The sequence below is a fragment of the Phascolarctos cinereus genome, unplaced genomic scaffold (genome assembly GCF_003287225.1).
Source record: "Phascolarctos cinereus isolate Bilbo 61053 unplaced genomic scaffold, phaCin_HiC Scaffold_5;HRSCAF=322, whole genome shotgun sequence".
In the NCBI taxonomy this organism is placed as follows: domain Eukaryota; kingdom Metazoa; phylum Chordata; class Mammalia; order Diprotodontia; family Phascolarctidae; genus Phascolarctos; species Phascolarctos cinereus.
The window spans coordinates 97,916,703-98,060,881 of NW_027555958.1; the positions used below are offsets into that span (position 1 = coordinate 97,916,703).

Here is a 144,179-nt window from a genome sequence, read left to right on the forward strand (position 1 = left end):
ATAAAATTTTAGCTGAGACATAAAGGAAGCCAAAAAGGGTGGAGGTAAGGAAGGAAAGAATGCCAGGCATGAGGGACAGCAGAGGAAAATGCCTGGAGTGAGGAGGATTGTCTTATGGGAGGAACAGTAAGGAGGCCAGAGTCTTTGGATCACAGAAAAATGGAAGAGACATTTCAAAAGGTAAAAGGCAAATGGCATCAATATTTGAGATGAAAACTACAAATATGTCATCTCCCACTACGTCCCTACATTGACCTTCATTCAGAAGAGCTCATCCTTACTGCCATATATTCATTTATTTCCTTCCCTTCTCTGGAATGTCTTTGCCTCTTCTCGCTGCCAGTCCTAATTCTATATAAGGCTGAACTAAAGCTGCATTCTCTTAAAAAACAAAACATAACAAAACATCTTGATTAAGCTCACTCTACACTGATCTTGCCCTTCTCATGCATTCCTTCATTCTTTCTCAACATGGTTTTTTCATATCCCACTGCTCTTACTTCTGTGTTGCCTTATTCCTGAGTTTCATTTACTAATGTCTTCTCTTCCCAATTAGATTTTAGAGTTGAAGGCAACAGCTATGTCTCTTAATTCTTTAGTATCTCCCCATAGCACCTAGTGCAGTGTTGTGCATATGGCACGAGACTGCTATTTTAGAAAAGAAAAAATCAGGGATCCTAATAGACCAGATCTTGAACATAGTTCAGTAACATGAAATTCTGAACATAGTTCAGTAATATAAAATCAAACTGCCCTCCTTTCTCCCTCTATCTCTTTTACTCTTTCCAAGAAGTTTAATAGAAAATGCAAAAAAGGAACATGTAGGAAAAAAATGAAATATTTATTCAGCTAATAGTTCCAAGTGCTTTGTGTCCAGTGTGGGGACCTACAACATAGGCAGGATGTGGAGAACATTGGAGAGAGTTGTTAAGTCAAATTTAGTATTTTTTCAGAAAGAGATATTTCTTTCCTTTTTTTTTTTATAGGCAATTAGGGTTAAGTGACTTGCCCAAGGTCACACAGCTAGTAAGAGAAAGATATTTCTTAAGGTGGTATAGTTGATAGAATTGGAACAAAAATATTCCCCCCAAATTTGTGACACACGCTTCCATAAATATGTCGAGTCCAAGGAAAGTGGGCTCAAATTTAGAGAACATATATGGCAAAAAGATAGCTCAACAGCACCTAATCGGATGGAAGTGCTTTTCTTCTCTTTGTAGAGTCTTCGTGAAGTTCACCCAAGGTGTGTGTAGCTTCCTGCTCCGCCCAATGAGTCAAAGCCCTTGTAGAGTCTTAAAGCTATGCTTCTCTCCAAATGTCTAGTTTGTCTTCTTTTGGTTCCAGGCTGTAAGCATTGTTTGTTACTGGAATAGCCTGTCTTGATGACTGGTCCATGGAGAGAGAAGAGGAGGGTAGTGAGGCAATCCCTCAGGGATTACTCTCTTCTCCTTCCCCTACCCTCATTCCTGGTAGCCCTCTGGTGTAAGTTCAAGGGGGTCTGCCTTTTCAAAGCATTACATGAACTTGGCTCCCCAAGCAGTTGCTAGAATGTTTCTGTTGGAATTTTCTCTCATATACCCAGGCCCAGAAGCATATCTAATTCTTTCAACCATTCCCAATGCATTTCATCCAATTGCTCAAAGCACTTTACTCCTTCCCAACTTGATTAACTAGATTGTTCACACTTAATTTATATCTTTGATTGATACCCAGGAATTGTACATATCTAAAACATGTCTTTGATTCTGTAACTCAAAGAGGCATTCTCATTTGCTAAAGGCTTCAGGGCTTAGAGCATCAATAGTCACATTAATTTGAATTGTGGAATGGGACACAACCCTCTAGTAATTATCACACACTTCCATTCACATTATGAGGGTCTAGGTTTACCAAAACAATGTGGATTTTGTTAAAGGAGAAATAGCAAAAGAAGGAGAAAAAAGTGAAAGTATTGTGTGAGATTAGGCAAGAAATATAACTTCTCACAGCCTACATTTCCTCACCTCTAAAATAAGGGGTTTGAGAAAATGGTCTGTGATGTCTTTTCCAGCAGAGAATCTGTGATTTTATCAGGAAATTTGAAAAGCACATAGAGGAACAAAATGTGTTCATGAGGGATGTATTAGGAGATGTGATTTTAACTCCTCTCCATCTGAGCAGTATCTGAGCTTAATTTCAGCCCTCCCTCACTTAAATCCATTTGCAGGTCATGGCATCACCTCCCTGATGCCATAGTCCTCTTAGAGAACAAAGCACCACCATCAACCGCCATCATCAGCAACAACCTCTTAATTTAGATGAAATGCTGAAGATGTCCATTGTGATACACAACTCGTCTCTGTGCCTCCAGACCTCATCATCCTCTCTGCCATTTCTCCAACCTCAGAGGTAATACTTGTCCTTGCCCAGATTAATCCCTTCAATTGAATCCATGATCCCTTCTCCTCTTACTTCTTTTGGCATCTTACCCCAGTAATTGTTGCTTCTCTCGTTTTCAACCTCTCCCAGTTTTCTATCTCTGTCTTACCACTTACAACCAGATTCATGTATTCTTTACTTTTTTTTGGCAATTGGGGTTGAGTGACTTGCCCAGGGTCACACGGCTAGTGTCAGGTGTTTGGTCTGCTGCCTGATTTGAGCTCAGGTCCTCCTGTCTTCAGGACCAGTGCTCTATACACCGCACCACCTAGCTGACCCCACGTATTCTTTATTCTTAAAAAACCTTTCTTTGACCCCACCATCTCTTCAAGCTATCTCTCATCCCCTTTACTAGTAAACTCCTAGAAAGGGTACTTTACAATCACTACCCCCACTTCTTTTCCAACCAATTCATCCCTCAATTCCCTTATAATCTGGCTTCTAATCTCACCACTTTACTAAAAATTACTGTCTCAAAGGTCAGCAATGACCCTTCATTCACTTAATGTAATAGGGTACTCATACTCCCTGGCTTTTTTTTCCTCCTCAGGACTCCTTCCTTGGCTTTCTTGAAACTACTCTGTTCTGGTTCTCTTCTTATCTATTTGACCTCTCCTTTGAGGTTTTATTATCTTCTTACCATTCACTAAATTTGGATGTCACTCAAGGCTCTGTCCTTGACCTCCTTCTCATACACTCTCTCCTTTGATCTCATCTGCCATCTGTTGTTTCAAGTTTGCATTTATGTTTAGTATTTCTAGAGGATATATGGCTTTGATAGTAGAATCCTTTCCTTAGAACCTTTATGTATCATGTTGGCTCTTTTCAAAAGTCAAAAGCAGATTGCCCGTCCCTTCCTGTTTCAGAGTCCCTGCTCCTTGCCCCAAGTATTTGTTTCAGAAGAATGATAACTAAAATGCCTTGAGCTCGCTTATAACCTAGTTATGCTGGATTCAGGTTCTGATTTCTGCTAACCTCAAGTTCTTCTTCATGGTTCGTGATTAGCCCCAGGAAGTGATTATCCAGACTGCTAATACTAGCAGTGTTGCAGCTGTGTAGAAAATGAATTGGAGAAGGGAGAGATTAGATTTTGGTGGGGGGAAGAGAGGAAGGATGATAATTATTAGGAGGCTATGGCAATAGTCCAGGTGAAAAGTGATGGAAAGGTAATGAGGGCCTGGACAGGGTGGGGGTGTGTATGGAATCTGTGATTAGAAAATAAAGAGGACAGATGCAAAAGATTTTGCACAGATAGAATAAGCAAGACTTGATAATTGACTAGATACTTGGGGTGAAAGAAAATAAAGAGTTGAGGTTGACTGCTAGGTTGCAAACCTATGTGTTTGAAAGACTGGTGATGCCCTTGAAAGAAATAGGCAAGTTAGGAGAAAGGATAGGTTTTGGGAATAAGTTGTTTTTGAGCAGAAAGGAAGAAAGGAAATAAAGAAAGAAGGAAGGAAAGAAACAAGCATTTATTAAGCTCTTCCTATGTGACAAACACTGTGCTTACACTGGAAATAAAATTACAAGCAAAAAAAGAAAAAACAGTCCTTTCCCTAAGGAGTTTACATTCTATGGGGAAAAGACAATACACAAATGTGAGTATAAAAGCAAGGAGTGGGAGTAGACAAAAGTACCTGGCAGGAGGCCAAGGTTTTCAAGTTTGGGAGTCAAGGATAGGCCCAGAGGAGAAGGAAGTTTGGCTTGGACCCCTTCACAAAATCGAGTTTTCAGGAGGACCTCATCAATGAGAGAATAGGGCAGATCTTGTGAAGGGATATTCCAAGTTGAAAAGGGCCTCAAGGATGATTGGATGATCCAGGGTGAGGAGGCCCCAATCTCTGAGGGAAGTTCCAGGTTGAAACTATAGCAGAGGCATGGTTTTGAAGTTCAGAAGTCAGGAACAGGGCCAGAAGGAGACAAAGAGGTTTTCAAGAGGTCTATGGAATGTGCAGGTGGACGGGCAGTTGAAGATGCATGACAGGAAGTCAGGAGAAAGATGAGGGTTGGATATGTAGATTTGGAAATCATCTACATAGAGATAATAATTGAATCCACAGGAGCTGATGAGATCAGCAAGAAAGAATATATATGTAGAAGTCCCAGAGCAGAGATATAGGTATGCATAAAAGGGTGAGAAACGTTTAATGAATCTGCAAGGGACACAGAGTAAAGTCATCAAAACCGAGGAGAAATGAGTATTCAAAAGGAGATGGTTGTTAACAGTGTTAAAGTGATCAGGAGGCGATAAAATGGAATCAACAGGTACAAACAGCTTTTTCTAGGAGTTAAATTGTGAAAGGGAGGAGATAGGATTATAGCTTGAGTCAACAGTAAGGTCAGGTGAAATATTTTTTTTTCTAAGGCTAGGGGAGAATTGGGCATATTTGTCAATAGTGGATAAGGAGAGACTGAAAATTAGGGAGAGATAAGGGATGATTGGAAGGCATAGATCCTATGGAAGAGGAAGACTTGGGATCAAAGATTCATGCAAAGGGGGTTGACATTGGCAAGGAGAAGAGCCGTCCCGTGCTCTGAGAATGGAGCAAAGGAGGAGAGGATGGGGAGAAACATGAGAATAAGGGACCTTTCAGAGAAGGAGAGGAAGAGGGATGGTGCAGGTGGCTTGAGAAGATTTTTTAAAAAGCCTCCATGGGGAGTCCCATAGAAAGTCAATCAAGAAAGGACAAGAGGGTGGACTGCAACACGGATGACCCTATTGAGATTGGATCACATAAATCCATAGGGGACTATCAGGACAACGGTGTGATTTCTTTCTGGGCACTCAGCAGAAATCTACAGAAATAGAAAAGAGGGTGGTAAGAATAATCCAGGGTTAGTATTTGTGTCTAATGGTAGCCATGGGGGTGGGGGGAGAAGGAAGGGAAAAAAAAAAGAAATTTACGTGATAACTTTATATGTTTAAAAGGAATAGCAAGTTGTACAAAATAGATTTGCAGTTTCATATGCAATCATCCCTTTTAATTCTACTATGGTATGGAAATGTTTGTTTTAAATCATAACTTAAAAATAAAATAAATAAAAAATTTTAAGACATCAGTAAAAATGGTGAAGCATTAAAAAAAGAGATGGGTGGGTAATAGGACAAAGTATTCAAGGACTGAAGACTGTATAAAGTTGAACCAGTCTGTTTCTTAATTCCCTGTATTTCAGGGAGTAAATCTTTATCACCAAGACCTCATACTCCTCCCACGCCTCAAAAAAAAAAAAAGCCATCTACCAAGGCCTCAATCTCTAGGACACCTGGAGATATCTTTTTACTCTTGGAACTTCCCAGTCTCCTGTAGTGGGCTTAGTCTTTCCTATCCATGACTCCTCTTACTTTTTTTTATTTTTCTGTTGTAGGAGAAATTCTGCTATCATTCAATATCATTAGGAGCACAGCCCTCTAATCTCCATGCTAGTTCTTCGGAGAGACAATTGCAGTTATGTGGCTCCCTCTGTGCAGGGAAAAAGCTGAAGGATATGGAAAAGTTGGAGGTTAAGTTTAGGCAGCATGATTTTTTTTTTTAAAGGAAATTAAATGTTCTTAAGTTGGAATTTTTACAGCTGAAATGAAAGATTCACTGTTCCCTTATATCACAAATCCTTTTGAAGTATAATAAAATTATGATTTTAATATTCCTGTGAACAAAGCCCTTGTTAAAGAAATTTTGGGTTTTATACTGCATGTAGCACATTCCCCAAATCCCATTTCCTTTCAGGGCAAATTTTATTAACAGGTTCCTTTTTCCCTCTTATGGACTCTAGCCAAATACCTCCTACACAAAACCATTTCATGTTTTTATTTGAGGGAACATGAGCTGGATGAATCAAAAGATTAATTACCTGTAAAGAAAAGGGGGGAAAAATGACAACGGTCAATCTTTTATCATAAAGTTAAAAGTATCTTGTTCATCCATTTACATTAAAAATGACAGATTTTCCCGGGATATTGTAATTGTTTCAGCGTTTGTTAATTTTTTTTGGGGGGGCAGCAAACCTATAATTTTATCAGCCTGGGGAATTCCCAATATATTAATTCCTCCCAATGATGCAGGGCACCAGTGCCTCTGTAGTTTCTAATCTTAGTGCCCTGTAGCACTGACAGGTTAAGTGACTTTTCTATGGTTACAGGGCCAGTGTGTGTCAGAGGCAGGACATGATCCCAGGTCTCCCAGGCTGGTCCTCTCTCCACCGCACCACACTGCTTCGACTATTGTAATCTCTAGCCAAGGTCTGAAGTAACACAGAGAGTGTTAAATATTGTATTGTCCGTAAGAATGTCTCTTGTTTTCCCCCACTACTTTAGCTCATAATCTAATGCATCCAACTACACCTTGCTCTTACATTTATTTTATTTTTCAGAATCTGAGCTCTCATTTAGAAATGCCTAATGCCCCCTCTTCTCTATTCTTCCAATTTTCTTTTCTTTGTTTTTTTTTTTTTTTTGGCTAGGCAATGACTTGCCCAGGGTCACACAGCTAGTAAGTGTTATGTGTCTGAGGCCCGATTTGAACTCAGGTCCTCCTGAATCCCGGGCCAGTGCTCTATCCACTGTGCCACCTAGCTGCCCCTATTCTTCCAATTTTCAAGCTTCAGCTCAGGTGCTTCATCCTGTGGGAAGTCTTTCTTGATTTCCCTAATTATGAGTGGTCGCTCTTCCTCCTCAAATCATCTGCTTCTCCTCATCTGTTAACATGTTGTATTCTTAGCAGTGGAACGTAATCGCCTTGAGATCATGGATGGTTTTACCTTTGTTTTTGTATTCCCAGTACCTAACCCAGTTCCTGGTGTATGGTAGGCACCTAAGTGCTTGTTGAATTGAATTGAATTACATAATGAGGGCTTCCTCAGCCTCTCAGTTTGGCACTTAAGTGGTAAGTTACCTTATCAATTAAGTTAGCTTTTATTAGCTCCTCCTTTAAAAGAATCTAGAACATTACTGAATTAGAACCCAGGATTATTGGACTTTCTAGGTCATACAGTCTGTATTGTTTGGGGACACAAACACTTTTCATCCTTTAACTGAGCCTTCATTATTCAGCGGAGTTTACCATTTAATCCAAAAGAAAGGTACTCAGGCAGATGTTATTTACAGGCTTGTATAGAAGCTGCTCTTAAGAAGCTAAAAGCCCCCCAAGAATGCATGCCACTGAGATTTATTTTCCCAGATGTGGGCACAAATTCTAAGTGAGCTATACAGTGGTTGAAATTTAATTGTTGTAACTGTGTTTACTTATGGACTGTGATTATCAATTAAGGTGCTTGCAGCAGAATTTAGATCAAACCCTGCTCAGCTACCCTACTTAGACCAGAAAAATAATATTACTCTTTGAGACACAGTGTACTCTGGAGGACAGAAAACTGGTCCATCAAGGGGTAAGATTTGAGCTCTACTTCTTTGATTCTACAATGAGCTAGGCATGCCTCAAATAAAGAGGCAAATAATTCTCTAATAAGAACAATTAATGACAACCTTTTCTAACTTCTAGAAACATTTCAGAATCTCAAAATCCTATGGCCAGAAGGGGCATCGATTTTTATCTAGTCCAACCTATGCCCCAAAGAATCACCGTTATAACATACCTCGACTCTGCTTGATTACCTTCAATAAGGGAGATCCTACCCGTTGTCACGACAGATCATTCCACTTTTGGCCAGCTCTAATTATTAGGAAGTTTTTCCCGAAATCCTACTGAAACTTTTTTTTTTCAACTTTTACTCATCGCTCCTGGTTCTTCCCCTGAGAGCCAAACAGAACAAGATCATTTCAATAAAGATCTTGCTTTGCATTATTTTCATTCCCAATCCAATGTCTATGAAAATTCTAATACCCCAATATTCATCTAAATTTCTCTCCTTTCTAATTTTAAATTTTATTTCATTTTTCATTCTTCTCCCATATGTCTATCTGCCCATCCTTACTTAATTTTCTTTAGGGAGCCTTTTTGGTTCCCATTCCATAATATCTTTTCTTTTGTTAGTGTTTTCTGGATCGGAAGTTCACTATGCCAACCCCAGGGTACTATGGAGAAAACTCAAAATATACTATGTAAGTCCTTAAAATTAAATTATGTGCTTTAAAATCTCAGTCTTGCCTTTTGAAAGGTTCCCGAATGACTAACTGCATATGGCAGCAGTATGATTTTGAAAAGACTGGCAAAGGTCTTCATATCTCTGATCTCTCTCAAAGAAAATTTGCTCTTGATAGTTCTCTGACACTGGAAATTTCTTATAATATGACACAATGTCTTTCATTTTACAATTAAGAAAAAATAAAATGTCCCTGGGAGAAGTGACATTGCCTCCAATTTACACTAACACTAAAATCAGAGAAGTCAGACAAGAGACCAGCAGCCAGATGCAGCCCACAACACTATTAAGTGCTGTTGGAACCAGATTAAAATTTAATTGGAAAATATTTAACTACAAATATAACAAAACATAGATAATGTGAATATGTGGTTTTCTAAATCAATATGTGGCTTAGGGATCTTTATGACCCCCCTGTTTCTATTTGAGTTTGGCACCACTGGTATAAATGACTAATATTGGAATCTTTCCTGAGAATCAATTTGTGCAGGGAAAGAGGAAAATGGAAAATAAGTTCATTCCCATCTGTCTCAGCCTAGACAGTGCACTGAATCTGAAGCCAGAAAACCTGGTTTAGACTCTCAGTTATTTTCACTATGCTTATGACCTTGGGTGACTCATTTAAATGCTTTGTATCACTGTCCCTTATTTTAAAAATGAAGGGGGTTGGATAGATGATTTCTAAGATCCCTTAAAGGTCTAATTCTATGATCTCAAGATTGGATGTGAAGAGTGGTACATAAATGTCGGAACCTAATCACCCAATATATAGAAGGCTAGGTATAGTCAAGTAGACAAAGAAAGACCCATCCAACCTAGGCAATCACTATTCTGATTGCCTATTACAATTATGATGGAAGCTTCCTTCATTTCCTATGTCCCAGCCTTTTCTTCTATACTAGCACTTTGCTCTGCAGTTTTCCTATACCACATTCAAATTGGTGTTAATCCAAACCAGTTTACTGTATGAGTGACCTAAGAGACTTTAAAAGCATTTTGTAAGCACTACAATTTTTAGTAATTTTTAACAGACATCAACAGAGATCCAGGTGTGAGCAAGGAGATAGGAAAAATCCTATGTAAATAAATGATTTCTGCCTAGAATTAGATATTGGCTTTTATTAAAAATGTAAATAATAATTAAAGGGAACATTTCAGGATTCTGCCAACCCACAATTCCTAAGGAAAAGACTACAATGGGAAACTGTTAACTAAACTGTTTGGCAGAAACTTTGTTAAAGTATATCAAGGATGCTTATTTTAAGACACGTTTCATAAGTACTTAATACAGGCTTCTAGTTGATTTAATATATCCTATGCATTTGCAGGTGACCTTTCACTGAAGTACATCATGAGATGAGCCTTGCAAAGAAAGGGATATATATATATATATAAAATTGTTTTTTATGTGTGTGTGTATATATATATATATATATATATATATATATACACACACACACACACACACATATGTACGTATACACATATATATTTTCTCCCTCCCTGTGGCAGTTTTACAATATGATAAGCAGATACTTAGAAAAACAACAAACCAAACCATAATAAGTGATTTTCAGACACCCAGGAGAAGTTTCATAGTATATATGCAAAACTTTTGTCTTTGAAGCGTCTGTAGCCTAAGTCACTGAAAAGTACTAAAGGTCATATGTGTGAATTCACTAGTGACTGTTTACACAAAACACCTAGTGTTTTATGGGTTTGTTCACTCACCTTACAGGAAATCCTATTTCATCATCATTTCCTTCCACTGTTCCTCATTATAAGAGGAACTTTTAAAAAATTGCCAGTGGTTCCTCTCTACCTATATGAGTTAGGGTGTGGATATCTTTTATACATATATCTTTTGAATTTTTAAAGTGACAGGCTAATCTCATTCTTCAATGTCACCACTGTGCTGAGAAAGTGTGTCCTAAGTTCTATATATTTTCATTCTACTTTCCCACACACGGGATGGAAGTGGTCACCAATCTATTATCTTGCACATGAGGAAAAGACAATTCACTGAGGAACAGGTAGATTCACCTGGTCCCTTGTTCACTATTTTTTCAGTACTACCCTTCTTTGCTAATTCTTCAGGAAGCGCTGCACAAATGTGACCACTAGATGTCATCATGTAGCCCAAGGTAGGCTGGCAGATGGGTAACTTGCTCCTTAATCTTCTCTCCTTTCCAGAGAAAGGAATGGAGGAAAGGTCCTTATGAAGACCTTTATTTATCACACCAACTCTACTTACTGGGCAGGCTCAGAAGTGAGATTTTCTTCTTTAGTACCTCCTTCTTATCTTCCTCCCATTTCACTGGTCTGGAGATAGGAAGAGGCTTAGCCTCAGGTAGAGGCATGGGCTCAAGGAGCCACAGTCTCCAGGTAAGCCACACCCACACAGGCAAAGGCAGGGATTTTTAACCTTTTTTTGACTTATAGACCCCGTCCGAAGTCTGCTAGAGCATAAGGAGCTCTCCTCACAATAATGTCTTAAAATGAACAAAATTAAATAATAGAATAATGAAAAAAAAATTATATTAAAAATGGTTACTACACACACACAGACACACACATATGTGTATATATATGTATATGTGTGTGTGTGTGTGTGTATATATATATGTATATATATATATATAAAATACATAAAAGTTTAAGGTTTCCAGGTTTATGGGAAAGCTAAATTACTCCCAAGTTCAAGTTTTATGGTTTTTCTTGTTGGGAGAATTATTGAGTCATTTATAAACTATCCTATAGCTCAATAGCCCTACCCACCCCAGGGGTGGGGAAGGTTGTTAAAACCTCCAAGATAAAACTGGAGAATCCCGCTTTAAATAATTTTTGAGATATTCCAAAGGTGAAATCAGCAGGCCTTGGTAACAGCTCAGCTATGGGGGTGAGAGATAGTGAGGAGTCCAGTATCATTCCCAAGATGTAAACCTGAGGGATTGGAGGATGGTGTTGCCCTCTACAATAACAAAGAAGGTAGAAAGGGAGTAGAGTTTGGAGGGAAAGATAATGAGTTCTGTTTTGGACATACTGAGTTTAAGATGTCTGTTGGACATCTAGTTCCAGATGTCTGAAAGGCAGTTGGAGATGTGAGACTGGAGGTTAGCAGAAGGTATGGGGCAGGCTAGGTAGACTGGAAAATCATCAGCATAGATTAAATCTGTGGGGGCTGATGAGATCACCCGTGAATGAGCATAGAGGGAGAAAAGAAGAGCATCCAGGACCAAACCCAGAGGGACACCTGTGGTTTAGACTTTAGAGGATGGATCTAGAAGAGGTTCCATCTAAGGAGACAGAGAAGTAGTAGTCAGTAGGCAAAACAGGAGAGAGAGTTTTCTTAAAAACTTAGAAGAGAGTACCAAGGAGTTGAGGATGATCAACAGTGTCAAAGTTTGCGGGTATAGTAAACCATTGCTAAGCTCTGTGTGTGTGTGTGTGTGTGTGTGTGTGTGTGTGTGTGTGTGTGTGTGTGTGATTGTTCATAGGAAGAACTGAGAGGGCTAATAGGGGATTCCCAAAGGGAAGAAAGAGATTTTTTAAAATTGCATTATTTTTCCAGAGCATGATCTCTGTTAGGGGACTCAGAGCTATTTATTCATTTTTGCAACTTCCCAAGACAGAGAGAAAGGTGCAGAATAATGCACCTTGAAGAAAGGTGAAGGAGAATGAGAATAGAGAAAAGTTCATTGGATTTGGCAACTAAGAGATCATTAGTAACTTTGTAGAGAGCAGTTTTGGTGAAATGATAAGGTTAGAAGTCAAGTTGTAAGGGGTTAAGAAGAGACTAAGAGGAGAGACAGTGCAAGAACCTGTTGTAAATGGACTTTTCAAGGAGTTTGGCTATAAAGAGGAGGGAGGGAGGAGAGGAAAGAGAGAGGAGAGAGAGAGAGAGAGAGAGAGAGAGAGAGAGAGAGAGAGAGAGAGAGAGAGAGAGAGAGAGAGAAGGATTAAGGAAGGGTTTCCCCCCCCCCCAGGATAAAAGGAGACATGGGCATGTTTGTAGGCAGTAGAAAATGAGCCACTAGAGGGGCAGCTAGGTGGCACAGTGGATAGAGCACCAGCTGTGAAGTCAGGAGGACCTGAGTTCAAATCCAGCCTCAGACCAAACACTCAACACTTACTAGCTGTGTGACCCTGGGCAAGTCACTTAACCCCAATTGCCTAAAAAACCCCAAAAAACAACAACAAAAAACACAAAAGTGAGCCACTAGAGAGGGAAAGATTGAGAACATGAAAGAGTAGTGATGACGGGGAGAGAGGGGGGCAATCTGTTGGAGGAGACAGGATGAAATGGGATCACTTGAACAAGTACTTAGTTGGAAGTGATCTTGAAGATGAAACCTAGTTCTAATTGCTCCTAGGCCAGGGCTCTTTCCTTTACACAGATTATCCTGCCTTTAGCTTGTGTTTTGCTAGGCAAAACCCTGTAAATTTGCGAAGTTCTTTCTCTCAGATCTAATAAGACCTTGTTTTTGAAGACTACATCTGTGAGATTACTTTCTTGAGAAGCTCTTATAACAACCACTGGGGACAGTCTCCAAACATGTCACCATGGCACTCAGAAGATTTGTAATAGCTTAATTTTCTTTGAGAGGAAAGAGAACGAATAATTAGCATATAGCCAAGCTTCCACAATGCCTTTGAATTAGAGTCACTATGGGCACAATTGTTCACAACCAGTAATAATTTAGTCACTTGGGGTTGATGTCTAAGGCAGTAAACCATGGCAAATTGATTCATTTGCTCCTGGGTCTGCCTCTCTGGGTTGTGACATCAGTACATTCTCTTCGCTGACAACAGCCTTTATTCAACTCTATCTAATTTACCTAGTGGTGGCCCCTTGCATCTTGTAGCAATTGATGACTGGGAATGGGATGGTTCAGATCTGGGCTTACATGATTCTCTAGCTCTTCAATTTCTCCTTCAGTTGTATGCTAAGCTAATGAGCAGCCAGGCAGTTGTCAGTAATTCTTCCAATATTTTGTGGGCCAAGTTGTTCCTCCTCTTGAGGGGTGTGACTTTCTAGCCACTCTTTTAATATTTCCCCTTTGGGGAAGGGCTTTCAATCTAGACCCACAAAAAAATGGTGGGTGACCATTTTAATGCCAGCTCAGGTTGCTGCTGTCCTAGCCACTGATGCTGACTCATTAGACTAGAAAAAACTTGAGTAAAAGTATTCTCTTTGTCTTGGGAAGTTGCAAAAATGGATAAATAACTTTCTCTAATAGCTCTGAGTCCCCTAACAGAGATCATGCTCTGGAAACACACTGCAGTTTAAAAAATCTCTCTTTCTTCCTTTTGGGAATCCCCTGTTAGCTATCTCAGTTCTTCCTATGAACAATCACACACACACAGAGAATTTAGCAATGGTTTACTATACTAGCCAATAAAAGACAAAATAAATGTTTAATACAAAATGAAAAATCAAAATTTTAAGGAATGGATATGCCTCCTGAATCCCATAGTCTCAAATCCTCTCAAAAGAGACATAGGGAAAGGAGAGAAGAGATTGCATTTGTCTGCTACCCAAACAGATGTCAGCAATAAAGGATCTACCCATACCACTGTGGATCTGGAGTCCAATGCTGGTGACCTCATGGTTGCAGCCCTTCTTAACTTCAATGAGGTTGTTCTTCTGCTGCTCCTATCTTTCCCAGCTAGGCTGGCCTTTTCTTTTCCTAAAAGTACAACAGATAGATGGATTGGCTTATGAGTCAGAATCAGCCCCCCTCCAGTAGTCTCAACATCAAGGCAAAGCTCCCCAGAAGTAGAAGAGGGGGAGGAGGTTGGGAAATTTCTGCCGCAAACCAGCAGGCATATATTCCTAGCATCCTGATCTCCTTGTTAACACCTTGAGGAGGTATGTACAAGATAGCATGACAATGTATTTCCACAAACATTTACTAATCACCTAGAATGTGTAAGATACCATTCCTTGTTAAAGATAGAAAGATAAATACAAAATAATCACTGTTCTCAAGTAGTTTGCAATCTAACAGAAGAGGCAAAAGCATTCACACAAATAATGATTGTAAAAGCAAGCATGAAAGAAGCACAAAGTGCTCTTAGAAATTTGAGTAGGTTGAGAAAGATCACATTTTGGGTGCTGTAGGAAGGTAGTGAGGGCAAGTAGGTGGTGCAGTGGATAGAGTACTGGGCCTAGAGTCAGGAAGACTCCTCTTCCAGAGTTCAAATTCAGTCTTAGACACTTATTAGCTGCTCTGTGACCCTGGGCAAGTCACTTAACCCTGTTTGCCTCAGTTTCCTCATCTAAAAAATGAGCTGGAGAAGGAAATGGCAAACCACTTCAGTATCTTTGCCAAGAAAACCCCTAAAGGGTTATGAAGAGTCAGACACAACTGAAAAAACGACTAAACAAAATAAAAAGGAAGGTTGTCACAGAAAGTTTCATGAACAATACAGCACCTGAAGTGGGCCTTGAAGGAAAGAAAGTGATTTAAAAGAGGGAGGTTGAGGGAAACTGAAATCCATTTCAGGAATGAAAATAGAAAAGGGCAAGATGTGAAATGGAGTTAGAAAGTTGTTTAATTTGGCCAGTCACAGAATCAAAGCATCTACGATTTGGAAGGAAGCTCCAAAGCCATGTCATTGAGTGCATTACTGAATGAGAATGCCTCCACAAATTACCTGAAGAGTCTCTGCTGGAAGACCTCCAGTGAGGAGAATTACCTCCTAAGCATTCTATTCCAGTTTTGAATAGGTCTAATCAAGGGTGTGCTGGTCAATGTTTAACAACTGGCTACCTGGGGAAAAAATGTATTAACAACACATTTTTAAGTTTAGCCTACATTATTAACATCTTCTTCAACTTTTTTTTTGGAGGAGGGGGAAATTGGGGTTAAGTGACTTGCCCAGGGTCACACAGCTAATAAGTGTCAAGTGTCTGGTCTGAGGTCAGGTTTGAATTCAGGTCATCGTGACTCCAGCGCTAGTGCTTTATCCATTGCACCACCTAGATGCCCCTCTTCATCACTTTCTTAAGCCTAAATAATCAACAAAACAAGCTCTCATTTGTAACATTTGCTGATTTCTGAAGTGTAAATATTCATGTTGAAAATTTAACAACCAGCTCTCACAAGCATGGGAGAGCTGGCTCCAGAACACCCCTGGGTCTAAGTGTTAGGAAGTCCCCCCTCCCCTTATATCAAACCTTAATCTGCCTCTTTTAAACTTATATGTAATGCTTTTAGTTCTGCCTTCTGGGGCTGTACCATAAATGAGACCTTACATACAATAGGCAACATAAATATGTGTTGAATTTTCAACCAATGAGTTTTCTCCCTCTTCCACCTGATAATTGTAGACATTTGTCATGTTTCCCACGCACTTCATTCCTGACCAATTTTCTCCAGTCTCAATATTCTAGGTTTCTTAACCCGATAGTCCTATGGCATTTTCTCCAGGTTCATCACCCAAAACTGGGGGAGGCAGTTAACATGTTTGAAGATGGAAACAGTACCCCAAAATATAATGACAGGCTAGAACATTTGGATGAATATAATTATATCACTTTAATAGGGCTCAGAAATATTGGGGAAGGCATGTCTAGGGGGTAATTCACCTGAAAAAAAAATCTGGTGCTTTGGTGGTCTACAAGCTCAATCTGAATCAACTACTGTTTTAATATTTTAATACTTTAGGGCTGTGTTGAATGCAGTCATCAGAAGGGGCTACCTTGACCTCACTGACCGCATGGTTGGACCAGGTCTTGTGATATATCTGGAAATTTGGGGGACCTGTTGCCCACTGTTCTGACCAAATGTTATTACTCTGCAGCTTTTGGCTATTTAGCAAATCAACCTAACTCCTCCCAGTTGCTGCCCCACACCAGCACTCCTCCCCATAGACCTGCATGTAAGCCCAGCCCCTACTGGGCACTCCTGTACTCTGGTGCAGTGTGGTATCCAGAATTGCAATTCTCTTGCCTTGATTAAAGACTCTTCAGTACTCCTCTTTATTTATGGTTGACAGTTACGTGAATACACTGATAAGGATACTCCCTTCAGTGTTATAAATCAGTGGGGTCAAATTCAAATAGAAATCAATCCCTGTGGGCTGCACATTGACTTAGAAAAACCACAAATGAACGTCATCTATGTTTTACTGTCTTCTTATTTATTTTGTTATTCTCAATTACATTTTAATCTGGTGCAGGCCTCAGCTCTGGAGTTTTGCAACCATGACAGGAGTTTGACATTTCTGGGGGGAGTATCATATCCCAGATGCACTTTGTTTTCCGGCTTGCACATTGTCTGTGTTCTTGAACAAATCCTCCATGAGGGGGCCACCCAATGAGCTGAAGTCCTTTCTCTAGACTGGAGGAAGTGTTCTTTCCACCACACCATGCTGTTTCCCTACAAGCTCTAGTCTGGTGTCCATCGAGACAAGTACTTTTTCCTAAATAAATTCCTTTGCTATAAATAGGCCTAGTAAAGAAATCTCAAAAGGAAACAATGTGAATATATCACTTTTAAAGTCCACAAGTTGAACCTGAGCTCAGTTTATATAAGTACTATATGGGTACACACACATACACACACACACACACACACACACACATATTTAAAGATTGCAATATTAAAGCCTGCTATGCATTTAAAAATGCTTAGAGCTCTGACACTATGATGGATGAGTCCCCTTCCCCCCTGCTTTCTGTGCCTCACTTTATACATTTGCCAAATGAGGAACTGAACTAGATGACCTCTAAGGTCCCTTCCAGTTCTAAATTCTATGATTCTAGAAACATTAGAAATTAACTAGTCAAATCTCCTCCTTTGATGGAGGAAAAAATTGAATCTTAGAGGGTTTAAATGCATTGCCCAGGGTCACACAGTTAGTGGTAGAACTGAGACTTTAACCTAGGTCCATTGTTCTTTCCTTCTGACTGCACAGTCCCCATTATTTCTAGTTGCATATACCTAACAATAGGGCAGATAGGTGACACAGTGGATGTAGCTGGGGCCTGGATTATGGAAGAACTGAGTTTAAATCCAGCCTTCGCTGCTTACTAGCTGTGGGACCTTGGACAAATCGCTTAAGCCTGTTTGCCTCAGTTTCTTCATCTGTCAAATAAGTTGGAGAAGGAAAAAGCAAACCGCTCGAGTTATCTTTGCCGAGACACCCCAAACACGGTCACAAAGAGTCAGACAGGACTGAAATGACTGATCAACAACAACAAATACCAATTCAGTCTATTTATCCAGCGTAATCTCTCTCTTGAATGCCGGTCCGGCAAGTTCAATTACTTTTTGTACATTTCCATCTTCATTGGCGACTCAAGCTCAACCCATCCACGAGGAAAATTATCATCTTTTCCCCTACCTCCAGTTTTCTACCTAACTCTTCTGTGGCTGCTGAGGGTACTAACATGGGGAGGAGTGGAGGAGAATGTTTGAATCCTCACTCTGCTTGTATTATGCTACATGCATGGCCTGGGGCAAGTTGCTTCATTTCTTTGGATATCAAATTCCTCTTCTATAAAATGAAGCTGCGGAGTCCTTTCTTTCTTTCCTTTACTTCAACCCCCCCCCCCCCAGTTCCTCTTGTGTATAAACAAACAAATGAAAACCAAACAACAACAATAAAAACCAGTTCTTGCCCTCAAGGAGCTCACAGTCTAATGGAATAGACAACAGAAAAACAGCTAAGCACAAGCAAGACACATACAGGATAAATTGGGGGTAGTCTCAAAGGGAAGGAGCTAAGATTAAGGAGGACAGGAAAAGGCCTCTTTCAGAAAGTAAGACTTCAGCTGAGACTTGAAAGAAGCTGGGGAGTCCAGTAGGCAAAGATGAGAAGGGAGAAAATTCCAGGTCTGGAGAAGCGCCAAGTGAGATGATGTGTCTTGTCCTCAGGTCAGCTAGCAGGCCACGGTCACTGGATCAGACTATGGGAAGGGGAGTAAGGAATAAGAGGACTAGACAGGTAAGAAGGGGGCAGATTATGAAGATCTTTAAAAGCCAAACAGAGGATTTTATATTTGATCCAGGAGACGACAGAGAGCCAGCGGAAAGGAATTCATTGAATAGGGGTGTCACTTAATGAGATTCCTGCTTTAGGAAGATGAATTCGATAGCTGAGGAAACTGAGACTCAGAAGGATTAAGTAAATTCTTTAGATTAAGTGAATTTTTCATAGTCACTCAGCAACGAAGTGTAAGAGACAGTATTTGAACCCAGGTCTTCCTAACTCCAAGTCTAACACTCTATCCGTTATACCAGGTGTTCCCAATCTTTTTCTGTTGCTCTACTCCTTGGCTTTCAGTAAACCTTCCCTCTGTTCAATATGAAAGGAAATAAATTCTATAGCTCACTATGCACATGCACAGCCTTTATTTTATCAGTATATTGCTCAGCTATTAAAACTGTGAAAAGCCCCTTTGGATCGCAGGGCTACTGGTGACTTCCTTCAAAGTAGGACCTGGCTTTTCATCCCCACCCTGAATGGGCCACTGACCTGCTGCCAGGAAGCCTCTTTGCAATAACAAAGGAATGGATGATTCAGCAGTCACAGGAAAGCCTCCCCTGATTCCACAGCTGCCAATCTGTCGATTTCCATGTGCTCTGGGATGCCTGCACATTAGGGGAGTTTCCAACATTGTTTTGATTCCTTTTCCTGACCCTTTCTCTTGACCAGCCCTTTCTCCCAGAAAATGTCACAGGTTTTCCATACGGTTTAAAAGAAAACAAAACTAAAAACCTGAAGGGAAAATCTTAGTAGTTTCCACCAGCACGTGGTTTTCATCCCCCAAAACCCCCTCTAAAATGCAAACAACAAACTCCAAAACCTCATCCTCTGACTCCCTTTACATTCTAAAAACACAATGAATCTCAAGGCTACTAAAAGAAATCCTCAGCTTTCCTTTTGTGGTAAAGTGCCAAGCCTGCTGAGTTGTTCCTGCCCTTGGCATTTTGAAACAAGAAACAATATTTTTCTTTTGTTCATTCATCTATCCATTCAGGGTTATTTTTTGCGTTCCCAGGCTATGTGGTTCCCACCCCCTGCTTCCCGCTCTTCCTATGGCTTGGCTACTCTCCTCTGGTCTTTAAACTGTATTCCTTGGTGAGAACTTTACTGTCTCCCGTATGTCTTATAAGTTAGCTTAGGTGACTAGCTACAGAATGAGACAGAAAGGCACCTGCTCCCAAACATTTCCTTCTCTGGTCTTCCATTATGCTACCTTCCCATTCTAACTGTTCAGAAATTTGATCTATTAGAGTCATTCCCAGGTTGGGGTATCATCTCCAGAAGGCCACTGTTAAGATTTTTGCATGTTCCATCAGAGAAGACAGAGTGCTCTCATTTAGCCTTCCGCTATTAATACAGGAGTCCTAATAATAATAATAATAATAACTCACATTTATATAATTTAAAAAATATTTTCCCCAATTACATGTTAAAACAATTTTTTTTTTTGGGTCAAGGCAGTTGGGGTTAAGTGACTTTCTCAAGTCACACAGCTGGTGAGTATTATGTGTCTGAGGCCGGATTTGAACTCAGGTTCTCCTGACTCCAGGGCCAGTGCTCTATCCACTGTACCATCTAGCTGCCCCTTAAAACTTTTTTAAAAAAAGTTTTGATTTCCAAATTCTATCCCTCCATCCCCTCTACCTTCCCTGAAGAGTAAGCAATCCAATATAGTTTACACATGTGCAATCTGTAAAACTGCATGAGTCTGAGTTTCTGTATCTATATAATATAGGCATAACAATATTTGTACTAATTTCTTCATAGGATTGTTGTTGGTATCAAAAGAGATATGGTTTATAATGTGAACAAGTAGAGTAACTGGATTTTGAGCTGGAAGGGTTTTAGAAATCAACTAGTTTAACCTCCTCATTTTACATTTGATAAAACAGGCCCAGAAAGTTAAAATGTTTTGTGGCCATAAAACATCATACAAATATGAGTTATCATTATCATCATCAAATTATTTCATTCTTCTTATTCTTTATCATTGTGGAAACAGCTAAGTGGTGTAGTAGATATAACTAGAACTGATTTCAGAAAGACCTGAGTTCAAACATAGTCTCAGATACTAGCTTTGTGACCCTGGGCAAATCACTTAACCGCTGTCTGCCTCAGTTTCCTCATATGTAAAATGAGGATAATAATAGCGCCAACTTCCCAGGGTTATTGTGATTAAATGAGATAACAATTGTAAAGCGATTAACACAAAGGAAGTGCTATGTTTTTGTTGTTCAGTTGTGTTCAACTCTTCGTGACTCCTTTTTGGGTTTTCTTGGCAAAGATACTGGAGTGGTTTGCCATTTCCTTCTTCACTACGTTTTCTAGATATTGAAAGCTATTCTTATCATTATTGTTATTGTAGCAAACAGGAAGGATGCACATGGCCAATATAAGAAAAACCATAAACAGACAAATAACAATTCCAATGGTACCTACATACAACAAACATAAAAACATAACATAAACCCCAAACATAAAACATACGTAATAACAACAAACATTTAAAAAAGATTGCTGCAAATGCTACCTATGGTACAAATATGGTCCTGATACCTAACCCTCATAAAGACATAGCAGAAAAAAACCTTAGACAATAGATGGAATACTTAACTATAATACTACTAATAATAGCTCACATTTATAGCATGATTTAGGCTTACATTCAAATGGAGAATGCAATAAAAATACAAGATGAATAAAAGGCATATACCGAATAAACACCAAGGAACTGGGGGAAGAGGGAGCTCTAATAACTGAGGGAATCCTGAAAGGTCTCTTGAAGGAGCCGTTAATTGACCTGAACCTTGAAGGGAAGAGAGTTCCCCATGCATGAGAAGCAACTTGTCGAAAGACATAGTGCTGAGACATGGAATATCATGTGCAGGGCATAGCAAACAGACTAGTTAGGATTTAATGTTGAGTGTGTGAAGGATAATTATGTATAATCAGCTTTGAAAGATAAGCAGGAACTAGATTGTGAAGGGCTTTGTATGTGAAACTGAGGAGTTTGTGTTTTATCATAGAACTAATGGGAAGCTGAAACTTCTTAAGCAGGGAAATAACATCTTCAGACCTGATTTTATGAATATGAATTTGGAAGTTGCATGGAGAATGGATTGGAGAGGAGAGGGAATGGAGGCAATGGAATTGATTAGGAGGCTATCACAATAGTAAAGGTGAGGGGTGATGTGGGTTTATAATAGGGTAGTGGTAGATCTGTATCCCAAAGGGATCAAAGAAAAAGGAAAAGTACCTATACCTATACCTACAAAAATATTTATAACACCTCTATTTGTGGTGGCAAAGAATTGGAAATTGAAGGGATGTCCATCAACTGGAGAGTGGCTGAACAAATTGTGGTATATGACGGTGATGCAATACTGTAATGCTATAAGAAATGACAAGAAGGATGCTTTCAGAAAAATCTGGAAAGACTTCTATGAATGGATGCAAAGTGAAGTGAGCAGAACCAAGAGAACATTATAGACAGTTTCTCCTTTGCAGAAACAGACTTTTACTACTGACCTTATAGGTTGTCTTTAGCGTTCATGAGTTGAGAAGTCTGGAATCTGCCACAGGCGCCCATGATTCAGTCCTCAGAGGCCTGCGCACCCACGTGGAACTGCGTTCCTCTCCCAGCTTGGCATAATATACCTTTCTAATCAACCATCCAGGTTGTCTTGGGCTGGAAATTTGTTTCACTCTGTCGTTTTGTGGGTTCTGCTGCTTTAAAATTTGTTTAGAGCCATTTTTTACAGGTATTTGGAGGGGTTTGAGGGAGAGCTCAAGCAAGTCAGTGCTTTTACTCTGCCATCTTGGCTCCCACACAGTAACTTCAATGCTGTACAATGATCAACTCTGAATGATTTAGCTATTCTCAGTAATACAATAATCCAAAACAGTTCTGAAGGATTTGTAATGAAAAATGCCAAAGAAAGAACTGATAGAGTCTGAAAATAGATCAAAGCATATTTTTAAAACTTTATTTTTCTTGAATGTTTTGGTCTGTGTTTTCTTTTGTAACATGGCTAATATGGAAAAATGTTTTGCATGACAGCAAATTATAATCTATAGCAAATTGCTTGCCTTCTCAAGGAGGGGGGGAAGAAGGAGGAAGGGAGAGAATTTGAAATTCTAAGTTAAAAAAAATGAATGTCAAAAATTGCTTTACATGTAATAAAATAAAAATATAAATAGTAAAAATATAAAAAGTAAAAAATAAAATAGCGTAGTGGCCATGTGAGTAGAACAAAGGGAATGGATGCAAGCGATGCTGTAGAAGTAGAATGGACAATACCTGCCAACTGATCATGTAGTGAGAGAGAGTAAGAGTTGAGAATGACTTTGAGATTGTAAAACCATATAACTGGAAAGATAGTGGCACCACTGGGAAAACAGTAGGGTTAGGGCAGAAAATCATTTCAGCTTTGAACATGTTTGAGATGCTTATGGGAGGTCTAAATGGAGATGTTCAGAAGGCAGTTGAAGGTGAAGGACTGGAATTCATTAGAGAAATGTATGTATATGTAAATGTATGCTATGTAGAGATAAAAGTAAAATGATAGTTGAAACCATGGGAATTGATGAAGTCACCAAGAGAGAAGAGGGCCCAACACAAAACCCTGAAGTGCACTCCTCAAAAGTGTTGGGGCATGGATGATAACCCTGCAGAAAACACTGGGAAGCAACGGTCAGATGGATAGGAGGACACCTAGAAGAGAAACCTTCATGAAAACCCTGGAAGCAGAAAATGTGTAAAAGGAGATGATGGTGAGCAGTGTCAAACAGTGCAGAAAAGACTAAGAAAATATCACTAGAATTATTATATAAAGGTACACTGGAGAGAACAGTTTTAATCAAGCAGTGGAATCAGAAGCCAGACTACAAGGGGGGATAAGTGAGTGGATTGTGAGAAAGGGGAGGCAAGGAATAGAAATTGTTGTTCCCCACGCCCCATACCCAGCACCCCTCCCTGGAAATTTGATTGTGAAAAGGAGGAAAGATATAAGATGATAGATCAAGTGATTGGCAGAATCAAAGAAAGTGCTTTTAGGGATGAGAGGCATTTAGACATGTGATTAGGCAGCAAAGAAAAAGCCTGTGGATAAGGAGAAGTTTAAAAATAGAGAGAGAAGATGATGAAAGGGGAAATCTCCCAGAAGAGATGGAAAGGCCCAAAAAGAGGAGCTGGCACTGGCAAAAAGAAAGGTCACCTCATCCTCTGAGACCAGAGCAAAAACTGGGTGGTGATTTTGAGGTGATTTGAAGGGTTCAATTGCAGAGAAGAAGGAGTTTACATAGATGGCCTCAAGTTTTTCAGTGATGTATGAGAAATACCATGTTGAAAAAAGGAGGGAAAGGTTATATAGGTGATGGAATAAATAGTTCAGTGATATTAAGATTGTTATATAAAGTGGATGCATAGAAAAAGAAGAGTTTTATTTCTTCTTTGCCTTTGCTTCTTTTTCTTTCTTTCTTTTTTTGTCTTATTGCTATAGCTAGCTTTTCTAGTACCATGTTGAACAACAGTAGTAACAACAGAGATGTTTGCACTGGAAAGACCTCTAGTTTATTCCATTATATATAATGCTGGCTCTTGGGTTTAGATGGATACGACTTACTGTATTAAGGAAAGGTCCATTTATTCCTATGCTTTCTTGTGTTTTTAAGAAAAATAGGTATTAGATTTTTTTCAAAAGCTTTTGCAGCATCTCTTGATATAATCATGAGATTTTTATTGTTTTTGTTATTGGTAAGGTCTGTCATCCTTGCTGTATAAATGACCTAGCATCTTTTCTTCTTCTAGACTCCTGATAGATTTGTTACTTCTGGCTTAGATGGCTTTCCCCCCTCCAGTAATATCAGTAATATTAGCTTTTACAAAATGGAAATAATAATAGTTGTTATTAGCTACAATAGCTACTGTTTATATAGCACTTTTAGGTTTGCAAAGAATTTTATACGTGTTAGCTTATTTGGTCCTCATAGCCCTTTGAAACAGGTGATATTAATATCCCCATTGGACAGATGAAAAAGCCAAGCTCATACAGGTTAAGCATCTTGCCCATGGTAGCACAACTAATGTATAAATCAGGATTTGAACTCAATTCTTCCTAATTGCAAGTCCAGTGTTCTTTCCACTGTGCCACCTAGCTGCCTGGGAAACCAATAAATAGTCTTCCTTCCGTGATCAGAAGTTGAGACAAAAGCAGAAACAATTATTTCCCCAGGGTAAAAACAGGAATTTGGGATCATACAAATGGCTCACACTGACCAAAGATTGTATTGTTCTGTTCCTATGATTTTTACACTCTGTGCAGCATTTGGGAGCCATATGGAGGAAAGAGTGTATGATGATATTATTCTTTCTATTAGGTTATCTCTTAAATATGCATTAGGCCCTCTGAAGAGTTTCTAAAATGAGAAGCATGATTCCTTCTAAGTCTTCTGAATAAACTTCCCCTTCTCACCACATCCAAGGTGTCTCATTTTTATCTAGAATTTGCTTTTTTGCATACTCCAGCTGAAATTGGGGTTTGGTTTTAACAAGACCTTTGCAATGCCCTTTCAGGAAATAGAGCTTTCATTCTTTGGATGTGCTGCACAGGTCACAAAAACATACATGATGGGAACTTTAGCTTCTGCTTTCCAGCTCTTGTAAGGATTTTTTCATGTCCATGTGTGGGGTGACTCATTACCATTGACTTTGCCAGTGAGAATAAGAACATGGTTGGGTAGTTTGGGCCACAAAAGAGATCGGTTGCCATGATCTGTTTTCATTTTTCTCTTTGTTTTGACTTTTCAATGATGCAAACATTCCCAGTGGGTTTCCACCCAGTGTTTTCTTTGTGTGGCTCAAAATAGTCTCTCTAATTACAACATTACATACCATCTTTGTCTGTGTGTGTGTGTGTGTGTGTGTGTGTGTGTGTGTGTGTGTGTGTGTGTGTGTGTGTGAAGAACAGGCCTAAAAACACTTAATTCAATTCAAATAAATTCATTTAAATTCGACATGGGGCAGAATGGAGCCGCATAAAGGGCTCTGAACTTTGGATACTGAACTTGCCATCATTAGCTTTGAATTTGTGTCCCAGCTCTGCTACTTATTACCAGTATGACCTTGGATAGATCACAAAATCCTCTCTGTACCTCAGTTTACAAATCTGTTAAATGAGGGGGTTGATCTAGATAACTTAGTTCTAGATAGCTGTAGATTAAGGATCCTATAATCCTATAACTATTCGATAAGAGACTGCCTTGGTATTGTGGAAGATTTTAAAGGAAATAGAAGACATGGCTTGTACCTTCAAGATGCTTCTACTCTAGTTGGACAGATAAAGTAAATACACATAAAACAGTGAAATGACAATATGAGGCATGACATGATTAAGTACAAAAATAAGTGTTATAGATAATAAGTGCAATGGTGTATTATGATGGAAGAAACAATAGTTTGAGAGTCAGAAGCTAGATTGGCATCCTGACTGCCACTATTTCTGTGTGACCTTGGACAAGTCATCTAAATTTTATAAGCTTCAATTTCCTTCAGTTTAAAGTGAGGGAATTGAACTATATGGATAACCTCAAAAGTCCTTTCCAATACGTCTATGGGATTTTAAAGAAGGGAGAAACTAATATAGAAACTAATATAACTTAGTGGATAACACATTGCAGTTGGACTCAGGAAGACCTAAGTTTGAATCCTGCCTCAGACACTTACTAACATCTGTGTTACCCTAAGTCACTTAACCACTCTGTGACTCAATTTTTTCATTTGTAAAATGGGCATAATAATAACACCTATACGGCAGGGGTATTGTGAGGACAAATTAGTTAATATCTGAAAATTGCTTTTGTTAACCTTTTTCATTGAGCAATCAATAAACATTTATTAAGTGCCAACTATTTACTACTTATCTACTATGTGCAGCTAGGTGGCACAGTAGATAGAGTGCTAAGACTGGAATCAGGATTCAAATCTGGCCTCAGACACTTGTTAGCTGTGTGATCCTGGGCAAATCACTTAACTCTGTTTAGCTCAGTTCTTCATCTGTAAAATGAGCTAGAGAAGAAAATGGCAGACCACTCCAGTATCTTTGCCAAGAAAACTCCAAATGAGGTCATGAAGAGTCAGATGCAACCGAAAAATGACTGAAGAACAACACTTGCTCCTGGAGGCAATAGGAAGCCACTGTAGTTTATTGAGTAGGGGAGAATGACGTGATCGGACCTGTGCTTTAGGAAAAATCACTTTAGTAGCTGAATGGAGTATGGATTGGAGTGGGGAGAGAGAGGCAGGCAGACCCACCTTCAGGCTATTATAATAATCAAAGTATGAGATGATGAGGGCCTGCACTAGAGTCAGGACAGTATCAAAAGAGAGAAGGGGGTGTATTCAAGAGATGTTGCAACAAGATTGAAAATCCTCAAGTTCACAACTCTACAGAGCATTTCTGTCTTGCAGAGACATAGCACATACATTATGTAGTGTTTGCCATCTCAGGTTTTTTTCTTTTTTTTGAGCCTGTGTTTTGTTATTAGCACATTTTCCTGTTAGCTGAGCTTCCTAACATGACAAACAGGGCAGGCAAAGATCCTGTTGTTATTGGAAAACTAGTTTTTACCTTGTTTTTCATCATTGAATTCAAGTAGGCACTTGCAAGAAATTTATTCACTTCAGCCCCGATGACCTGAGGTAAAATCTTACCCTCAGAAATTAACCATGTGACCCTGGCCAAGTCACTTAACCTCTGTCTGCCTCAGTTTCCTGATCTATAAAATGGAGGTAACAATACTCCTATCTCCCAGTGTTGTTGTGAGGGGCAGTAAAGCACTTAGCACAGTGTCTGGCACATAGTAAATGCTATATAAGTGCTAGCTATTATTATTGATAATAATAATAAAGATTCTTATTGTTGGTAAAAAAAAGAAATATATTCACTTCAAAAGAGGAGAAGGTAAAATAAATGAAGAGAAAGAAGCTTTAATAATATCTGATATTTATTAATAGGATCCTTTCACCTTTTGTAAAAACATCATTTTAACAATTGTGTTTGGCCCAAAGTGAGACTAAATATGTGTTTTAACTTGAAGCTTAGATTCTTAGCAGTTCATTGGCTGATTCCACTTGTTAAGAAGTCTCAAACTCAAGAACAAAAAGGTATTAACCTGAAATTCTTTATAATTAGTCCATTTTAGTGGACACAAAGCCCACCAGACCTTTTGAAGGAAGTGTAAAATAAAGGCCCACCTGACTCCACATATTTCTAGGGTTAATTCACAGGAAGAGGGGCAATGTGATATAGTAGATCGAGGGCCAAACCTCTGAGTCAAAAAAACCTCAGGTTCAAGGCCTATCTCTGACAACATTCTAGCAGTATGACCATGAGCAGGTGACTTAACCTCTCAGTGCCACAGGCTTGAAGTGACCATCAGTACAAGGAATTTCCACACTGAGATTTTTTTTACACCAATAAAATCACAGGATCAGGACAAAATTTAGAGGATAACTTAACAATGTGGCAAGTATCTCAAGTAGGGTTTGCTCATAGAAGAATATCAGAATATCCTTATATGGAAGAATACCAAAATATCAGAGGTGGAAGGGACCTTAGGGTTCATCCAGTTCTTTTATTGGAAAGAGGAGGAAACTGAGACGGGGAAAAATGAGACGGCTTGTCCAAGGTCACACCACTAATAAGTGGCATTCGCAAACCCAGGTCTCCTGACTTCAGGTCCAGTGATCTCACAGATGTTAATAAAATAGATAGATGATAAGACAGATAAATGACTGAGACCTAGAGACCAGGTAGATTTAAGTGAAGGAGTCAGAGTGAGGGGGTCAGGGCAGACAACTGGAAGAATTTGCAGTGGACAATAAAAAGAAGACCTGTAGTTGAATAGTAGGGATTAGAGAGATATAATACGGGGCAGCAAACAAATAGATGAGCAGGTAAAAAAAAAACAGAACAAAACAAAACAAAATAAGGTGTATACAGTTTCAGAGCATTCATGATGAAACACGCTATGCACTTCCAGATAGAGAGGTGACAGACTGAGAGTATCAGATTGAAGCATATTTTAGGATAGGGCATGGCTAATGTAGAAACTTGTTTTTCTTGATTATACTTACAGTAGGTTTTATTTTTCTAGCTTTCTCAATGAGTAGAGGAGGAGAGAGAAATCAGAAATGAAAATAAAATTGAAGTTTAAAAAAATTTTAAGAGAAAAAAGAAGGGAAGAGTGGGCCACAGCAGGCAATAGATGGAAGGAGGGTCAAGTATAAAGTTAAGGTAGGAATAGCAGTTGTTTCTGTTTTGGCCAGAAACCCTGAGGGTCTTCCCCTCCCAGACTGATTTTTTTTTTTTGATTAGGTGAAAAAGGCCATTTTTTGCCTCATTTCTTACCTAGCCTTAATCACTAAATGGGTGTTGCCTCAGTCAAACTGAGACTTGGGAAAGACCTCAAATTAAAAAGGCCATGGTCTCCCACTGCATCTGGGGGCATCTCCAGTTGTCCAGATCTATATCTTGCCACTGGACCCAGATGGCTCTGAAGGAGAGAGTGAGGCTGGTGACTTTGCACAGCCCTGCCCCACTTAAATCCAATTCATTTGCAAGTCATGGCATCACCTTCCTGATGTCACGGTTCTCTTTGAGAACAAAGGACAAATAACAAAGGTAGGAAATCAATCTGGAAGGTCCAGAAGTAGACAACAGGGATCCAGTCATAGGAACTGGGATATGGGGGATAAAAGCTCTGAGCTTTAGGCAGAGAACCAAGGTGGGAACTCATGCCCTTTAAGGTAGAGTTAAAGGAGAGAGCAGGAAACCTAGCTATTAAAAATTGGATATAAGTCCAGAGACTTGGTCGCAAGTAACCTGTTAGTTAGGGATCTCATTATTGGAAATGAAGTACCCAGGGGCAGCTAGTTGGTGCAGTGGATAGAGCACCGGCCCTGGAGTCAGGAGGACCTGAGTTCAAATCTAGCCTCAGACACATAACACGCACTAGTTGTGTGACTCCGGGCAAGTCACTTAACCCCAGTTGCCCTCATCAAAAAAAAAAAAAAAGGAGATGGAGTTCCTAGTCAGAGTGGAGCCAGGAGCAAAATTGCTGGCTTACGGTTCCTTAAATACCCTCTAATAAGGAAAAGATTGGTTTCAGGGTCTGAGTTAGGCCTGAAACTAAGGTTATGGGTTACGTGGCTTCATGGAGAAAGTAAATGGGCTTCAGAGGCAGGGAGGCAATCAGATTATTTCAACAAGACAGAAGACTGGAAAATAGCATCTATGACAATTTGTAGTGGTTTGTTCACTTTTTGGTCATAAGGCTGGAAATGACCAACTTCAGACTTGGAGGAACCCATAAGACATCTCTAAGGATGTGACATTTTAGTACAAGAAAATCTCATTAACCTGAGCTTCTAATTCAAAATTCATGCACATAGCGAGATGTCCTGGCCTGAAGCATAACTTTGTATGAAGGCTACATGCATATATTTTATACTAACAGAGCCCCACTAACAGTTGTGAAGCACATAAAAATTTTAAAATAAATCACTGACACTCTCACTTCACACCGATATCATTAGCTGACTAGGTGATCTTTCAGCAGCTGCTCAGTCAGCACAGATTTTACTTGTTTATTAAATGAAATTAGCTTGCCTTGATGTTGTTTGACAGCTTGACCAGTCTATGAGAGGGGATGCAGGAATTCTGTAGAGTCCTAGATATGTCCTTTTTTCTCCTTCTGTCCTTGATTGAGTCAAGACAAAAATAATGAATGTAAGCTCCTTGAGGGCAGGAACTGTCTCTTGTGTTTGTTATTTGTAGCCTCAGCCCCTAGAACGGTGTCTGACACATATTAAGTGCTTAATAAATATTTTCTTCATCTTTTTATAATGTTCACTCTTCCAGTAAATGTTGTTTTTGTGCTGCCATGTCTGAAAAGCAAAGAGGCTTCCATACTGGCCGGCATTCAAGGCCTTTCAGAACCCAGCCCCCCTCCAACCTTACCAGTCTTCCTATACCTTGCTCCTTGAAACATACTCTTCAATCCTACGACTGGCTGTTCCCCGAAAACACACTCCATCTCCGGGCATTTTCTCTGGCTATTCCCCATGCCTGGAACACTCTCCCTCCTCTGTACCACCTACTGACCTCCTTGGCTTCCTTTAAGCCCCAACTAAAATCCTACCTTTTATAAGAAGCCTTTCCCAACTTCTCTTATTTACAGTACCTCCTCTTTCTTAATTACTTCCTACTTATCCTATATGTAGCTTGTTTTGTATATATTTGCATGTTGTTTCACCTGATTATTCGATTGTAAACTCCTTGAGGGAAGGGACTGTGTTTTGCTTCTTTTTGTATCCCTAGCATTTAGCACAATGCCTGGCACATAGGAAGTACTTGAGAAATGTTTGTAGACTGACCACCTGGACAGGGAGATTGTAGGGACCTAGGAGGTTTCTAACCAGGGGCCCTGGGTATTTGCTCCTAATCTCTGGAAGAAATTGCTAGAGCTAGGGATTCAATAATATTGTGTCCAGTCCCCAAACAAATTACTGCCACCCATGTATGACTTAGACCACAGTCGAGTTTCTGGCTATGCTGGAGCACTTCAGCTTAGGGGCTCTGGATCTGGTCTGAGCTGTGTTAAGAGATGCAACATCTCTGAAGAACTACGATACACTGTCAGATATGGTCACTGTTAAGTCTCTCTGTCAGTTGGTTTGGCTTGTTTTTTTTTGTGACAAGATTTTCTTTGTTACAAAGGAAGGGTCACTGGCAGTAAGATACAGAAGGAGGGGAGGGGTATCTAGAAATTACTATGACATCAAATTAAGAGGCATCAATAAAACTTGAACAACAACAAAACCCTGGCTATATTCTGGGGAATGTTTGCGGATTCGTAGGAAGCTGATGAGTGGCTCTGGGAGAGAGATTCTTAAAACCTTTAGCTTGTAAATCTGGGTGACTGCAAGAATGGTGGTGCTCTCAATAGTAGTTGGGAAGTTAAGAGGACGAATGGGTTTAGGGGGAAAGATAATGAGTTCTATCTTGAGCATGTCAAGTTTGAAATGCCTATGGGACACATAGATTGAAATGTCTAGAAGGCAACTGGAGATGCAAGACCTGAGCACAGGAGAGATATAAGAGTATTTAGCTACAAGAGTCATGTGCATAGAGATGACATTGAATCCATAGGAGCTAATTGAAAGCGTATAAGAGAAAAGAGGAAAGGAGAGGGTCAGGGACAGAGTCCTCAGATAAACTTATGCATAGGGTATGAGAAAAGGATGGAGAATCTGCAAAGTAGACTGATAATGAGCAGCTAAGCAGGTAGAAATATATCTACAACAGTACAATGTCAAGGCAAGATGATGAGCAGTAATGCTTTAGGAAACCAAGAGAATCAGTTGAAGGTGAAAGCAAGTTTGAGACTTTACCAAATGGATGGAGTTGGAGCCTTTGAAAAAGAAACAGTTTCTCATGATCTAGTGAATGCTGATAAGGGTACACTAGTATACTAGGAGATGAGATCTGCAATCCTGGTCACAGGAAAAAAAGATGAATCATGGTGGCTGGAACTCCCTGCTCAGTTAAGTAAATAGTTAGAAAGTATGCTTTTCTTTCCAGGGCATGAATCCAAGATATGATGGAGAGTTTCCTGAGACTTATCAAATATAACAACTATTCCAGTGACTGTTTTGGGGACAAATGGAATTAAGATGAACAAAAGTGGTCCTGATTAAAAAAAAAAAGAAAGAAAAGAAAGTGAATTTTTCAAATTATTTTTGAAAGTAAGATTGAAAGAGTAATTTACAAACACAGAACAGAAAGTGCTCACTAAGAGTCATCATGGGTTCATCAAGGTCAGGTCATGTCAGATTAACCTTATTTTCTCTGTCTCTCTCTCTGTCTCTGTCTGTCTGTCTGTCTCTCTTTTTACATAGGGCAATAAATAAATTAGTATGCCTAGATTTCAGCAAGTCTCTCATGCCTTGCTTGTTGCCAAGACTGAGAGATGTAGGCTAGATGATACGTGGTTTAGAGACTCATTCAATGACCAAAGATAATCATTAAGGGATCGCTGTCAAATTACAAGGATAACACAGTGCCCCAGGGTTCTGTCCTTGGTCTATTCCATATTTTTATTCACTGACTTGAATGAAGTATAAAAGGCCCACTTATAAAATTTGCAAATAATACAGAACTGGGAGGAATAGATAACACATTAAGCAATAGATTCAGAATCCAAATAATATTGACAGGCCAGAACAACGGACAGAATTTATTCAGACACTGAAATGGATATAGGATCACATTGGTGTAGGTATTCTTCCAATGATACAGATTATGACCCACCATGCCTACTTATTGCCCTGTGTGACTTTGGTACATGCTCTCTCATAAGTTTGCTGTTAGGGCCAGTCTTCGCTTTCTCTTGATGTCACAAGGACACTAATGGAGGACATGGTCTGTCCATTGGTCATCCCTGGTTTTAGCCATATAACAAGCCCATCTTCTTTTCGACTCATCTATATCTTTGATTATATCATTTGCACCACTTCTCTTTGATAAGAGAGAGAACAAGAAACCTTTCATAAATAATATTCTGTAGCTAACCACATCTTTACCATCACATATTTGACTGAAAGATAGAGAATGTAAATCCCACTGTGCTTTTTGCTTGTTGACTAATAGAAGCGTTTGATTGGTTAGAAGAAAATGCTGTTTTAGAAACTTTCCAATGAGATGTCTCCCATGCATATGTCAAAATTACACAAAATTCCTTGATAAATGTAACAATAGAGATAAGCATTTGTTGTTATGTGTTCAATGATCATTAATATCAGGTAAGACATAAAACAGAAAGAGATAGGCTTGCCAAAGAGGACATGGAGGAGATCCATCACAGAGTCTAAGTTTAGAAGGGATTCCTGAAGTACGATGAAGTTCTTCATATGTTCCGATATGCAGATGGCAATGGATAGAAAGTAAAAGGATGGAATTAAAAAGGAGTAAAACCCTAAACTCGCATTAAAGAAGAATCAACTGCTCAAGTACAGGATATAGGAAGCCTGGTTAGACAGCAGAACATGTAACAAGGCTCTGTGGTTGTAGTAGACTAATGGCCCAACATGAGTCTACAAGGCAATCTGTTAGTCACAAAAGCTAATGCTATTATTCTAAGTTACCTTAGCAGACACAGAGTATCCCAAACAAGGGAGATGTGTCTCTTCTAGGTACCACATTTTAGTAAGGCAACGTGGAGAGCATTCAGCAGGGGCCAGCTTGGATGCTGAATGGGCTTGAAAATCATGTTTATGAGGATTGGTCAAAAGAACTGGAGATGTTTTCAAATTTCAATATGAATTCGCCATAAAGTGCTTTTGTAGTGCTTCAGATTATTCTCTTACAGACAGAACCAACAGTGAGGTATGGATAACCCAGACTAGTTCATTGTGTATAATGTACTATACTATGTCTTGAAAAGCAAAGATAATAACCACACTTTGTGTTTAGGCTAATGGGGTATACTCTAGGCCAGGCATAAGTACCATGGAAGACTCAACAATGGAATTTCAAATGTCAAGAGGATGATTAATTGTCTCAAGAAAGATGAAAAAAGGGGAAATTTCAAAGAAGGTCCAATTTAGGTGTGGGTGGACAGAAATCTGGGACACAGGCCAGATGAGGACACACCCAGGGTGAATGCCGTACTGAGCTACTGAAATGGGAAATTTGGTGTACTGAAAAAACAAAAGCAGAGTAATTATACTTATTTTACTTCATCAGGATGTTTGAGCGAAGAAGTGAGGTGGGAAGGGTGGAAATAATAATACTATAGTTCAGATTTATATAAATTTTTAAGGTTTGCTAACACCTACATTTACAAACACATACATTTACATACATTGTCCTGTAGTGGGTACGTCACTGGACTTGAATACAGGAAGAACTGGGTTCTAATCACAACTGAAACTACTAGCTGGGTGACCTATCAGTCAGTCAACAAACATTTATTAATCACTTACTTCGTGCTAAGCACTGGGGAAACAAAGATGGGTAAAAACATGGTATCTGCCTTCAGGGAGTTCACATTCTAATGGACTAGAAAACTTGTAAATCATCATGTGTACATATAAGACATATACACTATAATTGGGAAGTAGTTTCAGGAGACATTAGGATGGGAGCAAAAGAAACTGAAAGGCCCCTTGCAGAAAGTGAGATTTGAGAAGAGTCTTAAAGGGCAGAGAAGCCAAGAGACTGCTCTATATCATGAAGGACTTTTTTTTTTCTTCTGGATCGTGATTGAATTGGTATAAGAAATTCAGGGTGAGGAAGTTCCCTCAACCAAAGTGGATGAGTAACTTTGTAGTAGTTGTTCATTCATTTCAGTTGTGTCTGATTCTTCATGGCCCAGTTTGGGGTTTTCTTGGCAAAGATACTCCTCCAGCTTATTTTACAGTTGTGGAAACTGAGGCAAATGGGGTTAAGTGACTTGCCCAGGGTCACACTGCTAATAAGTGTCTGAGGTCAGAGTTGAACTAAGGTCTTCCTGACAAAGCTGATTTACTATCCATTAAGTCTTGCTGTGTATTAAAGAAGGCATTTTAGATAGTATTATCCCTGTATTACATAGGAGGAAACTGATCCCATGGCGAGGTAGTTGCAGCAAGCATGTTTTAAGCAACTGGGATGATATTTTATAATGAAGAAGTTTTGAGGATAATCATCCACAGAGGATGGTTAGGTACCATAGAGTAGCATTTTGCTACTTACTTAAAATGGGGTGGAATAATTTGATAAATTTACCCAATAGACCCCATATTCTAAAAGGAAGAAGCAATGTGTATATAGATATGTAAATTTGAAAAATACAATGTAATTTTGGAGGCAGGAGAGCACACAGAACTGGGTAGGTGGAAGGGGATCAGGAAAGGTCTTTATGAGGAGGTGATATTTGAGCTAAATCTTGAAGGCAGCCTCTAATTCCAAGAGGAGGGAAGCAAGGAGAAAGAACATTCTAGGCATGAGAGGCATGTCATCTGTGCAAAGGCATGGACACAGGAAAGTTCTATAGGATAATAACAAGAGGATGTGTGAAGAGGGTCGTATGAAATCAGTCTAAGAAGATAGGTTAGAGCCCAATTATGAAGAGCTATAAACTCCAAACACAGCAGCTTGATTTTATCCAGGTAAGAGGTAGCCACTGAAGATTCTTGAGAAGGAGAATTGTTGTTGAGTCATTTCAGTCACATCTGACTCTCTGTGACCCCATTTGGGGTTTTCTTGGCAAAGATACTGGAGTGGTTTGCCATTTCCTTCTCCAACTCATTTTACAGATGAGGAAACTGAGGCAAACAGGGTTAAGTGACTTGCCCAGGATCACACAGCTAGTAAGTGTCTAAGGCTGGATTTGAACTCAGGTTCTCTTGACTCTAGGGCTGGAGTTCTATCCATTGTGCCATCTAAAAGAAGGAGAGTAATAGGGTCCAATTTATGCATTAGGAAAATCACTTTGGCAACATGTGGGATGGGTTGGATGGAGGATGTAGGGAAGAGATGGATTGGACTAGATGTTGGGAGACCAATTTGGAGAATACAGTAACAGTGCAGGTGAGATGTACTGAGTGCCTCAACTAGAGTGGATCCTTTGTGGAGAAATGGGGATTGATAGGGGAAATGTTGTAGAAGCAGAATAAACTTGTCATGAAGAAGACAAAGGAGAGAGAAGAAGCGAGGCTGACTGCATCTGTGAACCCGAGTGACTGGGGGCATGGAAGCACTCTCAGCTGACCTAGGAATTGGAAAGAAGAGTGGGTTAAGATGTCCTCTAAGTTCCTTCCAGCTCTAACAGTCTATGACTGTCTGGGTGGTCTGATTCTTGTCTGTTGTATCATCTACCTCCTCTGTTATTACAGGTTTTCAGTTTGAAAATAAAAGGAATGCTAAAGTTCCTTGGTTTTGTACATAACATTGCTCATTAAAGAAGACCGAAGGCATTTGGGGGAAATAAAATTGCAATTTTATTATCTTTGGATGTTAAGGGCCAGTGCCCTCTTCCCCACCAAGGCTCAGCCTAAAGTCTAAGCCAAATACTTGTCTATTAAAGAAGTGCTCACGAGCTGAGGATTCACTCCCAGGGGAAATTTCATTTCCATTGTTTCTCCGAATAAGTAGATTTATCTTGGCTTCCACTGTTTAAGAGAATGCTTTGATTGCTGCATACTTTCCAGACAAAGGCACAGGGAACCCTTCCAATGCATCAGGAAAGCTGCATGTGTCTCTGTTGCCCACTTGCACCAATCATAATCATTTTCAGTTCACAATTCAGAGGGGTTGTGGGAAAAAGCAACTGAGCTGAAATAAGTCTTGCAATAAAAGAAACAAATCAACATACTAGCAGGTCTCCCCACTCCAGTCTATTGAATTAGGACCTGTGGGGCACATTTTAGGCTGTGTTGTCTCAAATCACTTCACCTCTCTGTGAGCCTTAGGTTCCTCATCTGTAAAATGAGGGGTTGGACTAGACAGGCCTCTGCGGTCCTTTCCAGCTGGAAATCTATGATCCTACTTACTATGATTCACTGAATATGGCACTCTGAGTCTCTCAGAGTCTTCTTAGACATAGCATGCTTTTATATGGAACTTTAAGGTTTACAACCTCACAACAACCCACTGAGAGTAAGTATCCTCAATTTACAAATCCTTATTACCCTCAATTTACCAATGAAGAAACTGGAACTGAGAGAAGTTAATTAAGAGACTTACCCACACTCACATAGCAAAGAAGTGTTAAAGCCATAGCTTGTCTGAATATCAGAGGCAGAAAAACCTTCTGAGAGGATTGTGTTAGTGGCTTCATTATTATTGATCAGGAGAGGGAGAAGGGACCATTTCTAGCATTTGCATGATAACCTTGTTTTGGCTATTTTGCGTGGCCATGTTCAAACTTTTGTTAATATAAAAATGATATAGTGCCTGTCAAAGATATTATCAACAAAATGTTTTAAAATTGCACAATGAACTCTACACTAATAAAAGCAGCCAACACACATATAAATATATACCCATACATATACATATATGTATGTGTACACACATATGTTTTCATAACAATCATGTGAGGTAGTATTATAAATAAGAACTGGGCCCTTAATCTTATTTGGTATAGGGAACTCAGGAAAAACTTTAACCAATGCACACAAGGCTTCACCTTCTATACAATTCGTTGTCTTAGAAATTTGCCTAGGGGCACTAAGAGTTTAGGGCACCTAGGTGGCACAGTGGATAGAGTTGGCTCCAGAAGCAGAAGGACCTGAGTTCAATCTGGCCTCAGACACCTACTAGCTGTGTGACCCCAGGTAAGTCACTAACCTTGTTTGCCACAGTTTCCTCATCTGTAAAGTGAGCTGGATAAGGAAAAGGAAAACCACTCCAGTATCTTTGCAAAGAAAACTCCAAATGGGGTCAGAGAGAGTAGGACGCAAGTGAAATGACTCAACAGCAGCGGAGAGGTAAACTGCCCAGCTTTACCCAGACTGTATATGTTAGAGGCAAGACTTGTACCAAGGTCTTTCTGGTTTGATTTCTCTCTCCATTATGCTAGCTTGTTCTCTTATTGTAATTTTTAAAATAATTGGTCAATATCAAGCATAGCAAGTAATCATAGAGCTAGAGCAAAACTCAAGGGCCAATTAGTCCAAAGCCCTCACTTTGCGAAGGAGGAAACTGAGGCGCAGGAAGGTTAAAGACCACTCAGCTCACGAGTATTAGGGGCAGAATTTGAACTCAGACCCTCTGACTCCAGAGCCAAGACTCATTCTATCATATCACATCAGCTCTATACCAAAAATGTTGCAGAAATGATTCTTTTAAGGTCAACTGGCAGTTGAGGAGCCTTAGAAGTATTTCTTCAGATGCCTAATAGCTTTGACAACCACTCAGAAGCACTCAGCCGGTTCAACCTTACCTCTTCCAACACTCTGATATAAATTACTTGCTTTGATTAGCTAATGTTGCATCATGCTGCTTTCGCTCAGGCCATCATCTCATTGCCCTCCCACCAGAACTCTTGGGTTCCAGGGCTCTATTTGGTGAGATTTTACCTCATATTGCACATGGATCTGCCCTTCCTTCTTATCCAGGTCCCTTTTAGAATGTAAACTCTTTGAGGGCAGGGACTACCTTGCTTGTTTATATTTATATCTCTAGGTCTTAGTACAATGAGGGCAGCTAGGTGGCTCAGTGGATAGAGCATTGGGCTTGGGGTCACGACAACCTGAGTTAAAATCTGACTTGAGACAGTAGCTGTGTGACCCTGGGCAAGTCACTTAACTATGTTTGCCTCAGTTTCCTTATCTGTAAAATGAACTGGAGAAGGAAATGGCAAACCACTCTAGTATCTTTGCCAAGAAAACCTCAAAAGGGGTCACAAAGCATGGGGCAGGACTGAAACAACTGAACAATAACAACTTCGTACAATGCTTGGCACGTGGTAAGCCTTAATAGATGATCTCTCTCTCCCTCCCTATCCCACTCCCTCTCTCTGTCTCCCTGTCTGTCTTTCTCTGTCTCTGTCACCCTGTCTCTCTCCCTCTCTCTCTGTCTCCATCCCTGCTCTCTCTCTCTCTGTCTCTCTCTCTCCCTCTTTCTGTCTCTCTCCTCCCTCTCTCTGTCTCTCTCTCTCCCTCTTTCTGTCTCTCTCCTCCCTCTCTCTGTCTCTCTCCTCCCTCTCTCTCCTCCCTCTCTCTGTCTCTCTCCTCCCTCTCTCTGTCTCTCTCCTCCCTCTCTCTCTCCCTCTCTCTGTCTCTCTCCTCCCTCTCTCTCCTCCCTCCCTCTCTCTCTCTCTCTCTCTCTCTCTCTCTCTCTCTCTCTCTCTCTCTCCCTCTCTCTCTCTCTCTCCCTCTCTCTCTCTCTCCCTCTGTCTGTCTCTCTCTCTCCCTCTCTCTGTCTCTCTCCTCCCTCTCTCTGTCTCTCTCCTCCCTCTCTCTCTCCCTCTCTCTGTCTCTCTCCTCCCTCTCTCTCTCCCTCTCTCTGTCTCTCTCCTCCCTCTCTCTCTCCCTCTCTCTGTCTCTCTCCTCCCTCTCTCTGTCTCTCTCCTCCCTCTCTCTCTCCCTCTCTCCGTCTCTCTCTCTCCCTCTCTCTGTCTCTGTCTCTGTCTCTGTCTCTGTCTCTCTGTCTCTCTCTCTGTCTCTCTCTCTCCCTCTCTCTGTCTCTCTCTCTGTCTCTGTCTCTGTCTCTCTGTCTCTCTCTCCCTCTCTCTGTCTCTCTCTCTCTCTGTCTCTCTCTGTCTCTCTCTCTCTCTCTGTCTCTCTCTCTCTCTGTCTCTCTCTGTCTCTCTCTCTCTCTCTCTCTCTCTCTCTCTCTCTCTCTCTCTCTCTCTCTCTGTCTCTCTCTCTTTCTCTCTCTCTCTCCCTCTCTCTGTCTCTCTCCTCCCTCTCCTCTCTTTCTTTCTCTCTCTGTCTCTGTCTGTCTGGTACATGTGATATCTCTGGGATCTTTTGGGTTGTGCTAGCAAAGTGATGAAATAAGATAAAGCAGCATTGATCTCACTACATTTTAGCAGACAAATACAGATATTCAGGCACAAAGGACAGAGGATATGCAGTGAGTGCAGGGTTTGAGTCTGTTTGCCTCTGTTCCTCCCAGAGATGTTAACAAAGAGCTAAAGTGTTCTTGGAAAAAAAAAATTTTGAACAGGCCAAAGTGTGAGTCAAACACACTTTTGGGAGGGGCATTTATTGATTATCTTTCATATAACTTGGTATTCTAAGGCACTAAATGCTGAATTAATTTGCACTGGCGCCTTGAAGATTTCCTTAGCATGTAAATGCTAGTGAGTGATATTGTACTTATAAGAGTTGAGGTCCTGGAGTATAGAGGAAAGGGTGCTTTAAGGTCTATCTGCTGTTAAGGAAGGTAATAAAATCCACTCTTTTTTCTTTTAGTGTCTCTTCCTACCTCATCTTGGCACTGCCCCTTGCCACACCCTCTATTCTTGTTCTTTCTGCTAATCCTTAATTGAAAAGAAAAATTTCTATTAAAAGAAAAACCTTCATGGATTTTTAAATTTTCAACACCTAATTAACAGTGACTATTATTATAATGTGTATATTATATAGTAGTACTTATGTTATAACACTCAAGTTCAAAGACTCACATCTTTTCTCTATTTTTTGGATTTGCATTATTCCTTCCTCATTTTTCTTTCACTATCTTGTTTCCCTAGTTTCTCATGTTCTTTTGCCTTTCCTACCCAGTGACCCAGGCTTCCTTCTATTCCTTTCTTTTTCACTGTCAGTTTCTCACCATCACTTTTCCCCACTGTTTCTTTCTCCTTTTCCAATTCATCCCTCACTTTTTCTTTCTTTCAGTAAGTCAGTCAACAAGTGTTTATCTGGCTTCCTAATGGCTTAGATGCACTGAGGATATAAAGAAATGCAAAAATCAATCCCTGCCATTAAGGAGCTCACATTCAAGTAAGGGAGAAAATATACCTGGAGTCAGGAAGACCTGTGTTCAAATGCAGCCTCAGATGCTTACTAGTTGTGTGACCCTGGGCAAGTCACTTAACCCTATTTGCCTCAGTTTCCTCACCTGTAAAATAAGCTGGAGAAGGAAATGGCAAACCACTCTAGCATCTTTGCCAAGAAAACCCAGGTGGGTTAAAGAGTTGGACACAACTGAAAATGACTGAACAACAAATAGATTAGCCCTTGCTTCATGGGGGAGATGGCAATATATCAAACTGCCTTCCTCTTCTCCTCTTCCCTAGGGACCAATGTCTGTTCTCAGCTCTCTCTGGGTCTGCTGTTGGTCTCTGGTTTGAAAAGGAGCTGATACAAGTCTTCCTGTTTTCTTCTATGTTGTTTTTGTTCAGTTGTGTCTAATTCTTTGTGATACCATTTGAGGTTTTCTTGGCAAAGATACTAGAGTGGTTTGCCATTTCCTTCTCCAACTCATTTATGGAGGAAGAAACTGAGATAAACAGGGTTGAATGACTTGGCCAGGATCACACAGTTAGTGTCTGAAGCTGGATTTGAACTCAAGTCTTCTTGATTCTAAGCCCCCCATTCTATCCCCTGCACCACCTAGCTGTCCTGCTGACTTGCTATGGCCTATTAATCATCCACTAAAGATGTGGGTGTGAGCTTGGGTGTGGAGACACACACAACAGCCTTGTTTCCCAGAGCAAAAACAACAACAACAACACACACACACACACACACACACACACACACACATACACATACACAACACAAGCTTTGATCATAGACAAGAAAGCCACAGAGCTTTACTTCTAGAACACTGAGGCAAATAACGGAGCCAAACCCTAGAAGTGACCACATTTTGGAGACCTTTAAAAAAAAAAGGATAGTGTTAGAAGTGCATAGATTCAGCCACTGCGCAAGTAACTTAACCTTACTTGCCTCAATTTCCTCATCTGCGAAATGAGCTGGAGAAGGAATGGCAAACAACTCCAGTATCTTTGCCAAGAAAACCCCATACACACACAGAAAAAAAATACCATGAAAAGGGAAATAGGGTGTCTTGATGACTGATGATTCTGACATGAAGAATCAACCCCAACCCAGAAACCTCTTAAGGAGGTGGTGGGCTAGCTATGCTCCTTCATCAGTCAGCTGAAGCCCATGAACCTGTGGTTTAGGGCAACATGTCGCAGAATGTGTAGCAGAAATGATGATGGTATCTATGACTGGCTTTTGTGTCTTTAAATCTTTTTTTTTTTTTGCTTAGGCAATGGGGTTAAGTGACTTGCCCAGGGTCACACAACTAGTAAGTGTTATGTGTTTAAGGACGGATTTGAACTCAGGTCCTCCTGAATCCAGAGCCAGTGCTCTATCCACTGCGCCACCTAGCCGCCCCATTCTTTAAATCTTTCTAAAGAGAATAGAACTTGGTAATTTCTGGATCTTCTTCAACATATGATTGGTTCATTGTTCCCAGTCAAAATGCCCAAGGCACCTCTTGTTCTAGATTGTTACAGGGTAAATTAGAAGGACAAAGCTTTTAAAATATTTAAGCATTGGCTTATTAAACATTAATTTTGGAACTAAAAGTTTTGTTGTGGTATCCTCATATGTTTTGTACATTAACCTGAATGTCTTCCAAAGCATTTACTTAGGTATTTTTTAAAGGATTAAAGCTGAATATAGGAAAAATCCAACTAGCCAACCCCCCCAAAAAACAAAACCAAAAAACCAGACAAGAGTGAGTATTGCGTTTTGAAGAGGGGGATGAACGAACAATTCTAGAGGAATATAAAATCATCCCACCAATCTGCTCTTTGAAGAATACAAAAAAAAAAAAAAAAGAAGAGTGAGCAGTAGGAGTGGGTGCTAAATCTTGTTTCTTCACTAACTGGCACTGTTATTTAGGCAAATGAGTAACCATTATAGGATGTAGAGTGGAAAGGGATCTAGGACTTTATCTAGTCCACTGCCTCCATTTTACAGATGAGGAAACTGTGGCCTAGACAAGAGAAACAACTTACCCTTCATTACATAGGTACTAAGAAATAGAGCTAGGATTTAAACTTAGGTCTTTGGATTCTAGATGTAGTGCTCTTTCTACTATATTAAACTTCCTCTTACTGTCTGTTTTCTGTATTTTTAAAGTAGAACTAATAATTCTTGTCCATTTTACTTCACAGGTAGTTTTGAGAATCAAAAGAGATTTTTGTTGTTGTTACTGTTTTGGACTGGACCTATAATGTCATTGGTATAGGAAACTGTCAATAAGGAAACTCCTATCAACATAAATCAGTTCTAATCCACAGTCTTGGAAATTGCCCAGAAAAACATAACCAATATTTGTCAAGGGCAGGACTTGAACTCAAATCTTCTTGACTCTTAAGTTGGCTCTCTATCCATTATGCCATAATGTCTCTCATTTGAGTATTAAATGAGATGAGAGTCTGTGAAAGTAGGCTCATAAGATCATTGATCAGGACAAGAAGGAATCTTGGAGGATATTTGGGACTTTTCATTTTATTGATGAGAAAACTGAAGCCCAGAGAAGAGAAAGGATTGGTCTAAATTCACAATTAACATGCACCAGAACTATTGCAAAGTGTAAGATCTTTGTAAAGGAGAACATTTGGGGAATCTACGTTCCTACAATACTGGAGTTTCTACAAAACTGAGAGTTTCTATCAGGAGGGAATTTTTAAACAATCTCTCACAGAAAGCTTTGTGCAAGATTCACAGCAGGGAGTCAGCCAGTACATACTCTGCTTGGGTATGTATTCTATCAGCATGTAAAGTTTATAAAACATTTGAAGTAGTCTTATGAGTCAGGCTGATATGGGGAGTCATGGTGGTGGAGGCAGCAGCAATACTGATGGCTTAATAAGAGTAGAAGAGCAGCAGTAGAGATGAAAACAGTGTCTCTATGTAGAAAACAGATCAAGCCGACTTGGCCTCATGTACCTGAGCTCTTGCATCCCGCCTGGACCTGATAGGTGCTTTAAGGCATAGAGGATTCAGTTCAAGTATCTCAAGCAAACGGGGCTCTCAACCCTGACAGACCCCGAGTGAGGAGAGTTGATCAGGTACATAGCTCAGACTCCAAGCTGTCACACCAGTACTGTGAGGTTGCTTTCCTGTTGTTGTGTTGGGGACACAGAAGAATTGGAAGTAATTTAACTCTTAGTTTCCCTTGGAGGAATGGGAAGTGGTTGCCACCTAGGATGAGAAGAACATTTAATGTCTGATTCACTTTCTGGTTCTTTCCTTGTTAAAGCATTTCATTAAAGGTCTTTTGTTTTGAATTCATGTGTCACGTCTTGTTTTGGCAAAAAGCCATTGAGTGGGAGTTTATAATTGTGGATTTGAATATATGCTGACCTAAAACAGCCCATCTAACCTATGATGTAGTAATGCAGCCCAGATCACTATGGCAAATACATTGGGGATTGGGGGGGGTGCGCACTGTATATCTATATCTGAAAGGATTATTAAACTTAAAGGAATACTTAGGAAACAATAACTTCCAAGGGATCTTTTTTTAAAGGGAAAAGTATTAGATTTTCAGAAAAACAACAACAATCACCTGTTAAAATGATTGCTTCCTCAAAGTCTAACTCCTTGTGATGCTTTCACTCATTTACCAAACTCAAAGTTTTGTTATGTTTCCTTCTGGGCACATTCTTTCCCCATGTGTAAATCATAGAATATTCAGAAACTTGTCCTTCAGATAAGTAGTACAAGAATAGAATCTGAATGGGCCTTTCTTTCATTGTATCTCACCCATACTGTAAGCTTCTTAAAGACAGAGGTTATTTTGTTTTTTTTCTTTGTATAACCAATGCTTAGCTCAGAACCTGCTTGATACTTGTACACTTTGACATATATTCAATCTCATCAATGTAGGTACTCTCAAAAAGAGTGTAAACCTCAACACATCCATAACTTCTCAACCTGTGTTATCCTTTCTGCTTATTAATTCTCCACAGAGGGTTCACCAAATGTGCTGGGGGGGGGCTTTTCTCTCGATCTCTCAACATGGAATAGATAGCAACACAGCACATTAGGCTACTATTACACATTACCACAGTCAAAGAATATGAAAAGACAATTTTTAAAGAAAAAAATTCTAGGCTTTATGAAAAAAAATGCTCCAAATAACCAAATAACTAGAGAAATGCAAATGAAAATAAGGCTGAGGTTCTACCTCATATCTATTATATTGGCAAAGCTGACAAAAAGGGAAAATAATGAATTTTAGAGGGTCTCTGGGAAGACAGATACATTAATGAGCTTGGTGGAGTTGCAACTTGGTCCAACCATTCTAGAAAGTAATTTAGAATTATGCCCCCAAATTTACTAAACTATACATACCTTTTGACCCCAGTGATACCTTACTAGGCTTATACCCTAAATAGATCAAAGGAAAAGGACCAATAGATTAAAACAATATTTATACAGATCTTTCTGTTATAGCAAAGAAGTAGAAACCAAGAGGGTATCCATCAATGAAGAAATTGCTGAACAAATTTTATGGAACATTACATTGCCATAAGAAATTATGAAAGGGATGATTTCAGTGAAATGTGGGAAGACTTGTATGACTTGATGCAGAGTGAAGTGAGAAGAACAAGGAGAACAATTTATACAGTAGAAACAACATTGTAAAACCAAACAACTTTAAAAGCCTTAAGGACTTTAGAATCAATACAATGGCATACTTCCTCATCAGTCCTTTGGAATTGTGGTTTGTCATCATCTCTGTCAGGAAGATTCAGGGTGCAGAGTGAGACATATTTTTGTTGGATGTGGCCAACCAATGGGGACAATTTGGTTTGGTTTGGTTTGGTTTTTGCTTGACAGGGATTTTGTTTCTATTTTTTCCCCAATGGTAGAGGGGGTTGGGAGGAAGAGAAAATTTATTTTTGTCATTTGAAAAAAAAAATTTAATTTAAAAAATTGTACCTGATTATCACTAGATGGCTAGCCCACCTCCTTTTCTGGTCATATATTTCCCTGATAGCATCCTTTATCCCGCTTTTCCTGTGCAATTCTTTATGGAAAAATGTGGCACCCCACTCACACCCACTGCCTGACTCTCTGCTGTCCTTTGTGTTACACACAACTTTAATTCTTTGAAGACACTGTTATTAACATGCTTTGTAGCTGTATAATATCACTGGAAGAATATTGGCATTTAAAACATGAGTCTTTGTTTCAGGGATAAACTTGCATTCATTAAATGCACTCTGCAATTTCCCAAATGCAATCCAGCCTGTTCTTCCTATTTCTATTCAATTCTGGGCCCATTTTATAGTCTATCCACAGTGTTCATCTAAGGTATATAGAACAGTTGACTTTCCATCTAATTGCATATCATAGTCTGGATAATGGGTGTTCTTCATCTACTTGTTTTTTTCCTTGTCTCCTCGTTTAAAATATTAATTCCATTGTAAGTAGGAAATGTTTCATTCTTTGTAAAACCTCAGTGCCTAGAACAGTGCTGGGCACATAGTAGGTGGCTTGACATAGTCATTACAATGTTGTAGTCAAACAAGAACATCTGGATTACCTCACCATCTATAGGGAATTCCTCTAGTATTTGGACTCAATATTGAGCTATAAGAATTTATGAAAACTTCAAATAAACCTGGGAAGATTTATATGAACTGATACAAGATAAAGTGAGCAGAACCCAAAGATCAATGCATATAATAACAACATGTTAAAGCAAAACAACTAGAAAGAAGACTTAAGAATTCTGATCAATGTAATGACCAATAACCATTTCAGAGAACTGGAGATGAAACATGCTTCTCACCTCTGGATAGAAAGGTAATGAATTCAAGGTGCAGAATGAGCCACTTATTTATAGACATGGAAAATGTGGGGACTTGTTTTACTTGACTATGCATTTTTGATAAAAAGGATTTTGTTTTTCTTTCAATTTAGGTAGTGGGGGCTGTTAAGGGAGAATTGGACCAGTGATTGAGTTACAAAAATAGGAAAGCATGAAAAGATGGCCATTGAAGCATTAAAAAAAAAAAAAAGAACAGATGAGAACAGAAGTAAGTTCAGTAGGAAACACAGATGAGCAAGATAGCTTTGAAAATAACATATGAATTTGTTGTATAACTGGGGGAGAAGGAAACTGCATGTGATACATATTCACATCTGCCTGTGAGAATAGCTCATATTCAGCATGAACTGGTGAGGGGAAGGACTATTTTTCCCTCCCTTCTTTTAGGGCCCATAGCCCCAAGAAATGGGTGTGGAGTTTGGGTTTGTGGTCTTCTGTTTGTGCTTTGTAATTTTAGGTACATGCAGTGGAATCCCTAAACCCAGTATCAAACCACGGTGACCTTGGAGGATTCCAAGCAAGGTGTTGCATCCAGCCCCAGCAAGGAAGCCCTGAAAAGCCAGAGTGCCCAGGAATCAAGCCCAACATGGCTTTGGACTTGTTGGAATTGTACTACATTGGAAATGGGCAAAACTGTGAACCTAATCCCCTTCCTCTCCCTAGAGAGGGAAATGGTATGGAAGAGATTATTCCCTCCAGATATTGGTGGGGGCTGGGGGTGTTCCTATGCTTGGTCTTGCTCTAGCTTTGGAGTAAAATAACCTTTTGTAAAAGTTAATCCAGCTGCTCAGTAGTTAAATATAACTGGGACACAAGGACCCCTAAAATTGAGGGAAGACAAGCTGTGGGGACTGGAGCCAATGGCAGAGAGGTTAGTAAGTCTCTAACTCCCTTAAGGGTATTGGAGATCCTAGGGGGAGGGAGTAACACATCTGGCCTTCAGGCAGTAAGGGCCGGGGTAGACACTTACATATTGAAATAATGATAATAGTAATAGCTAGCATTTATCCAATGCTTTAAGGTGTGCAAAGCACTTTATAAGTAAATCTCATGTAATCCTCACAACAACCCCGGGAAGTAGGTGCAATTTACAGATGAGCAAATTGAGGAAGACAGACAAGTGACTTACTTGCCCAGGGTCACATAGTTAAATGTCTGAGTGAGACTCAAACTCAGGTCTTCCTGACTACAGGTCCAGTACTCTATCTACTGCACTATTTGCCTCTAATGTTCATCTTATTTGATATTTGTTAAGTTCAAAATGAAATGAAATTAAAAAAAAATTAACTAGAACTGTTCTCCTGTATGATTCTAGACTAGGAGTTCTTAACCTGGAGTCTATGAACTCGTTTTAAAAAAAAATGTTTTTTGACAATTCTATTTAAATATAATTAGTTTCCTTTGTAACTCTGTATATTTTATTTTCATATATTTAAAAACACTACAGTTAGCCTTTCCACATCGTGACTTTCCCCATCAAAGTTTTGATACATCACAGGTCAGTGTAAGAAATGAAATCAAAATTTTGGAGGAATTTTGAGGAAGCTCAAAAGCTAGCAGATGACATAGAGAAAAAAATTTAGGGGGCAGCTAGGTGGTACAGTGGATGGAGCACCGGCCCTGGAGTCAAAGAGGACCTGAGTTCAAATCCGACCTCAGACATGCACTACTTAATACTTCCTAGCTGTGTGGCTCTGGGCAAGTCACTTAACCCCAATTACCTCACTAAAAAAAAAAAAGAAAAAAAAAAACAAAAGTTTAGAATGCATAAAATACTTATACAGTATTGTATAATATCAGTCCAGATTTTGCAATAAGATACTGTAAACACCCCATAAAAGAAAATGAAAAAATTGAGACTTCTTCTCTGGTACAAAGAGAGGGCCAAAAAATTTTATGGGGGGTATCCAGATTGCATTGAGGGGGCCATGTCCATAATTCCCCCCCCGATGTAAAACGATAATTATATTCTGAGAAAGGATCCCTAAACTTTACCAGATGCCAAAGAGGTCTGTAACATAAAAAGGTTAAGAATCCCTGATCTACACTTTAGGTATCTCACCAGAGCTTCCTGTAACCCTATTTTGTCCCTAAGAGTGACAGTGAAGTGGGGTGCCCCGGGCTATGATGTACAAGAGGACTGGTAAGGAATGACTACGAAAAGCAGGACTCTAAGGGTAGAGGCTAAGCCCACAAAGGGATTTGCTCTCAAACCCTGAACTGAAAGGGAAAAAGTAAGGCCAAGTTGGACCAGGTGAAAATCAGGGCAAATAGCTGTTGTGAGTCCTAATTCAGTCAGGCAGAAAACATTTACTAAGCACCTATTACGTGCTAGGAGCTCTGCTAAGCACTGGAGGTTACAAAGAAAGGCAAAAGACAGTTTTCCCTTTCTCAAGGAGCTCCGGGTCTGACGTGGGGGACAACTTTCAAACACATACGTACAAAGAAGTTCCCTCCCTTGCCTGAGCTAGTAGCTCATAAAGGGCAGCTGTGGCTGGGACTGGGTGGAAAGCTGGCCTGGCCCTTGTCCCATTCTCACAAGGCAATTTATTGAGAAAGATAGGATGGTCTGAGTTGCAGAAAGGCCCAGAGACTAGGTGACTCAGAAACCTCTAGACCTATGCTATCGGAAGACCTTCATTCATTCCTGTGAATCAGTGTTGTCTTCGCAGAATCTTACCACCTGGGGCTCATTCTTGTCTTGGTATTTCCCTAGATGAAAGAGTTCTCAGATAAAGATCCTTTGTCTCTTGTGGGTTAGGAGAAGGAATGGGGGAGCTGATCTCAACTCATCAGACCTGGTAGAGTACCACTGATGAAACTGATCTCAGACAGTGTGGGACTTGGAGCCAAGAGCACCCGCATTCAAATCCGGCCTTAGACAAATTGTGTGACCTTGGGCAAGTCACTTTACCTATCTTCCTCAGTTTTTCTCATATGTAAAATAGGGATAATAATAATATCTACCTCCCAGAATTGTTGTGAGGATAAAATGACTCATTCTGTACTGGAAAGAGATGCAAAATGCTGTCTTGAGAGACTGGCTTATGTAGTGGAAAGTGCATAGGCCTTGGAGCTGGGAGGCTGGAGTTCTAGTTTGGACCTTTCCAATAACCAGCTTCATTACCTTAGCCAGACTCATTAGTAAAATAAAGAGATTGAATGAGGTGATCTCTAAGACTCCTTCTGGCTCTTAAATCCAATGAGTCCAAGTCAGTATAGGTGGTCTGGGAAACCTTTGCACTATAAAAATGCTTCATGAACAATCATAGTTTGAGGATCACTGGTTTAGTGCCACACATCTGGGAAAAAGGAGTTCTTCATTTCAGGAATTTGCATTAGCTTGTGATTAAGGAAAAGATGCGTTAACATGGATTGAGTATAGAAGCAATGTGCATGTGTGAGTGTTTTTGGAAAATGAGGAAATACTTAAGTTTTGGGTTTTTTTTTATTTGCCTTCTGAGCCAGTTCTTTCAAAGATATTTTATAAAACAACTTGACTTGAGATAGAGTAAGGAATTTGAGAGCACCCTGAAAATCCTTGGACAGAATTTTTCTGGATGGCTTTTATCTAACAAACAACTCAGATTACTGATCACCAGACAGAAAAAGCTTACTATGTTTTTCCTTCTTTCAGAGCTGTTAAATTGCAAGGAAGTGAAAATTTAGAAAACAAAAATCAGATTTTAATAAAGTTCAGAGTACTAGTCTTTCTCAAATAGGTGGCCTGTCGCTGGAGGGAACTGTATTTATTATTATTATTATTATTATTATTATTACTATTATTATTATTATGACTTGCTTGAGTCTCATTAACTAAAAAAGTAAATTAATGAAATGGAGTCTCTGGCAATGAACTCCACTCTCATTAAAGAGAAAGCTGGGTAAGTCAAGCAAATGTAAGTACTGAAAATAAGCTGTATGTGAGAAAGGAGGTGCTCTTTTACTGAGACCAGGAATGTGCAGAGACCTGGGGGCCTGGAAGGTTTGGGGATGGGAGAAGGGTTTCTCTTCACACAGAAGTTTATTGAGAGCAGCCAGGGTGGCTGTTTCCAAGTCTCTTGGCAAAGTTAGGGAGGGTTTGGATTTAGAGACAATTCAGACAGATAATATAATTTACAAGGTATCACATGCCATATCAATTGCATCTTTCAGATATTCAGACTTAACTGGCATGGATTGAGCAGCACTGATGTTCCAAAAAAACCCCAAAACCCTAAAAACAACAAAAACAGAGGTTGTGCTTTGAATGATAAGCAATTAGCTGGAGCTCACTAAATCACATGCTCTCAAATGGAATATAAGGAAATAGATACAAAATAAAGTCAAGATTTAACTAACATTTTGAGTAATTAGACACTCAAAAGGACTTTAGCTTTCACCTAGTCCGCCTCTGTTCTTTCACAAAATCTCAAAATTGGAAGATAGTCCAAGAAGCCATTTTGTCTTATACTGATCTAAAGAATTTTCTCTAAAATATTCCTGAGAAGTGGTCATCCAGCTTTTGCTTGAAGACCTTGAGCAAGGAAGAACCCATTACCCACCAAGGCAGTGCATTCCAGTTTTGGAGAGCTCATATTCTTAAGAACTTTTCCCTTAATGCCAGTTTTATAACTCTCCCAAAAGAAAATAACTTTAGGTTAGTTCCTCGTTTTACAGCTGAAGAAACTGAAGCCCAGAGAGGCAACATGACCTGCCCAAAGGAAGGTAGTGTTAGAAGCAGTACTAAAATTAGATCCCAGGCCTCCTTACTTTTAGTCTAGTGCCCTTTCTACTGAACTATGCTTCCTTAAATATATTTTTAAAAGATTGCTGCTTTTCTTACTTTTCTTGAAAATGTCCTCCCTTTCCAGGGATGTGTGTGTCTGGTCTTGCAGCTTTTCATATATTCATTCATTGATTGAAATCATGTTTTATTAAATCCTTACTATGTCAAGAAAGATAAAAAGTTTAGATAAGATATAGTCCTTGCCCTTATGGATCTTATGGCCTTAAAGGAGAATGTGAAGTATATAAAATAAATATTTTCTTACTTTGGTGCATTCATGATTTCATTAATTGGATATTTTCTCCATCTATATAAATAAAAACTTCTCCATACCTGTGAAATTCTTGTCCCCATTTTCTATATATTCCCCATGGCATATCTACTTCCCTATGGAAGCCCTTTTTACTTCTTTTCATATCTTTAAAAAAAATTTTTTTTTTGTCTAGGCAATGGGATTAAGTGACTTGCCCAGGGTCACACAGCTAGTAAGTGTCAAGTGTCTGAGACCACATTTGAATTCAGATCCTCCTGACTCCAAGGCTGGAGCTCCATCCACCACTCTACCTAGCTGCCCCTAAAAGAAGTATATTAAGAATCATTCCCCAGTGGATAAGGAATCAAAGCATATGAACCGACAGCTATTGAAGGTGAGAATGACAAACTATTAACAATCAGATGAATGATGTTACAAATCACTACTACTAAGGGAGAGGCAAATTCAAACAACTCTGAGGTTTTATGTCCTACCCAGAAAATTTGCAAAGAGTACAGCTGTGAATATTCTATCGAAGGAGGTTGTGGAAGACCAGTGCACTAATGCATTGCTGGGAGAATTATAAATTGGTCCAACTGTATGGAAAGCAAATTTCAATAATGCTTAAAAAAAAAAGAGTAGAGTGTCTATACCTTTTGACCTAAAGAACGGTCCCATACGCACTAAAATTATTCATAGCAGCACTTTTTGTGGTAGTAACGAATTGGAAACAAAGTAAATGCCCATAGCTTGGTGAATGGCTAAACAAATATTGGAATATGAATGTAATGGAATATTATTTTTCTGTAAGAAACCATGAATGAACAGAATTCAGAGAAGTATGACAAGACTTATATGAACTGATGTATAATGAAGTAAGCAGAATCACAAAGAATAGAAGGTTCAAGGGAAATATGATAAACTCAGCTTGAACATATTGAATTTGATGTTCTGGTGGGATGGGCATTTAAAGACATAGATGTGAAGTGGGTATTGAAAGAAGATTGTTAGAGTAGAAGAGACTGATGAATCACATGGTTAAGACGTTTATTATAGTGCTAGTCGATATGAATACAGAAGTCTTAAGGATAATGGTAGAGAATGGAGAGACTGTTCTCTTGATACTTCAATGGATCTATGGTATCAACAATATTGGCCCTCCTGTTTATAGTGAGGATCATACCTCATCCACGCATTCTCATTCTACATAATTCTTGTCCTCCCACAAATACTTCCCAAGGGATTTCCTGATGTGCTGTGGAACATTTTCATATCTCTTGTAATTACATGAATACCAATGGAGCACATGGAATGTCTATCTATTATTTCTTACTCTTTATTTTTTTCCTCCATTTTAAAAATTAATTTATTTTGAATTATCAACAATCACTTCCATAAACTTCTGAGTTTTAAATTTTTCTCCCCCTCCCTCCACACCTCCCTCCCCTAGGCAGTGTGCAATATGATATAGGCTATATGTATACATTCCTATTAAACATATTTTCACATTAGTGACGTTGTAAGTAAGAATTAAAACCAATAGGAGGAACCACCAGAAAGAGGAAATAAAATACAACAGAAGGAAAAAAATAGTAAATAGTATGCTTCGATCTGCATTCAAACTCCATAGCTCTTTCTTCTTTGTGGACAGCATTTTCAAACATGAGGCCTTTGGAGATGTCTTAGATCCTTGTATTGCTGAGAAGGGTTAAGTTTATCAATATTAGTCATCGCACAACATGGCTGTTATTGTGTACAATGTTCTCCTGGTTCTGCTCACTTCACTCAGCATCAGACCATATAAGTCTTGCCAGGTTTTTCTAAAGTCAGCCTGTTCAACATTTCATACAGCACAATAACATTCCATTACATTCATACACCACAACTTGTTCAGCCATTATCCAATTGATGGGCATCCTCTCAATTTCCAATTCCTTGCCACCACAAAAAGAGCTGCTATAAATATTTTTATACATGTGAGTCCTTTTCCCATTTGTATGATCTCTCTGGGACTTGGTCTAGAAATGCAGGGGAAGGTGGCCCAGCCATTCCAGATCTTAAATTGTATTATACAGCAGCAATCATCAAAACTGCTTGGTACTGCCTAAGAAACAGAGTGGTGGATCAGTGGAATAGGTTAAGTATTCAAGACACAGTAGTCAATGACTATAGTAATCTATTATTTGATAAACCCAAAGACCCCAGCTTCTGGGATAAGAACTCACTCTTTGACAAAAACTGCTGGGAAAACTGGAACAGAGTATAGAAGCAACTGGGTATAGATCAAAATCTGACGCCATATACCAGAATAAAGTCAAAATGGATTCATGATTTAGATGTAAAGACTGATACTGTAAGCAAACTGTAAGAGCAAGGAATAGTTTACTATAAGATTTAAGGAGAACAGAAGAATTCATGACCAAACAGGAGACAGAGGACATTAGGAAAAGTAAAATGGATAACTTTGATTACATTAAATTGAAACATTTTTGCACAGTCAAAGCCAATGCAACCAAGATTAGAAGGAAAGTAGAAAATTGGGAAAGAATTATTACAACCAGTATCTCTGTTAAGGGCCTCATTTCTAAAATCTATAGAGAATTAAGTCAAATTTATAAGAATACAAGTTATTCCCGAATTGATAAATGGTCAAAGGATATGAATAGGCAGTTCTCAAATGAAGAAATTAAAGCCATCTATAGTCATATGAAAAAATGCTCTAAATCACTATTGATTAGAGAAATGCAAATCAAAACAAAAATGAGGTACCACATCACACCTATCAGATTGGCCAACACAACAAAAGAGAAAAATGATAAATGTTGGAGAAGATGTGGGAAAAATTGGAACACTAATGCATTGTTAGTGGAGTTGTGAAATGATCCAACCATTTGGGAGAGCAATTTGGAACTATGCCCAAAGACCTATAAAAATGTGTATACCCTTTGACCCAGCAATAGCACTGTTTCTTACTCTTTAAAAGCCACTGGCCCGCCTTCTCTTTTGGCCATAAATTTTGTTGCAATCCTTTACTCTGTGTTTGGTGCAGAATTCCTCATTCTGCAGCCTACTCCAACCCCTTATATATTGTTCCACTGATCTTTGGGTGACCCACAATTTTAAATCTTCATTCACTATAGTATTCCAGTATATATCTTTAAGCATTATCTTTAGGATAAACCGTAAATTCCTCAGCCCAAAATTGAAGATCCTCTTCAAGTACTCTCCAATCTACTTTTCCTGCTTTATTTCACATCATTCCCCTTATAGACTATTGTCTAGACCAGAGGTTCCCAAACTTATGTGGCCTACCACCCCCTTTAAAAAAAGTTACTCAGCATCCCCCTGGAAATCTACTTTCTTTAACCCTGTAACTTTTAAAAAATTTGCATCATTTCAAAAAATTATAAAATATATATTTAAAACAATGCATTTTAAATTTAATGATTTATCATAAATGTATGTTTTTCTCCTGCATTGAAATTTTGATGATGCAATTTTGCGTCACGTAACCCTATAGTACGTATTGTAAGCAAGTCATTACGCACACATGTTCTTGCTGGACTTCCTGACAATGCACAACAAGCTTGCCTGCCAGCACTTGCTTGTTAAGACCTGTTGGTGAACTTGATCAGTGTGGGTTTTAACTTGCGTTTTGTGTGTTTATTTGGAAAATAATGTCACTGCAATTTTAACTCTGTTACACAACAGATGAAACATGTTTGAATGGTTTTTCAAAATTTTCATATCTTCTCTTCTTTCCTTATCTTCCACTACCCCCTTATTTTTATTCAATGCCCTACCCATTGCACCCAAGGCTACTACTGCCCTCTTCTCATTGTTCCAGCATCCCATTTTGGGAACTTATGGCCTCTAGACAAATTATACTACCAGCAATTCTATAAACTTGACATTCCTTCTCTCACCTTCTATACCTAGGATGCACATTCTGAGTCTTTTCCTTTTTTCAAGATTCATTTCTGGCTGAGGTGCTATCTACTCATGAAACTTTTCCTGATCAGTCTAGTTCATTCTAGTTCTCTTTGAACTACCTTCTATTTACTTTTTTGCACGTTCTATCCACCACTGGCTTCCTTTTCCCACTCTACTCCCAAGAGAATATAAACTCTTCGAGGTGGTTGTCAGAGAGTAAAATGTGAAATATAACCTGACACTGGATGTACATTTCTATTTCACCAGGATCGATTGCTGACTATAAATTAATTACTTATATCTACAGAGTCATCTTAAAGTGTAAATGAACAAAAATCATGTGTGTTGACTGGAGCAGGCTTCAAAATCAGTCCCAATTGCTTATCAAGAGGCTTGGATCTTCATCGTTTCCTTCATTCCTTTGAATTAAGAGTATTTAAAATTTTTTTTATTTGAAGAATTTTTTTATTTTTGTTTTTAGTTTCAAATTCTCCTAACCCTTCACCCTGACCCCCACCCATGGAGAAGGCAAGAAATAAGATACCTATTATACATATGAAGTTATGCAAAACATATTTCCACATTAGCCATGATGGAAGGGGAGGAGAAGCAAGATAAATAAAGTGAAAAAAAAAGTTTCAATCTGCATCAGAGTTCATCAGTTCATTCTCTGGAAGTGGATAGCGTTTTTCATCATTAGTCTTTGGAACTGTTGACTACTTTTTTTAAACCACATATGCCTCTTGGGGTTGAAGTAAGACATTTATCTGCTACTGTCACTATTGAATTAATGAGATTCACCCGATCTCTTTCTTGGTGAAGTTTTAAAGTAAAGGGACTCACTATCTAGAAAGCATAAGACTCTCTAGGGAGGTGAAGTGATCATCATTCAGGTACTGGGCATTTGAGGGGGTGGGAGGAGGGTCAATAATAGGAGAGGAAAAGGTACTGAAAGAGGACAAATAAGGAAAAGACAAACTTTCTTTATTTCACAACTTGCATCTGGCTTTCTGTATTTTGAATGAGGGGGGAGGAAGAAAGGGAATCAGCATTTATATAGTCCCTATGATGTGCCGGGTGCTTTATAAATATTACCTCATTTGATCCTCACAACAGTCCTGCAAGGTAGGTACTATTCTTATTCTTATTTTATAGTTGAGGCAACCAGATATTAAGTGACTTGCACAGGGTCATATAGCTCATAAGTGTCTGAGAAGGGATCTGAACTCAGTTCTTCCTGGCTCTGAGAGCAGCACTATATCCACTGTGCCACCTAGTTGCCCAACAAAAGTCTTAGAAGACTTTTGCAGAGAAGACAGAGCGAAAGAAGCACGTTCCTCTGTCACCTTGCTGCTAATGGCTTTTTCAGATGCTTTGCTGATTATCTTAGTTAACATCAATGTAATTTCCCAGTAACTTCCCACCCATAGAATAAAAAACAACAAAGAACTTCTCCTAAGAGGAAGAAAAAAACCCTTTCTTATATATGACAGCATATGCCTTATTCTGCACCTGTAGTTCACCACTTCTTTACCAAGAAAGGGAAGGTATGCCTCAGCATCAGTTCTTCTGGAGTTGAGATTAGTGAATCCTTTGACTTGAGAGAGGGAGAGAGGAGGAAATGGGGGGGGAGAGAGAGAGAAAGAGAGAGAGAGAGAGAGAGAGAGAGAGAGAGAGAGAGAGAGAGAGAGACAGAGAGACAGAGAGACAGAGAGAGACAGAGAGAGAGAGAGAGAGACAGAGAGAGACAGAGAGAGACAGAGAGAGAGAGGGAGGGAGGGAGAGGGAGAGGGAGAAAAAAGGAGAGGAAAAGGGAGAGGAAAAGGATGTAGTGTAGTGGATAGAGACCTAGAACTAGTCTCAAGAAGACTTGAATTCAAATCTCTTCCCAGATACTTACTAGCTGTATAACCCTGATCCAGTCACTTAATCTCTGTCTGTCTCAGTTTCCTTATCTGTTAAATGGGGATAATAATAGCACTTACCTCCCAGAGTCATTTTGAGGAAAGTGAACTTTTTATAAAGTGCTTTGCAAACTTTAAACTCCTATAAAATGCTAATTATTTTTATGTTTATGCATGTATGTATATATGTGTGTATATGTTTACACACACACACACACACACACACACACACACACACACATACACAAAGTGTCCCAAAAGTCCTAGCTTAAACATACAGTAAGACTTTGGGGACACCATAGACACACACATATAGATCCATGAATACATACATATATAAAAACTTTCCCTCCGTTTTTGGCCTCTTCGGAGTAAATGCCCAGCAATGGTATTATTGGGTCAAAAGCTATAAACTCTAATTACTTTTGCCAGGGATTTCTTCAAAGATCTGTGATATCACAAGAGTGGGCAATCTCTCCTTTAATACAGGGCACAACCCTTCTTCACCTAAGTAGACAACTCTTCATAATGTTCTTTGATACCCTCCCTCCCCAAAAAAATTCATCACCAGGTGGCCAACTTTTTGGTGATATTGCTGGTGACAAAAGTATTGAAATAGTTTTCTTTTATCTCCTATGATCCCAAAATCTTTATTATTTATTTTAACCAAGAATTCATACGGGACAGATCAGGCTCCTTGTCATTCATCATTATATAGTGTACTATTCTGCGTGAGTCAAGTTGAGACTTCAACTGAACCCAGATGCCTTTATCTTCAGCTTCCTTTTCGTTCTGATCATTTTCCTTCACATACTTCGGGAAGCTTTCCCTCCCCTTTAGAAGGCTTAATATGCTTAGTATGCTTATTAATTCACTTGACCTGAATTTTGCCCTTAAGTTTGTTTACAACAGTGCCTACAATATACTGAGTAACATTTTAGTCTTACCATGTCTTCCCGTGGTAACATTTTGGGGACATTGCCTGTTGAATTATCTTCATTACTCTCGATATCTACAATACCACTCTTCTTGTAGATTTGAATATAGGTAGCCAAAAAGACAACGCCATGTTTCCATAAGGGCCCAGAGAACAAATACCATGTCCCTCTCCTCTTTACTTATGTATTAATCATTTTGCCAAGTCTCTGGAAGATGTTGGTGCCAGACACAAGGCCTGAATAATTTTCAAGCCACTTTCACATATAACATCTGGTTTTTATAACAGCTCTACAAGGAGGCAAGGCCAGTTGGTCACATACATACTGTATACAAAACTGATATTTAATGATTTATTCCAGATTAGGCAACTACTAAGGAAGGGTTCCAGAACTAGAACTCAAGTTTTCTGACTTCATGCCTCTTGTTCTTCATATTATGCAACATACTGTCTCAGCAAATGGAAAGAGAGCTTAGACCAGAACCTTTCTAAAATGACATATGTGTGGCTTACGGGTAGGTAGTGTCAGTGCTACTAATTGGGAATAGAAAACCAAAGCGAGTGATCTAAATATTTAAGTCCAATTCTAGTTAACTATCCAGCATTTAGCACAGTGCCTGGCACAGAGTAGGTGCTTAGTAAATGCTTATTGATTAATTGAAAGAAAGTAAGGTTGTCTCATCTCTGTGCATGCCATTGATAGAAACATGTAATGCAATGCTATGATGTATCAGTTTGCCCAGTACCCCTCAGGCGAGGAAACACCTGAGTTATACAAACATAGGAAGGAACTATTCCAGGGGTGCAAGGTGGGGCAAGGCACCCAAATAATTCAGTGTTGAGAAACAAAGACAATTTGTCCAAGGCCTAGACAGGTCTTCTGTTATCCATGCATAATCTTCTGAAAGAGCACCTTTGGTCCTGTTTTCATCCTATAGCAGGGGAAAAGGATAGAGAGTTTTAAGAGAGAAAAGCCAATGGTGGCACCAAGAACAGATGGAATTCAATCAAGGAGTCAATTTTTAGCTATTGAATTAAAAAATGCCTCATGTTTTTCAGACAGCTTATAACTCTTTAGGAAGGTGAAATTCAGCAATTTAATAGGAACTGCTAATCTGAATTTATTTATAGGTTGTAGAGACACTCAGAAGTTGGTGGGAGACAAAATCTAAGAAAGGAATCAGTACTAAAGCATAAGGTCTTACATTAGTATGCACAAAATCAAAAGGTAGAGATAACAGATAAGATAAACCTGAAGTCCTGATGCAAGGTAGAACAGTTTGAACTCATATGTAACACAGAAACTTACTGGTGTAAGAATCAAGACTTGACTATGGGTGCATATATATTATTCAAAAGAAATGAGATAGAAATGAGGTAGAAAATATATAGTAGCATTTATATTAAAAGGGCACATTTGTGCAAGGGAATGCAGTGTTCAGAGGGAGCAAATGAAGTGGAGAGGATTTGGGCAGAGATCAATGAAGGCAGAAACAGAAGTAATATTGTCAATGGAGTATGTTATAGACCAACTGGACAGAAGAATGAAATAAATGAGTTCAAGAAATATATCATAAGCCTGGCATGTATCCATGGATGAGGTACATTTAAGATACTGCTCTATTCATATGGAGGAGTTTAGTGCTGAAAAGAACAGGAAAGTATTTTACATAAAGCAAAAGATTTATGTCAGCTGCCAAAAGATATAAAATACTTCCACAGTTATAAATGAATATTTTTGATACCTAACAAAACTAGGAAAAGATTTTATTTTAATGAAGACTGTTAACAGATGTAGGTGAAGTAATATAGCATGCAGATGCTTTTAAAGTCATTTTTTGATAGAAAATGAGCCATGGCAGAAATATAAAGTCTCAAATCACCTTGTGAACAATGCAGAGTGATGACTTGCTTATTACATGTGAATAGTTTTATGGTTTAAAGTAGGAATTCTTTAGCTGGCCTGCACAGAGCACCGCGCGCATGCCTCCTCCCCCCCCAGCAGTCCAAAGATAGATTTCATGGTGTGTGTAAACTTACATAAGAAAAAATACATCTTTATTTTCACTAATCTTTAATTAAAATATAGCATTTCCTTCAACTTATACCATAGTAGTATTATTCTTCACCAGACTGTCAAAGAAGTCCATGACACAAAAAGGTTGATAATCCCTGGTTTAAAAGGGCTGAAAATTTTTATTTATTAAAAATGGGGAAAATGTGAGTACAAAGGAACATACTTCAATGACATAAAAGGAATTAAAGAACAATTTTGAAGACTTGTGAGCTGTGGGATATTATGCTACCTCAGCTCATTTGGATATGACTAGAAAGGGTAAAACTGAAAATAAAAAGAGCAATCATATAAATATTTGGAGATTTAAGCATGCTTTTAAAGGTACTATCAATTGCATAGGGGAAAATTGAGAAGTGGTTACTTTATAAATGGAAGGTAATTCACTGAGCACCAGGAGGCTTTCATTAGAGCAATTATAGATAAAGAAACCCACACAGGATACTGACTTAGAAGGTTGGTGATAAGAAGAATCTGTAGCAAAGACCAAAGACCTGGCTGAAAGGTAAAAGCCTCAGTGGCTACCTAGTCTGAACCAATACCTGAACAAGAATTCCCTTTAAAACTTACCTCAGCAGTCATTAGAGAATGCTAGGTGGCATAGTGGAATCAGAAAGACCTGTATTCCAATCTCACCTCAGACAGCTTTCTATCTTTGTGACTCTAGGTAAGTTATTGAACTTCTCTGCCTCAGTTTCCTCATCTGTAAAATGGAGATAATAATAGCACCTACCTTACAAGGTTGTTGTGAGGTGGGAAAAAATGAGATATCTGCGAAGTGCTTTGCAAACCTTAAAGCATTCTGTAAATGTTAGCTATTGTTATTGTTATCTAGTCTTTGCTTGAAGACTTTCAGTGACTGATAGCCTCTCACCTCCCAAAGTAGCTCGTTTCATCAGCTGTAATTGTCAGGAAGTTGTAACCTTATCTCAAACCTAAATTTGCCTTTTTGTAACTTCCACTTGGTTTCTGGATTTGCTAGTGGGGGCCAAGTATTACACACAATCCTTCTTCTGCCTAAGCAGTTGGAGAAAGTAATCATGCCCCTTTCCATCTCCTCCCCACTACCCACCAATTTTAACTTCTTGAGGCTAACCATCTCTAAATTCCTTATGAACTCAAAGCCTTTCAATATCTTGTTTGCTCTCTTCTGAACACTCATGTCTGTTAATGTTCTCCCTAAAAGTGACTCCCAGAACTGAATACAATATTCCAGGTCTGGTCTGACTAGGGTGGATTTGTTGTTGTGGAGTCATTTCAGTCATGTCCAACTTTTTTGTGACCCCATTTGGGGTTTTCTTGACAAAGATACTGGAGTGGTTTGCCATTTCCTTCTCTAGCTCATTTTACAGATGAGGCACTGAGGCAAACAAGGTTAAGTGACTTGACTAGGGTCACACAGCTAGGAAGTGTCTGAGGGCAGATGTAAACTCATGTCCTCCTGACTCCAAGCATGGTGCTCTACCCATTGCACCACCTAGCTGCCTTAGGGTGAAGTACCACAGGATTGTTACTTCTCTACATCTTTGTAAATGCAGCCTAAAACTACTTTAGCCATCTTAATTAACATCATACTTATAAGGAACTTACAGTTCATTAAAACGCCCAGGTTCTTTTTAGCACAATGGTAATCTCATGATGAAACCCTTTATGCATATATGATATGCTTGTATCATAGGATGAGTATCTCTCCATTCTATTATATATTGTTGTGGTGACTGCAGAAGTAGAGGGGAGTCATGTTCTATTTTAAACAGAATTGCATTCTTTTTTAATATTCTTATCCATAAAGTTGGTTTTTTTTCATTGCATTTTTTGAGTCAACGAGTACCTAATGGCTTTCTATCCTTGACCCTGAGTGACTAGACTGGCCTGAGTTAGGCCTGACCCAGAATGTTTTATATCATTAGAGGCTGTTTTCAGTGACTTTTGAGTTAAATTCCTTGTTGAAATATGGGAAAGGTGGTGCAGAAGAAATGGATCCTTGAGTAACTGGATGGCCAGATACAGGACCCTGGCATGCTGTGGCTATAGCATTAGTAGTATACAGGGAGCACTCTAAGTTGGATAAAGATGAAGCTCCTATTTATCCTATAAGGGCAGCTCAATTGATGCTCAAGGCGAATGACAGGAAAAGTAGAAAGATAGCAACATTAAGTATCTTTTACCCATTATTAATTTATTTTATTAACATACTTTTTGTATCATGTTTGCCTTTGGAAGTCTGGAGATTCCTATGGACTCTTCCTCATGTTTCTATATGCATAAAGTAAAATACATAGGATTACAAAAGAAATCAATTATATTGAAACAAAGTTATCAAAATTTAAAATAAAAACAAAACAAGCTTTGGATCCCAGGTTAAGAACCCATGCTTCAGGGTTAGGCCAGAAGTTCTTTCTGAAGTTGGGCTATTCTAACTGGAGGACTGCAAGGAGACTGGAAGCCATGTTCCTGGGTCACTGTGGTTGGGAAAGGTGAGGTGTGCCATTTTTGCCACAATGAAAAAGAACATTGAATTGGTAAACAGGACCACAAGCCACATGCTAGCCATGTTATCTTGGAGAAGTCACTTCATCTCTCTCTCTCTCTCTCAACTTTAGATACTCATCTGTAAAAGGAGGGCTAGATCAAGAATTCTTGACATTTTTGCAGCCTAGTGAAGACTAGGGACCACTTCCCAGAATAATGTTTTAAAGAAATACCTAATGAAGGAAATACTCAATTAGACACTAGAGAAAATGAGGTATTTTTTCTCCATCCAAGTTCCTTGGACTAGATAATCTCTGAAGTCCCTTCCAATTTTCACATTCTATGATTCTGTGATCCTAAGATTTCTAAATCCCACGTGCTGGCCTATATATTTCAATTTGAAAGAAATTCCCAGACAGTGAAGGAATTTGAAAAGTCATCTGGAGTTCTTTATAATGGATTGTAACCTATACTACAGTTAAACTGAAAAAAAAAAAGAGGGAGGAGGGGAGTGTATATAATAAACTCAACTGTTTTTTTCTAAGTAGTAATTCTTTAAAAAAAAAACCCTAGGAATAAGATTCTGTTTTCTCTAATCTACAGCTTTAAATATTAAATTGTACACAGCTACTGATACTGCAGTGTTCTGGCTGGTACCATGAAACTAATCAATTTGAAATGAGCCTCTTCTCATCTACAAACAAGCAGCAAATCCACTGGGGACTCTGTTCAAATGATTAGGGCTTGATATATCAGTGTCTCCAAATCCAATCAAAGATGTGGCACTGAATGACATTTTTTATATAAGAGATTTGTCACACACTTGTAAACCTAATCTTTCACAGTCTCAATAAAGTAAGGGAGGGTGGGGAAAGTGTCTTTCTTTCACTTATGAAATACTGAAACACAGAGAAGGCGAGTATATGCTTCTCTGCTATTTTTTTCCCCCAGACACACTTATAGCATAAAAAAGCAAACAATTGCCAAAAAGCTGGCTTTTCCTCCATGCTTTCTGTACTTCCTGTTTAGGCATTCCAAAGAACTGAGAGAACTTGATTATGTTTATGAATGTAAACACAAATGATTACAAATGGGATTATAAGGGACATGACATTTAGGGCTTGTTGATACAATTGAGCTTCTATAAGGTCCATTTGCAGAAACCTCGATACATAAGAGCTATCTATGCTGGCCTACTCTGAGCTTCAGTTTTCTCATCTAGAAAACAGAGAGAGTAATTCTCAGAAAGAGGACAAGGAATTTTCTATAGCAGCAGTAAGGCTAGCAAAGTTTGCCAGCTTCTCCCTCCCCAGTCCAGTGATCCTTCAAATAAAGGAGACATTTAGCAACACTTGAAGTTTCATGGTAATTTGTGTCACTTCCAAGGATATGAGGTACAATTGAGAGGAATTTACTCATACTGGCCCATCTAGGAGAGAGGGCTGTGGCACTTTCCGTGATATGAGGAGAAGGGGAAACGAGTCAGGTAGAAAAGGTTGACAATAGTCAATTTTGACCATAGTCCTTGTGACTCTTTTGGCTGTCAGGCTGTCACAGGGACGCTTTTCTTTAAAAAAAAAAAAACAAAACTGAAACGCAAACAAACAAGCCTGAAAACATTGATCAACAGAAGAGAACGGAAGCAGTAAAAGAAGTGTCATTAACATAGCAAGGCATAAGTCACTGACATGGAATAGAAACTCCAGATTTCTTCTGTGCTGGGGCCCTACTCAGGGTAGTATTTTTTTTTAAGGCAATTAGAGTTAAGTGACTTGCCCAGGGTCACACAGCTAGTAAGTGTCAAGTATTTGGTCTGAGGTCAGCATTTGAACTCAGGTCCTCCTGACTTTAGGGCCAGTGCTCCAACCACTGTGCCACCTAGCTGCCCCACAGGGTAGTATTTTAAGTCACAGGGACAGTCCATATTTTTGAGGTGGGGTGAAAGATTGACTCTTTTTTTCTTGGGGTGGGAGATGGGCTTGGTTCTCCCAATCTTGCATAGTCTGAAGTACAGTAGTTCCTCACCATGCTGAGTCCACTGCTGACGAGCATGGAATTTTTGACCCACTGCGTTTCTAACCTGAGCCAATTAAACCCTCTTTAGGCCACCTGCTTCCCCCCTTTCCTGTTCCTAGAGGTTTTCCATACTGACACTGGCCTTATTATACACACTCAATCAGCTTTAACCATATGACAAATCAGAACTCTTCATCTCAAGCAAATCACTAGCTTCAGCCTTCCCCAGCTGCAGACAGTACAGACATGCACCACCACACCCAACTGGGAGGTTGACGATGGTCATAGAAACGCGTCTTTTCTGTGTCTTAACTGTTCTGTGTTTTGAACTTCGTGAGCCTGATTGCTAATAAGGGGAGCCCTTGGTAGAATGCCACAAATTGAAGTTCCAAAGTTCCACCTGGGTGGAGACAGTGAGCCAAAAAAGTGAGAGTTCTCCACAGTGTCCACAGGCCCTTCACAGTAGGAGTCTCTGATATTTCTAGTTTCACATGTACATGAATATGTATGATTTTTCAGAAATAATACCCCTTAAAGCTTCAGCCTCGGAACCTACAGTGTTGGAAAACCCACTACATCCTTACGCAGTCCTTTCCATTTTCAAACACTTCTGATTATTAGGAGGATTTTTGCTTATAGGGAGCTGAAACATGCCTCTCTTTAACTACTTCCTTTTGCTCTTTATTCTGCCCTCTAGGGCCAAGTAGAGCAATTTTAATTCCTCTTCCATATGATAGTACTTCTAAGGCCTGAAGATACCTGTCATGAAAACTTTTCCCAACCCTACCCAGGACTTCTCTATATCTAATTAAATATCCTCCATTCTTCAATTGTCAGTCAACAAACATTTGCCAAACTCTTATTTTGAGCCGTGCACTGAGCTAAGTGCTGGGAATATGAATACAAGCAGAAAGAATGACAATCATTGCCCTCTAGGAGCTTACATTTTACTGGGGGAGGATAACACATAAAAGGAAGCTGAAAGGGAGGAGTTTGAAGGACAAAGGAAGAGAAATTCTGGAGCACAGCCAGGAGAGGGATTAAGGCATGGCTGGCCTTGGTGCTCTCTTTAAATGGAGGTTCTGGGAGGAGCCATCCAATCAGAGGCAGAGGACACAGGGACAGAGGATACTTCCAGCTTGTGCATTCCAGGACTGGAGCGAGTTTCTAGGATGAAAAAGTTTCTGGGGCATGGCTGAGAAAGTGCAGAGGGCAGCCTGGAAAGGAATGCATTCTTATCTTACAGGGTCTTTACTCTCCTCACCATCTTGGTCATTCTCCAGGGGAGCTGCTCCCAAATATGAATGTCTTTCTTCAACATAGTGCCTAGAATTGGATGTAATGTTGTTGTTGTTCAGTTGTTTTAGTTGTATCTGACTGTTCATGACCCCATGGGTGTTTTCTTGGCAGAGATACTGGAGTGGTTTGCCATTTCCTTCTCCAGCTCATTTTACAGATTGAGGCAAACAGGGTAAAGTTACTTGCCCAGGGTCACAGAACTAGAAAGTATATGAGACTAGATATGAATTCAGTTCTTCCTGATTCCACTGCGCCACCTACCTGCCCCTATTGAATGTAATACCTTAGATCAATTCTAAATCTATGATCCTAGATCTCTTCTCAGATGTGATCAGACCAAGGCAGAGTAAAGTGTTACTATTATTTCTTTTATTCTGGGCACTATATCCCTCTTTTTTCCTTTTTTAAATGTATTAGTAATTAACTTAATAATTAATACATTTAATAATTTATTAGTTATAATTTTAAAATCTCTATTTATTTATTTTTAGTTCTCAACATTCACTTCCACAAGATTTTGAGTTCCAGATTTTCTCCCCATCTCATCCCTTCCCCTACCCCAAGACAACACACATTCTGAATACCCCTTCCTCTAATCTGCCCTCCCTTCTATCTCCCCCCCACTTCTCTTATCCCCTTCCCCTTCTATTTTCCTGTAGGGCAGGATAGATTTCTATATCCCATTGCCTGTATATCTCATTTCCCAGTTGCATGTGAAAACAATTTTTAACATTTGTTTTTAAAACTTTGGGTTCCAAATTTTCTCTCTTCCTCCGTCCCTACCCACTCTCATTGAGAAGGCAAACTACTTGATACAGGTTATACATGTGTAGTCATGCAAAACACTTCCATAGTAGTCATGTTGTGGAAAACTCTATTTCCCTTCATCCTATCCCACATCCACATTTATTCTGTTCTCTCTTTTGACCCTGTACCTCCTCAGAATGTTTGCTTCTGATTACCCTCTCCCCCAATCTGCCCTCCCCTCTATCATTACCCCACTCTCTTATCCTCTTCCCCCCTATTTTCCTGTAGGGTAAGATAGATTTCCATACCCAATTGAGTGTGTATGTTATTCCTTCCTTAAGCCAAATCTGATGAGAATAGGATTCACTCATTCCCTCTCACCTTCCCCCACTTCCCCTCCACTGTAAAAGTCTTTTCTTGTCTGTTTTATGTGAGATAATTTACCCCATTCTACCTCTCCCTTTCTCCTTCTCCCATTATAATCCTCTCTCAAGCCTTAATTTTATTCTCCAGATATCACTCATTCATCTTCAACTCACCCTGTGCCATCTATCCATCCATCCATCTATCTATCTATCTATCTATCTATCTATCTATCTATCTATCTATCTATCTATCCATATGATTTTTTTACCCTCCAACTACCCTAATACCGACAAAGGTCTCATGAGTTATAAATATCATCTTTCCATGTAGGAATGTTAAACAGTTCAACCTTATTAAGTCCCTTACTATTTCTCTTTCCTGTTTACCTCTTCCTGCTTCTCTTGAGTCTTGTATTTGAAAGTCAAATTTTCTATTCAGCTCTGGTCTTTTCATCAAGAATGCTTGAAAGTCTTCTATTTCACTGAACGTCCATTTTTTTCCCTGAAGGATTATACTCAATTTTGCTGGGTAGGTGATTCTTGGCTGTAATCTTATCTCCTTCGACCTCTTAAATATTATATTCCAAGCCCTCCAGTCCCTTAATGTAGAAGCTGCTAACTCTTGTGTTATCCTGATTGTGTTTCCACAATACTTGAATTGTTTCTTTCTAGCTACTTGCACTATTTTCTCCTTGACCTGGGAACCTAGGATTTTCTTTTGGGGATCTCTTTCAGGAAGTGATTGATAGATTCTTTCACTTTCTATTTTATCTTCTGATTCCAGAGTATCAGGGCAATTTTCTTGATAATTTCTTGAAAGATGATGTCTAGGCTCTTTTTTTTTTTAATCATGGCTTTCAGGTAGTCCAATAATTTTTAAATTATCTCTCCTGGATCTATTTTCTAGGTCAGTTGTTTTTCCAATGAGATATTTCACATTCTCTTCTATTTTTTCATTCTTTTGGTTTTGTTTTACAATGTCTTGATTTCTCATAAAGTCATAGCTTCCAATTGATCCATACCAATTTTTAAGGAAGTATTTTCTTCAGTGAGCTTTTGGATTTCCTTTTCCATTTGGCCAATTCTGCTTTTTAAGGCATTGTTCTTCTCATTGGCTTATTGGACATCTTTTGCCATTTTGGTTAGGCTATTTTTTAAGGTGTTATTTTCTTCAGTATTCTTTTGGGTCTCCTTTAGCAAGCTGTTGACTTGTTTTTCACAATTTTCTTGCATCACTTTCATTTCTTTTCCCAGTGTTTCCTCTACTTCTCTTACTTGCTTCTCAAAATCCTTTTTGAGCTCTTCCATGGCCTGGGACTGATTCATACTTTTCTTGGGGGCTTTGGATATGTTTTGATCTTCTTTGTCAGCAAAGAAAGAATCTATGGTCTGACTTTTTTTTACACTGTTTGCCCATGATCCCAACCAATTACTTAAGTTTTAAACTCTTTGTTAAGGTAGGGGTCTGCTTCCAGTGTGAAGAATGTACTGTCCCAAGCTTCAGGGGTTTTGTGCAGCTGTTTTCAGAGATACTTGTAGGGACCTGTAAATTTTCAGTTCTTCCAAGGTGGTGTGATCAAGGGCAAGGTGTTTATTCCTTTCCTGGAGTAGGCTCTGGTCTATAAGTGACCACAAGCACTCTTTTCTGCCTTGGAATTGTGAGGAGGATTCTCTCTATACTGCCACTACAAGTTCTACCACATTAGCACTCCTTCTCACCCCAGGACCACCGCCTAGAACTGTGACCCAGATCCAAGCACAGGCAAAGCAAGAGAATCCTGCCTCAGCACCAGCAAAGAGATCCCTGCAATCCCCCTCTGATCAGCCACTCGATTTCCCCTCAGTCTGTGGGCAGAGAGTTCCAGAAGCAGCTGCTGCCCCAGGGCCACATGGGACGGGGCTAAGACTGAGCTTCTCTCTTACCACAGTCACAGACCTTTCCTACTGACCTTCTAAGTTGCCTTTGGCGTTTGTGAGTTGAGAAGTCTGGAAACCACCACAACTGCTTGTGATTCAGTCCTCTAAGGGCTGCTCCAGGATTGCTGAGGCCTGGTCTTTGCCTGGGTGCCCACACCAAACTGCGTTCCTCTCCCAGCCTGGCACAATATACCTTTCCAATCAATCAACCAGGTTGCCTTGGGCTGGAAATTTGTTTCACTGTCTTTTTGTGGGTTCTGCTGCTCTAGAATTTGTTTACTTTTACAGGTATTTGGAGGGGTTTGGGTGAAGACTCAAGCAAGTCACTGCTTTTACTCTGCCATCTTGGTTCTGCTTTCCACTATATCCCTCTTAATGCAGACTAAGATTACAGCAGCTTTTTTTTTTTTTTTGGCTCCTTTCACAATATTGAGCCACATTGAGCTCATAGTCCACTAAAACCCCTGGACATTTTTCCACATGAAAATATAACCTTGTTTTTCCAATAATTCCTCCATCCCATACTTATGCAATTTTTTTTTGTTGTCCAAATGAAAGACTTTACATTTAATTTTGTTAAATTTCATCTTATAAGATTCAGCTCATGATCTTGACTGTTGTCCAATTACGTCAGCTATGCCTCCCTCCCAGATTTGTGTTATATGGAAATTCAATGATCATACTATCATTCAAATCATTAATTAAAATGATGACCAGCACAGGACCAAAGAGTGATTTCTGCTAGCTCCTCCAATGTTGACCCTCCAAGCTGACACTGACCCATTAATAGATCCTCTTTGAATCCAATCCTACAGCCATTTTCAAATTTACTTAGCCAAAGACTATCTTCTCCATATCTTCCACATTTCTCCATATTTTATATAAGGGTTGCCCAAGAGACTGTTTGCTTAAGATCAAACTTTACTTTATCTGTAGCATTCCTTGGTCTACCTGCCTATTTACTCTTTGGGAAGAAAAAAGTAATGAGGTTAGTCTGGCATTACTTTTTTTTTCCTTTTCTTCATCCCTCCTTCTCTTCCACAGTTTTTTTTTATTAATTTATTAATTTTTAATTTTCAAGTTTCACTTCCATAAGACTTTGAGTTTTAAATTTTCTCCCCTCTCCCTGAAGACAGCATGCAATCTGATTTAGCCTATATTTATACATTCATATTAAGCATATTTTCCCATTAGTCATAATGTAAAGAACAACTGGAACTAATGGGAGGAACCACAAGAATGAAGAATGAAAACTAAACAACAAAGGAAAAGGAAAGCAAATAGTATGCTTCCATCTGCATTCAGACTCCATAGTTCTTTCTCTGGATGTGGATAGCAATTTCCATCATGAGTCTTTTGGAGTTGTCTTAGACTCTTGCATTGCTATGAAGAACCAAGTCTATCAAAGTTAGTCATCCGGCAATGAGGCTATTATTGTGTACAATGTTACATTTTCTTGACAAAGTTATTCTGCTTCCCTTTCTAAATGCTCACAAACCAACCAACAATTCATGCCCGAGTTTTACCAGAAATTGAAGTCAAGCTTCATGCCCTATAATTTAAAGACAGTGCACTCTTCTTCCTTTTTTGAAAGTAGAACTCCTGGGACAGCTACGTACTGCAGGGGATAGAGCACCAGCCCTGGATTTAGGAGGACCTGAGTTCAAATTCAGCCTCAGACACCTAACACTTACTAGCTGTGTGACCCTGTGACTCCCTCTGAGCTCTCTCTCTAATCCTGGCAGATTAGGTCCCCAGAAGGTGGCTGATTACTTGCTATTCACTATTCTATCCAATGCCTTCTTGATACCTCTCAGGAGTCTACAACTCTACCCAAATGCTCTGGGGGTTGTTAAAAAAGGGGATCCAAATGATGGTAGTGCTAAATCATAGACCTCTCTTCTAAAGGCTGTCTCCCTGGTTGTTACCACCTGTTATCACCTAGACAGGAGAACAAGGGAAGGGGAAGGGAACAGATAGTTATTAAGCACTTACTACTACATGCCAGGCGTTGTGCTCAATACTTTACAAATATTACCTCATTTGATCCTCACAGCAACCTGGGAGGTAAGTGCTATAATTATCTTCATTTTCCAGATGAGAAAACTGAGGCAGAGTGACTTGCTTAGGGCCACACAGCTAATAAGTGTCTTAGGCTGAATGTGAGTTCTGGTCTTGCTGACTCTAGACCCAGTGCTCTATACTCTGTGCTACTTAGATAAAGATAACTATCCCAGAGGATTCTAGGAGTCGGAACCTCGGTACCTCTTCAAAGAGTAGCATGTTTCTAGAGCTCAGTCCTGTCATGACACTGACTAGGGAGGAGTGGGGAACCTACAGCCTTGAGGCCACATGTGGCCCTGTAGGTCCTCAAGTGCAGCCCTTTGACTGAATCCAAGCTTCACAGATCAAATCCCCTTAATAAAGGGATTTGTTCTGTAAAACTTGGACTCAGTCAAAAGGCCGCACCCAAGGACCTAGAAGGCCACATGTGGCCACAAGGCCACCAGTTCCCCACCTCTGGACTAGGGAGGAGCAGGGGGAATGACTACGGTCATTGGCTCTATAATCAAGATAACTTGGGCTTCATTCTGGAGTGATATGACCATATGCACCATCTGAGTAAAACAGGTAGTATCCATATCTACACAGACCTGCTGCTATCTGCTTGACTTGGTTTCCCCTCTCTGATTGAGTTGACTGCATTGTGTATAGTCATGAAGAAATGGATTTTAAATGTATCTGAGTGGTGGCAATATCTATGGAATAAGTGACCTATATCCTATGATGACTGTTTCTGTAAGAGAGAATACTCATTTGGGTATACAAGTGAGTTGAACTCATTGAAGCCAGCTAGGCTCTCTCTTACTATCTCTTTTTTAATTCACAAAATCACAAACTCTCAGAGGTAGAGAGGACCTTAAAAGGTACCTAGTCCATGACATGCTTAAATAGGAATCCCCTCACCAGCATCTCTGACAAGTGTTTATCCAAAGTTCTCACTAAGAATTATAGGAGCAGAATCTACTGCTGGTCAAGAAAACCCATTCTACTTCTACTAATTTTTTTCCCTCTTACAGTGAACTGATATCTGCCTATTGGGAACTTCTGTTTGTTTCCAGTTCTACCTTCTGTGGCCAAACAAAGCAAGTGTATTCCAATTACATGTGGTAACCCTTCAAATACTTTAGTTCACCTCTCGTGTGTCCCCAAAGTTGTCTTTTCTCCAAAGCAAACATGCCTAGTTCATAGGCTTATGGATCATAGAGTTAGAACTGGAAAGAACCTTAGATTTTATCAAGTCCACTCCTCCCCATTTTCAGCTGAGGAAACCAAGTTCTTTCAACCAATTCTCCTATAATATGGCACAATTTCATTTTTTCACTCAACAAGCTTTTATTAAATGCCTATCGTGCATTTAAGGCAAGTTGGTAGATGCTGGGACTCTAAAGACAAAAATAAAAAACAAGTCACACCCTCAAAGAGCTTACATTCATCTTCATGTTTGCCCCCTTCTTGATACATTCTAGCCTGTTAGTGTCTTTCCTAAAAGCATATGTAGTACCCACAATTAAATATAGCACTCCTGGTGTGGTCTCAGAGGCACATTTCAATTCTCCTTTATCAATAGTTGTATTGCAAGGAAAAGGACTGATAAATAAATAATAAATTAATAATAGATATTATAAATTTTTAATTCATAATCAATAATATGAATATTTACTTAATCAATAGCATTAATATTTACTTAATAATCTTATTTAATATAATACAATATAAATAATATTTATTTATAATATAAATAATATAATTAAAAATAAGTAAAATAGAATCATGTAAACATAGAGATTTATTGTACCTTGGTGTATTTATGAGTATGGTAGAGTAGGGGAAGGGAATACAGGAAAAACTAGTCAATATTTTGGGTTTTCTAAAATTCAAAAAGTTTTGTACTATTTAATTGATTTTTTCTATTTTTCTATTCATTTCCAAATAGATTTCTCCTTGTTTCTTTCTTAACAAATCAACTAATCCATTTTATCAAGCATTGTTTTTTAACAGGTGGGAATTTCCAAAGAGTGTTTTTACCCAGAATACACTGCCAAGGAAACTATTTTTGGAGAGGAAAATGTAACTAGCCTTCCAGGATTGAGAAACTGTTTTGGCAAGACCTCAAAATGGCTGCTTTAAAAAAATGAAGTTGTCTCTTCATTATGTGAATATTGTCCAAGGACAGTTAAAATATGTACCCAGGTTGTTTTTACGAGTAAAAAGAAGAAAGAAAGCTGAATAATTTCATCCCTGTGGTTTTTCATGCTTTTGCTACATTTTGGTTTAATGTGGTTTAAAAAAAATAACTTTAGGTAAAATTGTCCTCCATCTGACACTATCACAGAGTCTTCATTCCTACAGATAAAAACAACAGCCTGGCTGTTCTCTTTCAGGATGAAATTGGTGCTCTCTTTATGTGATGTGAAGGCAGATTTTGGCCCCAAATCAAGTACACAGGAGCTGAAGGGTTCACTTACAAACAGGAATCTACTGCAGTCATATAGAGAGATGGTGAATTGTCTCTTTTGGCAAGTGATCAGAAAGCTGAATTCCTCACAGCAGGGTGCAAGATGTGGAAGTAAGGGTCACCGGATATAAGATACAGTCAAGGAGGAAGGGGTTCTGTGTGCCTCAAGGGCAATGGAAGAGACAGAAACAGCAGCATCTTTCAAGGGATGCCCTTGAACAGAAAGAAGGTCAGGGCTTAGAGCCCTGGACCATTGAAAACCCTCCAAGTTACTGGATTTTTTAAAAAACCTTCCTTTGGAAGGCTATTTATGTTTTTTTAACTGACTTCAGCAGCAGCTTAAATTGTTCCCCTCCCTCTTTAAAACAAATCAGTGTTTTACTTATTATTTGATACATGGGATCATCAAGTGAAAAAATTTTTAAAGCTGAAGAGAAATCAGAATGATCTAAATTTGTGGAGTGTGTATCCAAGAAAGAGCATTTGGAAATCAGAGCAACTGGATTTGACTACCATCCCTGTGATTTACTGCTCTGAGATACTGGGAATGTCACAAACTTTTTGAACTTTTGCTTTGCCACCTATAAAATAGGGGCAACATTCTCTAGGATTATAGAGTTAAGAGCTAGAAAGGATCTTATAAATCAGCTAGTGCAAACTCTCCCCCTCTTCCCTATTTTAAAGAAGAGAAAACTGAAGGTTGGAGAGATTAAGCTTGCCCAGAGTCGTTCTGTGTTTGAGGTTCATGTTATCCAAATTTTTCACTCAATAGAGATCCTGCCAGATATCTTTTGACTTCTAAGACAAACTCTTTGGCAGCTAGGTGGTGCAGTGGATAGAATGTTGGGCCTGGAATGAGGAAGACTCATCTTCCTGAGTTCAAATCTGGCCTCAGATACTTATTAGCTATGTGTCCCTGGGCAAGTCACCTATTTGCCTCAGTTTTCTCAACTATAAAATGAGCAGGAGAAGGAAATATCAAACCACTCTAGTATCTTTGCCAAGAAAACCCTAAATGGGGACACAAAGAGTCAGACAACTGAAAAGGACTGAACTACAACAAACTCTTTCTTCCTCAATGAATTCCGGCTTGCCTCACCATCTTTCTCTCCATCCGAACTCTTGCCTTCACACAAATGGACTTCAATGTTCAAATTGATGTACCCTCAAATTTTAATTAGTTTGAGGGCACAACCAACCCTAGCTTCCAAATTCCTCAATCTCCTCAATTCCTATTATCCACTCTACCTTAGTTTCACACAGAAATGTTCAAACCCTGGCTCTTGCTATCATCTACAAATGTTTTACTTCCACGTTCACAACCATTCATCTTTTCCTATGCTCTGAGATCCTTAATCCTCTTCTTTACCCCCATGGGGACCCCCAATCTTTCCAACCCTCAGTTCATTCAAAGGCAATGAAGTGACTATACTCCCCTCTATTCCCTATCTTGGCCCCTAGTGAACCATTTCAACTCTACGTTATCATCTTTTCTCAAATCCCTTGTCCTCTTGTCCTCTCCCTAATCATAGCTTGCTAAGCCACAACCCTGCATTATTCTCACCAAATCATCTCCTTTGTTCCTATTCACATGCTGCTAAATTGAGCAGGAGAAAATCACAAAATTATACGGCTGTGTCCACTACAAATTTATGTTACCTAATCTCACTGGGACCCCAGTAAAGCAAAGCAATCATTCTACATTCTACTTATTCAAGTTTCTATCCCACTGTATACAGTGGCTATTAGATAGCTAGATAGTACAATGCATTGAGTACTGGACTTTGAATCAGAAAGACCGGAGTTTGAACCCTGCTGCACACATTTACTTACTTATTAGAGGACCTTGGGCAAGCCATTTAATCTCTCTGCCTCAGTTTCCTCATCTCTAAAATGGGAATGATAGGGGCAGGTAGGTGGCGCAGTGGATAGAGCACCGGCCCTGAAGTCAGGAGGACCTGAGTTCAAATTCGGCCTCAGACCAAATACTTGACACTTACTATCTATGTGACCCTGGGCAAGTCACTTAACCCCAATTGCCTAAAAGCTAAAATAAAATAAAATAAAATGGGAATGATAAATAGCACCTCCCAAGTTTATTGTGAAGATAACATGAGTTAACATCTGTAAAGCACTTTTCAACTCTTAAAGCATTATTATTATTATACCTGTTCTTCTCATCTTTCCTCTAGCCTCAATGGAGTCCTCTCTTCCCAGTTGTTGCTCTTCATGACCCTATTTGGGGCTTTCTTGACAGAGATGCTGGAATGGTTTGCCTTTTCCTTCTCCAGATCATTTTACAAATGAGGAAACTAAAGCAAAAGGATGAAGTGACTTGCCCAGTGTCACACAACCAGTAAGTGTCTGAGGCCAGATTTGAACTCAGGAATATGAGTCTTACTGACTCCAGGCCCAGTACTTTATCCACTGTGCCACCTCACTGCCCCTCCTCTCAGTAATTTACCAAAAAATTGAGGCTGTTCTCTGAAAGCTTTCCTTTCTTACATCAGATGGGGGGGAGAGAGAGTATTGAAAAAGGGGAGGGAAGGAGGAAGAAAAAAAGAAAAAAGGGATGATGGAGACTTAGAGGTCATTAAGTCCACCTTTCCCCCTAACCCCATCCTCTGTCCCCTGCCCACATACACCTCTTATTTTTCAGATAAGAAAATTGAAACTGAGAGGAAATCAGTGACTTCCCAAGGTTAGACAGCTGCACAAGTCTAAGGTAGGATTTGACGCTGGAGCTTGACCCTAAGTCTGGCCACTATCTATTATAATCACCATGTTTTTCAGTTCCTTATCTGAAAAATGAGGATAATTATATATATATATATATATGTTTATATATATATACACACACACATATATGTATATGTGTATGTGTGTGTGTGTGTGTGCGTATATACACATATACATATATACATATGTACTACCTGCCTCACAGATTTATTGGGATGATCAAATGAGGTTACGTATATAAAGTCCCTTGGACCTAAGAAGTCATTATAAGGTCTGGAATCTTAGAACTGGAGGATCCCTTACAGGCAATACAGTCTGTGTGTTCTAGGAACAGACACATTAACAGACACATTATCTTTGAAAAAAAAATGTTCATTACTTCACTGTACCTAGAGCTAACATATGTATCACCAGAAATATGCAGATGCTTTGTCTTGCCAATACAGTCCTAGAGTAACACAAATGGAATTAATTAACTGATTGAAGTTGAATGTCTACCCAGAGGCGTCTCTTGAGGGCAATAAGCAATTAAGAACTAACAGAAGAGTAAGAAATACAGTGGATGAGAGGAGCAGGACCAGATCCCATAAAGACTCCAATAGTTGGTTATAAAAAAGTTCAAGTGGAATACAGATTCCATCAAAACAGAAACATCAGAGAAGACTCAATTGCCAAGGAAATACGAAATTGACCTTGATCATGTTGTCTAATGTTTTGAATCCTTCTCATAGGTAAATTGAGGTTAATTAAACACAAGCCCTACTTAAATAAAATGATAGTTAAATGAAGGGTGTTGCACTCGATAAAGTTGGTCTAATACTGTTATTCTTTGGTACTTTAAGGGTTGAGGGATGACCTCTTATCAAAATCCTTTTAATGAATTTTTAAAGGGTGATTCACTCTCTAATAATAAAGGCTTGCAATTTTATGACCCCTTTCATCCAAGGCTCTCAAAGTGCTTTGCTAGACTAATTAGGCTGCTCGATGCCCATTCATCACAGGCATTTACGGAGTATTTATAGTACTAGTTCCTTTGACTGAAGTAGAGGTAGAAGAGGAGGGGGAAGAGGAAGGAATGCTGTGGGGTAGAGGTGGGGTAAAAAAGTCAAGTCATCTGGAGGTAGGATAATAGATGAACTTGACAAATAAAGGGGCGTGAGGAAATAGCACAGAGTTAGGGGAGTCTTTCGGAAAGAGGGGATGTTTGAATAAGGTCCTGAAGGATGTGTGGTCAGCATTTAGTGGAGAGAAAAGGGAAGATGTCAGAGACAGGAGCTCAGGCTCTTCCTGCTGAGCCATGCAACCAAACAAATGCAGTCATCGCTCACAGATCAGGTCACTGTCCTGGGGCTAGCAACATGAAGGCCAAGATTTGGAGCAAAAAGGAAATAAAATCAGGAACACAGAAGGTCTGAGTCAGGCTGCTCAGCCAAGGCCAAGAATATGCTAAGATCAGAATCAGAAAGGGAACAGTAGCTCCAAGGTCCAGTCTCACACGCTCTGGCCACAGAGGCAGCTGATCGTTGAGAAGAGAGTGCTGTCTCGTTCTTCCTTAGGACCTATCCCCACCCTCCATGATCACAACATTCTCTGGATCACTGTAACACTTATTCATTATACCGTTCACTTGGGAGCTAGCGAATACCACCTTGTGTTGTTTGTTTGTTTGTTTTTTACCAACTAGATTGTAAGCATCTCGAGGGCAGAGACCATGTCTTCTTTTTGCCTAATACATAGTAGGCCTTCAGAAACACTTGTTATAGATGATGATAAACTATTTATTTAAATTGTTCAGTTTCAGACACTCTGTCTACTTCTCTGGTGCTTAATTTGGTCATCCTTAAAATGAAAACTCTCCGGAAGTTTTTTTATCCCTTTGAAAAATTGGTCTCATTATACTTATTATGGATGTTTAATGTAAAATATTAATAATAAAATAGCAGAAACTCAAACATTAGGGGCTAATTTTGGGTTTTTTTAGGCCATGTCTTGATTTTAAAATAAATCCCAGAGAATAGGAAAAGACATAAAAAATTATTGAGGGAAAGGAACATGACATCACGTTAGAAGACAGTGAGAGAAATTATTAGCTCATGGTCCTGGTTTGTTTTTAATCTCCATAGACCCAGGTTTATAGCTATATATCTGTCATAGGGTAAATTATACTGGATCTATGTATTGGTCACAGGGTAAATTATATACATATCAGAGGGTTTTACATACACACACATATAGGTATTAGTAGGTTTTATATATATTTGTATATATCACAGGGTTTTATATATATTACACACATATCATAGGGTGTGTGTGTGTGTGTGTGTGTGTGTGTGTGTGTGTGTGTGTGAGGTGAACACACATATATATTCTTATTAGCCTGTGGTTCTACCACACCAGGTTCTACCTGTATGTAATTTAAAATTTCTGTTTTGGTTGTGTCATTAGAACCGTGAATGTCCTCAATGAAGGCAAATCTTCATCTTTTCAGGGAAGGTTTTATTTTCAGAAATAGCCAGAAGTCCTTTGGAACCACCTCTGATATAAGAAATGGATGATCAAACTGCATATATAGTTTCAGGTTAAAAAAATAAACAAAAATATCTTAGAATAGAAAGAGAGCTAGATCTGGAGACAGAGAACCTGTCTGGTTTCAAATCCTGGCACCTACTAAGAGCCTGCCGGCTAGGTTATATTTAGCAAGTCATTTAAACTCTGTAGGCCTCATTTTGCTCATCTGTAAAATGGAGAAGATGCTTACTAGCTGTGTGACCCTGGGCAAATCACTTCACCCTGTTTGCCTCAGTTTCCTTACCTGTAACATGAGCTGGAAAAGGAAATGGCAAACCATTTCTTTGCCATTATCTTTGCCAATAAAATGCCAAATGGGGTCACAAAGAGTCAGACACAATTGAAACGACTGAATATTAATGTAGAAATTTGAAATAGATGACTTGTAGCACTTTTTGGAGTTCTGAATCTGAGATCCTATGAACAATGTGTTGTTCTTATCATAAAACATTATTATTGTGTGGCTCATAAATTCTGGGATCAGCTCTTAGGGGGTTCCAAGATTTTGAGCAATGATAGCATGTGTGGAGAAAAGTATATAGTTTCCCAAAAGGATTACTTTAAAGGTGATCATCCTCCTTTAGATAAATACATTCTGTGATTTTTTTTTGTCACTTTTATTCTCTCTACCATGTTTGAAATTAGACTAGCCATTCCATTCTTCCTCCAGTGGCAAGGTCTTTGTTTTCAACCTGGGTACGCAGGCAAGTATGTATATACAACACAGAGATAGGTATCTACGTCTATACTTCTAAGTATGTTGCTAATCGATGATAAACTGGACACTGAATTCACTAACTCCTCTTCCCATATTCAGAAAAGTTTCATGGTGATGAAAAGTCTCTCAGCTAAAATGTGGATGAAAGGGTTAGATCAGAGCTGAAAGGGACCTTAGACCTCCTCTAGTGTGACTCTTTCCTTTTACAGATGAACAAATGGAAGGGAGAAAAGAATATGTAGTGCCTACTGTGTGCTAAAGATTGCACTAAATATTTTTTACAAATATTATCTCATTTGATCCTAATAAAAGCCATGTGAGATAGTTAATATTATTATCTCCATTTTATAATTAAGGAAACTGAGGCAGATAGGCATTAAGTCGCCCAGCTAGGCAGTATCTGAAGCTGAATTTGAACTCAGATCTTCCTAACTCTAGGCCAAGGCTCTATCCACTATTCTATCAGATGTCTCTTTAGAGGTAAATGGAGGATGGAAGCATCAGTAATGCAGAGAGGCTTGCCCAAGTGACCTGCTCAATTTCACACAAGTATTAAGAGGCAGAGTGAGGATTTGAACCCAAGCCCTCTCTGTCCAAATCTAGTACGTTGTACAATATTACATTACCTCCTTAAAGGAGACAGCTAGCTGACATAGGAGATAGAGCTCCAGGCCAGCATCAGGAAGATCTGAGTTCAAATCTGGTTTCAGACACATAATAACTGTATGAACCTGGGCAAATCACTTTTTCTCTGTCTGCCTCAGTTTCTTCAACTGTAAAATGAGCAACATAATAACAACTACCTCCCAAGGTTGTTGTGAGGATCAAAGAAGATAATATATGTAAGAGCACTTAGCATAGTGCCTGGAATATAGTAGGCACTTAGTAAATGCTTATTCTCTTCCCCTTCTTCCCTCTGCCCTCCCACCCAAGGTATAGTTTGGCAGAAAGATTTGCTTGGTGTGTGCACCAACCAAATCTATCGTTGATTCCATTTCCAATAAATTTTGCAACCAACAAGAATTACGTACCCAAGAGTATATGAGTGCAGAACAACACAGTCATAGGAAAAAGAAGCTTTTAAATTCTCTCAGAAAGGAATTATAAACATCTATTGTAGGACTGTCCAAATCAAAATGAATTGGGGATTTCAAAACTCACCAATCATTTGCCTTAGGGAATGTACCTTTTGCCTGCTATATTATTTTCAGATGACTCAGAACTAAAATATATATGCCCAATGAAAGTATCAAATGGATGAAGTTAAGCTTGTTAGTAGCATAAAATATTTTATGACATGGGGGAAAGAATGTCAAGCCATCTGCAAATGGCTGCTTTACTGATTTAACAGAAACTGCCACATATGGAAAAAAGTAACAGGAAAGAAAAACAAAGCAAAGGAATTTGGAATTTATTCTTCAACTCCCCTCAAAGTGGGTTCAATCACAAGAAAGAGCAGACAAAAGAGAAATGTGGTGCTTCCCTTATCCTCTTTCTCGGGGGAAAAAGGCAATTCATGGGAAAGAGGGGAGAGAAAAGAAACTAAACTTTCCAAATTTTCTTGAAAGGGCTAGGTAATGCTGAACGGAAAACACTAATATAATCACTTTTCAACTTTTGTTTTGGACAGTCTCTTTTCTCGGAATAAACTGAGTTGGAAAGACTATCTCTGTAGAAGATACAGGTGAAGCAACTAACACAAAGGAACTTGGCTGCTCTGGTCCCTTGCTGCTAAATCTGTCTTCACTAGAAGAAAGAGCCTCCACTTTCAGTCACAAATGTCTCTGCTTTCTGTTTTAAGTCACTCTTGCAAAGTGTTCTAACTGATGCTCTCTTCTTGTGAAGCAGTTAGATGACTCATCAGGCCTGGAGTCAAGAAGACCTGAGTCTAAATCCAGCCTCAGATACATAGTAGCTCTATGACCATGGACAAGTCACTTAACCTCTGTCTGCCTCAGTTTTCTCAGCTATAAAATGGGTATTATAAAAACATCTACCTCCCAAGGTTGTTAGAGGATGGAATGAGACCATAATTGTAAAGCACTTAGCACAATGCCTGACACGTTGTAGGCACTGTATTTTTGTTGTTCAGTTGTTTTAGTTGTGTCCTACTCTTCATGACCCCATTTGGGTTTTTTTGTTTGTTTTGTTTTGTTTTTGGCAAAGATACTAGAATGGTTTACCATTTTCTTCTCCAGCTCATTTTGCAGATGAGGAACTGAGGCAAACAGAGTTAAGTGACTTTCCCAGGGTCACACTAGTCAGTGTCTGAGGCGGATTTGAACTCATGAAGATGAATCTTCCTGATTCCAAGCCCAGTACTCTATCCACTGTGCCACCTAACTGCCCAAGCACTGTATAAACATTAGCTATTATCATTATCATTATCTGCAGAGTCTGACTCATTGCCAAGTTGCTCTGTTGTATTCCTAGAGCAGGAGATCCTAACCCTTTATGTGATATTGATGTCTGTCGCAGTCTTGTGGAACCAACGGACCCTTTCTCAGAATGATATTTTTAAATGCATAAAATAAAATGCATTGGATTACAAAGGAAGCCAATTATTTTAAAATAAGAGATATCAAATTTTAAAAAAAAACCAAGTTCACAGACCTCAAGTTAAGAATCCTGGCAACGGTCAGGTTATAGGGTCAGAGCTGCAGTGAGGGGTAGTCAGTCAGTTCATTAATAAACATTTATTAAGCACCCACTGTATGCCAGGCAATCTGCAAAGTGCTGGGGATATAAAGAAAGGCAAGAGACAGCCCCTACCCTTAAGGAGCTCATAAATTAATGGGGGAGATGACAAGCATAGAAATATTTACACACAAACTATATATGGGGAAAAAAGAAATAATTAAGAGAGAGAAGGCACCAGAATTGAGAAGGGTTAGGACATGCTTTCTGTAGAAGATGGGATTTGAGCTGCGATTTAAAGGAAGACAGGGAAGCCAATAGGTGGAGATGAGGGGGGAGAGCATTCCAGACATGTGGACAGACAGAGAAAATACTCAGAGCAGGGGAATGAAGTATCTTGTTCTTGCAATGGCCAGTAGGCCAATGGCACCAGATTGAGGAGTACATGGTGAGGAATAAGGTAAAAGAAAACTGGAAGTGTAAGAAGGGGCTAGGTCACAAAGGGCTTTGAACATCAAACAGATGATTTTGTATCTGATCCCGGAGGCAACAGGGAGTCACTGGAATTTTTTTATTATTTATTGGTGTAGTAAAATGAACCCTGTACTAGGCAACAGGAGACCTGATCCTTCTTTCACCAGTTACTAGCTACGTGACCCTGGTCTAGCCATTTATGTATTTTTTCTGGGCCTCATTTGGCTCGCTTATATAATAAAAATAATGTTTTGTTGCCCTTTTTCCCTCTTCCATCTCCAACACCACTTGTCCATTTCCCACTCATCTTTCAAAATGGTTTTCTTTCTAAGGCTTACTCTAAATTTCCCCATACCACCTACCTCTCAGCCAGAAGTGAGTTCTCTTTCTTTTTCTTTTTGTTTTTTTCCCCTCACTTATTAGCATTTTATTTTTTCCAATTATATGTAAAGATAGTTTTCAACATTTACTTTTATAAGATTTTGAGTTCCAATTTCTTTTACCCTCCCTCCCTTTACCCCTCCCCAAGTTGGCAAGCAATTTGACATAGGCTATACATGTACATCATATTAAACATATTTCCACATTAGTTATGTTGTGAAAGAAGAGTCAGAACAAATGGGAAAAACCACGAGAAAGAAAAAAAAGAGAGAAAATAGTATGCTTTGATCCACATTCAGACTCTGTAGCTCTTTCTCTAGATGTGGCTAGTGTTTTCCATCATCAGTCTTTTGAAATTGTCTTAGACCCTTGTACTGCTGAGAAGAGCTAAGTCAATCACAGTTGATCATTGCACCATGTTGCTGTGACTGTGTGCAATGTTCTCCTGATTCTGCTCCTTCACTCAGCTTCAGTTCACTGTCTTTCCAGGTTTTTCTGAAATCTGCCTGAGTGAATTCTTTTTCTCTGAGATGCCATTAAAGCAATAAGTCATGCACACAAATAGCTATAATATCAGCTAAAGCAATAAGATGTCCCTATGTAGACTGAAAGCTCCATGAGGGCATGGGCTATATGTGATCACCCTTTGCATTACTTGTAATGCTAGCACTGTCTCTTGCCAATAGGGGCCTATACTAAATATTTTTTGAGTTCAAGTTATTAGACCAAGATGAAATCTACTCCAGGTAATAATCCTGACATTTACAGAATACTTTGAAGTGTCCAGAGTGCTTCACATATTTTCCCTCCTTAGAGCCACAACCTGGTCCCTTCCTATCTTTTCAGTCTTGTACATCCTTTTCTTTCACATGTTCTGTTATCCAGCCATGCTGTCCTTTCTGTTCCCCACTTGTGATGCTCCATCTCTCTTCTGTTCCACAGGCTGTCTCCTCCATACCTGGAATGATCTTCCCTCCCACCCTACTTCTGCATTTCAAAATCCCTGGCTTCCTTTAAGACTCGGGTTAAATGATTCCTCCAGCAGGGGGTCTTTCCTGGTGCCTCTAGATGCCTTCCACTCCAAGATCACCTTTCATCCACTTTGTATTTATGAATCCACGCCCATTTATACTCAAGTTGTTCCCTTCATTAGAATGGGAGTTCCTTATAGGCAGTAACTACTTTTTCCTTTTCTTTGAATTCTCAGTTTCTTAGTACAGAGATTGTCACATAGTAAGTATTTAATAAACGCTGATTGATTGCTAAATAAGGTATTATTATACTCACTTTACAGATGAGGAACTAAAGCTCAGAGAAGTTAGGTGATTTGCCTTTCCATGATCATATAGCTAGTAAGTACCAGGAGCATTATTTGAACACAAGTTTTCTTAGCACTAGGGCTATCACACTCACCATTACCGCATACTACCTCTCTACTGAGAGGATACCATACAGTACAACACGCAGATGTTGCTCAGTCACCAAGAATTTATTAAGCACTTACTATGTGTCAGATACTGTGCTAAGTGCTGGGGATATTCCAATAAAGGAGAAACTCTATAAATAACTAGCTACACACAAGATATGTACAGAGTAGATGGAAGGTCAGGGCAGCTAAGTGACACGCTGGGCCTGGAGTTAAGAAAAATTGAACTCAAATCCAGTCTCAAACACTTACTAGCCATGTGACCCTGGACTTAACTCTGTTTGCCTCGATTTCCTCATCTGTAAAATGAGCTGGAGAAGGAAATGGCAAATCATTCCAGTATCTTTGTCAAGAAAACCCCAAATGGGGTCACAAAGAGACTTAATAACAATAACAAAATCTGACATAAGATGTTAACTTTATTATTTTTATTCTATGAGGCATCAGTGTGGTAAAATCTCTGATCATTTCACAGAGTTGATTCCTGTAACCCATCAAATTGAGCTCTCTGCAGTAGAGTTTGAATGCTTGGCAGTTTAGCTCAAGAGGGGACCTCAGTGTCCAGTACTTTGTCTTCCCAGATGATCTTCAGAATCTTCCTAAGACAATTCAAATGGAAGTGATTCAGTTTCCTGGCATGGCACTGGTATACTGTCCAGGTTTCACAGGCGTACAATAATGAGGTCAGCACAACAGTTCTGTAGACCTTCAGTTTGGTAGGCAGCCTAATCCATCTTTTCTCCTACATTTTCCTTTGAGCCTCCCAAACACTGAGCTAGCTCTGGGAATATGTGCACCAACCCCATCATCTATGCATATATCCCTGAAAAGTAAACTGCCAAGGTAAGTGAACTTATCCACAGCATTCAAAAATCTCTCCACTTGCTGTTAACCAATGGTTCCATGTAGGGATGGTGTGGTACTGGCTGGTGGAGACCCTCTGTTTTCTTGATGTTAATTGTCAGGCCACAGTTAGCTTAAGTGGCAGAGAATCAATCCATACTTTGTTGCATGTCAGCCTCAGAGGCTGTATTGAGCATATAATCATCTGTGAACAAAAAGTTATGCACCAACTCTCCTTCCACTTTAGTCTTGGCTTGTAGCCTTTTCAAGTTAAATAATTCATTATCAATGTGGTAGTTGACCTTGCTGCCATTTTTGTCCTAGTTGAAAGCATCTGATGACATCGTGGAAAACATCATGCTAAAAAGCATAGGAGCAAGCACATAGACCTACTTAGCTCCATTGGTGACTGGTTTACAATACTGATGGACTTCACTGGGCAACAACATGTTGTCATCATTTTCCACAAGCACTCATGACTGATACTTGGTCAGATCAACAAATGTTGTGTACGGATCACTGTTCTGCTCCTGGAATCTCTCCTGGAGCTGATGGGCAGCTAACACTAGGTTGACCATTCTTCAGCCCTTTCTGAAGCCACACTGGCTCTCGGGTAGATGACCACCTTCCAGGTCAAGGATCAGCCTATTAAGAGGACTCTGGCAAGAACCTTGTCAGCAATGACTAAGAGAGAGACCCTTGCTGTGATTATCACAGGACAGCCGATTTTCTTTTCCTTTACAGGGATGGACAATAGAGTCATGATTGAACTCCTGATGGACAAGCTCCCTCTTGTTATATAACCCATTCATTCAACCATTCCATGATAGTAAGTGGTCAAAGGACATGGATGACTAGCTTGCAAAAGAAGTATTAAAAACTATGCAAGATTATTTTATATCATTAAAGATGAGAGAAGTGCAAATTAAAACAACTTTCACACCTAGCAAATTGGTGAAAATGACAAATGATGAACTGTTGGTAGAGCTGTGAATCAGTCCAACCAGCCATTTTGGAAAATAATTTGGAATTATTTGAAACAAAGGAAATAAAATGGCCTTACCCTTTAACCCAGAGATCACACTGCTAGGCATGTATATCCCAAGGAAATCAATGACAGAAAGGCCCTGTATATACCAAAATATTCATAGCAGCACTTTTATAGTAGCAAAGAACTGATAACAAAATGGGTGTCTATCCATTAGAGACATGCTAAACAAATCATAGTACGTGAATCAATGGAATATTATTGCTCAGTAACAAATTATGACAATGAGGAATACCACAAAACATGGGAAAATTTGTCGAAGTAAACAAAACGAGGAAAATGCTATCCACAATGACAGCAATGGAAATGGAAAGAAAGAAACTAAATCCTACCTAATTATAATAACAAAGTTTGCCTCTGAGAAGAGCTGAGAAAATATATCTCCTGCCTTTAGTTCCAAACGTGGAGGACTACTGGGGTATAATGTTGTGTCTACTGTTAGACACACTTAATAAGTTGATTGGTTTTGTTTAGCTGGGTTTTTAAAAAGTTTGTTATGAGGAAATTCTCAATTGGTAGGGGGAAGAGGAAAGATAATTACATATGACTGTGATGAAAAAACAAAGCTTTAAAAAAACTTTTTAAAAAAATCATAGATTTATTGTCTAGCAAAGGATTAAGTTTTACATCATAGAAAGTCCACAAGTAGAGATTTGATGATGACTCGTTGGGAAAGTTGTAGATAGGATTCATACTTTGGCTAGAGATTGGCCTAGATTAGCCCTAAGGTTCCTGACTCTCTGAATAAGAGGTACAACCATTTCCCTTTTCTGAAAAGAGAAGGGAAGGAGAGAGGGAGGATGAATAATAGGTTAGCGTTGGGGTCGTGGCACAATTGGTGCAGTGGTTTATGTAGTGAAATCACCTATGCCCACTCCCTATTGTCACCAGCACAGCTGCTGTAGGAAGGAGTGAGAGTGGGCAGGCGAGATGATGAGGTAAAGCAGGGAGGGTGATTTGGAAGCTCCAGCTGGGAGTGGGAGTAAGTACAAGATGGGCGAAACTAATATCCTGTCACCAGAATGGGTAGTTTGACAGTATGAGGTATATTGTTTCTGGCTCAGAGAAAGCCACTGATAGAAAGAGGGTGATGGTGCGAACCTGGAGAGCCACCCATGGAAAGTTACCCAAGTGTCAGGTTTTGTTCTAGGGCTCAGCCTCTTTACATGATATGTATGTGGGTGGGGCCCCCATCTATTAGAGAAAGAACTTTTGTGCTGATTCAGAGTGAATCGCCCACATGTTTGGGTGAGTAAGCAAGGCCATGAGTCTACTCTATAGACAGAGTTGCTGTTAATGAGAGCTGCTACTTCAAAGATAACAGCTGTATTGCCACTATGCAGAGTAAGTGAAAAAGGTCTGCCCACTCTGAAGTAAGAGACTCTCAGGAATACAGAGTGTTTCTCCTGCCTACTTATTTGTTGTTCAGTCATTTCAGTCATGTCTGACTCTTCTTGACCCAATTTGGGGTTTTCTTGGCAAAGATACTGGAGTGGTTTGCTATATCCTTCTCCAGATCATGTTACAGATAAGGAAACTGAGGCAAACAGGGTGAAGTGACTTGCCCAGGGTCACACAGCTAGTAAGTGTTTGAGGCTGGATTTAAACTCAGGAAGATGAGTCTTCCTGATTCCAGGCCCAGCGCTCTATCCACCGTGCCACCTAACTGCCCCACCCCCAGTCACATATACTATTCTCTATATAATAACCAGTCATGGGGCTCATCTCTAACATAGCCACATCAACTCTTATCCTCCATTGTTCCCCAACTCTGTTGCCTTTTTCTGCTTCCGCTGTGCAAGGTTCCAAGTACTTGGGAAAATTCCTGCCACCATCTCCTGCTCTGATATGTCACCTTGTATCTATAGCAGGCACCACTCAGGACTCTATGGCTCTATGCTTAAAAGCAATGACAGGTGAAGAGGAGCCCTGTTTCCCCTCCCCCTTTTCATTTTGGGCAGAACAGAATGAATCATACAGGACGAGCAGGAATGGATAGATTGTGGTCTGGATGGCAGATATCATTATATTTCCTACCAAAACCCTCCCCCAACTTTACACTCTCACAAAGTCTAGAAGGGAGTGGTCACTTCCTCCAGGGTTTCATTCATTTTTACCCTAGCAACCGGTTCCGCCCTGTTTATGAGATTCAGATCCAAAATAGAATTTCCCTCCACCTTTTTGAAGGAAGGAATTACGGCTTAAGGCAAATCAAGAAATTATTAGCTGCTCTGCTTTTAGCAGAGAGAGAACTCCAGGAGATGTCTGGATAATTGATCTCACCCATCATTACCATATTATGCTTCAGTGTTAAGCTCCTGACCTGTTTCTCAGATTCATCTATTTCTTCTTTTTGTGCAATGGCTGTGCTGGGCCATCTCCAGTTGTCCTGATCTATATCTTGCCACTGGACCCAGATGGTTCTGGAGGAGAGAGTGAGGCTGGAGACTTTGCACAGGCCTGCCTCACTTAAATCTAATTTACCTGCAAGTCATGACATTACCTTCTGGATGTCATTGGTCCTCTTTGAGAACGAAGGACAAACAATAACAAACAAAAGGCTGTAGTCTGCTCAAATGACCACAGAGTAATCAATGACAATGGTCCACGTGGTCATGAGTCAGTGCTGTCTTGTGAAGAAGAAAAAAGTTTTCTTTTGAATCTTCTTCTTCATGTGATTTCTGTCACTGTGGTTCTTTGGTTGTACATAGATGGTGCAGTGGATAGAATGCCAGAACTGAAGTCAGAGAAATCTGAGTTCGAATCTGGCCTTAGTCACTTACTAGCTGTGTGACCCTGGGCAAGTTGCTTAACCTCTGTTTGCCTCAGTTTCGTCACATGTAAAATGAGGGTAATAATAACACCTACCTCCCGGGGTGGTTGTTGTAGGTGTAGAGAATCAAATAAGACAGTAATTATAAAGCACAATGCCTGGCACATAGAAGGTGCTGCATAGATATTAGCTATCACCATCATCATCGTCAATCATTGTTATGATTGGTTCAGAACTACATCAGGATCAGTTAAAGGAAATGAAGATATTTAACCTGGAGAGGAGAAGACTGGGCAGGGCAGGTAGTTTATACTATAGCTGTCTCTGGGTATTTGAGGTGCTATCATGTAGAGGAAGGACTAAGTCCCAGAGGGAAGATCTGGAGCAATGGGTAGAGATTTCAAAGAGGCAAGTATCACCTGATGTGAGGGAGACTTTCCTAGAAACTGAGGCAGTCTAAAGGTGGAATGGGTTATCCCCAAAGATGAGTCCATCCCCTCTACCACCCCACTCCAAAGACTCCAGTGTAGCATTAGAAAGGCAAAATAACGTCTATTAAACTTATATCTTCCTTTTTAAAATTTTCTATATATTTCCTTCTCACGGGTCCATCCTTTACCCTGACTAAAGTAACCAGCAGTCTTGATTTTGGACAAACAAGAGATGAATTATCACTTATCAAATCCTAACTCCCTTTAGAAGGGGTTATTTTGTCAATAGGGTTGAACGAGATGGATGTAGTGCCTAGAAAATAATAAGCATTTAATAAATGTTTATTGACTGACTGATGATGGTGTCTCCAATTCTCAGATTTCAGTGTCCTTCCTCCTACTCTTACTACTGATCCAGTATTACCCGATTCAATTCAATCCAGGTCAAAGGACCATAAGAGCCTAATTTAGAGCTGGAAGTGACTTTAGAGGTGATCTAGTTCAACCCCCCCATTTTACAGATGACAAAATGAGGACACAGAGAGGTCAAGTAACATGTCCAGGATCATGCGGCTAGTGTCCAAGGTGGATTCAAAGCCAGCTCTTCTTGACTCCAAGTTTGTCTACTACAAGACACCAAAAAGAAACTGCTGAAAAGGTGAAAATTCAACCAATCACCCAGTCAAAATTAATGTCATCAATTAGAACAAGATGTTAATAAGATGGGATAGGGATGCTTCTATGTGCCAGTTAACTTTGTTTAGCTCTGTGGCAATAGATGGGCTTAGATCTGTGTAAACTTGATCAGCCCCTGCTCCACTGTGTATTGTTGATTAGAAAATTAATGAGGGCAGCAGCTAGGTGGCACAGTCAATAGAGCCCCAGCCCTGGAGTCAGGAGAACCTGAGTTCAAATATGGCCTCAGATACTTATTAACTGTGTGACCCTGGTCAAGTCATTTAACACTGCTTGCTTCCAAAAAATTTAAAAAAAAAAAGTGACTAGGAAGGAAAATGTAGATGGACCAGTATGCCTTTATCTATCTACTGGAAAGACACGTCCAAGTTCTATAAATTATGGGTCAACTGCATTATCTTTTTATATGAATAACCCATAATGCATTTATTCATCAAACAAGCATTTTACTAAATACCTATTACTCTGTGCTAGGCACTAGGAGAGATACAAAATTTAGATAACAAATGATCCTGACTCTAATAGAGGTAAGGCTAGAACAAGGGGATAAGACATAAACAGAGATAACTGTAATTCATGATATTACATGTTAAGAGGTAGCATCAGGTAGTAAACAGAAGACAAGTTTCAGAGGCAGAAAGACTTGGAATCAAATTCTGATTCTGACAAATACTGGCTGTGTCACCTTGTGCAAGTCACTTAACTTTCTAGTTTCCAAGCTAATAAACAGCAGACATTTGTTCCTAGCCTTTTCTAGGAAGAGGAGTGGCACCTTCCACTCGATGATGAACATTCTCCCATCTAGTACTATCCTAGATATCCAGTGATTCTGATCCCTTCTAGGTCATCATGCAAACTCCATTCCTCATTACCCACTACTTGATTCCTTATTCCAATCCTCTTCAACCTCAATATTCCTTGCTCCCCACTGCCACTTCTCTCTATGTCCCTCTATGTTCATTCACTCTGTAGCCTCTCCTCCTTTAGGGTTTATGAAATCTATACCTACCACCCAATCAAAATACTGACAGCTATTACCTGCAGACCCTCCAGGGCATTCCTCTTCCTTCCTCATTAAGTACCTACCTCCCTTACAATTTTTCTCCCTTCTTCAAATCTTGACTGAAACTAGAAGATTTCAACTTAATTTTTTTTGAGACAATCAAGATTAAATGACTTGCCCAGGGTCTCACAGCTAATAGTTGTCTAAGGCTGGATTTGAATTCAGGTCCTCCTGACTCCAGGGCCAGTTCTGTATCCACTGTGCCACTTCACTGCCCCTTAACATACATTTTGACTCTCCCTTAAACACTCTAATCACTCAGTTCCTCGGCTTGCTTGCTTAACCATGACCTGTTCCTTTACCTGACCTCAGCAACATACAAAGATGGTCCTACCCTTGACCTTACCATCACCCACAAATATACTATATCCATATTCAAGAATTCTGAAATCCTTTTATCTAATCATAATCTATTGGCTTTCCACTCTTCCTCTGCCTTTCCTTACTAAATCCTATTCTTTGTCTATACCATGATCCCTAGTTCCTAAACCCTCGATTCTCTCTCAGGCCATTCTCCCTGCACTCACCACACTCTCCTCTCCTCCCCATCTTCACCCCTTGCTGAACCACTTCAACTCTGCCTTGTCCTCTTCTCTTGAATCCTGACTTCCTTATCATATCACTGATTGTGCCTCAACTGTGGGTGATTCTGACCATCTGCCATGCATGCTGCTAAATGAAGGGGGAGAAAATCATGTCACCATTTTGACTGGCTCCACTACAAATTTATGTTACACAACCACGAATGGGCCCTTGCTGCTAGGATACTTCTATACCTCCCTTCTCCACTCACTGTCCCACTCTCCACAGCAGCTCTTCCAAACCTTTTCAACCCCTTTCAAAGCTCCCATGGCTCCCCCTCGCTCCACCCTTTTAGATGAGAACTTTGCCCTATATTTACAGGAAAAAATCAGGATCCTTTGCCATGATCTCCTTTTCTTCTGTCCACCTTGTCTCATAACACTCAGATGCCTTCTGCCACTATCTCCTCATTCACCCCTGTCTCACACAAAGAGGTGACCTGATCTTACTTATCAAGGCTAACCTGTATTCCCGCACAAGCAAACCCATTCCATTCCACCTTCTACAACAGATTGCCCCTCTGTGTACCCATTCTATCCCTTCTCTTCAAGCTCTCCCTGTCTGTTGGATCCTTTCCTGTTATCTACAGCTGTACTCATGTCTCCCCAATCTTCAAAAACCTTCACTTGATCTTTACCTTCCCTCTAAATATCATAGTATACCTTTTCTGCCCTGTGTAGTTCAGCTCCTCGAAAAGGGCCCCACTTTCTCTCCTCTCACTCGCCTCTTAACTCCTTGCAATCCGGCTTCCAGCCTCATTGTTCCACCGAAGCTGCTCTCTCCAAAGTCACTAGTGATTTCTTAATTATCAAAGCCAATGGCTCCCATGGATTTAATTATTTTCTCTATGTTGATGATTCTCAAATCTGCCTATCCTGCCATAACATCTCTACTGACTCCAGTCTCACCTTTCAGGTATCGCCACCAATCTGCCTTTCAGATATCTTGAAACAGATTCCAATAGATATCTTAAACTCAACAGGTCCAAAGATGAATGCATTATATTTCCTCCTATACCCCCCTCCCTCCTAACTGTGTTCTACTACTGTTTTTTTTTACTGTCGAGGGCACACTATCCTCCCTGGGCTTGCAACCAAGATGTCATCTACAATACATCACTGTCTCTTACCATCTATATCCAATCTGCTTCTAAGGCCTATCCATTTCACCATTGTGACATCTGAGAAATATTCCCCTTCTCTTCTGACACTGCCCTACCTCTTCTTTCTCTAATCCATTCCCCATTCAGCCACCAGAGCACAGGTGCAACCAAGTTACCCCCTACTCAGTAAACTCCAATGGCTTCCTATTGACTTCAGGATTAATTACTAAGTCTTCAGTCTGGTATTTAAAGTCCTTCGTGGCCAAACCCACCCCACCCCCACCTTTCCAGTCTTCTTACACTTACTCCCTGCCACATCCTCTTTGATCTAGTGACATCGGCCTCCAGGCTGTTGGAAGAACGAGACATTCCATCTCTCAGCCCTGGGCGTTTTCTCTGGCTGCCCTCATGCCTGGAATGCTCTCCCTCCTGCTCTCTCCTTCCTGGCTTCCCTGGCTTCATACTTCTATAAGAAGTCTTTTCCAAACCACCTTAATTCTAGTGCCTTTCCTCTTTTGATTATTTCCTATTTATCCTGTGTATAGGTTGTACATATTTATTTCCCTTTTGTTTCTCTTTTACATATTCATTTGTTTGTTTTTTCTTCTATTAGATTGTGAGCTCCTTGAGGGCAGGATTTTTCATTTCTTTTTGTGTCTCAGTGCTTAGCACGGTGCCTGCTACATAGTAGGCACTTGATAAATGTTAATTCACCGATTGATTGCGATGTATCCCACATCAGAAGTTTCTTATGCTGATGAAATCACAGATTTGTTCCATCCTCAATTCCTAAAAATTAATATAAGTACATTAGAATGAATTGCTGTATGAGTTCAGAGGAGCAAGAATCAAAGAAAGTTTCATTTAAAAGATAGCTAAGTAGGATTTTCGACAGATAGACAGAGAATTTATTGAACGCTACCTAAACAGTGCCAGGCACGGTACAGAAACAGGATAGGTCATTGCTGGCCTATCAAAGTCTAAGGCAGGGGTGGGGAACCTGTGGCCTCAAGGCCACATGTGGCCTTCTAGGTCCTTGGGTGTGGCCTTTTGACTGAGTCCAAGTTTTACAGAACAAATCTTTTTATGAAGGGGATTTGTATGTTTGGATTCAGTCAAAGGGCTGCACTTGAGGACCTAGAAGGCCACATGAGGCTTCGAGGGATCAGGTTCCCCACCCCTAGTCTAGGGTGATTCTAGGAATGGACAACTTTCTGGAAAATCCTGTAAAGGATGAATACAAATTTAACAGATGAGGAGGGAGAGGGAAGGCATTCTAGACACAGGAATGGAGTGAGTAAAGGCCTAGAGGTAGAAAAGAGTATGTCATGCCTACATTAAATATCTCGTATTATTGGTTATCTTCCCTTTTTTTCCCTCCTATTAATGACCCTCCTGTCTCCCCATCTTCATGCCAATGCTCACCAATTCACCTGTGGAGGTATATAGGATCAATAGTTACCTGCAATGATAGTGGTTATGAGCAATCTGAAGGGCAATCCAAAGATCATGGATTTAGGCTTAGAGGAGGTCTTATCACGACTTATGTTTCAGATGGAGAACCTGAGGCTGATGTGAGTAACAGTAAATCATTTTTTCACAATCACACAAGTGGTGTGAAGGTTCTAGGATTAGAACCCCCACCCTCTGACTCCTAATACAATGTTCTTTCCACTATCTCATCAGGTGTGTGGAGTGTTCAGAAGGACTAGAACTTCTGGTGTGAGGGCTGCTCATCTGCCTGTGGTGTCCACCTGATTCACCCAACTCTCACCTGTGGTCAGCTGAAACAGGCACTGTGGAGCACTTAGAGCTTGGTCAGGTATGTAAGATGTCAAGGCCATCCACTGCATCCAGGACCATCAGCGGTCATCTTGACTTTTGTTCTGTCACTGGACTTCCATGACTCAGGAAGAGAGAGTGAGGCTGACGACAACCTCACCAAAATTCCAACTTTTATTGAAATTCTTTAACAGCCTTCTACCTTGATTTGTTTTTCTTGGTTTGGGGCCTTACCACCCCAGGGCTACTCTCTGACCTCAGGGTGGATTCTCTAGTGTTTAGAGCATGCATGGATATGGCTGATGCTGGCTGACTTTTTTGGTTCTGATGCTATTTCCAGGCTTGAATAAGGTATCTGAATGCCAGTTTTTGTCATTATCATTGGTCATTTGGAGATGTTTCCTTTACATGCTTCAAAATGGTTAGCTTTTTTTTTTTTAAGGAACCTTTTTTAAAAAAAATTTTTAGGCAATTGGGGTTTAGTGACTTGCCCAGGGTCACACAACTAGTAAGTGTCAAGTATTCAGTGTGAGGTGGGATTTGAACTCAGGTCCTCTTGACTCTGCGGCTGGTGCTCTATCCACTGTGCCACCCAGCATTCCCTAAAAGAAGCTTTTAATGATAGAATTTGGAACACAAAACTTTTTTTAAAAATGTTAAAATTGTTTTTATATGTAATTGGGGGAAAAATAAAATAGTATTTAAAAAAAGTTAGTAAATGAACAAACAAACAAATAAAGGAACCCCTTAAAAGTTAATCAAAACTGCTCTAAGGTCAGGGTTGACTCAAGCAGTTAAATAAGGGTATACTAATTTTTCTAATTAGAGGAAACAGCAGTGGCAATGGGTTGGCACATTCTAATATATTTTTCTGGAGGCTTTGGCCCAAACACCATACTAACAATCTGCCCCCAATCCTACTCAATGGAATCCTGCAAGCACTAAATTAAGAAGAAAGAAAGAAGGATAAGTTCTAAGATAACTCCCCCATTCTTTCACTAATCATAGTATCATAGGATTACAGATCATAGAAGCATAGATTTTAGAGCAAAAGGGCCATTACAAGTCATATTATTGAATTGCCTCATTTCACATTTGATGACACTAAGATACAGAGGTTAAGTGATTTATGCAAGGTCTCATGGGGTTGTTGTTACTAAGTAATTAACAAAGCCAGGATTTAAACCCAGGTACTCTGAGACAGCATAGTTAAGTTAGCTGAAATTAGAATGATAAACTTGGAATCATGGCACTCAGATTCAAATCTGTGCTCTGCTACTTATGAACTGTGGGGCATTAGACAATGAAAGAATGAATTAGAAACATTTAATAAAGGCTTACTATATGCCAAGTACTGTGTTAAGTTCTGTGGATACAAATACAAAAACCCCATGGGGGTTTATTGGGCAGATAAGTGATGCAGTGGATTAGAGTGTTGGGCCTGGAATCAAGAAGACTATCAAATCTGGCCTCAGAGATTTACTAGTTGTATGAGCCTGGGCAAGTCACTTAATCTTGGTTGCCTCAGTTTCCTCATCTGTAAAAAATGAACTAGAGAAGGAAATAGCAAACCACTCCAGTATCTTTGCTAAGAAAATCCTATATGGGGGTCACGAAAGAGTCAGACACAACTGAAAAATGATTGGACAACAATAACATAAGATCTTGTATTCCAATGGTAGAGAAAACACACATAGAAAAATGATGGCCAAGAAGGAGTGTTTTGGTCTGGGAAGTCTCAGGTATTATAAATGGAGCCTTAGGGGAACTAATTATCATGTCCTTTCCAGAAGTAATTCCAATAATGATTTTACAATGGCTTCCTGAAAAAGAAGGGAAGGTGGTGGGAGGGGGCAGGCAGGAGTGTGATACTCTTAGAATGTAGATGGCTGCCTCTGATGTGAGGCAAGTCACAACATCTACAAACTTCAGTTTCTTCATCTATAAAATAAGATTGGGTTAGAAGACATCTGATCCCCCTTCCAGCTTTGGGTCAATAATCCTATGACCCCAAATCCAGCACTCTTTCCTTTAAACCAAATTGTTCCTGAATCCCGCTATCATTTTCTTTTTTTTCTGCATCAACAAAGAGAAATCATAACACTGCATATTACACTCTAATATCTGCTGATTTTCAAAGACTAATCCATCACGTATCCAGAAGACAGCACTGGTCCCTTAGTACAAAACTAAAAATATGAATTCTTTTTTTTTTCCTAGCAAACTTTCCATAATGGATAATTTTTTAAAATGCCTTCTATTTGCATAATGCTTTACAGTTTAAAAAGAGCTTTTATAACCATTCTCCCATTTTATCCTCACAAGAACCCTTTGAGATAGGGAGGGAAGATATTATTTTCTCCATTTTACATATAAGGAAACTGAGTTTCAGAGAAAGTGATTTATTCAAAATCACGGCTTGGGGGCAGCTAGGTGGTGCAGTGGATAGAGCACTGGTCCTGAACTCAGGAGAACCTGAGTTCAAATCCAGCCTTGACACTAGCTGTGTGACCCTGGGCAAGTCACTTAACCCCAATTGCCTAAAAACAAACAAACAAACAAAATCACATGGCTAGTAAGGAACAGAACAAGAATTTGATCCCAGATCTAGTTTCTTGTCTTGTGTCTTTCCTCTATACCAGAAGTTCCAAAATGTGGTGTGTAGACCCCAGGGGTGTCCAAGATCCTTTCGGGAGGTCTATGAGACCTAAATTATTTTCATAATAATTCTAAGATGTAATTTGTCTATTAAAATATTCCTCCCTTTTCCAATACTTCTTTGAGTAAGGCCATATACTTCAACCAAAACAATATATAGCAATAGATTGAATACAGAAGCAGACATGAAAATCCAATGATCTTCTGTTGAGCCAGACACTAAAGAGAACTGCAAAAATTTGTAAAACAATGCTACTCTTCTCACAATTTTTTTTCTTTTGGAAAATACGTTATTTTCATCAAAATACGTCATATTGATATGTAATAGATTTATATTGTATTAAATGAATTTAATAAACATTTTTAATTTGATCAGTTTTCATTTTTAATATTGTCAGTCAGTAAATAAGCATTCATTAAAAGCCAAGTATAGGGATGGGGATTCAGTCAAAAGGCTTCACTTGAGGACTTAGAGGGCCACATGTGGCCTCGAGGCCACAAATTCCCCGCTCCTGGTCTAGGATAAGCCAGACACTGTGATAAGCATTGAAGATATACAAAGAAAGGCAAAGGCAATGCCTGCTCTCAAGAAACTGCTCCTAAGTCTAATGGGGGAGACAACATAAAAACAATGAAGTAGAAACAATCTATGTGTAGGATAATTGGAGATGATTCATAGAAAGAAGGCATTAACCTTAAAGTTAAAATTCTCTTAAAGGGAATTGGGAAAAACTTCCTGCAGGATGTGGGATTTTTAGTTGGGACTTGAAGGAAGCCAGAGAAGCCAAGAGATACTCATGGGGAGGGAAAGAATTTCAGGCATGGGGAACAGCCAGTGAAAATGCCCAGAGTTAGGCGATGGGGTTTCTTGATTGAGGAACAGCCAGGAGGCCAGTTTGTATTTCAATATTGAGCTAAAGAACCAACACTATCTTCCGGATCTATTGTATTACTAGATCTCAGAGTGGGGGGTGGGTGGAGTAAGATGTAAGAAGACTAGAAAGATAAGAGGAGATCAGGAAAATATTGATGATATAACTCTCATGAACAAAAGTCCTTTGGGGTTAATTTTTAAGAATGTAAAGGAATTCTGAGACTAAAATGTTTGAGAACTGCTATATTATACCACATTGCAAATCAAATCAAATTTCTCTTTACCCCCCCAAAAAAAATCAAATATAATTTCCCAATAAAAATTGCAGAGTAGCTAGGAGTAGCTAGCTATCATAGCTAAATGCTGGAATTCAAGAACTCTAGATTTGTCATCAATATCATCAACAATATTGAGTGGGCAGCCACATACAGACTTAAGGCAACCTAATACAGTGGAAAAAGTAACGGACTTGGATTCACAGGATTTGAGTCCAAATTCTAGTCCATCTTGTTCATTCGTTTATCAGACATATCTGACTCTTGGAGATCCCATTTGGGGTTTTCTTGGCAAAGATACTGGACTGGTTTGCCATTTCTTTTTCCAGCTCATTTTGCAGATAAAAACACTGAGGCAAACAGTGTCTAAAGTGACTTGCCTCAGGTTCCACAGCTTGTAAATGTCTGAAGTTAGATTTGAACTCAGGAAGAAGAGTCTTTCTTCCTAACTTCAGGCCTGGCACTCCATTCACTGAGCCTCCTAGCTCTTTATTTATTATATAATCTTAGGCAATTTAATAACTTGGGGACTCATTTTTTAAAACTGTAAAATAAAGAGATTGGACTAAATGGCCTCTAAGGTCCTTTCCAGATCTAATTTTATGATCTTATTAAATGAATTATACTAACAAGTTAGACAAATATTAATATATTTAAATATAAATATAAACAAATACAGTTCCTGTTCTCCAATAGCCTTTGCTCTAAGATGGACCACATCAATACCTCAAAGCATAAAATAGTACAACACATAGAAGACCATATGAACTTTGACCATATAAAGGACATTATTAACATAATATGTGAGCAACAGAATCTCACAATCTGAAGGCACCTTGCTAGAAGTCATCTAACTCAACTCTCTGCTCTATGCAAGAATTCCCTCCACACCATCTCTCACAGAATGTCTTCCAGACCTTGTCTGGCCACCTCTAATGACAAGTAGATGGTTACTTAGTAAATCATCTATTCCATTTTCCAGTAGGTTGATGTAAGCATAGCTTTAGAAGTGAAAGAGACCTTAGAAGTCATTTATATAGCTGAGTCCTATTTGAGAAATTAAATGACTTCCCCAAAGGCCCACGAGTAGTAAATAGACAGACAAACATGAATCAAGTTCTCTGACTCCATTTAGAGATGCCCTTCTTGTATTGAGTTAAAATTTGCTTCCTCATAACACCCTAAGTATCAGTACCATTTCTGTCCATTGGAACTGTCCAGAATAAATGTAATTCTTCTTCCAGATGGCAGCCTTTCAAATATGTGAAGATGGTTGACCTGGCTCTACTTTGTCTTTTCTTCCCCAAAATAAGCACCCTCCTTTGAATATACTCTGATTTTTTAATGTCCTTTTAAGAAGGAGACTTCTAGAAATGTACAAAATAATTCTGGTACAGTATGACCTATAAAGTATACAGTAGGACCATGGCCTCTCTTGATCTGATAATTATATTTCTATTCATATATCTTCAATTTTCATTAGTTTATTGAGGGAATGGGCAACCAAATTATATTGTTTAATCATAGATCTGTAGAATGTCAAGAGCTGAGAGGTACCTAACAAATCATGTGGGACAAATCCTTCAATTTACTTATGAGGAAACTAAGGCTCAGAGAAGTTTAAGAAATTTGCTCAAAGCCTCTCAAAACTGGTAGTGTTCAGAATTGAAACTTTAACCCAGTTCTCTTGACATTAAATCCAATGTTCTTAATCTATCAACTCACGCTGAATTTATAGTTAACCAAAAACCCAAGGTCTTTTCCATGTAAACTACTATTAAGTCAGAACTCTTCCCATCCTACATTCCTGCGATTGACTTTTTGAGCCTTAATATAATACTTTACATTTAGCTCTACAGAATTTAATCCTGTGGATTAATACCACAATAAGTAAAGCATATTTTTGTAGTGTTGAGTGAAGAAGGAATCCTTCATGTTCAGATTGCTTATCTTTAGCAGATCATGGCAATTTCTTCTCTAATTCGTCTGCAGGAATAAAAAAAAAACTTCATGAAAAAGAAACAATGACTTAGTTTTGGCATGCAGTCTCTTTGAAACCTTTACCATGCCTTAACCTACTCCTGCTGGCAACTGATAATTGTGTCCTGTCTTTTAAGAGTTTATTGGAAGATGAAGAATTTGCTTCCTTCCCTCATTTCAGCCTTAAAAACTGGTCCAGAAATAAGAGTGTCTGATGGCTTTTATTATGGTTCAGAATAAGCTTGGGAAAGCTATCTGTAGTAATTCTAGTGAAAAAGAGATTGGGTTGGTTTGGAGGCTGAGGCCTGCTCTACTTAGAACAAATCTGGCAACATAGTATAGCAGAAAGAGCAATGAATTTGAAACCAGGAGATGGGTTCAAATTCCAATGATGCCATTTATGAGCTGTATAGCCTTGGACAAGTAAAAACTTCTTTTAGCTTCTTTCAGTTTCTTTCAAGTGTAAAATGAAGTGGCTGGGTTAAATTATCTCTGAATTTCCTTCTAGGTCTAAATCCTGAATCTGATGCAACATATCACTTTATCTCTCATCTCCATTCTTGACAATTCCCTCACTCCTTGAATGCTCCTTCTCTTACCTCTTTGAGTACCTGGTTTCCTTCAAGACTCAGCTCAATTTATACCTTCTGTAGGAGGACTTTCCTGCTAGGAGGACTGATAGTTTCTTTTCCCTTCTGAAGTTACCATCCATCTATTCTGCATGTATCTAGTAGGTTCCATTTATATACATGCTATCTCCTCCTTTACAGTACAATCTCCCTGAGTTCTTTTTCAGTCGTGTCTGACTCTTTGTGACCCAAGTTGAGGTTTTCTTGGCAGAGATACTGAGCTGGTTTGCCATTTCCTTCTCCAACTCATTTTATAGTCAAGGGAACTGAGGTAAGCAGGGTTAAGTGACTTGCCCAGAGTCACACAGCTAATAGGTGTCTTAGGCCAGATTTGAAATCATGAAATGAGTCTTCGTGATTCCAGGCCTAAAACTCTATGCATTGTGCCACTTAGTTGCCCCAAGCTCCTTTAGGGCAGGGACTAATTTTGCATTTCCTTGTATCCCCAGTGCTTAGTACAGTGACTGACATGAAGTGAATGTTTAGTAAATACTTGGTGATTGACTAGTAACTGGCAACTGTGATTTTGCTTTAGGTTCATTCAGTCCCTTAACTGACTTGGTTTCCATGGATTGTACTGACCCAGAGATGATGACCCAGAGTTAGGCAAGCCCCTCTGTTACTCCTCCACCAGCAGCCTAGATTATGCGTTTAACCCTGCTGGTGCTGGACTGCCAGACTGATCTTTGGGACATAGGAGTGGATTGTTGGGCAAATAGCCATTTACCTCAATGCATTCTTTCATGTTGACAGGTGCTGACTGTACTAACCAATGTCTACAAATGTTTTAGAAACAGAGTGCATGATTATGCCATTTTTAGGGATCATAATTATCTTCTTATTCGGGAAGTCAAAGGAGGTATTTGTTGTTTGGCTGGAAAAATAGGGAGGCATCTTTAACTGCAGTCCAAATAAAAAAGCTATTATAATACAAATTCTGTGCTCATGAAATGAAAACATTCCATAACTGCATGGTTTCTCCTCCACACCAAGAAATTAAGTTTGAAAACTGACGTAAATATTTGCAATGCTGCTTTGAAGAGTCTGGATTCCATGCAGTACGATTGACATGTTTCTGGCAATGATTAAAAACAAACATATCTGAGCTGACAGCAAAGGGAGCCTGTTTGTGGCCTTCTTGACTGGCTGGCATGAAACCGATGGGGCAACAGAGGGAAATTTGCAAACCCAGCTGGGTTAGAAAGGACAGAAGCATGTGTCTGATTTAGAAGCATAGCCTTCCTAGAAAAAAAGAAAAAGGAAAATATTAGGAGCAGTTCTCCAGATAAGATCTGATTTTTATCATACAGTTGAAAGGAACAAATGTGGTATGTGGCTGAGATTCTCAAATTTGGAGTTAGTAACTTTTAAAAATATGTTGCCCAGGTTCAGATTCTTATTCTGGGACTGCTGGGAACGTGTGGAGGTGGGACTAGGAATCTAACACCAGCTTTCAAAGAGGGAGGGCCAACTAGCACCTCTTAGTTGTAGGTCACATAGAAGACTAGAAGAGGTGGGGACCGTATTGATTCTCATTAAAAGTGAGGGGAGAAAGGAGGGCAGCAGGATGGGCACCATTCAATAGCAGCCACCCCCCTCTCCAAGTCAGCAGAGAGATAGTTTTATCAGGAGCAGTCAGCATTAGTGCTGCTAAAACTTGGCAAATGGTTTGCATATTCTAGATTATTGATCAGACCAAAATGAATTTGTGTATATAGAAAATTTTTGTGTTGCTAAAGACCTGATATAGATTGGCTAATATGACAGAAAAGGAAAATGATAAATTTTCGAGGGGATGTGGGAAAATTATTGGTGGAGTTGTGAATTGATTCTACCATTCTGGAGAACAATTAGGAATTTTGCCCACAGGGCCATAAATCTGTGCATAGCCTTTGACCCAACCATACCACTGTTAGGTCTATATCCCAAAGAGATCAACAAAAAAAAAAAAAAAGAAGGAAAAGGACCTATTTGTACAAAAATATTTATAGCAGTTCTTTTTGCGGTGGCAAAGAATTGGAAATTAAGGGGATGCTCATTCGCTAGGGTATGGCTGAACAAGCTGTGGTATATAATTGTAATGGAACACTATTGTTCTATAAGAAATGATGAACAGGATGATTTCAGAAAAACCTTTCAAGACTTAAATGAACTGATGGAAAGTGAAGTGAGCAGAGCCAGGAGAACATTGTACAGTAACAGTAAGACAGTAAAATGATAAACTGTGAATGACTTAGCAATTCTCAGTAATACCATGATCTAAGGCAACGCCAAAGGACTCATGACGAAAAATGTTATGCACCTTCAGAGCAAGAATTCATGGCGTCTGAATGCACATCAAAGCACACTATTTTTCACTTGCATGTGTGTAGTGGTTTTTTTTTTTGATCCGTGTTTTCTTTCATGATATGGCTAATATAGAAATATGTTTAACATGATTGCACACATATAACCTATATCAGATTGCTTACCATCTCAGGAAGAGGGGAGGGGAGAAAGGGAGAGAGAGAATTTGGACTCAAAATTTTTAAAAAATGAATGTTCAAAGTCGTTTTTACACATAGTTGGGGGGAAAATTTAAAAAACCTAATTTAATGTATTTATATTAGTTTTTATTTAATAATATAAACCTCTTTTTTTTTTCCATTGGATCTATGATTTCATCATGGGGGAGGCAGGGTTCCTGGTGAGGAACTTCCTCTAACAATGAAGATAGACATCTTCTGGTCTTAAAGAGTTGGCTGGGGCAATGAAAAATTCAGTGACTTGTGCAGGGTCACAATGCCAATGTATGTGTTAGAGGATGAATAAATTCATTACCTCATCATTGTGAGTTCCCCCTTCTACCACCACTATAGATCATAACCCATATGATTCTCGGTCGCTCCTTTCCATAAATCTTCCATTTTTCAGGAGCTTTTTATTTGGGCTCCCTGCTTCTGTCTACTCCAATCCATCCTACACACAGTCACAAAAATAATTTACCTAAAATGCAGATCAAATCATGTCACCTCCACCCCCTACTCAACACACAACAGTGACTCCAATTGTGAGTCACTGAACCTCTGTTTGCCTCAGTTTCCTTAATTATAAGATGAGATCATTATAGCACCTACCACCCAGGATTTTTTGTGAGGATCAAATAAGAATATTTTTAAAGTGCTCAGCACAGTACCTGTCACATAGTAGGTGCTATATAATGCTTATTTTTTTAGATGCTTTCCTTATTTCCTTCCTTCCTTATTTTCTTCCTTCCTTTCTTGTTTCCTTCCTTCCTTCCATTCTCCCTGCCTCCTTCCTTCCAGGATCAAATACAAATTCTGTCATATAATGTTCTTTCACAACCTGGCTCCTTTCTATTTTTTCAATCTAATTAGACTTTATTCCTTTCCTTGTACTCTACATTCTAACCATACTGGCCTTCTGCTCTGTCCTTTATGAGAGCAAATCAGATAATGCGATAATAGTAACAATGTAACAGAGATGAAAAAGTACATTTTTGGGAAGACAGTGAGCAGACAAACTTGACTGAAGAGGAAGGTTCATTAAAGAGTTAGAGTCAGAGATTATTTGAGTAAGATAGTTGGGACCAGACTTTGGAGAATTTTGAGTACCAGATTAAAGTGTTAGCTCATAGAAAGTAATTGTAGATTCTTAGCTTGGCAAGATACTATGAAAATGATGCTTTAGGAAAATTAACCTAGTGACTGTGTGCAGGTTGTATTGGAGACAGGGAGACTAAGCTGTTTAAATAGTTCAGGTATGAAATGCTGAGTCCTGTATTATTAGAGGAATAAGAGTATGTGAATATAAGAAAAACACCAATGATTCAAAAATTTCATTCTTAGAGTCAATTTCAGCCTCCTCATCCATCATATCTAGATAGGAATGCAGGTCCTTACTCTCACTACTTTCTCTCTTTACTTTCCCAAGAGAGTTAGTGAATCTCTGCTAACAACTAGGAGGAGAAGTAAGGGGCCAAAATCTTCCTAGTCTGGATCATCTGCCTTCGTATACTTGGAGATAAGTAAAATTAAATTTCTCAAACTCCCACCTTTAAAAAAACCTGAAAACCAAACTTAAAATAGAAGACAGTTTCTCGAGAAACAGCATGTGTGCAGAAACATAGCTGAAAGAGAAAACTGATAAAAACCTTAGATCAATGAATTTAATACAAACTTTGAAACTTCTCAGATCATTTTTCTTTTTTTAAAAAAGAATCTTATTGATATTGTTTATTTTTGTATCCATGAATATTCAATACATTCAAAGACCTTTTTTTATACAACATGCATTTAAAGTATACATTTGACAATCTCTCTATCAACTGTATGTAAACTATGGTATGTAAACTATAGGAATGCAGCATGATGTAATATGGTGATGCTCAAAATGTGGCCTGGGCATCCCAGGATGTCTCTGAGGCCTTTCGGCAGGTCCACAAGGTCATAAGTCGTTTTATAATAGTAAGAGGGTTTAATTTCTAATATGGTAAATGTTGATAGATATAACCTGCACAAACCAAAGCTCTGTTTTTGAATTTTTTGAATTGTTGAGTCCTCAATTTTAAAGAGTATTAAGGGGTCACTGTTCCTTGGATGCAGCCTGTGCTTGGTTCCAGTCAACTTCCTCTTTGGGACCCCCTCGAGGCAAGGACAGATCTATGCCCCTTGCCAGCAGGAAGCAGTTTCAGAAGCCAAGACCTTCGTCCCTTACCCCAAAAGAATTTGGGTCCCATTTGTTTGAGGGGGGAATGATGAGGATGGGATCTAGACCCCAAAAAGGAAAAACTTGGACTCTCCCACATGGCCAAATCTCTGGCATTCTTCTGAGGCTATACTCCCACCACCTGGCCTTTTTGTGGCTACACCCAATCTCCCAATTCTCTGTTACCTTTAACCTAGTCTAGACCTCCCTAGGTCCCCCGGCCACTTCCCACCCTTAATCCTATCTAGGCTCCATTCTCCCTTGGCCACCCTGGAGTTCTATTACCTCATGGACTACTTGGCCACTCCTAGATCCCTCCTGTACTTTTTCTGTATATAAAGTCCATCTTGTCTTCATTAAGATGCTCTAATTCTTATAATCTAGCCACTACTCAGATTTTTGTAATCTAGCCAATAGCTCACAGGTGCTCAGATTCCTTAAGAGTCTGGCCAATACCTTTAATAAATCTTGTCTTTGGCTAGGGAAAAAAAAGAGCATTAAGGGGTTCTGAGAACCAAAAGTTGGAGACCCTGTGGTCTAGGTGATATAAACAGGAAGAGCAGTCCTGCCTCTGACATGTATCTTCTGGGTAAGTCACTTAATATTTCAATCCTCCCAGCAGTGCTCTAACGCTATAAATTACTGACAAGCAGCCAATCTCTGCATCAGTGGGGAGAGAGAGAGACAGAGAGAGAGAGAGAGAGAGAGAGACAGACAGACAGACAGACAGACACACACACACACACACACACACACACACACACAAATTCCATATCCAAGAGCTTTTCTCACCAAAGATATTACTGCTCTGGACTACAAAAAAAAAAGTGAAATGTTACTTTCTCTCTAAATAAAAGACTCTGTGTTCTAATAGTTATTTAAAAAAATTTTTAATCTCAAATCAATCTTATTGGATTAAACAGCTTAGACTTCTACAGCACTTGGTCACAAAGCCCTTATACATCCATTATATCAAGAGATCTTGTGAATGTAGGACAGGTTGGGTTTTTTGTTTTGTTTAGTTCCAGCCAGTGCTGTGGTTTCTTTGGTATAGGAAGCTCTCAGTGACGAAATTCCTCTATCAATACAGATCAGCACATTCCAGGAACTTAAGGTATTAAAAAGTTGTCTTAACCTCTCAGAGGTTAAGTGACTTGCCTGTAATCAAACAGTCAGTATGTGCCAGATCAAGAATTTGAACCTTGGCTTTCCTGATTCCAGGTCTCCTCTCCATCTCTATGCCATACTCCCTTTTTCCGAGTAAGCATTAACACTCCCATTTTGAAGACAAGAAAACTGAGATTCAGAAGTTGATTTGCTCAATGTCACCCAACTAGTAAGCAGCAAAAAGGTATTTCAAGTTAACAGTTCTTTTTAGGAGAACTAACTGATTCTGAAAATAACAAAGGACAGTGGGAACAGATGCTGGGAAAAGATGCAACTTCAGCACAGACAAGTTGTAGATTTTTTCCTATTTAAATATAGTCAATTTCATTTTAAATATATATACATATATATATATCTATATATATAAATTATATATATTTAAAAATATGTATATTAAAAACTGCTGGTTGTATAAAGTGCTTTTCAATTTTCTTCTTTAATAAGATACACATGATAAACAGGTTTGAGTCTTTTGCTTAATCCCTAATGCAGCCTTTGGCTTCCATCATCTCTTGATTCCAAACTATGATTTCCTAAGTAATTTTTTATATCCTCCCCATGCCCATTTTTCCCCCTTTTTTTTTTTAATGAGGCAATCGAGGTTAAGTGACTTGCCCAGGGTCACACAGCTAGTAAGTGTCAAGTGTCCAAGGCCAGATTTGAAGTCAGGTCTTCCTGACTCTAAGGCTGGAGCTCTATCTATTGCGCCACCTACCTGCCCCTCATGCCCATTTTCGTGTTGATTTTGGTAAATGTCAAAGTATATGTTGATGCAGTTTGAAAGATCTTATCACTTTCTTCATAGAATCTCTCTACTTCATCTTCTGCAGTGGCTGATGGTGTTTAATCTACAATTATATCCATGAGCATCTCTGTCCTTATGCCCACCATGAGGATTGCTTGCCATGATCACCAAGTATCCCATGAAATGTAACTACTGAGAACATAACGTTCCTCCTGTGTTCTTACTCACAATGCTGGGAAGAGTCTGTGAACTGTCTTTCCATTTAGCTGTGAGTTCTTTATTATCCTCTAGCTTCATTTGTAACAAAAACCTCAATACCATCAAGTTACAGACTAATCATAATATGATTTGACTGTTAAAAAAATACCGTCAAGTTAAGCTCCCCTGGTATCACATCAAGGTGTTGATCACTGAACAGAAATTGTGTGCCAACAGTCAAATTAATATTTTTAGATGGTCTAAGAACCAATTTTTATCATCCTTTTCCACCTTTTCTGTCACTCTGCCACCCTCATGGTGGAAAAAGTAGTCACACAAGACTTAGGGGCTATTTTGTATATTAGTCCATTTCATAGTTAAGTAAAAGTATCATCTGGAGTAGGCATCAGGGCATAATGGACACAGTGTTGGAGCAAAATCAGAAAAATCTAGGTTCAAATCCCACCTCAAATGCATACTGGCTATGTGACCTTTACAAGTCATTTAACCTCAACCTCAGTTTCTTCATTTTAACATGATGATAGTAATAACTGTAGCACATACTTTGCATGGTTGTTGTGAGGATCAAATAAGATAAGGTATACAAAGAGCTTTTGACACCTGGAAACATTATTTAAATACTACTTATAAGAATAAATTTATTATTGTTATTATCATCACCATCATCATGCAACCATCTGACAATAGGTCTCTCTGCACATAACTGGGCTGGTCCTAAGAGCATAGGTAGGCAATATCACTGAGAGAGTAGTTGACACCTTTTTGGCTTGGTAAGACCTTGCCAGAAAACCATAATCTTCCACAGCCACAGGGTCATCTCCACACCTCAATAAGATATCAGGGCAGGACTTTAGCTTGAACATAAATAACTACAAAACCAAATTCAAATGCCAAATGGGTGGTTCAGACAATGAGTTCTTTGGGACGCTCAACTTTTTGTAAATTTTCTTTTTTATTGTGACAATGATCAATAATCACAAACATTTTACTACATAAAGAACAAGAAAGGATTGTTTAAGAAAATGTGAACCTTTGTTAAAATGGTTTGACTTGTTAAGGACACATATAAAATTTATATAAAATTTTAAATGTAGTAACAAAATTGTTCTATTTGTATCTCTTTCTGGAGTCCTAATTGTTTTCTTTTGCATCTATAATTTTGTTGGTATAAGAAACTCCCAGATAAGAGCACTCCCTCCATTTAAAAGGTAGGTCTGCTTTCTGCAACTTATCATTCCATCTTCTCCTATGCCTTAAAATCCCTAACATTTTTCTTCATTCTCACTATGGCATCCAATTTTTTCATCCCTCAGTTCTTTCCCAGGACATAACCCCATGCACTAGTTACACACTCTTCTTTGCCATATTTCAGCTCCTTGATGACTGAGTTCAACTCTATTTTGTCCTCAGCATCCAAATCCTATCCCCCCTTATCCTGTCCCTATCCCTTGCCAAGCTCCAACCTTGAAGTACTTCCATCATACACCTCCCTCATTCCTATTCATGTGCTACAAAATGGAGATGGAAAAAAATTACAAAACCATTCTTATCGGGTCCACTACAGATTTGTTACTTCATTTTGATTACACTCTCACTGTAGTAAGGCATGCCTTTTATACCTTCCTAACTGATTCCCTATCTCACCGCAGCAAAACTCTTCATGTCTCCTCAGATCTTGCCATGTTTACCTTCACAACATCTCTCACAAAGCCACCCCTGCCTTGTGCAATCCCTCATCAACGCTCTCCTGGACTACTGAAATAGCCTTCTGATTGATCTTCCTGCCTCATGTTTCTCCTCTCACTAATCCATCTTCTGCTCAGCTTTCAAAGGTCTTCTTAAAGTGAAAGTCTGGACACCTCTCCACCAGGACCCCCTCCAGGGGCTCCCTATTACCTCCAGGATCAAAGCCAAAATCTCTTGTTTGGCATTTAAAGCCTTTTACAGTCTGGGCCCTTCTTGCTTTTCCAAGTTTCTTTCACTTTACTGCCCTCCAAATACTCTATGATGCAGTGATTTGCTTTTCCTCACACAAGATCTTCCACCTCCCACCCCACATCCTTGGCTTTGCCTGAAGGTCCTCCATGCATGAATGGAAAGCTCTCCCTCCCTCCCACCCTCTTCATCTTAGCTTCCCTAGATTCCTATAAGACTTAATTGAAATCTCACCTTCTACAGATGTTTCCCAGTCTCCACCCCAAAGACCCTTCTCCCTGAGATTACCTTCCATTCATATTGTCTATAGCTTTAATTTACATGGTTATTTGCACATAGCCGAAGTAACAATGCACTCTGAGGGTGAGCAGGGAGACAGAGTGTGCCAGGCAAGATAAATCACTGCCTTGGCCTCAAGCACCACATCCCCTCAGACTCAGATGAATATAGCCAAGGACCCTGAACCCAAGAACGCTGGGAATAGCAGTGCTTCCTCTCTGCCACCATCCCAGACTACTGGCCTTGCTTCCAGCCCCACAGCCATCACTGAGGAAGGCAACAACTGTGGAGAAGGACCTCCTTTCTTCACCATCACTAACACCACCAACAGCTGACAACTGCCACTGATCTACGCATAAGCCCAAGAGCTCCAGGAGAGGCAGCATCCCCCAGATCCCAGGTCCTGCTTCTAGCTCACCCCCTTCCATCATCCCAGGAAACATCTATGGACACGGAATGTGGGACCTGCTTCTGCAAGTGCTGCAACCTCATTTTGGGAAAGAAGTTTCTCATCATCAAAGTCCTCAGCACTCTCAAATGGTTCCATACTATAAATAGATACTGATTTTTATCAGTTGAAAGTAAAGAATACGCATTATCTTATGTATTACTACAGCACCCTTAAGACCATTGGGACCTTGCTATTTGACTTGTAGCTTGTGTGTGTGTTTTGTGCCTGTTAGAATGTGACTCTTCGAGAGCAGAGCTGTCTTCCTTTTCTACGTGCATCCCTAGTACTTAGCGAAGAACTTCACTCATAGTAAGCACTTAATAAAGACCCATTCCTTCATTCACTCATCCATCCATCCATCCATTCATGCTGTCTCCTTCATTTGATGTGAACTCTTTGAGATAGTGCCTGGAGTATAATAAACTCTTAAAATGCTTGTTGACTGACAGAGCTGCCTAGAGCATTGAGAAGATAAGTGATTTGTACAGGGTCACACAGCTACTACATAGGCAGGACCTGAACCCAGACCCAGATTCTGAGGCCCGCTTTCTATCCACTCTGGCACTTCACTTCTCCTTTCACTGATGCTTTCTTTCTTCATATATGCAATTACCAATTAACCTACATTTCCCCCTCAAGCAGAAGCTCCCCCTCATAACAAATAATTATAGGCAAGGCAAACAAATCTATAACATAAACCATGTCTGATCATTTCCAATTCTTCACCTTTCATCCAGGAGCTGGGAAGTCTGTTTCATCATCAGTCTTTTGAATTCTTAGGAATTCACACTTTGAATGATTCACTCATCCTTCATATTTGAAAGCAGATAAGACCCTGAAGTGGCCTTAGATCTTTTGTAGTGTTCTCTTTTTTCTGACTTTTTTTCTCTTAACAGGTGATGATGATGATTATGATGATGATGATGATGATGATGATGAAGGCAATGCTAATTTTCTGCTTGAGGGTCTGTTATCCTTTTGGTAAATACATGCGTCCCTCAGTACAGAAAGGAGAGTACCTTCTTCTGGTTCTCCCCAGCACTCGTTCTAGTAGCTGTCAGCAGTAATCTGGCTTCTGGATTTCACACTTCTCTACTCCCCAGCCCAAGTTAAATTTAGGGGGAATCTATATCCTGAACTAGAACATTTTTGAAAGCTCTTTTTTCATCCTCTTTGTTTTCAGAATAAACACTGCTCAGAACAAGAATAAGCTCTGAATGGTTTTTCACAGTTAAAGTTTCTCACTTCTTTTGCAGACAGAGGAGTGATGGAGTCTTTGATCTGAACTGACATCTCTGAGAGCCAAGAGCCATTGCATTGCCTGCCACTGACATGGGGAGTATTTCTGAGCGCATTTCCTTTAATCATCCTGTACTTTTCCATGAAACCCAGAACAAAGTAACAGTACTCATTTCAGGGATTCTTCCTGGCATTCTCTTTTCCATTGGAAACTATGCCTTTTTAACTGATATAAGCTAAAGCAAATCGTTGTTATTATTTTTTTATGACTGTTCAAGAAGCCAAGAATATCCTTTACTCCTTTGAATGTTTTTGAGTTTTTTTCTTTGTTTGTTTTTAAAATGTGTACCGGGTGCCAGACAATTACACAATCATGGTAAGTGTTTTATATTAACAAGACATGTGAGAACACAAGGAATTTAATTTATGACAATGACAAAGAAGTTCTATGAAAGGAAGCCTTGCCATTCTTGTTCATGGGTTTTGGGGGGTTTCTGATTGCTATCTTTAAGAAACAAAACCACAATAATCAAAATCAGTTGTGACAGGGGAGTACTATGAATAATTATACATGATCAATCACGTAAAACATATTTCCATGTTAGCCATGTTGTGAAAAAAGATATAGATGAAAAAAATACCCCCAAAATTGAAAAATAATATACTTTGATCTTCATTCGGACTTCATCAGATCTTTCTCTGGAGGTGGATAGCATTTTTCATGAGTCCTTTGGAATTGTCTTGGATCACTATATTGCTCAGAATAGCTAAGTCATTCACAGCTGAACATCATATGATATTACTGTTACTGTGTACAAAGTTCTCCTGGTTCTGCTCACTTTACTTTGCATCAGTTCGTGTAAGTCTTTCCAGCTTTTTCTGAAATCCACCTGCTCTTCATTTCTTATAGCATCTCAGTATAGTCACATACCACAATTTGTTCATTCATTCCCCAATTGATGAACATTCCCTCGATTTCCAATTCTTTGCCACAGCAAAAAGATCTACTATAAATATTTTTGTACAAATAGGTTCTCCCCTCCCCCACCTTTTTATCTCTTTGGGATATAATAGTGGTATTGCTGGATCAAAGAGTATGCATGGTTTTATAGCCCTTTGGGTGTAGTTCTAAATTGCACACCAGAATGGTTGGCTCAGTCCACAACTCTGCCAACAGTGCATTAGTGTCCCAAATTTCCCATATACCCTCCAACTCAATGGGGCATTCTTAAAGAGGAGGAGGAAGGAGCTGTCACCTAAGTGAAGTGGCTAGACTTAGCAAGAAACATCATCTCATCCACTAAGACCAGAGCAAAGAGAAGATAACAAGTGATAGTGTCAAGGGTTTTTGAGAAACAACAGTAGAGGATTTGAGAGAACTAAGGAGGGAAGGGAAGGGAACAAGCATTTATTAAATCACCTACTACATGGGCAGACCCACTATGTTAAGCATTTTATAAATATTATCTCATTTGATCCTTACAACAACCCTGTGAGGTAGGTGCTATTAGTATTCCCATTTTACAATTGAGGGAACTGAGGCAGACAGAGGTTAAGAGACTTACTCACGGTGACACAGCTAGGAAGTGTCTGAGGCTGAATATGAACTCAGAGTTTTCAGCACTCTATCCTCTGGCCACTTAGCTTCCTGTTCATGTTGAAGCTAAGATTGGACAGCTTCAATATCATCAGTTTAGAGATGGAGGAGTAGGGGTGGGGTGGTAGATAAGGCATTTGAGGACAGAGGAAAAGATTCAGAACAGGTGCTTTAAGCAGCATAACCAAGAATAAAATAGACAGGAATAAAAGGATTCTCATGTAGCACTGAGGATCCATTTGGGATTTGATAATATTAATTTGTAATGGACCCAGTTATCAGGTTCATGACTTCCTGTAGCCATGTTCAGCAGCTCAAGTAATGGAAGAGTGAAGGGAGACGATTGCAGAAGGTTGACAATTAGCTGAATGGTTGTTAGGACAAGGGGATCAGTCATTCCAGGAGAGAGGACGGTATATCATTGAACTTGTTAACCATAGGATCAAGACTGAAGGGAGGAAAGTTAGGAAAGCAGGAGAAATGGACTTGGAGAAACAAGAGGGTTGGAGGTTCTAGAGGTGGTGGTGAGGATGAAGAATAGGTTAGAAGCAGAATCTTTAAAGGAACAAGGAAATGATTGCCAAGAAAGATTACAGTGAAGCTTATAACTATTACACAACGTGAACCCTAAAAATGTGGTAACCAAGCTGTTATATTGATAATTCCAAGGAGCTTCTGGGAAGTACTCAGAGATACTTAGCAGTTAGTGAGGCTATATGACTCCTCTATCTGGAGTCACTTCTGAGAAAGACAATGCTACCTCTATCTAAATTCTAAGACTGCCTTTCACTGCTTCCACAAAGCACCAGAACCCCTCACAGAAATATCCAATTACAATTTGATTTCAAGAATTCTAGGACTGTCCTAGAATATGAGAAAATAATTGGACTTTGAAAAACAGAACTATTGGAAGATTACCTTTTGCCTGGATGGTGCCCTGGTATTTGCCTCCTGCCCATCATTACTTCAAAAATCCTCAAAACAGAATGTTCAGCATTGTTGGGTCCAACAATCCAGAGACACAGTTTGTTGCTGGTGATATCTTATGGTTAGAGGCTACCAATGCAGATACAGCCCATGAGAGGCCTCAGCCTTTATTAGGATGACTGTTTCGAGAAAACAGTTTTGTTTTGCTGTCGGTGGGGTTTTTTTGTTTTGCTTTGTTTGTTTTGTATGGGCCCAGACCATGAGAAGGTTTGTCCTGCCCCATTAAAGCAGGGGTGGGGGCTGGGGGCAACAATGCATTTAAAGAAGGGAATTACAAACTAGCATTTGCAGTATACACAGAGGTCCTGAGGAGAGAACCCAACACTATTAAAACAAAACTAAACATTGAAATAACCAGGAGACAGTTAACTGCATGAATGAAGTGAAACTGGGTGACCCATCAAAGCCTACCTGGGAAGATCACGATGTTATATAGATACAGATAAGTATGAGGCAGTGATACAGGACAATGAGAAAATACATCAGTCAGAGAAAACAGAAGAACAGAAGCAGCTCCTGAAAAATATGCTGTTGGAGCTTAGGAGAGTGAGAGGAGAGATTACAATAAAATTCTAGGTGTGGACCAGAATGCCTCTGAAGAGGAAATGCATCTCAGAAGAGAGCCTTAATGAGACCTCCAGATGAGAACTATGGGACCAGTGCTGAAGACAAGAAAGAAGAAGAGGAGAAATTCAAGGAAGTTAATGAAGCCTTCACTATTCTTTCTAACGCCAAAGAAAAAAAAGGCTTTCTATGACAGCAGAGGAGACCTGGATGTGGAGGGCACAAACATGGACAATTTTGGTTCCATTGGCTTCGAAGCATCCTTCACTGACCCGGGGGGGGGGAGTTGTTTGAAGCATTAGGTCTGGATAATTTTTCCAGTTTGGCTAAAAGAAGGGAGAATTAAAAACAAGTCATTCAGAGCCCATAGAATGCAGATTTGCTCATTTTTATTCTGAATATATACACAGTTAGGCTTACCCTTTCATCATCATGTCTACTTGTACTTAGAGCAATTTCAGTTTCTCAATTGGAAACCTCTATGTTTGTGAGTGGTGGTGGAGGAGAGGGAGCCAATACTGAAAATAGGGGCCTGGTAAGGAAAGAGGTAGAAAGGAGGGGAAGAAATATATTAATGATTGTTTCATTGTTTACCTTTATTTTTAAAAACTAAAAACAAGCAAGCAAACAAAAAGTATTAGGTTAGGAGCGGTAAGTTCGAACAAGACGTGGAAGGGCCCTGGATTCATTATTATGATTCAGAGATCACACACCTGGAAACCTTCCTCCCTCACTCAACCCCCAGCCGTCTTCCCCTGTAAGTCTAACTTACTTATGTCGTTTGTAATAATGACTAGTAAGTACACAAGATGGGATTTGAAGCTGTCTTCTTCATTCCTAGTCCAGCACTCAATCAATAAACATTTATTAAGCACTTACTATGAGCCAGACACTGTGCTAAGCACCGGGGATATAAAAAAAGGCAAAAAGTCTTTGTCCCCACTTACTATACTAGGCTCCCATAACATTTTGGATAATTCTGTACTTACATCAACGCATTTGGGATCTCACTGATATTAGTGATGCTTCAAGCAGATTTGTGACATATCCATGCCTTCTCAGCCTGGGCTTCCATAAATCCTCCCTAGCATATCTGCCAAATACTTTTGAGATCTTCCTCTGGGGATTTAATATTTCATGAATACCATGAACATTAGTAGTAAGTCCCTCAAAAAAAGGGACTACCTCACCTCTATGTGGGTATTCTCAGCCTTCAACTTGGTACATGGTGCTTGGTACACAATAGGTGCTTAATAAATATCTGATTACCAATATAACACATCCTATTATCCTTTGTTCTCAGGAGAGACCCACATCTCTTTCTAGTCATACTGAGTTTCTCTTTTTTTTGCTCTGCTTTCTGTGTGTAAGTGTTCCATCCATCTTATAGTCGTCATAATCTTCCCACTGTCCCTTGGTTCACTTGCAACCTCAATTTTTCTGAGATTATGACTTTCCATATGTAGCACCCTTGCTGGTCTTCCTTTCTCAGCCTCTACTTGCATTGGCAAGTTGGATCCCCAGAGGACAGCTGACTACTTTTCCCTTGAGGGTTCTATCATAGGATAACTCTGATAGGTTTGAATTTCTAAAACTATTGCTTATAAGTCCCCATCCAGTGTGCTGCCCTATATCAATAAACCAGTTGACATCAACTAACTTTTACAAAGGGATATTTACTGACAAAGTGTAAGGACGGAAGCTACAACCCTCCCCCCGCCCCAAATGTGAAGTACACTCTCCTCTCTGTATACACATAGTCCCTGGGCAGAGTGGGTGCAAACTTAAAGCACAAAGGTATTGAGGCACAAATTTAGAAAACGTGTGGGGGTTAAGGGGTACCCGAAATCTTCTGGCCCTGGGAGTCCTTGTATTAGCCTTCCTTATTCAAAAGCTGCCAGGGGAAAAAGCAAGAGCTTATCTGATCAAACTTTATGTATGCCCTCTATTCTAGCATTTATATAGTGCCTGTTATGTGCCATACTGTGCTAAGCACTTCACAAATAATCTCATTTGGTCCTCACAACAACTTTGCAAGACAAATATTATTACTGTCCTCATTTTACAGCTGAAGAAACTGAGACAAACAGAAGTTAACTGACTCATCCAGGGTCACACAGCTAGTTAAGGATCAGAGGCCAGATTTAAATTCAGCTCTTCCTAAATCCACTATACCACCCAGCTGCCTCTGCTGAGTCACCAGCCTTCCAACTCTTCAGCCAACCTGAAGATTTTTTCATCCTTACAAAGTAGTGTCACTTATGACTGTAAACTAGCTTCCAAAATTCCACTTGTTGGACTGGCAGCAGGCTGAGAATATTGGTCATGACCTATACAACCCATGAAGGACAAATCCACATACGCTCCAAGGACTGGTCTCTCATTTGCCAGTTATCTCATTTTGCAACAGCCATATTGTGTAATCAAGGACCTATGTTAAAAAGATATTCTTTGGTGCTGTTAAGCAGGCTTCAACTTTCCTTTTTCTCCTATTCAATTATCAACCTAGCTCATTGGATATTTTCAGTGCCTTTCCAAGATATATCCACTGCTAGTCTAAATCACAGGTGTCAAACATGAGGCCTACTAACTACAACCCTGCTGAGTGCTGTTGTAAAATGTAATTGGTAAATATTTGACAAAATAAATAAAAATACAATAGAACATAGATAATGTCAATATGTTTTTTTAAAAGTCGATCTGTAGCCCACAGTTTAGTGAGCCTGAATAGTTTTGTAGCTCCTGTCTCTATTTGAGTTTGACATCACTGGACTAAATCAATTAGTTTTCCTATTTGCTGCATGTTAGTTCGTGCAATATGCATTCCTTACCCATCTCCCCCACCTGGTGAGTGGCCATGGATCTAGCTGAGAAGATCCCCAAATTATCATCCACAAACAACATCTATTAAGAAAGTAGCTCACACCTTTAGTGAGCTTATGTCTCCTTGTTTTATACCTTGCTTGATATTGATCATCAGAGAATGGTCAAATTAATATATCTTTCTGATTGCATTTCACAGGGAAGGCTCTATGATCTTAACGTATGCATAGAGAGACAACCTATGGGAAAAGATCCTTTAATTTGGTGTTTTGCTCTACCCATATATTTGACAAATTTGCCATTAGCTTTGAATCCATAGGACTTGAAAACAAAAAAGTAGGAGATAATGTAATAGAAGCAAGTATGTTTGGAATATTGAAAAATGTCAGGAAATGTGATGAAAACATGTGGCTAATAAAAATAAATCACCTTTATTAAAATATCAAGGTTTTGCTAGATTGCCACAGAACTGTTTTGCCTTAGTTTCCTTCCATTCATTATTGTTGGAAAAAGAAACTCTCACCTTGATCATCCCAATACTAGTGATCTTTTCCCCCAAGAAACCCTTAAATATTTTTCACAAATGAAGAGTCTGAATGGAAGAAAGAAAAAGCCCAAGGATGACAAGGGAGGAAAGGCATCTATCAGAATAATTTTTCCCTTCTCTATTTTTCCATATTCCAATATGAAATCCTTCCTTCCCTTTTTAAAATTTTGAGTTCCAAATTCTATTCCTCCCTTCCTTCCCTCCCCCTTCATTAAGAAGGCAAGCAATTTAATATAGGTTGTACATGTGCAGTAATGCAAAACATATTTCCATATTAGGCATGTTGTGAAAAAAGACAGACCAAAAAAAAACCACCTAAAAATTGAAAAATAATATGCTTTGATCTTCATTCAAACTTCATCAATTCTTTCTCTGGAATTGGATAGCATTTTTCTTTTCTTTTTGATGAGGCAATTGGGGTTAAGTGACTTACCCAGGGTCACACAGCTAGTAAGTGTCAAGTGTCTAAGGCTGGATTTGAACTCAGGTCCTCCCAACTCCAAGGCTGGAACTCTATCCACTGCACCACCTAACTGACCCAGCATTTTTCATCATAAGTTCTTTGGGACTGTCTTACTGAGAATTGCTAAGTCATTCACAGTTGATCATCATACTGTATTGCTGTTACTGTGCTCAATGGTCACCTGGTTCTGATCACTTCACTTAGCATCAGTTCAGGTAAGTCTTTTCAGGTTTTTCTGAAAGCATCCTGCTCATCATTTCTTATAGCACAATAGTATTCCACCACAATCATAAACCACAACTTGTTTAGCCAGTCCCCAATTGCTGGGCATCTCCTCCATTTCTAATACTTTGCCGCTACTAAGAGAGCTTCTTTAAATATTTTTGTACATATACTTCTTTTCATTTTTGTTTTTGATCTCTTTGGGATACAGATCTAGTAGTAGTATTGCTGTGTCAAAAGGTATGCATAGTCTTATAGCCCTTTGGATGTAGTTCTAAATTATTCTCCAGCATGGTTGTATCAGTTCTACCAATTCCACCAACCATGCTTGAGTATCTCAGTTTTCCCACATCCCCTCCAACATTTGTCATTTTCCTTTTCTGTCGCATTAGCCAATCTGATAGGTGGTACCTCAGAATTGTTTTAATTTGCATTTCTCTAATCAATAGTGATTTAGAGCATTTGTTCATATGACGATAGATAGCTTTAATTACTTTGTTTGAAAACTGTCTGTTCATATCCTTTGACCATTTATCAATTGGGGAATGGCTATTGTTTTAATAAATTTGACTCAGTTCTCTACATATTTGAGAAATGAAGCATTAATTAGAGAAATTCAGTAATTTCCTTTTGAAAAAGAGCCAAGATTAGTCAAATACTTACTATAACCTCAGACTTAGTGTTTGACTTGCCTCCACCTCAGCTTGGAGCACTCTCCTTTCTAAAAAGCTCAACTCTAATAAATGGTGAAGGTGACATAGAATACATGTTTCCCAGGTCTAATGGGTTCATACATAAACAAGGGGAAAAAAAACAACCATTGAAACATTTCCAAGAAAGACAGGTGTGCAAACAATTCCTGTTGAGAATAGGTGCAATACCTTTTACATTACTGCTTTTGAACAGGAGTTTGCTTTCCAATTTTCTGAGAGCAAATATACACATATTTTAAAAAAAAGTAACTATATGAAATTTTAAGAGCAAGGGAGTCACCACCAAACCAGAATTCACACACACTGACCCCATCAATCAGTTTTCATCTCTTATTTCCTTTTGAATCAGCAGTAGTTTGTCTGAGATGGAAATGCTATGTTTGTTATTTTTATGTCTGACTGTTTGTAAGTGTAAGAAAGAATAGGAAATATTGGTGCCAAAAGACTACAACTTACTTTGATCAGTCAGCTTTTTCCAATGTTATTTTCAAGTGTAGAAACACAGGTCACATAGTTTGATGTCTCCTTTGCTACTGACAACACTTTATTTGGCAGAGAGGGAAAGAAACAGACAGAGACATAAAGGGAAATTTAGTTAGCTCACAAATCATAGGATTTAGAGCTAAAAGGGACCTTAGAGGATATCTATTTTGACGCCCTCATTTAACAGATGAGAGAGATGAAGTTCAGGAAAACGATATGGTTTGTTCAAGGTCACAGAGATAACAGGTAGTGAAGCCAGTATTGGAAACTCTGTATTTTGACTCCAAATCCAAATCTCTTTCCAAAGGTAGTGTAAACTGAAGCTTTTTTTTCTTTCACATGGGCTTAGAGATGGTTAGAAATTAATTTATGAATTTGATTTGCATTAGAGTCTGAGAAGTGGGTATCAGAATTTGGGGTTGGCAGCCCAAACATGTTTTTCCCTTTTTCTTTGAAATGCCTTCTGTTTTTTTAGCTATGAATTCCTAAGTGTAGGGGACACCTAATATGGAAGCACCCACTCTGGCGCAGATTGGCAACTCACCATCTTGGGTTGCCTAAGGTACTGAGAGTTTAGGTGATGTATCCAAGGTCATACAGTTAGTATGTGTCAGAGGCAGGACTTGAACCCAGGTCTTCATGATTCCAAGGCCAGCTTCCCAAAGTATCCTTAATCTAATGTTAAAGTAAGGTAGCCTGAACAAGCACATCTGTTCTCCAACTTCCTGAATGGAAATCAGAATGGTTCATTATTGAGCAGCTAAATATATCTATTGACTGAGAATAAAAGACTATTATAGTAAAAAAAAAAAACCCAGTGGGAAAGGAAAGAGGAGGGGAACAAACATTTATTAAGCATCTACTATGTGTTGTGCACTGTGCTAAGCATTTTGCAAATATCACATTTGATCAGGCCATTCATTCAAAATATAAGTGAATTAACTGAGAGAGTAAACAGGTCTCAGCCACCAATCAAAACTGAAGTAGGCATTAGGTCATCATTCTAAATACAAGTTGGCAAAGTTATTCCAGGGCTGTCCAGTAGAGACACACTGAAGCAAAGAACAAGATCAGAATTGCCAACTTCTTAAGTACAATCAGGAGCAAGCACTAGCTCTGAAAATTTCTTCATTAACTAAGTCAGTTGGGTATACAGATAGCTTCTGGTTTCACAAGATGCTGGGAAGAAAGCCAGCTTCATGAGGTCTTACAGTACAGAACAGCTATGTTTGAACTCCTCCTGGGAGCATAACCGGATCATAGAATTTCAGAACTGGAAAAGACTTCAATGGTCATCTAGTTCAATACAATCCAAAATAATTCCCATGGAAATGTATCTGAAAAATGGTAATATAATCTGGTCTGTGCTTGAAGACCTCCAATGAGGAGGCAGCCCATTCTATTTCCTGATGACCATCTTCATAAAATCTCTTAGAAGAAGCAAAGAATCATTTCCTTGTGCCTAAATCTTGACAGATGCAGCAGAGGGGGAGGAGAACCAATATTTCGTCATTTAAAAGTATTCATTTACATCATTTAGAAGTATTGAGCTCAAGGCAAGGAAAATTGAGGACCCATGATCAATAGCCCTTATAACATCACTAGAGACCTCCAACCAGAAGACGGTAAAAATTACCTTGACTTCTGGTATTTCTTTTAAAAATACAAAATCTTTCAGCAATGACTACTAATGAAAAAAATATTTTTTCTAGTAATGATGTTTGTTGTATTGTATATTAATTTACATTCCACATAAACTCAACTTCTAGTGAAGAAACATGTCTATTTTGAACAATACATTCTGTAAAATATTTAGAATGTGAATTGCACAGAAAAGGGGTTTAATGATTGCTTTTGGGTAATGATGTTGGCCATGTTTATGTACAAACTAGAAGTTTAATCCCTTTCTAAATGACCATGAAAACACTTACTGTTGATTTAATTTTAAGGCCTGAGTACAGAACAAAATATTGACTACTGGATGACAGCCTGAACCAGGCAATCTAAGGGGTAGAATGGCTGATGGAGGTAGAGGGGTCAATAGGTCAACAGAGAAGTACATAATTTACCAAATATCCTTAGCATTAAATTTTTTGGTTTCTTAAGCCCAATGCCTCAGGAAGTACCATACTGTAAAAACAAACAAGGAGGATCACAAAGAATTAATTGTGTACAGATTTGTAAGCCATAATGTAAGGCCTGAACCTTAATTACATTTGCTAAGTCAATTATATATAATCGTGTTTCTCCTCCATGTGCTCGTATAATTTTAAAGTCTACTAAAGCTAAACGGTATGAAGCAAGCTCAGGCACATGGAAATTGTTTTCAAGGGAATATAAAGGAAACATCCCAGAGTCCCTAATTAAACAAAACTTTAAATTACTTTTGTATGTTGATACCACTTCAACTATACATATGTAGGAATAAAAAAAAAAGCTTCCAAATCTAGTATCCATAAATCTTATGCATTTATTTATCTTCAAGCCATCTGCATACCTTACAAGGAATAATCAGTCCTTCACTGGAGTCTTACCTGTCAGTGACATAAAATTTGTCTTAGACTTAGTTTCTTAAAAATCCAACAACTTGATTCAAATAAATTACAAACACATATTGAACGCCAACTGTATTTAAGGAACTGTGATAGATGTTGGGTATACAAAATAGCCTATACTTTCAAGAAGCTTACAACGTAATAGAAGGAAGGATAAAGTCACAAATAACTATGGTACAAGGGACAGAAGGGAAAAATTCAAAGGACAGTTCCAGACTGTGAGATATTTGGGGAAATATCAGTTTTGCTGGGGGCAGCAAGAAGAGTATCAGAGATGGATGAATTCATGGAGGAGGTGGCATCTGTGTTTGACCTTGAAGGAAGGGAGGAACTTCATTACATGAAGATGGGTGAAGGAATGGGGAGAGGTATCCATTGCATTAAATTACATAAGCTCTTCCTACACATTGATATTATAAACATTTATCATATGGCAATGAATGAAATTGGTCAGACATAGAGCTCCAATTCATATAATCATATAATCTTATAAATATAAGGTAATTTAGAGGTTTTCTAGCACAATTTCATTCCCCAAAGGGTGAGAATTTGGAACTCAAAGTTTTAAAAACAAATATTGAAAATTGTTTTTACGTGTAACTGGGGAAAATAAAATACTAAAAAAAAAAAAGATACAGGAAAAGAATGCCCAAATTTAAAAAAAAAGAGAGAGAGAAGAAAGAAAAGAGAAAAAAATAGGAGGCAAGTTAAGCAATTTTACATTTTAAAACCATACATGTATGATATTCAGTAAAAATAAAATAAATATATTTGCCTTAGGGGAAAAAAAAAACAATAATTCCTTTCCCCAGTACATAAATCCCCTGCCCAATGTCCTGGGAGAAAATACTAATCAGCCTTTGCTCTAGGAAACTAACTTCCTAAAACAACACATTATGTTTTGGACAACTTTAACTATTAGGAAGGAAGTCTTTTATATGAAACCAAAATCAGTCTCCTTATAATTTACAGTCCTCTTTCATGACCCTCAGTTTCCAAATCTATAAAAATGAACGCTTTGAATTACATTATTTCTAAGATCCAGCTTAAGAGATCTATGATTCAGACTCATCCAAATATTTGAAGACAGATATGTCTAAACTAAGGGGTTTCTTCAGCTCTTCTTCATATGACTGGGAGGTATGCCCTTACTCCTGGTCATTTTCTAGTTTGTTAATGTCCCTCTTAAATACGCAGTACTCAGAACTAAACATAATACTTTAAATGTGGCCTGATCAGTGTAAAATAGTTGAACTATTACCTCTCTTCTTCTAGACATGGAACTTTTGATGCCTAAGATTATGTTATTGTGATGCATATTGAACTATTAGTCTACTAATAATAGAAACTACTGTTTAGTACATCTTGCACTTGTATAGCTGACTTTTTAGACCAAAGTGAAGGACTTTACTTTTATTCTTTTAAAATTCTTTTAAGTTAAAAAAATATTTTCCAGAAGTCTATTGTACATATCTGATTATGTCCTGTGCTCTTTTCTTTGCCTCTTTTAAACTCTAAAGTATGGTCACTTTCTCCCAGGGTTTCTTTCACTTGCATTCCACCAAATAGTTCCTCTCTTTGGTCAGAATAAAGTACAGAGTAGCATTGGCCCAAGATGCTGCTTCTTCCTTCTGAAGGGGTGGGGGAAATACACACACACACATACACAGAGATACACACATATATATGTGTATGTATACATATATATTTTTAAGCAAAGCAACTTAAGCATTATTAGATGTTTTGCTTTTTACTTCTTCTGTAGATTCCCATACAAAGGCATATCTTTTTGATGTAAAGTATAATCTGTTGCCCTTTCTATAAAATATGCTTGTTTTGAACTAGTCGTAGCTTTTATTGTCATATTCAAGTTACAGCCTACCAACTTTCAAGCTAAGAATTTTAGACATTTCATGATATATTGTTTTGGTACCTTAGAGTCATATTTGCCTTGCTGAGGAGAAACAGCATGCTATGATGTGGCCATTTTGAATTTCATCTTCTTAAAACTTCTCAAAATGGGCAACGACTCATTGTGACCAATCCTTGATGATCCAGAAAGGGCAGCAAGATTTAGAATGGATGGTCTAGTGGAAAAACTATTTGACTTGGAGCCCAAAGACATGATCTGAAACTTAACATCTATCTGCCTTCTACAACAGTACAGGCTTGGAGAAGTCACTTAGCCCCGTTGAGATTTTACATCGCTTACTCAATCCTTGAAACAAGACAATGAATCTATAATTTCACTAGTGTGGAGAACCGTGATTTTGTTGCAGATCACAGCCTATCTAGCATCTTTGCATCTAGAAAACAAGGTAGCATCTGGTCACATGAGATATTTTGCCAGTTTCATGGCCGAGATCATGCACAAAGTCCAAAATGGATTATTTCCCCCAAAAGAGACCTTCCTTTATTTTTTTGAATACCAGATATACCAGTGTAGAACTTGTACTATCCATCTGTTATCCTTCACTCTCACCAATGACTAGACCGTCTTCTTTTCTGCCATCTGTATCTTTGATGCAGTTTGATACGGTTGAAAGTCAGAGGACTTTGTTTTAATTCCTGCTTCTGATGATTATTATTTGTATGACCTTGAGCAAGTTACCTAACCTCCCTCGGCCTCGTTTTCTCATCTGTAAAATGAGAGGGTTTGAGTAGATGATGTCCCTTCCAGCTCTAAATTTGTTTGTGTGTCTTTTGTGCCACTTTCCCCACGTAATTCATCATTGATAAAATACTGTAACCCACTCACACGTACCACGTACCTCTATATTGTCTTTTGAATGACCTACGCTTCAGTCTTCTGAGATTATGGGGTTAAATGATTAGTAGGCATATGACATCATTGGGAGAACAGTAGAATGATAAAGATGGTCTTTTGCAGCCAATAGTAGTGTAGCATCATTGCAAATACTGCAAATACAATTTCTTAAATATGATTCAGCTGAATCACTTCTTACTATTCACTGCTGGATCCAGTCAGTCAGTAAGGTTTATTAAGTGCCTGCTATGTACCAGGCTCTATGCTAAGCACTGCATCTGGCTCATCATCCATCTATAGCCCCTGCCCAATGTAAGTATATGTGTAGAGAGATAGAGATACAGACTAATATGGACTAACTTCCGTAATCTAACTGCACGAATTTAACTGCATGTCAGCATCTGGCTAATATGTGTTCTTTATATACTATTTTTTCCTGTATGGATGCCTAAGTCACTCTTTTTTGAGTGGCCATGGATTTTACTGAGGAGGTCTTATAGTGTTTTGGGGCTCCATGAAATTAGTAGAATATCATCCACAAACAGGAACATCCGTAGACACATGACATCAATAGGAAATCCCTCTTTTGTTTGGATTTTGTGCATGATCTCAGCCATGAAACTGGCAAAATACCTCATGTGACCAAATGCCACCTTGTTTTATAACTTGTTAGATATTGATATTCAGAGTATCAGTGAGCAACATGACCTTGGTGATTACATTTTTCATGGGATCTTATATGACTTTAACATTTCTTATAGTCTAAACCTGTGATTTCATCATTTCTCAATGAAGAAATTCCCTCTACCAGTGGGGATAGTTGACTGTAATCTGAGAGAGTTGCCTAGGTTACTGAGATGTTAAGTGACTTGCTTAGGAGCATACAGCAAGTATGTGTGAGAGGGGGGACTTGAACCCAGCTCCTCCCTAAACTATAGTTACTCTCTATGATTTTATATTCATTGTAAATTCTTTTTTGAGGAGAGCTTCTAAGGCTACATTTGCCCCTAGTCAGATGGGGTTTTTTTCTTTTCCTCAACCAGTACTGGGATTTTATTTACTTTATACAACTTAGTCATGTGATTGTGAAAATATGATCTGCTATAGAAAACTATCAATGGAAATGGTCTCTTTGTATATTTTCATCCAGGATGACCTCAGGATGTGAATATCTCATTCTCATCAACATTTTACTTCACTTTTTTTTTTTTGAGGCAGTTGGGGTTAAGTGACTTGCCCAGGGTTACACAGCTAGTAAGTGTCAAGTGTTTGGTCTGTGGCTGGATTTGAACTCAGGTACTCCTGACTTCCCGGCTGGTGCTCTATCCACTGTGCCACCTAGCAGCCCCCTCTCATAGACATTTTATAGAGATAATAAGCGTGTGGGTTGGTGCTCGCTAACGTCTTCATGCTCACCTATTTTTGATGCTGCTTGATCTTTTTCATTCTTTTAGAGTCTTCTTCTTTTTGAGAGATCTTGAAAATTCATTCCTAACTACCTTTAAAATTGCTTTACCTCGAGCATAGACGTCTTCTGTATTGGGTCAGCCATTCTTCCCAGCTTCAACTTTGGAAGTGTCCTTTCTACTTCTTTATACCAGAGACTGAAGTGGAAAATTCTAAACACAGTCATTCCCCTGTTATCCACTGATGAGACTAGATCATCAAAGAAATAGGGACAGCAGATACAGATCTGCCACATCTCATGTCCATTTTGGTTCTCCCACTTTCAACCAAGAATAGTCTCATGTTAAAGGCTCGTTCTCCCTTCAGCTATATTTTACTCTTTTCCCATGAAAAGCTGTTCATAATTTTCTATCATCCTTTCCCATGATATTTTGCAAATGAGCTTGTACTTTAAACTGATGTTATGTCAGTTGCAATACCTTTCTATTTCACAAAGAGATAACATAATTTGCATGCTACACTGGTTTCCAAGACCTTTACCTCCTTGCTTATCCTATTTTACATCAGTTCTATTTCTCTAGATAGATTGTTGTCAGTAACAATAAGCATCTATTAAATACTTACTATGTGTTAGTCACTGTGTTATGTGTTGGTGACACAAAGAAAGGCAAAAACAGGATCTCTTCTCTCTAATGGGAGAGATACACAAAAAACTGTACCTACTACATATATGTGTATGTATGTATACACATATATGCATATGTATGTAGTGTAAATAGGTAATCTCAAAGGTAACACACTAATATTAAAATGGGATTTTAGCTGAAACATGAAGGCCATGGCATGCAGCAGGCATAGATGAGGAAGGAAATAGTTCCAGGCACGGAGGAAGGCAAATGAAAATGTCTTTTCTTCTATCTATTTCCCCTTTATGGGAGCCATAGTTCATTTAAACAAGTTGAGTTGGAGGGGCTGTAATAATATATAGCATCTCTTTTGTTCTTTCTCGTAATTTCTATTGTTTTTTTACCTTTGATGAAGCCAAAGTTTTGACTGAGAACTTTGCCCCTTCCACTTCTATTTCCTACTTAAAATATATTTGAATAGATTGGTAAGTTTCTTTGTAATGATATTTTTTTTTCTAGGCCTCATGAATATTTCATCACATGCCAAAAACCTATCATTAGCTTTCAGAAAAACAAATCCTATTATTTGCCACATTTTTTGTAACCAGATGTTCTCTACCTGTTTTCTCCTCCTTTTTCTAATATTTCGAACTTCAGTTGAAAAAGGAGATGACAACTTCACATGTGTGTAATCCCCAAGACCTTCAAGTGCCTTCCCAATACTTCATATTCACTTTTCAGCTTTCTTTTGGAGGCATCATTAATGTCCATGTAAATGGGGTGGTGATTGGTGAATTTGTTTGTGTAATGTATGCTCTCCATCATAACTCAGATACATGTCTCATAAATACTGCATACTTCCCACATGGCCATGTTAAGTTTATATATATATGGTCAGCTCCATAACCCTCAACAAAGTATCACCATCTACCGACATTTGTCTTCTTGAAAGCTGATTTCTTTTATTATCTTGTTCAACTCATCATAGTGCTTCTTCAGAAAGGTTGAGGACCCGTCTCTCAATTTTTGGTTTAATAATTATTCCATTTCCCAATTTCGTGGATTTACATTTGCTGTCCCTCATGGCTAGAATGCTCTTTCTGTTAACCTCTCTCTCCTAGCCTCCCTGGCTTCCTTCGAGACTCAGCTCAGATCCTACCTTCTGCAGATTCCCTCACTCCCCAGTCCTCTTCCTATGAGATTACTTTCCATTTACCATATACTCAATAAATATTGGTGGATTCCTCTTACCTCTAAGATCAAGCATAAAATCCTCTGTTTGGTCTTTAAAGGCACAAAGACAAGAGATCTAATATTGTGAATCGGGAACAATTAGTAGGCCACTTTAGTTGAAATATACAGTATTTGAAGGGGAGTAACGAATAACCAATCTGGAAGGAAAGAATGGAATCAGATTACTAAGGGATTTAAAAACCAAACAGTTTTTATTTTATCCTAGAGGCAGCAAGGAGCCACCAAAATTTCTTAAACAGGGGAGTGTCTGTGATCAGATCTGTGTTTGGTTACTGGGGTGGAGAACCTGTGGCTTGGAGGCCACATGTGGCCTTCTAGGTCCTTGGGGGCAGCCTTTTTACTGAGTCCAAGTTTTATAGAATAAATCATTTTATTAAGGGATTTATTCTGTGAAGTTTGGATTCAGTCAAAGGGCCGCACTTGAGGACCTAGAGGGCCACATGTGGCCTCAAGGCTCTAGGTTCCCCACACTTAGGTTAGACCATATCTATATGAATTAATGAATCTTATCATGTCCCATATAACATGGATTCATGTTTAATGAATATGCCATGAAAGGCAGAGTAATAGGTTGGATAAAGCACAAGACCTAGATGTAGAACCATGGGTCAGTCATTTAATGTTTTGAATTGTAGGCCCTTTGTGTACAAAATGGAGATAATAATGCTTGTACTACCCATCTCCCAAAGTTATTTTGAAAACAAATCTCTTTCTGAATCTTAAAGTACTATGATGTAAGTCACTATGTATGTTTACTGAAAGTTTCCATCAGATTTAATGTGTCTATTATATTCTCTGAAATCTTTCACTAAGAAGGACCTTTAAGGATTCAAACCAAGGCAGGCTCACTATCAGACAAGTGGAAACAAATTTGTTGATTTCCTCTTGGCTTGATACAACCATGGAAAGGACTGAAATAGTAGGTGCTCAGTAAATAATTGTAGGCTTGTCCACCTAGCCCCTCACCTTCCACTATGAGTATTTAAAAACAGACTCAGCCTGAAGGCACTGCATTAGGCCTAGGGAAACTTTTGTAACATGAAGATAAGAGAGAAAGGTGATATAACAGTTGATAGAATTAAGCTTCAAAATAATCTCAACAGGCCGGAGCAGCAGGCCAAAACTAAAAAGATAAAATATAGGGATAAATGTAAAGTTCTTGACTTAGGTTCAAGATACTAGTTGCCCAAGTAGTCCAGGAGACCTCACTTGAGAGCAATTCATTCATAAAATAACAAGAGGTTTTATCTGACCACAAGCCCAGCTTGAACCAACAGCCTGACATGGATGCTAAGCCAGTTAATGCAATCTTGTGCTGCAGCAATAGAAGTATGGTATATAGGCAAAGGAAGATAATGGTTCTGTTGTACTCAGGGTTGGTTGTACTAAATGTAACGTTCAGTTCTGGGAACCATATGTTAAGAGTGAAATTGACAAGTTAGCACATGTTCAGAGAAGAGTGACCAGAATGTTTAGGGATCTAAAAAATATAAGAAATATTTTAAGGAACTAGTATTAAGGATCAATGGTTAGTAATATGTAGCTATCTTCAAACATTTTATGGATCAGTATATAGAAGAGGACATGGGAATATTTTTTGTTACTGCAGAGGACAGAACAGAGGACCATCAATGAGTGGCAGTTATAAAAAAAAAAGCATAGTTTGACTTAATGTAAGGAAGAACTTTCTAACAATTTGCTGTGTTCAACAATGGAATGAGTTCCCACACAATGGAGTTGGATCTTTATCACTGGAATTTCTCTTGGAGGATGTAGAACTGTCAGAGATACTATAGAAAAGAATCATGTAGAGAGTGGGAGGTTGAACCAGATGACTTCTAAGGACCACCGACTCTAGGGAGTTATTAATCTAGGAAATATGTAGCCACAGTAATGACTATTCATTCATGAAAAAAATCAACAATCTTTTGTCTTTTTACTGTGGTAAATAGGGAAAATTGGACTACATTAAAGCCATTGTACCTTTAGCCTTGTAAAATGGCCTACAAGCCAAAAGAGTTCGTAGATCACTGATGTAGAGAAAGTGTACTTTACTGCCTTGTTTTTTCAGGCAACTATAGACTATTGTACTCTGTGTAACTTAGAACTTTCCATAAGCCTTCTTTAATGAAGACTTAAGAAAATAACACATTTGTGTGCCACTTAGAGAGGTGGTAATAGTATTCAGTTTGGCGTCTAAGCAGTAGGAAAGTGATTAGAAGATATATTTGCCCTCCCTTACACTCCTATACAAAGTCAAGAAGAAAAAAACCTTAAGGAATTTTGGACTGCCTCCTACATAATTCCTATCCTGATCTCCACTGTTCTAGTGCCCTTCTTGTTGGAAAGTATTTTGTATTTTTAGATAGAAAGACAGAAAGAAAGAAAGAAAGGAAAGAAAGAAAGAAAGAAAGAAAGAAAGAAAGAAAGAAAGAAAGAAAGACAGAGAGACAGAAAGGAAGGAAGGAAGGAAGGAAGGAAGGAAGGAAGGAAGGAAGGAAGGAAGGGAGGAAGGAAGGAAGGAAGGAAGGAAGGAAGGAAGAAAAGAGAGAGAAAGAAAGGGAGAAAGAAAGAAAAAGAAATAAATATATATTGTACACACACAAACACACACACGCACACAGACACACACACACACACACATGTGAAGAATGAATATTGGTGAGATAACACAGTTAGATGGAGTTACCCAACATAATAAATGCACACATAACAGTCTGGAAAAAAAATCTTGAAAAAATATATATACATATATATAATATATATACATATATATAATATATACATATATATAATATATACAAATATAATATATACATTGTGTGTATATATGTATGTATGTGTATTTATACACATGTGGTTGCCTATTTACATATAGTACTTATGCACACGTGTATGTATGTATATGTATATATGTATGATGTGTATATATGTATATCTACATGGTCATTCAAGAAAAGTTTTTTCCAGACTGATATACTGATATATGTGTTTATATATATATATCTATATCTATCTATCTATATATATATATATATATCTATATATATATATATATATATACACACACACACGCACGCATATACATAATATATATTATATTATGTATATGTGTGTGTGTATATGTATTACATTAGTTAACTCCAATTAACTGTATGGCATCATTTGGCCAATATGTATTCTTCATATACTATTTTTTACATTATACAAATGTGTGTGCATATATGTATATGTATTATTAAATACAAAGCAATTCTAGAGTTCTAAGAGCAGCTAACTCTGAGCAGCTGAAGTTTTGAAACTGTTGCTCCTGAGCCCCACTACTGTGTTGTCCAACAGTAATTACCCGGTTGACTCCATTAGCTTTTAGGAAAGGCATTTACTGAGAACTTAACAGCAAGAACAATTGGTATAGAACCTTTCCCGCTACCTGAGGGGAACCTTCTCACAAATACACACAGCATCTTTAGGATGAAGGAGGAAAGTGGCCACAAACTTACAATACAAAGATTGTGAAGCTTGTGTAGAGAACACCTATGGCAAAGGGGTCTCTCAGGCTCCTTATGCTGGTGTGGGTGTACTTGCCCATGAATATACACACGGCTCAGTGGAGTACTAGTTTAAAGTATGATGGTAGTGATACACACATGCAGAGAACGTGCGTTGTAAGGAATACCTCCTGACGCTGGAAGACCTTTCTTCCCTTTGTTGAGTTGTCATGAAATTTCCCCTTAGAAATACCACTTAGGGTAGCTCATTACTGGCATTTCTAGAGCCCGTGCCTAGCACTTTGCTCTGCTATGAAGAGCTATACCCTCCAAAGCTGTTACCATCCTTGGGTGACTGTCTTTGACATCTCTCTGCATCTAATTCTACTGCTGTTGGCTGCTCTCACTCTGCTGGTTGCTGCTATTGACTCTAATCACTAGTGGGACCTCTCATAGGACCTTTGAATCTCTGGAAATCAAAAGGTCATGGCTGATCTGTTTAGTCACGTACTCAGGGAAGCAAAAACATAGAGACAGAGGAGACCATGTCCTCACAGCTGCCATTAGCCAAGTGGATGACAGGGAAGCAACTCATCCCCAACTCAGCTCTTGGGAAGCTACTCACACTAGTGTTCTCTCACTTACAGCTTCTAAGGAAAGAGAGCAGTGAAAAGGTAGGTCACCCTTTTTGTTTACCTACTCAGTTCCTGCTTAGTAGGACCTGAGTGACCAGTTCTTCCATCTCCAACAGCTAATTAGATGGCTTTTTGTCATCACACAGTACAAGGCCCTCAGTCATGCATGGCCAAAAATCAGCTCCCCAAAGATTCTCCAGGGTCATTTGGGACTGAAACTAGGCAGAGAATATCTGTATGTGCTCCAAAGACTAGCTCTGCTATAGACCATTCCACCCAAATTACAAATGAATGAAGAATGTGTATTTCTGCAAGTGGCTGACTCACTTTTCAGGCTGAGGTTGACAGAAGCTCCCTTATTGACTTATCAAAATACCTGACCTGAAGGAGACACCATGTGTGTACTGTTGTTCGGGCAGAGGCACTTTAAATTTTAATGGCAAGAGGGCATGCTGACTCCTGTGATCTTTTAGGCACAGTAAAAGATGATTATAACTCCTGATGTTGTGTGGGTGTCATGAAGCAGTGAGAAGATTATAGTTTCCTTTGACAGGTGGCCATCATATTTCATCAGACAAGAAGAGATTCTTGCTGAATCATCAAAATTTTTCTTCTTTCAGTTAAAATCATGTTTGAGGTAAAGTCTTAGGATAGTAGCATCATAGGTTTAAAGATAGAATGGCCCTTCAAGGTCATTGACTCTTGCCTCCTCATTTTACAGATAAAGAAACTGAGGCCCAGGGAGGTTAAATAATTTGCCTAGGGTCATATAACTTGTAAACATTTGGAGTAGGATTTGAACTCAGACCTTCCTGATTCCAACTCTTTATCCACTACACCATGCAGCCTCTAATGATGTCTTCCCCATCTGAAGATACAGATTTAGTCTCACAATTCTAAGATGCAATACTTTTTCTAAAGAGGAAATAGCTAGAAATCATCCATACACATTGTTTTTGAATGTTTCTTCTTTCTTATCCTTCTGCCCCCACGTTTTCACATATATATTATGAGACATAATAAATATATCTCAGGAAATTTAGATCTAGCTGGTCTGTCAAAACATGTTTACAAGTCAGTCCCTAAACATTTGTTAAGCACTTACTATGTGCCAGGAACTGTGCTAAGCACTGGGGATACAAATACACATAAAAACAAAGATAGTCCCCATCCTCAAAGAACTTACAATCAATATAATGATGGAGAACAAGACACCAAAGGAAGCTGAAAAGAGTGGGGTGATGGAGAGTTCCAAAGAAGTCCAAAAGCAGTGTAGCTGGTGGGAAATGGGGAGGAAACTGTGTTGAGCCCCCTCTTTAAATAGAGGTACTGGGACCTATGGACCTACTCTCCAATCAGAAAGTACAGTCAGAGGGGCTGAGGGTGCTGATGAGCTGAGGATGAGATACTAGTAAACATTGCTCCCCCTTCGTTGTGGGTATTTCACTTTTATGACCACCTATTGCCTAGAAGAGATTTTTAAAAAAAGGTCATTGAAGGCTTGACTCTAACCTCTAGGGCCCTATCTTGTAATATTCATCAATGATTTGCTGTGTTACTAATTAGTAATGGAGATTAGTATATAATTGAGTTTCAGCTTAAAGGACTATGTTAAATCAAATGCTTTTATTTAATTGCCTCCAGATTTCCTGTATAAAGGCGAGAGTACAGGTAGGCCTTCCTATAATAATCAATTATGTTCCTTGAAACTTCATCATTAAATGGAGTATCAAAAAATGAATTGAGCATGTGTTGAGAGTGAAAATATATCATATTACAGGTATAATCAATCAAATGAACAAAAGAAGGTGGCAAGAAATGAGATGAAGGATTTTATTACTCCAACATTCCAATGATCTATGACCTCACTCATGTTAGATTTCCCCTCAGTGGGGAGACAGCATCCTGTGTGATTCTTGTTTATATTTCTCAGTTGCACAACCAGTCCTTCAACAAGAATTTATCAAGTGCCCAGTATGTGCTAGAGATACAAAGTCCTGGCGATACAGAGAAAGGCAAAAACTGTTCCTTCTCTCAAGTAGCTTACAGTCTAATAGAGGAGATCATATGCAACAGCCATGTGCAAACAAGATTAATACAGTATAAACTGCAGATAGTCTCAGAGGGAAGGTACTGACACCAAAGGAGAAAAACTTCTTGCAGAAGATGGGATTTTAGCAGAGACTTGACAAGTCAGGAGGTGGAGGTGAGGAGAAATAGCATTCTAAGAATGAGAGACAGTCAGTGAAAATGAATGGAATCAATGGATGGAGTGGGTTTTTTTTTTTGTGATAATCATGCAGCTAAGTGGCACAGTGGACAGAACACCAGCCCTGGAGTCAGGATGGACCTGAGTTCAAATCTAGCCTCAGCCACTTACTAGCTGTGTGACCCTGGGCAAGTCACTTAACCCCAATTGCCTAAAAAACAAAAGAAAAGAAAAGAAAGAACAGTAGGGAGACTAGTGTCACTGAATCAGAATACATTGGGAGGAGTAAAGTATAAGGTGAGTGGAAAGGCAGAACATAGAGGGTCTAGTCAATCTGTATAGGGATTTCCTCACTTTCAGTCATAGAATACTGAAAAAGTATGCTGGCTATCTACTGGTTGTCTCTTGTTCTCATCACATAACTATCCCACATTCTTTTTACTTTTTATCTATCCTTTATATTACATCAAGTGAGCAGAGCTGCAAATAGTAGAACTCGCTTGACTCTAACAGAGATGCTAAGTGTATAGTCACTGCTAACATTCTTATTACCATATTGATTAATTTATAGATGATAATCTCTCCAGACTTTTGGATCCTCACCCTTAGTTAAACACCTAAAACGTTCTTTTTGAAACACTGCTCTATTGGTGTTTAAGTAAAGATGTGTTCCTCCCTTATTGGCACTATTATTGACATTGTGCCTTAAAGAGTAATAGTCCACAAACTGTATTCTATACGTCAAGTTGTATGTCAGATATTACTTACTGGTTTCTTGAAAGACAGATCAGTCCCTCTGAACATGAACCATTTTTGTCTGCTATAGGCTGCACCCCGAAACTGCCTACAGATTGGGGTTCCAAGGCTTGCATGGAAACAGTGCAAAAAGATGTCTGCCATCCTGAAAAGTATGAAAACCATTGTTAAAGAATCTCCAATACACACTCAAATGAGTTATTTCTGCTAAAAATAAAAGTAAATCTTCCAGAAGAAGGAGATCTTTTTAAACAATTGTTAATGTGACATTGACCAGAATGAAGTGGTTCTTTCAATCTAATCTGATAAGCATTTATTAAGCCCTTCAAATATACAAGGCAAAGTTGTTCTACTTGCTCAGGATACAAAGACAAATAAAAATTTCTGTCCTCAAGGCCTTTATATTGTATAAGAGAATACAATATACAAACAGATAAGCATATGCCTTATAATTTAAAGAGGAAGGAGAAAGTATTAATAAATTCAACCTAAAAGCTTCAGGACAGCCCCTCAAGAAAACTGGGACAAATCCAGCTGTTTCCAGATAGAGTTGCTATTATGGCCAAATCTTGAGGAAATGCAGCTCTATTTGGAAGTAAGGTAACAGAAAGGAAATTAAAGAAAAAAACTATGTTATTATTTTGGTCTTCACGGAAGGAAATAAATAACAAAGTTTTATAGCAGATCTTTAAAAAAAAGAAAGAAAGAGTGATTTAAGAAAATATACTGTCAGAGACTGATACTGGATCTTGGATTTGGAATCTGAAAGGCCTGGGTTCAAAATTCTGCCTCAGACACTTACCAGCTGTGTGACCTTTGATAAATCATTTAACCTCTCTGGGCCTTGGCTTCCTGATTTGTAAAATGAGGGGGTTGGACTCAGTGGCTTCTAAGATCCCTTCCAGCTCTAAATCTGTGATCCTATATCCAGTGATATAGAGGTCAATGTTGTCAATGTTATTTTAGTTGTTTTCAGTTGCATCTGACTCTCCATGATCCCTTTTGGGGTTTTCTTGGCAAAGATATTGGAATGGTTTGCCATTGCCTTCTCCAGAAGGAAAATTTTACAGATGAAGACTGAGACAAACAGGGTGAAGTGACTTGCCCAGGGTCACACAGCTAGTAAATGTCTGAGGCCAGATTTGAACTCAGGTCTTCCTGACTCCAGGACTGGTGCTCTATCCACTATACCATCTAGTTGTCCTAATGTTCTTAATATACTATTTGAAGATTCCCATTAGCTTACAAAAGAAAGACAGGGTAAGGACAAGGTTCTAAGTCAATCAACAAGCATTTATTAAATGTGTGTGCCTATGCACCTGGCACTACGTTAAGTGCTAGGGACACAATTGCCATTGGTAGGCAATGGGGGTAAGTGACTTGTCCACGGTCACACAGCTAGTAAGTGGCTGAGGCCAGATTTGAACTCAGGTCCTCCTGACTCCGGGGCCAGCCAACCAGCTACCCCTGCCAAGGTGTTCTGGATGTCATGCTCAGTGCCGATTGGCCAGCACGCTTTTTTGCTTTTTGCTCAAATCTGCATATAATCCTATTGGTAGAGAAACTGAAGACCATTACTCACCAGGAAAAGTGATGGAATAAAAATTGGTGAAATGCTTCTTATGCTTTTGTTTTTGTTTTTAATTTTCCTTATTTGGCAGACCATTCTTTAACTAGGTGTTACTAAATGCTCCTATTAAATCTAGGCCAACAAATGTCTACAAAACATTATTCTTATTTCACTTTCATAGGCTGTGTTTTCCTTTTTACTTAATAAAAAAAGAAAGTATGATTCTTTTTAGGTGACGAGCTCTGGAGGAGACATTTTCAGCCGGTGATTTACTCATTAGAAAGTAAAGGTTCCCATTTACTATGATGTGCTAATTTCTTTAGGAATTACTTTATTCCAAAAAAGCAAACTGGTATTTTAGCTCTATGTTGTCCCAGACTGCCTGTCCATGATCACCTGCCATTTACGTGGCTTCAGCCGTAAAAAGTACATATGGTATTGTCATTCCAGCCTGCTAGAAGAGACTCCTCTTTAGTTTGGCAAGTATATTTGCTGCCTTCAGCAGAGAGCATGGCTATAAAACCAGGAAAAGTCTCTTCATCAGCTAATTCAACTTACAGCTGGGATGCTTGATAATATGACAGGGTAGCAAACGCCCAGTGTGTAAAGAAAGTGGTTCGTGTTTGCTAAAAATGACCTCCACACTCTTCAGGAACAGCAGCTTTTACAGTTTTCATTTTGGCTGGCCCTCCTGGATGCTGTGTCTGGATTCAAGCTTGGAAAACTTTAGAGCCTTTCCATGCCAGTCTAACATGTTATTCGCCATGTGGTAGAACTAGAATGACAACGTCTATTCTAACATTTCCCATATGTAAATGCAATAATATAATATACGTTAGCTTGATTTTATTATTTGATGTAATTATGGCCTCCCAGGGTGTTTATTATTCTTAAACATTAATAAAACTGAGCTCAGCTGAGTTGCCAGCATTCAGCTTTATAAGGCCAGGTTATAAAGCAAACCAAAGGATTACTTCCTTATAGCACCATGCTGACCTTTTACTGCTACCATGCATTTCTACTAAAATGATCACGTGCCAAGTTTATTTATAATCTATCTGCATACGTGTGCATGAGTGTGCATCCATAGATCTGTGCATGTGTCTATGAATACACAGTTCTTCCCAGCTAAGTAGACAAGTTAATCGATCTGCTTAAGGATCACAGATTTCAGAGCTAGAGGGGACCAGAGGCATCATCTTCTCCAACCCTCTCATTTTACACATGAGGTAACTGAAATTTAACTTGTTTGGCTTTCCAGTAAACATCAATGAAAACCCCAAAGACAAATATGTACCATCCACATAAATAATAAACAAATTTATTATAAATTTAAATAAATCAATATTCATTGCGTTTGTGAGTGATGTAAAATGCAATAAGCAGCATTTGAAATAATGGCCAATTTGTAGGTGGTTTCTCTGGTACAATCAGTTGGCAGCACAGTATGGGAGGAAGAATCTTTGTCTTGCAGGAAAAAGACCTGGGTTCAAAATCTAAGCTATAGAATGTACTAATTCTGTGAACCTAGATGAGAGATTTATCATCTCTGAGCCTCAGTTTCCCCATCTATTTTGTTATTGTTCAATTGTGTCCAACTCTTCATGACCCCATTTGGGATTTTCTTGGCAAAGATACTGGAGTGGTCTGCCATTTCCTTCTCTAGCTCATTTGACAGACGAGGAAAATGAGGCAAACAGGGTTAAGCAACTTGCCCAGAGTCACAGTGTCTGAGGCTAGATTTGAACTCAGGAAAATGAGTCTTCCTGATTCCAGGCTTGGCACTCTGTCCACTGATCCATCTATCTTCCCTTTTCTCACCTATAAAATGGCAGTAATACTATTTATAAATAACTCAGAGCTTCACCATGAGGAGACCACCTTTTTGATCTTAAAGCATTACTGGGACGTTTGAAAGATCTTAGAGGAGCCCAGCTCCTCTACATGAACATACCAATAACATCTACAAGAGTGCTGGTGGGATGTTAAATGGTCAAGAAGACCAAAGAGAAAGAACAGTAAGTTCCTCCATCTCAGTCGAGGACTGAAAGGGCCAAAAGCTGGGGGACCCTCAGAGAAGCATTATATCAGAGACCGTGGAAGCCATTACAAGCACTAGTAAGTAGGAACTAGAGTATGTGGGAATTGTGACAAGGATGTCCTCAGACAATCACAAGTTAGCCTAATGTCAGGTAACAGGGCCTGAAGACTGCAGGAGCTCTGAGGGGAGGTATCAGAGGGCTGTGGAACCAAGTGAAGTAAGCAGGATCTTCACCCTGACTCTGCCAGTCAGAGCAGTACTAGGAGTTTGAACCACTTACTGATTAGTCACCGCAGAGGGAGACCAGGCCAGGAAGTATATGCTCTTTGAGAGCAGGGACTTTTTTTTTTCTTTTCTTTATATCCCAGTGCTTAGCACAGTGCCTAGCACACAGTAGGTTCTCAATGAATGCTAGTTGACTGTGACGGAGAAAAAGGGACAATTCAATGTCTAAGAAAACACTTAATTTTGATTAAGCAGGGCCACCAGAAGGGATAGACCTCCCTAGAGTCCCCCTAGGAACTCCTAGGTGGGGATTGTGCAAGGGGAATTTAATAGAGACAGGGTCAAGGGCAATACTCCCAGTGGGCCACTGGAAGGAGACAGAAACTAGGGGTTATAGCAGATGGTTGGACCTTGTACTAGTTGCCTCATACAGAATGGGAGGACAGATGCATTAAGACTACACAAGGGAAAGGTCTAACTAAACAAACACTGTCTATCCCACCCAAGTGTGAGGCAGGCAGTGGAACCTGTCCTAGTCACAAAATCCCAAGAACTTAGGCTGGAGTAAACAGAAAAAAAAGTTTGAACACAAAGTAAAAATACTCAGTGAAGAGACATCTAAAGAGATAAATCCAGAAGGATAGTAATTCCTTACCAAGAATGAATAGAACTTCAGAAAAATGAATGTCTTGGCCACAAGTACTCCAAGAGTAGCTCAAAGTAATGAAGGAAGGGATAAAAAAAAATTATAAATTAAATCAGAGCTTTGGAGGAAAAAAAATTAGAGGAAAAAATAAGTAGCTTAGAAGGAAGTGGAAAAACAAGTTCCTGAGAAGTGGATTCCCTGAGGGGAAAAAAAAGAATGGAACAAACAGAACTCAATAATTCCATGGGACATCAAGAAATACTAGAACAAAGTCAAAAGTCTGAAAAAATATGAAGAGAATGTAAGGTATATACTATCAAAAACAACAAACCTAGAAGTCAGGTTGAGGAGAGGTCGTTAAGCATAGGACTCTCTGAAAACCATAAACAAAACAACAAACTTAATATAACTGATTCCGTTTCATTTTAAACTTCTACTCAATATAGAGTTGTCTTGAGTAAGTTGTTAAACAGCTTTGCAAAACCTTAAAGTATTATATGAATGCTAGCCATTATTATAATAAGGTCTAGATCTTGGTAGACTGTAGGTCAGTCAAGGATTCATTCTTTAAAATGTTGAATAAATTCAATCAAAATTAACTAAAAAACTTATTATGTTCAAGGCATCATGTTAAATTCTGAAGATATAAAGAAAAAAAGGGAAACAGTGTCTTTCCTCAAAGAGATTACATGGGGGAGGTGGGGGGTCTAAGGAGAGAATAGGAAGAGAATTTAATCTAAATTTATACAAATAAGTAAATATTAGCTTATGTGAGGAGTGAGAAAGTCCTAACAATTTTATTTATTTATTTATTTTTAATTTTCAAAATTCACTTTTATAAGATTTTGAGTCCTAAATTTTTTCCCCTTCTTCTCCTCCTCCCTCCCCAAGATGGCCGTACCTGTACAATTATATTACATACATTTCCACATTAGTTATTTTGTGAAAGAAGAATCAGAATAAAAGGGAAAAACCACAACAAAGAAAAAAAGAGAGAGAGAAAATTGTATGTTTTAATCTGCATTCAGACTCCATAATTCTTTCTCTGAATGTGGACGGCATTTTCCATCATGAGTCCTTTGGAACTGTCTTAGATCACTGCATTGCTGAGAAGAGCCAAGTCTATCAAAGTTGGTCATTGCACAATATTGCTGTTACTGTGTACAACGTCCTCCTGGTTCTTCTCACTTCACTAAGCTTCAGTTCATGTAAGTGAAAGCCCTAACAATTCAGAGAGATCTAGAAAGGCTTTGTATAAGACATAGCACCTGAACTGGGCCTTGATAGAAGCATGGGAAATAGCTTATGTAAAGGCATGGAGATGGGAGGGGTGAGTTCAGGGAAATAGTTAATAGGGTGGTTTGTCTGGAACACAGAGGGCACAAAGGAAAGTAATATGAAACAAGTAAGGGAAGGTGGGTGGAAGCCAGATTTTGGAAGGCTTTAAATGCCATTAGTGCAACTATCTTGGGCAGTCTTCCTTATAGCCAGAATGTCTTTCTGACCTTGGGTCACCTGCCATTTTGATTTTTTGAGTTTATGATGTTTCATGATTTGTAGCAACAACTAATGATGCTATAGAGTTGTACGTTTTGAATCATCACATTCTCAGAAGAATCAAAAGCACAGGTGACCCAAACAGCAACGGAAAGACATGATGAAGTGTAAATAGATGACAACTTGCACACAAGTTTCTTTTTGTATGATTGCATGGGCGTGAGGAGCTCCTGGGGAGGAATTTTCTCTACCAAAGTACACAAGCATCTTCTCTGCAATTGATATCCTAGAGGACAACCTGGGCATTGAAGGTAAATGGCTTGCCCAAGGTGACCCAGCCAATATGTGTCTGAGATGGGATTGGAATCAATGTGTCTCTGACTCCAAAGCCAGCTCTGTAGCCACTGCTCTGCACTGTATCTCTGTTGTAGGGGTAAACCTTTAAAAAATGTTTGTGTTATTTTCAGGGTAAAGGAAAAATTATAGTGTCATGTCCTATAACCTAAATTTGGTGACAGGGAATTTGGAAAATAGGAAGGTGATGGTAGTAAGGGAAATAGAGCCAGATGCTATAAGTCCCTTCTAAATTCTAATTGACTGACTGATAAATGCTACATTAGCTTTGCCCAGGGGACTGCTTTGAACTAGAAATGGGTAATCGGTGAATGTGATCCCTTGATTTTGTTGGTTACTTAAATTTTGTTTTATATTGACAGTGTTTGTTTCTCCTATCTGACCCTGTGTCATTGAATGGCAGGCTGTGTGGTTGACTTACAAGGGTCTCCTGGGGTTCTGTAATTCTGTGATTCTGTAATTCTGATTCTGTGTCCCCTGGAAATCCTGGCTAATAATCTGCCATCATGAGAATTTGCCTAGTTGCCTTCTTGAATGTAGCTCAACCCTGTCTGTGGTCACTTTTTTCTTGGGGTGGTTGGGGGAAGGGATGAAAAATTCTTTCCAAGGATAGCTCTAGTTGCTTCCTCTTCCCTGACACCCCCCCCTCCCACCCCCCTTTTTTGCACTCATCCCTTCCCAGTTTAGTCTAGCTACTTCCAAGATAAACAAAAGTCCAACTGGGGTAGGTAAGTTTGTTGTTTTTGTTGTGTTTTGGTAGCCTACAGTTATGGCTTATAATGTCAGTTATTCAAAACATGCAGCCTGGGGAAATAAATACCACTTTCTAGAATGCTGAAGGAGTCAGTATTTCATGTCACAGAGACCTTTACTGGTGCCAATGTAGGTTATTATTTAGACTAGCTAAGACATAAGTTTGGGGATTATTGTACCCTTACTATCATATCATTAATACTGACAAGTATGTGGTAATGTAATTGGACAGCAAATCTTTTGTTCACTGGTAACTGTTGTTAGACAGGATTTTTATTTACTCCAGATGTCATGATTCTAACAGGTCATTTCCCCTTGTTGTAACCACAAAGAGGTTCTTGAAATGAGGCGATTCCTCTGGATTTCCAGTACCTGACTGATATTTTCCTGGACGCCACTCTTGGGTTCTTGGCAGCAGGGTGAACTCTGGTAGAAATAGCCACTGAATGTGCCTTTTGGCTTCTAGACCCATCCCAATATAACAAGATGCTT

At 39.1% G+C, this 144,179-nt stretch overlaps 1 pseudogene; it reads left to right on the forward strand.

Annotated features, from left to right (window-relative positions):
- Window positions 1-36,056: 36,056 nt before the first annotated feature.
- Window positions 36,057-115,955, forward strand: LOC110208644 (dnaJ homolog subfamily C member 7-like; annotated as a pseudogene).
- Window positions 115,956-144,179: the final 28,224 nt, after the last annotated feature.